At 50.4% G+C, this 141,688-nt stretch overlaps 1 protein-coding gene across 1 annotated transcript; it reads left to right on the forward strand.

Annotated features, from left to right (window-relative positions):
• The first annotated feature begins 5,004 nt into the window (after positions 1-5,004).
• Positions 5,005-115,706, forward strand: CTNNBL1 (catenin beta like 1). Its single transcript, XM_072996583.2, has 16 exons — positions 5,005-5,167; positions 29,034-29,219; positions 29,729-29,835; positions 36,407-36,546; positions 43,793-43,890; positions 52,667-52,760; positions 54,214-54,305; positions 60,957-61,029; positions 61,348-61,406; positions 62,239-62,387; positions 73,883-74,064; positions 102,798-102,895; positions 104,511-104,591; positions 109,525-109,662; positions 110,117-110,189; positions 115,504-115,706. The coding sequence occupies exons 1-16, from the start codon at positions 5,138-5,140 to the stop codon at positions 115,590-115,592; spliced, it is 1,689 nt and encodes a 562-aa protein (XP_072852684.2). The 5' UTR covers positions 5,005-5,137; the 3' UTR covers positions 115,593-115,706.
• Positions 115,707-141,688: the final 25,982 nt, after the last annotated feature.

Consider the following 141,688-nt stretch of genomic DNA (forward strand, 5'->3'; position numbering starts at 1 on the left):
ATTCCCAAGTGGCTCATGCAAGCTCACACCCTGCTATTAGTGTGGCTACACCCGGAGACAGCTGGAGAAACAGAGAAGGAGGGAGGGAGGGAGGGAGAATAGGAAATGTCTATTTGCAAATGAGTTGACTGAAAAGGACAGGAGAAATTTAAAACAAGTGTAAGACAATATCTCTGTGAAGAATCTCAGTTCTCCAGGTGAGGTTATCTGGAAGTTGAGTCATGGCCACTGGAGTTCTTTCTTGTTAGGTTGAAACCTTTCGCTCCTCATCCAAGCAGCTTCTTCAGTCTGAGGAGAGTTGGTAGGAGACCTTGGATAGATCCTCTACCCTCCCCGTTGGATTCGCTTCCCCCTGATCTGAATAGGCTCCTTAGATGGATAAATGACAGAGGGGTGAGGGATAACCCCACCCCTGCAGTCCTTCTCCACCCATTGTCATGGGCTGTTACAGATTGTAACCAGAGATGGGAGTAGTCATAAACGATTACCTGCACCTCATGCAGGTCTGGCCCTCAGATCCAGCCTGTCCACTCACAGTTCACTGCACGGCCAGCATCCCACTCTTCTCCCTGATCAGGGAAGTAAACTCCTCCGTCTCCCTGCTCTTCTGGTCACTCAACAGCCGCGCTCCTGCTCTTCTGACCTCCTGCCCCCTGCCTGGAGTGGCCAGCTGAGCCAGGAGACAGTGGAGCTACCCTGTTTCCCCGGAAATAAGACCTGAAAATAAGCCCTGGTAGGACTTTTCAGGATGCGCATCATAGAAGCCCTAGCCCAAAAATGAGCCCCAGTGAAGTGAAACCCCGCCCTCCATCATGTGCATCTTGCAGCAACCAGAAGAGGACATGACTGTATCTGAATAAATCTATATTGTTGTACATGAAAAAAAAACATCCCCTGAAAATAAGTACTAATGCATTTTTGGAGCAAAAATTAATATAAGAACCTGTCTTATTTTCGGGGAAACATAGTATTTCTGTGGTTGGTGAGAACAGCGGGAGGGTGGCATTACGGCAGTGTGTGAGCAGATGCATCGGTTCTGAGGGCCAGACCCGCATTATGTGTACCTGGGATGGTGGAATATTCATTTACAAATATGAATATCCCCGTCTCTAATTGTAATAGCTGATCATTCGAAATAAAATAAATGGGAGTGGTGGCGTGCAAGGGAGGAGAAGTATGACTTGGCTGAAAAGTCTTGGAGATTGTTTTAAGGTAGATGCTTAGAACGGCTGCATCCCCAAAACCAGGAGAGAGGCCTGGAGGGACTCATCCTGACGTTGAAAAAGAGAAGAGAAGAGAAGACGGTCTCTTGCATTCTGTTATATTCAGGTTTTAAAAAGCAGAGACATCACCTTGCCAAAAAAGGTCCGCATCATCAAAGCTGTGGTTTTTCCAGGAGCGATGTATGGAAGTGAGAGCTGGACCATAAAGAAGGCTGACCGCCAAAGAATTGATGCTTTTGAACTGTGGTGCTGGAGGAGGCTCTTGAGAGTCCCCTGGACTGCAAGGAGAACAAACCTATCCATTCTGAAGGAAATCAACCCTGAGTGCTCACCGGAAGGACAGATCCTGAAGCGGAGGCTCCAATACTTTGGCCATCTCATGAGAAGAGAAGACTCCTTGGAAAAGACCCTCATATTGGGAAAGTGTGAAGGCAAGAGGAGAAGGGGACGACAGAGGATGAGATGGTTGGACAGTGTCATTGAAGTGACCAACATGTGTGTGTGTGTGTGTTTAGTCGTTTAGTCGTGTCCGACTCTTCGTGACCCCATGGCCCAGAGCACGCCAGGCCCTCCTGTCTTCTACTGCCTCCCGGAGTTGTGTCAGGTTCATGTTGGTTGCTTCGCAGACACTGTCCAGCCATCTCATCCTCGGTTGTCCCCTTCTCCTCTTGCCGTCACACCTTCCTAACATCAAGGTTTTTTCCAAGGACTCTTTTCTTCTCATGAGATGGCCAAAGTACTGGAGCCTCAGCTTCAGGATCTGTCCTTCCAGTGAGCACTCAGGGTTGATTTCCTTTAGAACTGATAGGTTTGTTCTCCTTGCAGTCCAGGGGATTCTCAAGAGTCTCCTCCAGCACCACAATTCAAAGGCATCAATTCTTCGGCGGTCTGCTTTCTTTATGGTCCAGCTCTCACTTCCATACATCACGACAGGAAAAACCATAGCTTTGACTATTCGGACTTTTGTTGGCAAGGTGATGTCTCTGCTTTTCAAGATGCTGTCAAGATTTGTCATCGCTTTCCTCCCAAGAAGAAGGCGTCTTTTAATTTCAGGGCTGCTGTCTCCATCTGCAGTGATCATAGAGCCCAGGAAGATAAAATCTGTCACTGCCTCCATATCTTCCCCTTCTATTTCCCAGGAGGTGATGGGACCAGTGGCCATGATCTTAGTTTTTTTGATGTTGAGCTTCAGACCGTTTTTTGCACTCTCCTCTTTCACCCTCATTACAAGATTCTTTAATTCCTCCTCACTTTCTGCCATCAGAGTGGTATCATCTGCATATCGGAGGTTGTTGATATTTCTTCCGGCAATCTTAATTCCGGCTTGGGTTTCTTCCAATCCAGCCTTCCGCATGATGTATTCTGCATATAAGTTAAATAAGCTGGGGGACAATATACAGCCTTGCCGTACTCCTTTCCCAATTTTGAACCACTCAGTTGTTCCATAGCCAGTTCTAACTGTTGCTTCCTGTCCCACATATAGGTTTCTCAGGAGACAGATAAAGTGGTCAGGCACTCCCATTTCTTTAAGAACTTGCCATAGTTTGCTGTGGTCCACACAGTCAAAGGCTTTCGCATAGTCAATGAAGCAGAAGTAGATATTTTTCTGGAACTCTCTAGCTTTCTCCATAATCCAGCGCAAGTTAGCAATTTGGTCTCGAGTTCCTCTGCCTCTTCGGAATCCAGCTTGTACTTCTGGGAGTTCTCGGTCCACATACTGCTGAAGCCTACCTTGTAGGATTTTGAGCATAACCTTGCTAGCGTGCGAAATGAGTGCAATTGTACGGTAGTTGGAGCATTCTTTGGCACTGCCTTTCTTTGGGATTGGGATGTAGACTGATCTTTTCCAATCCTCTGGCCACTGTTGAGTTTTCCAAACTTGCTGGCATATTGAATGTAGCACCTTAACAGCATCATCTTTCAAGATTTTAAATAGTTCAACTGGAATGCCATCACCTCCACTGGCCTTGTTGTTAGCCAGGCTTTCTAAGGCCCACTTGACTTCGCTCTCCAGGATGTCTGGCTCAAGGTCAGCAACTACATTGTCTGGGTTGTCCGGGATATCCAAATCTTTCTGAAATAATTCCAGGAGGGCCTGGCATGCTCTGGTCTGTGGGGTCATGAAGAGTCAGACATGACTCAACGATTAAACAACAACCACAACATATTCAGGGTGGCCACAATCAGGACATGCTGCTAAAGGGAAGCAGAGAAGCCGCCTGTCTGTTTTTGTCTGGCCTGCAAGCAAATGCACTAGACTAGGATGGGTGAACACAGAACAATAAATGGCTTCTGTGAAGAGAAATTAATGGGAAGAACAAAAAAGCAGTCCCAAAAGCAATGAGTTCCTTGGCAAAACGTAACTGTTGGAAGCTCCGTGGCAGGGGTTCCCAACCCTGAGTGACCCCAGGGGTTCTCAGACGGCTTCTCCCAGAAACCCCAGGGGCCTCTCTGCATTGGGGCTTTCCTCAGCCCATCTGCCCTTTGCGAGCCCTTTGCAAGGCTGGATGCCTTCGGAACAGCTTCTACCCCCAGGCGAAACGGGCCTGCCAAAAGCAAACAGTAAAGATAATGCGCAGAAATGCAACACAGAAGCACAAAAGAAACAGATTCTCAAAATTGCGGACATTGTTTGTATTCCATCACAAATGTTATGATGCAACCCAAGGACTGCTGTTCATTACGGAGGAAATTCTGAAGAAACAACGTATCAAAGGAACAAACAGGCAATTGATCCATCTTTTACTAACAAATGTACTTCCTGCCACCCACCTTAGGTTTCAAGGCTCTCTCAGAAATACATTTGTTCTTTTTCAAAGGGGCCGACAGGGCCTCCTGTCTTTGGATTCTTGAGCAGAGCCACCTCTCCGAAAATCCCCCCCGGGGGGGGGAGTGGAACATTCCTTGGGCAGGCGAAGGGACTCACTGACTTGCGTGGTTTGTGGATGGGCTCTTCTTAAGTGGGAAGGGAAGACTTTGGCTGCGGATTTCCTCCTCCGTTGGCAGCTAAGGGTTGGACAAGGCGATCCTGACAGTTCCTCCCATCTCTTGAGTTTGGTCTTTCTAGAAATGCCAAGTAATCCCAGTTACGTGGCAAGGGCTGTGCATACACATAAAACATATATAAAGTGCCATACAAGCGCCAGTTTAAAGACCTTGCTACCCACGTAATGTGGCTGGCATTTCTCTGGGGGCCTCTGCCACCCCTTACTGCCCATCCTCCCCCAGCATGGGAATGGACCCGAAGCCCAGTTGGCAGCCTCCCTCTTGCCCTTCCATCATCCTCAGGCAAAGACTTTCCTTTTCAGGCAGGCTTTTAAGTCTCAGGTACGCTGGTTTGTAACTTACAGATGTTTAAATGTTTTAACATTGTTTTCAACCTTGATGATCAGTTTAATCGTTTTGACTATGATATTTATGGAGCATATTTAAAACTTGTGCTAGTCTTATAGTTTTATCTGCTGTGAGCCGCCTTGGGGGCTGTGTATGGATGGATGGATGGATGGATGGATGGATGGATGGATGGATGGATGGATGGATGAATGAATGGCCCACGATGCGAAGTCCTGCCAAGGCTCTGCCCCAAGAGACCAGCCTTCCAGCCTTGCCTTTATCTCTGTGAAATGGGAACTCTGCAAATAAAAAAATCTTTCTCCAACCCCCCCCCCCGCAGTCCAGAAGAGGAACCGAAACTCGGCGCAGTTTCCCGGCCGCGCGGAAAGAGAAGAAGCCTAAGCGCCGCTACTACGGTATTTACGGTCTAGCGCGCCGGCGGGTCTTTACGGCGGTGTGGCGGCGCCTTCTGGTCGCGCTTTCCGGCAGAGCCGGCCGCCTGCCTCGTCCTGAACTTCCCTTCCGCCGGGTGCTTGGCGGCAGCCGCGCGACAGTTTGCGACAGTCCCGGGAGCCGTCGCCATGGACGTGGGCGAGCTGCTCAACTACCAGGTATTTTTTTTGGGGGGGACACACGAGGAGGGCGACCGGTGAGGGGGGGGGGTTGGGGTTCGGCGGCCTTTGGCGAGGAAGGCCCGGCCCGGGGGGGGGGGGAGGATGGGCCCTGGAGTCAGTCCTTCCCCCTCGGGGCTGGCTGGGGCTGGCCTACCTAGCCGGTCTGTGGTGAGGAGGGAGCGCGCGGGCCCCTTCTCTGAGAGCGGCTGGGTGTGTGTGTGTGTGTGTGTGTTGGGAGGGGGGCGATGGCCGGGCCGGGCCTTGGTCTCCCGCCTTCACAACAGCCCTGCCAGGACGGCCAGGTCAAGAGAGAAGGAAGCCTATGTTTGAGGGAATCCTCTTGGAAGCCAGCCAACCCCCCCCCCCCCGAGGGCTGCTTCGACTGGGGAGGGGGCGAGAAGGGCCCCCAACGCCCTCCTCCTCCCCCCTCCCCCTTTCTTTTCCCCCTTGAATGATCAGGTGTGACAATCTGCCCTTTCAGCCTCCCGAAGAATTCTGGCTTCTTCCCTTTTCGTGCCTTGTTTCTGGCTCTTTCTTTTGTCCCTTTCTTGAGTCGCCCATTTGACCCCCACGGATACTCACCCCACGGGGTGGGGTGGGGGTTTAAATTCATATTTCAAAAGCTTCTGATCCTTTCCCCCTTAATATTCTTTGTTGAAGCCAACAGGTCTGTTCTTTAGGGTCAAGGCGAGAAGGGCCCGTTTTGGGAGCCAGTTTTTGAGCTTTTGTGGCCTGAGTCACCCACTTGCACAGAGTCTGGGACGAACAGAGTCGGATCAGGAGGATGATTGCATAACGGGATTTCGCTCCTAGCGAGGTGGCAGAACCATCATCAGACCAGGAGGGATGCTGGTGTTTCACGTGAAGGGTGGGAATCCAAACACAGTTCAGACATACGTCTTGGGTGTCTGAAACCTTTTATCCACCCGGCCCTGATCCGGCGCCAAATCCTGAGCCACTTGCCTCACCCGTTCCAAAGACTTCCCAAAGCCAAGCCTAGGGCTGGAGCCGATGGAACTTCCTCCTCCTCCTCCTCCTCCTTCTCCTCTGGAAAGAAGAAAGCTTAGGAAGGAGAGGGAGGGAGTCTCCCTGCAAACTTTGCTTCTCAAATTCTGCTGCCTTCAGCAAGTGGGCGAAGGAGGGCGGAGAGCCGGAGGAGATGCTGTAGGGGGTGACGGGTCGGTCAAGACCTCCATCAGTGTGATAACATGGAGCCAGTTTAGAGTACTGTATAACTTATTTCTAGCCATTAATGCAAAATGTTAAGATTAAACCAAATGTAAACGCCACGTGGTGGCGCAAGGGACGTGGTGGCGCTGTGGGTTAAACCGCAGAAGCCTCTGTGCTGCAGGGTCAGAAGACCAGCCGTCATAAGATCGAATCCATGCGACGGAGTGAGCGTCCATCGCTTGTCCTAGCTCCCGCCAACCTAGCGGTTCGAAAGCATGCAAATGCAAGTAGATCAATAGGGACCACCTCGGTGGGAAGGTAACAGCGTTCCGTGTCTAAGTCGCACTGGCCATGTGACCACAGAAGATTGTCTTCGGACAAAAAACGCTGGCTCTATGGCTTGGAAACGGGGATGAGCACCGCCGCCTAGAGTCGAACACGACTGAACAAAAAATTGTCAAGGGGAACCTTTACCTTTTTAAACTCAGTCATCCTCCTGCTTTGATCACCCAGAGTGCAGGACATTCAACGGTGGGCTCACAGGGCAGGAAGCCAGATTTAGGCTGAATATTGGGGGAAAACTTCCTAACTGTTAGAGCAGTACGACAGTGGAACCAGTGACCTTGGGAGTTGGTGAGCGCTCCAACCCTGGAGGCATTCAAGAGAAATTTAGACAACCGCCAGGCAGATCTGCTTTGATTTGTATTCCTGCAGGGAGCAGGGGGTTGGACTTGATGGCCTTGCAGGCCCCTTCCAACGTAATTCTTCTATGGTTCTAGGATTATCATCACTGTCTTAGAATTGCAGAGCTGGAAGGGACCCCGTTATCTTCCTGTTACCCAAACCTGTGTATTTCTAACTGGAAAGGTTGGTGTCTGAATCTATAATGCATGTGTCCCTGAGCACATGGTCTTTGTATCTCTGTGCCTTCTGCTGGTACTGCAGCCTTTTATTGCTCATTGTATGAATATTTTTTGAGTCAGGATCTTGGTATACCAACAGCTCCGTCCGGGAACCATGTTGGACTTTGTCAAAGGCTTTATCACCATGAATAGAGCAAGATTTACATATCCCTGATTCTGCTACAGGATCTTCCACCCAGTGCTTGCAAATTGAGTGCATCCATCATTCTGTCCTTCTCAGAATCTAAACTGCATGTCTTCTGCCCCTTCTTTGCCTCACAGTATAAATTCTGTAATATATTATCTTCAAGAAAACCTTAAATAAATGGCCTATAAAAGGTAGTTGTTCTGTAGCCATTACTAACTTTCCCTTTTGGGGTAAAGTAATAAAGGTAATATCTTAAGCAAATGTCAGGAATGATTTCTGTTCTGTAGCTTTGATTGGAAAGCTTTTCTATAACATCTGAGTTATTCTCTTCTGTTAATTTTAGTACTTTTCTAAAAGCATCTTCCATTTCAGGCCCTTGTCAGTTTTTGGTTACCTTTGTTAGATTTCAGAGCTGACTGGATAGCTTGGTGGTTTAGAAGCTCTCTACCTAGGGAACCCTGAAAAGGGTCAGCATAAGTCAGAATTGGCTTGATGGCACATGATGATGATGATGATGATGATGATGAGTATTATTATTATTATTATTATTATTATTATTATTATTATTATTATTATTATTATTATTATTATTATTATTATTATTATTATTATTATTATTATTATTATTATTATTATTATTATTGCATTTCAGATTTCTGTGTAGCTATTCCTGCACTGACATCTGATGCAGTAAATTTTATTGATCTGTTATTTCCAAATAGCTTTTTAACGTATTTGCACACCTTCTGTACTAGAACCAAGTAGACCTTCCAAAAAAGGAAAAAAGGCTGTTCAGTTATAAAGTGTATTGGTATGTTTTTAAACTGATATGGGCAGTGATGGTCACAGCTTTAGATAGCATTAAAAAGAGATTGGACAAATTTACAGAGGATGGGACGTTCGGTAGGTATGGCTCTTCATGGTACCATGTACTGTATTGCCTTTGGCAGGATTCGCCCTGCTGGTAGCATTTTCTGTGAAGTGCTATGGATTTGTTTTAGTTTTGTTTTGTTTTTGTATTTACAACCGGGCTCTGGCGATTATACTGGTGATTAAGTTTGAGGCTTCCTGCTCCCAGTGCTGGCCTTCTTGGACTTTCTGAGGCCAGTCACGTTGTCGGCCTGGTCACTGCTTTATAAACTTTGAAGAAATAAAATAATTTGTGCTTAGTCCTAAATGCATTTGTTTGAAACGAGGCTCGCTAAACATCTTTCAGAGTATTTGATTGGTAAGCATAGATAAAGCACAGCAAAGAAAGTCATTTGGGAGATGAAATTGACATTTGTAAATGGCTTGTCAGGTGAAGCAACGCAAAGGAAACCTGAGTGTCCCTATATGTTGTGGCATGCTTCCCAATAGCAGGTTTTGGAGGATATGTATGTGGGAGGATGCTGTTGCCCCCCCCACCCATGTTTTCCTTGTGGGCCCCCGAGGACCTTAGTTTATCATCGAGGGACATAAGGTGTAGTGTCAGGCAGCCCCTGTGCTCTTGAAGCGTGCTTGGAGGCAGAATAATTTGAATGTCTGCATGATGGAACTGAAGAAGCTAAATTGCCCAGGTTTGCCCGGAGCCTTGTTTAGAGAAAACTGAGAGGTTCCCTGGCCTCTTCTTGCCTTGGTTTCATGTACATGTCTGTATGTTCGTTTTTATTGCTGGAAACCTCTCAGAGTAGTGGAAAGGCTACCACATGGTGTAGTATAAAATTAAAATAAAATAAAATACAAGTAGGTGGCCTTTTATTTTCTCTCCCCCCCCCCCCTTTTCAGTATGGTCAACCTTTTTCTTTCACAGAGGCACAAAAATGTAAATCCTTGCAGGGACCACAACCTTCTCCTCCCTCCCCAATAGGGGGACATATTGTGTATCATCCTCCTAAAAGCTCTGCAGATTAAACAAAACTGTGCAAAGAATGTTTTAGTGCAAATAACCTGCGGAAGGATGGTGGCAGCTGCTCATTTTATGGTCTTGAAAACTCCTCCTTGAGCTTTCAAGATCCTCTGAAAGAACCAGGGATTGGTCTTTGTGCCCGTAGCATGCCACCCCCCTCCCCGGAATCCGGGTGCTGTAATCAAAGCCGCATGGCTTCTGAGACTGATTGGTGCATTTTATTCTGCTTGGATTTTCTCTCTGGCACTTTAGTAGGGATGGCTCTGTAAGAGTTTTAACCTTTCCTCAATGGGGGAAAAAGAAGAGAGAAACGCTTAGTGTTGCCCTAACCAAGGTGAGACTTTTCTGGCTAACGTGAAGGGTTTAGGATGTTTCTGTCTTTGTTTATCTTCTCGTAGGGATAAAATGTACAAGGCAGACAGTGGTTCAAGATAGCACGCACTGTCTTGCTCATGTAATACTTCCTCAATGCAGGTTAGGAAGGGAGATGTTCCGGTGCGCCTTTCTGATGTGCCTCTAGCATCCTGTTCCACAGAGGATGGTTGTTACTGCAAGACAGACAAATAGGAAAAGCCGTGAGGTGCCATAGAAATGATGTGTCATGCTACAGATGCACCTCATGGTTTTCCCCTGTGGGACAGAACACTGAGATTGTGGTTCTGGGCAGCAATTTGAGGTTCCACCTTTCCTTTTCTCTATATTGTTTTCTTTTCTCCACTGGTATTACTCATACACATACACCTTCTTTAAATGGCTAGTGTCCAGGACATGGGACTTGCCGGCTGTTCAGAAGGCATGAAGGGGTCCCTGGTTCAGCCTTGAACCAACTAGAGTAAGATGAGCCCCCCCCCTGATTTTTTTTGATGGGCCTGAGATCTGGACAAAAAGTAGAGGTGGAGGCGGCAGAGGACTTGAGGACTGTGAGTGGGGTTCCTTGACTGCTTCCTTTTAACGCTAAGGATTCCTTAGACATCTTAGAGGAGTGGATAAAATCCAGCTAATTCAACCCGGTTCCAGCAAGGACACTCAGAGCACCTCTTTATCTCCTCCTTTATAACAAACACAACGCCTTTCAAGCTGGGGAAAGGATTTGTCTTTTTGGCTCTGAAAGGGAAAAAGGCCATCACTCTGTATAGTATATCTGACTTCCAGCCTATTCTTCTTCTCATCGTAGTTTTTATGTGCCATCCAACCTCGGTAGACCCAAGGACCGAGTGGGAAGCTAATGTGGTGTAGTGAATAGACAGGATTAGGACTCTGGAGAATGGGGTTCAATGCCTGCTCGCTCATGAAGACTCACCAAGGGGTAGCACTGGTAAAACTACTTTCTAAATATCTCAACGTACCTCAAAAAACCTACAGTGTCGCCACAAATCAGTTGTGGCTTGAAACATTTCATATCACTTGAACTAGTGACCCAGACTAGTTGGGAAGTCTGGGAAGGTGGATGTGGTCAAACAGGAGATGGCAAGAATCAACATTGACATCCTGGGCGTCAGTGAACTAAAATGGACTGGAATGGGCGAATTCAGTTCAGATGATTATTATATCTACTACTGTGGGCAAGGATCCCGTAGAAGGAATGGGGTAGCCCTCATAGTCAACAAAAGAGTGGGAAAAGCTGTAATGGGATATAATCTCAAAAATGATAGAATGATGTCAATACTAATCCAAGGCAGACCTTTCAACATCACAGTCATCTGAATTTATGCACCAACCACCAATGCTGAGGAGACTGTAATTGACCAATTTTATGAAGATTTACGACACCTAGAACTGACACCAAAGAAAGATGTTCTTCTCATTCTAGGGGACTGGAATGCTAAAGTAGGGAGCCAAGAGATAAAAGGAACAACAGGGAAGTGTGGCCTTGGAGTTCAGAATGAAGCAGGGCAAAGGCTAATAGAGTTTTGTCAAGAGAACAAGCTGGTCATCAAAACACTCTTTTCCAGCAACACAAGAGGCGACTCTACACATGGAAATCACCAGGTGGGCAATACTGAAATCAGATTGATTATATTCTCTGCAGCCAAAGATGGAGGAGCTCAATACAATCAGCAAAAACAAGACCTGGAGCTGATTGGGGCTCTGATCATCAGCTTCTCATTGCAGAATTCAAGCTTAAACTGAAGAGAGTAGGAAAAACCACTGGGCTATTCAGGTGTAATCTGAACCAAATCCCTTATGAATACACAGTGGAAGTGAAGAACAGATTTAAGGAACTAGATTTGGTGGACAGAGTGCCTGAAGAACTTTGGATAGAGGCTCGTAACACTGTACAGGAGGCAGTAACAAAAACCATCCCAAAGAAAAGGAAATGCAAGAAAGCAAAGTGGCTGTCCAGAGAGGAGAAGGGAAACAAAATGCAGGGGAGATAGGGAAAGTTACAGAAAATTGAATGCAAACTTCCAAAGAATAGCAAGGAGAGACAAGAGGGCCTTCTTAAATGAACAATGTAAAGAAATACAGGAAAATAATAGAAAAGGAAAAACCAGAGATCTGTTCAGGAAAATTGGAGATATTAGAGGAACATTTTGTGCAAAGATGGACATGAATAAGGACAAAAATGTGAGGGGCCTAACAAAAGCAGAAGACATCAAGAAGAGGTGGCAAGAATACACAGAAGAATTATGCCAAAAAGATTTGGACATCCCGGACAACCCAGATAATGTGGTTGCTGACCTTGACCCAGACATCCTGGAGAGTGAAGTCAAGTGGGCCTTAGAAAGCTTGTCTAACAACAAGGCCAGTGGAGGTGATGGCATTCCAGTGGAACTATTTAAAATCTTAAAAGATGATGCTGTTAAGGTGCTACATTCAATATGCCAGCAAGTTTGGAAAACTCAGCAGTGGCCAGAGGACTGGAAAAGATCAGTCTACATCCCAATCCCAAAGAAAGGCAGTGCCAAAGAATGCTCCAACTACTGTACCATACAGTTGCACTCATTTCACACGCTAGCAAGGTTATGCTCAAAATCCTCCCAAGGTAGCTTCAGCAGTGTGTGAACCAAGAACTCCCAGAAGTACAAGCTGGATTCCAAAGGGGCAGAGGAACTGCAGACCAAATTGCTAACATGCGCTGCATTATAGAGAAAGCCAGAGAGTTCCAGAAAAAGTCTACTTTTGCTTCTTTGACTATGCAAAAGCCTTTGATTGTGTGGACCACAGCAAACTATGGCAAGTCCTTAAAGATATGGGCATGCCTGACCACCTTATCTATCTCCTGAGAAACCTATATGTGGGACAGGAAGCAACAGTTAGAACTGGATATGGAACAACTGATTAGTTCAAAATTGGGAAAGGAGTCCGACAAGGCTGTATATTGTCCCCCTGCTTATTCAACTTATATGCAGAATACATCATGAGGAAGGCTGGACTGGAGGAATCCCAAGCCGGAATTAAGATTGCCGGAAGAAACATCAGCAACCTCCGATATGCAGATGATACCACTCTGATGGCAGAAAGTGAGGAGGAATTAAGGAACATCTTAATGAGGGTGAAAGAAAGAGGAGAGTGCAAAAAATGGTCTGAAGCTCAACATCAAAAAAACTAAGATCATGGCCACTGGTCCCATCACCTCCTGGGAAATAGAAGGGGAAGATATGGAGGCAGTGACAGATTTTACTTTCTTGGGCTCCATGATCACTGCAGATGGAGACAGCAGCCACGAAATCAAAAGAGGCCTGCTTCTTGGGAGGAAAACGATGACAAACTTAATAAGCATGTTAAAAAGCAGAGACATCACTCTGCCAACAAAGGTCCACATAGTCAAAGCTATGGTTTTTCCAGTAGTGATGTATGGAAGTGAGAGCTGGACCATAAAGAAGGTTGACCGCCCAAAAATGGATGCTTTTGAATTGTGGTGCTGGAGGAGGCTCTTGAGAGTCCCCTGGACTGCAGAGAACAAACCTATCCATTTTGAAGGAAATCAACCCTGAGTCCTCACTGGAAGGACGGGTCCTGAAGCTGAGGATCCAGTACTTTGGCCTTCTCATGAGAAGAGAAGACTCCCTGGAAAAGACCTTGATGTTAGGAAAGTGTGTGGGCAAGAGGAGAAGGGGACGACAGAGGTTGAGATGGTTGGACAGTATCATTGAAGCAACCAACATGAATTTCATCCAACTCCGGGAGGCAGTGGACAATAGGGGGGCCTGGCATGCTCTCGTTCATTGGGTCATGAAGAGTCGGACACGACTAAACAACAACCACAGTGACCCAGATGGCACCATCATGAACAGCCCTACTGAGGTCTTGAAGACTCCAGGTCATGGTTTCTTCACTGGGTAAATCATCTCCTGGTTGGTCTTCCTCTTTTGTTTAACTACTTTCTATTTTCTCTAGCTTTATTATCTTTTCCAATAAGTCTTGCCTGTTCATGATATCCCAGCGGAGTCATTTTGACTGCTAGGGAGAGTTCTGGCTTAGTTAGATCTGGCATCCTCTGATTTGTCCTTTTGGCTGTTCATGATTTCTGTAGAGCTCCTGCCCAACAACATATTTCAAAAGGCATAATATTTCTTGCTTTTTTCATTCACCTGTTTCCTGTTATCCTCCTAAAATACGTCTCGGTTACAGATGGTGGAAGAGCTTCTGTAACTTCAACATGTTTTGGCAAGCTTGCTTAGTTATGAGGAGTTATTTCCTGGTCACTTGCTGGCTACCAAAAACATGAGGGTCCTAAGATTAGCTGTCGCTGGGTTGTCAGCTAGAATGTGGCGGCTCACAGGATCGGATGGGTGTCCCCTTCCTCTTCATTGGCAGAATCTTGAGGAAACTTTTTTTCTTCTGGCAGCACACCTGTGAGGTCTACTTCCTGGTGTTAATTTCCCACAGGTGTAGGCATCCTTCAGTCTCGAGAGACTATGGCAACGTGCTCTGAATAGAAGTCTTGGAACAGAGTCTAGTGTGGCTGAGAAGGCCAATTCAAGAGTGACCATCCCTTCCACACTGTAGACAAATACAATCTATCCCCTGTCCAGCTCCCCGGTTTTCCTGATTTCAGGACTGCCTCTTAGCCTCAGCCTGCTGGACAACTGTCTATTCAAATTGGGAGAGGCCACGATGCACTGCCTGCCTCCAGGCTTAACGGTCAGATGTCAGGGTTTCCAATCTGTTGAGGTCCATTCGTAAGGCCTTCAGATCTCGCATTCATATAGCCTTGCATTGCAGCTGTGGTCTTCCTCTGGGGCGCTTTCCCTGCACTAATTCTCCATACAGGAGATCTTTTGGCATCCGACCATCAGCCATTCTCACAACGTGCCCAAGCCAGTGTAGACGTCGCTGTTTCAGTAATGTATGCATGCTGAAAATTCCAGCTCGTTCTAGGACCTCTTTATTTGAAACTTTGTCCTGTCAGGTGTTACCAAAAATGTGTTGGAGACAATGCATATGGAATGTGTTCAGCTTCCTCTCCTGCTGTGCACAAAGGGTCCAGGACTCGCTGCAGTACAGGAGTGTGCTCAGGACACAGGCTCTATAGACCTGGATCTTGGTATATGCCCTCCTTGTTAAGCCATACTCTCTTTGTGAGTCTAGAGAACATGGTAGGTGCTTTGCCAATGTGTTTATCCAGCTCAACATCTAGGGAGAGAGTGTCAGAGATCATTGAGCCACAAAATCATGAACAACCTCCAGTTCTTGGGTGGAGATGATAATAGAGGGAGGTGAGTCCACACCCTGGCCCATGACTTGTGTTTTCTTCAGCCTGATTGTTAGTCCAAAGTCTTGGCAGGCCTTGCTGAAACGATTCATGAGTTGTTGGAGGTCTTCAGCAGAGTGGGCAACAATGGCTGCATCATTGTCGAAGAGGAAGTCCCGCATGCATTTCAGCTGGACTTTGCTCTCAATTTAGAGAGATTAAAGAGCTTTCCATCTGATCTAATCCGGAGATAGACACCTTCTGTTGCAGTTCCAAAGGCGTGCTTCAGCATGACAGCAAAAAGATCCCAAACAGGGTCGGCACAAGGACACAGCCCTGTTTCACTCCACTTTAGATGTCAAAGGGAACTGATGTTGAGCCATCAAAAACTACAGTGACCTTCATTTCCTCATGACAGGACCTGATGATGTTGAGGAGTCGAGGTGGACATCCAGTCTTGGGAAGTATTTTAAAAAGGCCATCCCTGCTAACCAGATCAAAGGCCTTTATGAGATCTATGAAGGCCACGAAGAGTGGCTGTCATTGTTCCTTACATTTCTCCTGCAACTGTCTGAGGGAAAATACCATGTCAGTGGTGGATCTATTAGCTCGAAATCCACACTGATTCTGGATAAACTCTTGTCTGCAAGCACTTTGAGCCTCTTCATCACAATACGGGCAAGCAGCTTCCCTACAATGCTGAGAAGAGAGATGCCATGGTAGTTATTACAGTTGCCTCTGTCTCCTTTGTTCTTGTACAGTGTGATAATGTTTGCATCCTTCATGTCCTGTGGTACTCCACCTTCCCTCCAGCAAAGACAGAAGATCTCATACAGCTCAGTGGAGATGATACAGTACCTTTATAGCACTTCAACAGGGATGTTATCCTTTCCAGGTGCCTTGCTGGAGGCAAGGGAGTCCAAGGCCGCTTTTATTTCTGCTAAAGTTTGTTCGCTGTCCAACTGTTCCAAGATAGGCAGGCACTCGGTGTTATTTAATGCCTCTTTGTTTACTACATTCTCTCTGGAATAAAGCTCAGAGTAGTGCTGCACCCAGTGTTCCATCTGCTGTGCTTGGTCCTGGATGATCACGCCTGTAGCAGACTTCAAAGGAGCAGATTTCTTCTGTATTGGACCTAAAGCCTACTTGATACCATCATACATTCCCTTGATGTTACCTGTGTCTGCTGTTATCTGTATCTGGGAGCAGAGCTGAAGCCAATAATCGTTGGAACATCTCCTGGCAGCCTGTTAGACTTAGCTATGAGTAGCTCTTAGAGCTTGCAAGTTGTACTCACCAGGACAGGCTTTGTATGCTGCTAGAGCTCTCCTCTTATCCTCGATGGCTGGCATCAACTCCTCCGAAAGGGCTTCGAAACAGTCGTCCGTCTTTTTGGTCTTCTTGCCAAAGGTGGACAAGGTGGTGTTATAGACAGCATTCTTGAAATGTTCCCATCATTCAGGTGCATTTGCATCAACCCTGGAAGGGTTTCCTCAAGTGCTTGGGCAAATTTCTCCACTTTTCTTTGATCACGAATCTTGCTGATGTCAATACGTGGTCTTCCTTCCTTTTTCATGTGATACAGTCTCTTTGTTCGCAATTTTACTCTACTACACACCAAGAAGTGATCAGTATCGCAATTAGCACCCTGATAACTGTGTGTGATCATAATAATGGGAAGGCTAGAGCATCTAGTGAGGATCAAATCGAGCTGATGCCAATCCTTGGATCTTGGATGTCTCCAAGAGACTCTGTATCGAAGTTTCATATTAAAGAATGTGTTGCTGACAGAGAGACTATAATAACAGCAAACCCCACCTTTTGCCACATTTGTGCTGAAAAATAGCACTGATGGTGTAAATGTGTGATATCCTTCTAGGAACATAGCAATTCCATCAGTAAAGCAAATATGTGCTGGCTACTGAGCCAAGGAATTTCAGAAGAAAATCAGTCTGTGTGTTGTGTTGTTGTTGTTTAGTCGTTTAGTCGTGTCCAACTCTTCGTGACTCCATGGACCAGAGCACGCCAGGCCCTCCTATCTTCCACTGCCTCCCGTAGTTGTGTCAAATTCATGTTGGTTTCTTCGCAGACACTGTCCAGCCATCTCATCCTCGGTCGTCCCCTTCTCCTCTTGCCGTTGCACTTTCCTAACATCAAGGTTTTTTCCAAGGAGTCTTCTCTTCTCATGAGATGGCCAAAGGATTGGAGCCTCAGCTGTAGGATCTGTCCTTCCAGTGAGCACTCAGGGTTGATTTCCTTCAGAATGGATAGGTTTGTTCTCCTTGCAGTCAAGGGAACTCTCAAGAGCCTCCTCCAGCACCACAATTCAAAGGCATCAATTCTTCGGCGGTCTGCTTTCTTTATGGTCCAGCTCTCACTTCCATACATCACGACAGGAAAAACCATAGCTACAACTGTGCGTTGTAGGCTACAACAAAGTCTTAGTGTAGATCATGAGAAGCTGTGGGTTGTTCTGAAGGAAATGGGTTTGCCCTTGATTGTCCTGATTAGAGATGGGGGTATTCATATTCATATAATAATACGTATTTCCTCCCACAGGTGGAAATAACGAGGATCTGACCCCATGGGGCCAGACTGTCCACTCACCATTCTGCCATTTACGTACACTTGACAGAACCTTCTTATTGTGCTGTTCTCTGCAATGCAGCACTCGTGAGCGGCGGAATGGTGAGTGGACAGTCCGGCTCCATGGGGCCGAACCCTCCTTATTTCCACCTGTGGGGGGATATTCGTATACGAATACTAATACCCCCATCTCTAGTCCTGATGCATAACCTGTCTTGCACACAAGAAGCTACCATGAGGACAACATCTAGAGAGACAGAAGGGTTCCCTCTAGGCAAAGGAGTCAGACAAGGGTCCATTTTATGCCCTTATTTGTTCAATCTGTATGCAGAACATATCATACAGAAAGCTGGACTAGATTCAGAGAAAGGAGGAGTGGAAATGGGTGGAAAAAACATCAGTAATTTTCAGATATGCAGATGACATCATCTTACTGGCAAAGAGCAGCAATGACTTGAAACAACTTTTAGTGAAAGTGAAAAAAGGAAGTATCAAAGCAGGACTGCAGTTGAATGTTAGGAGGACAAAAATCATCACTACGGAAGAACTAAACAAATTTAATGTTGACAATGAAAAAATTGAAATAGAGATTATGTACACTTTGGTTCAGTCATCAATCCAAATGGAAACTGCAGCCAAGGAACCGGAAGACTGAGACTCTGAAGGCAGCGATGAAGGAACTGGAAAAGGTCATCAGGTGTAAAGTGACATCACCGGAGACCAAGACCAAGATCATCCACAATCTTGGATTTCCAGTCACCATGTAGAAAATGTGAAAGCTGTACAGTTAAGAAAGTTGACTGGGAGAAAGAACGGTTCCTTTGAACTGTGGTGCTGGAGGAGAGCTTTGTGGATTCTCCGGACTGCCAGAAAGACAAACGAGTGGTTCCTAGATCAAATCAAGTCCCAAAGATCTCTGGAGGAAAAAAAATGTTGAAAATTAGGCTGTTCTACTTTGGACGCATCTTGAGAAAGCAAGATTCTCTGGAAAAGATAACAATACTGGGAAAGGTGGAAGGCAACAGGCAAAGAGGAAGGGCCAAATACAAGATGAGCTGACTCCTAAAGGAAGCCACAGGGTTGAGTTTGCAAAAGCTGAGCAGCGCTCAGTAGGAAGCCCAAAAAGCAGCGGAAGCTTTAGCCAGCGTCGTTACAGGGGGACATTGTCATTTAAGGGAGTTCGGCTAGATTGATTTCCGTGGCGTCTTAGAAGTTGGGAAGGCCTTTGGATGGAAGCTTCTTCTGTCTGCAACCGGGTCGTTGCTTGGATTCCAGTTGTGCCTGTCCAGAGGCTTCCGTCCCCCAGCAGAGACGGGGGGGGGGGAGAAACATGGAAGTCCCTGCATTTCGGGAAGGGAGGAGGGCAGCTTGAGTCTGTGAGATGCGAAAAGGCTCAACCGGTGGTGGAGGATTCTCTTTTAAACATTCCCTCTTTGGCTCTGAAATCTGAAGTTTTTGCTAAAGTGTCTAAAGCAGATCTGGTGTTTTAATTTCAGGCGCTAAATGGCGTTTCCCCTTCTCCCATTAAATTTTAATTATAAACCTTTGGGCGCTCTGAGGAAGCTCCTGAGAGATCACCTGCATGTCGTAGGGTAGGAAATGGATCACCAGCCATAAATCAAAAAGGGGTGATGGTGGAATCTGCTGAGTGCGATCCCTCTTGAGGTGGAAGAAAGCCCCTTCCTGCTTTTATCTTACGTCAAGCTCTCTGCAGTCTTGAGGTGACCCCCTCCTTCCTTCCTTCCTTCCTTCCTCCCCCCCACCCTCTGTTCTCTGCACGTGCCCCAACTCCGGTTCATGTATTTTCTGTACTTTATGCCAACTCTTCATCTTCCTTCTAATCCCAAGTGAAAACATTCATTTTTCTCCTGTCTTTATTTCCTCGGTTTTCTTGTGGTTTGCTGTTATTTATGACCCTTTTATTTAATTCTAAGTATTTTTGATGCAATTTGCATGTGCCATGCAAGACATTATAAAATGTAATGCCGCGCTGTATTTCATCGGGCTTGCTTGTTTCAGCAGCTCGTCTGGAAAAAGAAGATTGATTTTGCTCATATTTTTCCCCCTCTCCTGGTTTTAGAAATGAAAGGCTCCTGCAGTGAAAGTTGCTGGGGGTGGGTGGTGGGTGGGGAGGGTTTAAATCTATCCAGGAATATATCAAATCTTTGCTGCCCCCTCCCCCCTTTTTTTCATTCGGATGAGGTTTTTGCAAGTTAGATTTGGCAGGGATGGAGGGAAGATTTTTATTTATTTTCTTATTTCCAAAGCACATTCTGGGTATTACTCAGTGACAGAAGTTACAAATTTCCTTCCTTTTTCCTTCCTAAGGTTCTCTGTTCTGCACCTTCTGCAGCATTCAGTGGAATGGTTTCATCAGGGGGGAAAGGAAGGTTGTATTTCTTACCCTGGGAAGCCTCCCCCCCCCACTTTCCTGATACTGAATAGGTCTCCTCTGGAGGTGGCTCAATGCAGATAACTTGTTAACCTCTGCTTTGTGCAAAACAAAGGATCCTTTCTGTATAGGATAGGTTGGCTCATCATGTTCCCTTTGCCTCCAGGACATGGATGGGTCATTTTGCCATGCTTTGGTGGCTCCCCAGATTTTAGGTAAGGTAAAGGTTCCCCTTGACGTTGGGTCCAGTTGTGTCCGACTGGAGGGCGCGGTGCTCATCCCCGTCTCCAAACTGTAGAGCCAGCGTTTGTCTGAAGACAGTTTCCGTGGTCACGTGGCCAGCGCGACAAGACACGGAACGCCGGGACCTTCCCACCGAGGTGGTACCTATTTATCCACTCGCATTTTTATATGCTTTCAAACGGCTAGGTTGGCAGGAGCTGGGTCATTTTGCCATGCTTTGGTGGCTCCCCAGATTTTGGGGGGGGGGGGGTTAATATAAAAAACACGGCCACTAGAGGGCACAAGGGAGCCTTTTTCAGTTAAACTTCCCACCCTTCACATTCTTTTAAGAAAACATTGCAGGGAGGGATCTTAAGAAAAACTGGGTGCCCAGTTGTGGCCTTCTAAGGCCGAAGGGTGGTGTGTGTGTCCTCTGGAGGTTGCTTGCGCTGAGTGGCTGCAAAGCCGAGTCCATGCAGAGCCTTAAGACTCAAGCTGCAGCTCTGTAAGGCTGGCCCATCTCTGTGGTCAGGCCGCTGCTGGGCAGTTTGTTTGAGCAGTGGTCTGGGACTGTGTGTCTGTCATATTTTCCCCTTTTTTTGGCTCTCGGCGTGAGTTAATGTGCTGGCGTTGCACTTTTCTGGGATCATTTTCACTTGGGTGAGTTATGGAAGAAGATGGCAGTTCATTTGCATGCACTGCTGGGTTAACGAGGGACCCGGTGCTCTGCCTGCACCGTAATCAATGGTGTAAGATGATCTTGTTTGCAGTAAGTGTAGGTAACGGACCAGCCCCGTGTGTGGCTATATTGACGTTGCCAGCAACCAAACTCAAGGGAAGGCACCTTCGTGTCACATTCCTAGTTTCAGGCTGAGTGGTTGTGGCACCGTGAGAACCTGCGCCGGAATTGCAAGACAGAGGTTATCTCCGATGAGCCTCCTGCAGAGGAGACGTCTTCCTTTCCAATGGCATTTGTAGGAAGGGGTAAGCCATGTGCCAGTCTGTGCAAGCGTTATAGGTGAAAACACAATAAAAACAAGAAGTTAAAGAAAGGCAAAAACATGGTGGCACCTTAAAAGACTAACTTTTATTCCATGTTGTCCATGAAAGCTCAGATTAAAAAAATTATAAAAGATAGTCTTTAAGGTGCCACCATGTTTTTATCTCTCTTTTTGTAAATTTGATTGTGTTTTCACCTATGCTTCCAGTGGCGTGTGTCTGAACTCAGCCACACACTATAGGGCAGGGGTGGGCAATTAATTTCTATAGGGGGGGCACATGAAAAATTTGAACTGTATTCAGGGGCCGAACCAACTTTACTTAAAAATAAAATGAAACAGTGCTGTTATGATTGTTTTTATTTTAAACTGGTTAATCTTCACAAATACTAAAGAGGTTTTTCGTGGTATGTTAAAGATAAGCAACTGATCAACTTTAGACAAAAAGCTATAAATTGTCTTGATGTCCCTCGGGCTGCACTTTGTCCTGGTCTGCTGTAGGGGAAGGCTTCCCAAGGTAGGTAGGAAGGGCGGTACCTGTTCACCGCTAGGTATTAGCGCACCTGTCCTTCCCAAAACATGATGCCTCTGCACAGGAACACTTGGTAGTTGTGCAGTTCTTTGGACCTTTCAAGGTTAAGTCAGCAAGTACTTCATTCATTCATTCATTCATTCATTCATTCATTCATTCATTCATTCATTCATTCATTCATTCATTCATTCATTTAAAATAGGACCCAAGGCGGCTTACATCATTAAAAGGCAGTATTTAAAGCAGAAAAACAATGAGTTATACAAAGGCAGCCTACATCATGAAAAGACAATATTTAAAGCTTAAAACAAGAAGTCTATAAGTGCTAAAAAGGCTCAAACAAATGCCACACTAAATCAAGGCAAGCAAAAGCAACACCCCCCCCCCAAAAAAAAAGGCATTCAAAGAGAAAGGTCTTTGCTTTTGGGAAGCAAAGATGGGGCCAGCCAGGCCTCCTGTAGAAACCGACACACACCCCCCCCCAATTCCCTTAGCCCGCTGGAGTAATTGCTTTTCCACTCAGTTCTCCTGGATATCTCTCTCCTCAACATTTCATTTATTCCCTGCTGAATCAAATGGTGGCACTCCCTCTCTGCCAGGTGCGGCTTGGGCAGCCCTGGGCAATATGCCTTTCAGCTTGGCACAAGGCGTCGATCGGAAGGGAGAGGAGGCGCCATGTGCCGTCGCCGCACCTGTTGGCTTGCCAAGACCTCGGGAGTCCATAAACCTTTATACAGCGCAGCAGAACAGTTGCAGATGGCCCTAAACCGATGATTAAATATTGCTGCCGCACTGGTCCAGGAAAGCTGCGCCCAGGCCCCGTGTGTCTGGTATCTGATTACATCCGATAATGAGAGGGTGACAGCCAAGTCCAGCAATTTTCAGGGTTCTTCTTCCAATCTACCTTGGGAGAGGAAAGGGGGGGGGAGCAATCGGCATGATGGCCAAAAAAACGTGATCTAGACTGTTGCAGCCGGTCGGCTCTCTGTTGCCTCTCCAGCTTGCAGAGCGGCATGCTTGAGAGCAGCCAAGAGCGGCTGAGAATCAAGACAAGGATTGATGGCAGGCTCTTGTCTGCTCTCGCAGGCGCCCGGTGATTGAGACGGCTGTAGTAGACGGAGGGGGGCAATCTGTCTCTGGATATCAAACCCGCTGGGTGCCAAAGGTGTCATTTTTGTCAAGATGGGGCTGCCTTCCAGTCCAGCTCCCTGCCGCTGATATGTTTCCCTGTCATTGCCGGCAGGATTGCTTGTGTTTGACCAGGTATCGGCCAAGGGGATAAAGCCTTGCGCAGGCTGCCATCTTCCGACCCCAGAACTCAGCATCTTGTGAAACGGCAGTGAGGGAAGGCGGGAGGGCTTTCTTCTGCCAGTCCTTCTTCTGTCTCGGGTCACACAAGGCCAAGCGCATGGCAGGACCTAAGGCCATGGCTCCCTGCCTTGAGTAACCCAGGTAGGGGTTCTTGGGCTGCAGGGTCCAGAAACCCCAGCCAGCTCAGCTGGTGGGGAAGGCTCCCAGGGGCTGGAGTCCGAGAGCAACAGGGTGGGAATCGCTGCTCTGGGTTACGTCCCGATGGTGAGCAGAAGGTTGCACGAAAGGGCCATCTTCCCCGACATCTCCACTAGGTCTGGAATCCTGGCTTTTCTATACGCCTCGCTCTGTGTATGCATCCTCCATAAGACAGGAATAAAAACACCCTGGGAATCTTAAGGATTTATAATTTCAATTATAGTCTGTGGGCAGCCTCTCCTTTGATGGAGATTACCCATCCATTTTGCTCTGCTGCTGTGTTTATAATTGCCGTCGCCAGTCGTTACCTGGCGAGCTTCTCCGTATGGTGGCTGGAGAGCAGAGATGCAACCCCCCCTTCCCTCGAAGCCATACCAAAAGGCTGACCAGCTTGGTAGAATGGATCGGAGCTTGTGGTATGGTGGCAGAGCTTTTCTGTCCCAGAAGAAGGCAGCAGAGCAGGACTCTATGGAGGTCAAAGGAGGATCAGTAAAATATGCAGAGACAACAGTTAGCAAAAACAGGACCCACAGCCCTGTGGCTCCGAGAAGAGGTCAACCAGAAATGCAAGATAACATTCTCTTGAGCGGTGACTGTCTAGGGAGAGGGGAGACATGGCAGAGAACGGGCAAGAGCATTAAGCCCAAAGAGGAGAGAGGACACGAAGGCATGTCCCTGGAGAATGTGAACGCATTCGAGCATCCGCTTTCAGTGAACCTCCCACCCCAGAGGCCCCACTGGGTTGCTTCTGACCCGAACAAAGAAGAAGACCAGCGAGGAAGGGTCTTTTTCATTGACGGGAGGATTGTGTTGGTGAGAATACTTGCCTTTCATAAAACAAGCAGCGCAAAGGTGTGTGTCTTGTGTTCCCCCTTCTCTGCTGACCTGTTGTCTGGTATGAAATACAATCCCTGGAAGTGTCTGTACATTTTCCCCTCTGCAAAGCAGTTTAATTTCCTTTTCAGAAAAAAAAATGTTTAGCTCTTACCCTGCCTGACATTGGCTTATTTCTTTTGAGATACACTTGCAAAAAAGCAGGGTTGGAAAGCAGGTTGGCTTAACACAGGTGTTACAGAAAAGATTAAGAGGTTGCTGGAAAGATATCGCTGGAGATTTGGAGCTTGCCTCCCGAAGTCTTTCTAAATTGACAGCTAATGGGTAGCTCCCCTTGATGGCTCTTTCTAGCTCGGTTCAGCTGGCAGAAATCCGTGCACAAAGGGAGCCCTTTCACTTAACAAGATTCATTTCAAATTTCTTTAACAAATTATTTCTGAGCTCCATAGTAACAAGGTTATTTTGCTTTTGCACTATGCAAAGCGGGCCTTTTCCTTTTTTCTCTTCGGTTAAATGGAATAAGTTAATTCATTGTCAGCTTCTTTGTTTCCTCCGACCTCTTTCCCCCACCCCTCTTCCAAGCTTATCGAGTTGCTGATAAAGGCCAGCAGTTACTAGAGCTCAGGATTATTCCTTATGTCACTGGAAGGATCTGTTTCTAGGGAAGATGGAATAGATTCAAGAATTGCCCAGTACAAGGTTGTGTGCAAGCCCCTGCTTGGTCAGCGGTAGTGAATAAATTGCATTGCAAGGAAGGAGGAAAGGAAAGGGCTCTGCTATCCGTGAGGATGCTGCTGCTGGTCTCAGCCAGAAAGTAGACCTATGGAAAACAGCTGCTGAATGGCAAGACCCCACTTGAGTAAATCCCACTGCGTCAGTAGAGCTCATCTAGTTGAGATCAGCAGCAGGAAGCTGGCAGTTATTTTATTTTATTTTATTTTATTTTTAAAACATTGCCTCTGCCCATAACAGGTCTGAAGGGGATGGGCAGCCTTAAAAAGAAAGGGCAGGAGCCTCTTCCATCAATGCCACTTGCACAACAAATGAAGTGCAAGCAGTTTAACTTTCATTTGCAGAAGGTGGTGCGCAAGACCTAAATGAGCCTCGTTGGGGCAGGGGTTAAACTGCGGTAAAGGTTCCCCTTGACATTTTTAGTCCAGTCGTGTCCGACTCTTGGGGGCGGTGCTCATCCTGTTTTCAAGCCGTAGAGCCAGCGCTTGTCCAAAGACAGTTTTTGTTGCCACGTGGCCAGTGTGACTAGGGAACGCCGTTTTACCTTCCCACCGAGGTGGTACCTATTTATCTACTCGCATTTGCATGCTTTCGAACTGCTAGGTTGGCGAGGAGCTGGGACAAAGCGACGGGAGCTCGCTCCGTCGCGTGGATTTGATCTTACGACTGCTGGTCTGACCCTGCAGCACAGGCTTCTGCAGTTTAGCCCACAGAGCCACCACGGTACTGCAGCCAAAACTGTGCTCACGATCCGGGGTTCAATCCCAGGTAACGGGCTCAAGGTTGACTCTGCCTTCTATCCTTCCAGGTTTGGTAAAATGAGTACCCAGCTCGCTGGGGGAAAGCAAAGTGTAAGGTTCCCCTTGACATTTAGTCCAGTCACGTCCGACTCTAGGGCGCGGTGCTCTCCCCGTAGAGTCAGCGTTTGTCCGAAGACTGTTTCCGTGGTCACGTGGCCAGCGTGACTAGACATGGAATGCCGTGACCTTCCCATGGTGGTACCTATTTATCTACTCTCATTTACATGCTTTCAAACTGCTAGGTTGGCAGGAGCTGGGACAAGCAGCGGGAGCTCACTCTGTTGATTGGATTCGATCTTATGATGGCTGGTCTTCTGACCTTGCAGCACAGAGGCTTCTGTGGTTTAACCCACAGCGCCACCACGTCCCTGGGGCAATGTGTAGCCTGCATCATTAACTTGTAAACCAGCCAGAGAGTGCTTGAAGTGCTATGGCGTGGTCTGTAAGCAGCATGCTTCTTTGCTTTTGCGCCGACGGAGCCTCCATTGGGTTCTCTTAGAGTAGCTGGTGCAATGGAAGGAGAGGGTAGCTTGTGCAAGGTGTGGGAATGTGTGTCCCATATTGCAGCGCTCCCCGAACCATATGCTCTCTGCAGGTGCCCAGTGAGATTCTAGCTCCTGTCATCCCATCGAGGGCTGAGGAAGAACGGGCCCGTCGTCAAAATGTCCAGGAAGCGGAATAAGTCAAAAGTGGAGCCTAAATCAAAGAGCAGAAACCACCTGCCCGGAGCTAGGCAAAGAGTCCTTAGGGGGAGAAGCCCCACCGTCAGGCTCCTGCTGTAAAAAAAGGGGGGGCCAAAGGGAGAATGTCAGACGGTTCTTTTCCTTTCCGCTGTTGCCTTGCCGAAGTGCTACCGTACGTGTGGCTAAGAGGGTTGGCTGTGAGCCAGGGATGGCCAGAAGGCATGCTGTGGCCTGTGATCGGGTGTGTTTATCTCCCTTGTTGGTCTCCTCCCTGCAGAAGAAGCAAGGGGAGAACGTGGGTTAACATACAGAGCAGTAGTATGGGGTTGGACCCTTCCTCCGAGCCCGCAGTGGTTGGGAAAATGGTGAGCGTTTGTTGAGGTGACATTCATAGGGGTAAAGCGATCCATCGAGCATGCTTTCAGGCAGGTGGGAGAACAATCCAGAGGGGAGCTTGCTCAACAGAGGTCCCTCCAGGCCAGGCGAGGAGGGACGGTTGCAGCTCCCAGTGGGGCTCTGCAGTCGTTTTAGTATCAGGTGGCTTTGAGGTTGTTCAGACGCCCTGCTTGCCGGTTGGACAACGTGGGCCGTTGGCCGGTGCTGGATGCCAACGTTTATGCGGCACATGGACACCACACAGAATTGTCAGGGAACCAGCTGAGGTTGTCTTGTAGAATCAGTCTGGTGCACGGTTTCTGGAGGGAAAGCTCGGCCCGCGGTGCGCAAGACGAGAGTCCTTCCCGGGGAGCTGGGAAGGAGCTAGGACTGTCGGAGAAGCCAATGGCTTGTGTCTCATCCATCCTCTTTCCTGCTGTCAGCAAGGCCGGATGCGACAAGAAGCCCCAAAGCAGGTGTCTTCTCATGGCCTGGCATGCAAGTGTCTCTTTGCCTGCCAAGGTGTTTTGCGGACAAGGGGAAACCTTTCTTTGGTAACAAACAAACAAACAAACAAACAAACAAACAAACAAACAAACAAACAAACAAATAAATAAATAAATAAATAAATAAATTTCTTGGTTGCAGTCTTAGAGGATGTTCTGAATCAGCCCAGCGTGGTTTTCCACTGGCAGAGCAGAGTCCCCTTGCGAAGGGCTCCCCGGCCCCTTCAGGTGGGGACTTTGGGGTGATCATTTTCCTTCAGAAATTTAATGGCGTTGGAGTGCAGATGTGCTGGCAGCATTAATAATTACACTCCAGGCCCCTTCATAATTTATCATAACGACTCTGTTTGTTGCAAATGAGAGCCGGCTCCCCCCCTCCTTGCCCCTGTTGAGCTCGAAGCAGATCGTAACTGCCGATAATGACATTGATTGCAGGCTCCGAGGAAATGGAGTTGGCTTTGTAGAGGAGTTTTAATTTAGCAATCGTTCTGGTGATGTAGCCTCTTCTACGGTACATTACTTTGCGTCCGAACAAACCGTGTGCTCCCCTAGCCCCTCGTTATAGCTGCGGTCTCATTGCTTTTTAATTAAAAAAAAAGGAGAGAGAGAAAAAAATAAGGACAAGCAACCTAGAGTGTCTCCGGCCTTGATCAGTGGAGGCCAAAGGAAATCCTTGCAGCTGTTTCAGAACTTTTAACTTGCCACTTCCAGCTGGGTGCAATAGATGCTTCTTCTGAGGGGAGGTGGACTCAGCAGCGTCCTTCCTGCTGGAATGCTTTTTTCCTTAATTGGATCTTAATGAGGGTGGAACTGCGCACGGCTCCTCTTAAGTGCCTGTTTCCGAACTTGTGTTTGCTGAACTAACGTGAGTGCAAGGAGAAAGGAGCCTTTGCAGGGGAAAATCTCCCCTTTGGCTGGGCTTTCCTTCTGACTGGAAAAAAAAGCAGGTGTAAAAATGACCAGAGGGCATTAGCCAGAGAGCTCAGGGGCAGGCAAACACACCCTTCCTCTACTGACTGACACCCTTCAGACAAGCGCCTCCGCTCCCCTCCCCCTTTCCCTGTGCCACAAGGCAAATATAACGTTTCCTTGGCTTTATGTGTGTTCAACGGGCTGCTTTCTTCTTGGATGAAGACTAGAGCCTTTTAAAAGCAGACTTTTTATTAATGTTGGCCTGGGATTTTAAGTTGCTCAACTTTTATTTTTTATTTAAAGTTGGGTTGGCTTGTGGCAGGGGACTAAATATGTGTTGATATAAATTGTATGTCTGTATGTCATTGTGTACTATTTGACTGAAATAGCGCCATGCACTATGGGGCGATATCCATGTTATACGGATGGATGAATCTCCTCCACCTTTGGCACCTCCCTTGTTGGAAATTCTGAGGCTTTGTTGCATGGAGAGCCATGCCTGCTTTTGGTGTAGGCCAAGAGTGGCTTCTAAGCAAGAAGGACTTGCTGTTGCTGCTACGTTCCGCCTCTTAAACACATCTCCAGGTGACTTCGATTTCTGGGATTCTGGTCTGTTCTTCTTGCCTGAGGGTTTTGACCCGTTCTTGACTAGTTTGTTACCAAAGACGTGTGTATAGGACGTCAGAGGTGATGTGAGCCCTGTTGCCTTTGCCCCTATGGGTGCTGTTGTGCCTGCATTTCTTCTGACACCATAGGCTCTCGGACAAGCACTGCTCCCTGCAATAAGATTAGAGGGGCCACCGGGATGCCCCTTCTTCTGCTGCTGGTAGTTCTGAGGAAAGGCTCCCAGCCATTGAGGTGAGACTCAGTGGCTCAGCTGCCCTTGGCCCACTGCGTTCCCGCTTCTAGGCTGAACCCTGCCTAGCCTCTGTCTCTAACTCTGCTTCAGCCTCTAAAAGACGTTGGGTCTTCTAAAACAGTGTACAAGAGGCAAGGGAGTAGTGGGCTTCCTTGATTTGATTTTTTCTCTTCGTAGCCAAATCGAGGGACGAAAAGGCCTCGTGAAGATGAAGACGATGATGTTAAAGCCCGGCACAAGCCAACCAGCCAACGGGAACGTGGCCGTCACCGGGAAGAGGAGGTCCCCGCCGCAGAGGAGATGGAGGACGAGAAGAAGAAGCTGCTGCACATCATAGAGAAGGGTGATGAGGAAGAGGAGGAGGTAGGTGTATCGCCTTGTGAGGCTGGGGTGCCTTGCTGTCTCTTTCGGTTTCCCACTAAGGCAGGGGTTTCCCCACCCTGGGTCCCCAGACATTCTGGGACCAAAACTCCCAGAAGCCTCCACCACAAGCTGCGCTGGCCAGGATTTCTGGGAGCTGTAGTCCAAGAGCATCTGGAGACCCAAGGTGGGGAACCACTGCACTGAGGGGTGTGCACAGAAAACACCATCTGGCCTGCCCTTCAGACAGGAGGCTAGTTTGACTGGAAGAGCTTCGGAAGGAAGGCAGCTTTGCCTTGGGCTCAAAGTAGTTTTATCTCTGGGAAGTCCCAGCCTTCGAGCCTCCCTGTTGAACCACTAGGCAAAATCGACAAACTGCTGCAGCCGCCTTGAGTCCCACTGCCGGGGAAAAGGCAGCCTAGATGTGCAGCAAGGAAATAAATGACATCTTTGCCCCAAACCCTTGACCTACAGGATGTGATGCAGGTGGAAATTAATGTCTTTTTGCTCAGGAGGAACCACTGGACGAAAGCTCTGTAAAGAAGATGATCCTTACTTTCGAGAAGCGGTCTTACAAGAACCAGGAGCTTCGGATCAAGTTCCCCGATAATCCAGAGAAGTAAGTCTTATAAGGGATTGGCTTTTTTTCTCGAAGCGGTTTTGTTGTGTTTGGCTTCCATTTTATGGAGAGGGTGAGAGGGCAGGCTTCTCATCCCGAGTTAAAACTTGGCCGGCTTTTAAATCAAAGCTGCTTTAGAGATTGAGAGCCAAAGTAGTTTGCAAGGCTCCAGAGTTTGTTTGATTCCTTAGAAGGAAAATTAAAATTATGCTGCAAGTAGGTTTTGGAGCCAAGCTCTGTGCTTGTCTGGGGTAAACTAGCAACAGTTTCTAGCATATCCCTTGAAAATCAGGAAAAACTTCCCAACTGTTAGAGCAGTACGACGATGGAACCCATGACTTCAGGAGGTGGTGAGCACTCCAGCACTGGAGGAATTCAAGAGAAATTTAGAAAACCACCTGGCAGATAACCTTTGATTTTTACCCCTATACTGAACAAAGAGTTGGACTCAGTGGCCTAAGAGGCCCCTTCTCATTCCATGATTCTACAATTCTGTGATCCCACAATTTCTGAATTTGTACGTTCAGATTTCCCCCGAGCTGAATATCTTTGCAAGCAGTGTGAATCGGCAATCTCATCTCTAAGATAGGGTCGGCTTTGGTTGTAACTGTCAGATCTGGCAGGCTGTTATTCAGGGTGAATCTCTGCCCTGCTGTTGATTGGTATCCAGAGCCAACGGGCTTTGCCTGAGACTCTTATTTTGCCAGCTCTAAATCAGAAGCGGGGTTTGAAAGTAGCAGGAGAGACTTTATTGAACCTCATGTGGCCGAGGATAGTGGCGTATCGAGGTAAACCTTATAAAGCAGGAAGCAGCAGGGTTGAGTATAGAAGAAGCTGACAGGCAGTAAGAGCAAAAAGAGGTTCTCTCTTTTTGCGAATATTAGCCATCTGTGGGGAAGTCGCTCTTCTTGTCCTCGCCCTGCGAGCAGCCGCTTAACAAGGCTTATCAGAGGACTCGGTGAAATGACAGAAAAGAAGAGCTGGTCTCGCCAGCAAAGGAGAGCTGTCCACCTCCTGAGATCATTTCATTGGCAAGCTGCTCTTGCTCTTACTGTCAGGAGGGTCTGCTTAATGTTTAGTCCGGATCTATTGATTTGGGCCCTGCCCTCTGAAGGAGCAGAAACTTGCTCCTTCTTCCACGTGACAGCCCATCCAATATCTGAGGTTGGCCATCACCCAAACCCCTCTAGTCTAAATGTTTCCCCAGTTCCTTTTGCTGCTCTTGCTGTGGCTTCATCTTCATCCCCTTTTGCTTACCTTTGGTGCCAACTCACCTTGGGAGGTTCTCCAGCTTGTCAAGACATAAGGGTCCCTTCCAACTCTGCAATTCTGAGATCGTGATCTCTCTCAAACTGTGTCGTCCAAGCACTGTGATAAGAGTATCAGCTCCAGAAGTGAAGTAACAGTGTCTTACTGTTGGCAGAGTGGACCATTGTGGAGCCCACTTTTCTGTAAATAAACCTGCGAATGGGCTGCCCAAATGCCTGGCTTGATGTAAATTCCATCGTGTTGGTTCCTCAGGGACTCTGCAGCCGAGGGCGCCAAAGTGGTTCCACTTTCTATTTCGGTGTGTTAACTGATTTTATATGGAGACAACGTGTCCGCACTTGCATCTACATATATGTGAAGAATATTTTTGTCTGGCAGATATTTTTCAAAACTACATTTTAGTTCTGTTGCCCATTTACAATTTGGCAGTCTGTTGCCAGAGAGCTCTATGGCTTATGAACTTGTAACCTGCCACCGATTAAGCTTATAACTGTTATCCCTCAGCAATGTAGAAAGTATCTGTACGGACAAGAGTCGGCTTATCTCTTGGAGGTTCACTGTAGAGCTTTCATCATTAAGATGACTTGAGCCTGCTGTGCTGAGGTATCTCCCAAGAAAGAGGTGTCATGCGCTATACCTGGGAAAGAATCGTTTCTCAATTTTTCTTGGACTACAGCTCTCTGGGCTGTGTTGGCTGCGTGAGGATTGAAGATATGTTGAGCAGAGAGCTATCTATGTAGTTGATGACTTGAAGTCAGGATGATCCATCTCAATAGTTGCAGGTGATTCAAAAGGAAGAAGCCGAGGTGGTTGCTCTGAATAAGGCAGAACTGGGTCGCAGGTGGAATTCGTACCTCTATAGCTGAAAGTGCTTTGGAATCAGGAATCGAGGCTTTTTAAAGAGTCACTGTTTCAGAGCTTCTTGTATGAAATCCGTATCTGTATGCAGCCAAAAAGGAGTGATCTTGCCTCAAAACAGCAAGGAGCAGTTAGAACCCTTTAGGGAAATGGGAACTGTTGCCGTGTGGCTGATAAAACCCAGAGGACGTTTTTCTCTCTCTGGTTTCTCAGTGTTGCATCAGGCAATCTTGTCCAGTGGTTAAATCAGCCTCAAGGGATCTGTCTAGCTTCCGTGGACAGAACAGATGGCCAGAACTGCCCAAAGCGAGGCCTTGGTCTTATGAATGTCATCTCTAGGTGAAGAAAGTGTTCCATTGGCATCTTCTTCAAGCCACCCTCCAAAGTCTCATGTTCGCATCTGTTGGGCTATGCCCAGTGCTGGCATTCGGGAGCCGGAATGGTAGGATTGAACGGAGTTGGGGCGGGAGCCGTTTCCCTTCCCTACTCAGGAGGTGCTACTCTGTTCTGCCGTGCTTGGAAGCACATGGCCATTTCCTGGGGCATGCCGAGCACACCTGTGCCCCTTCCTGCTTCCTTCTTCTCCACCACCTGCCTTCTCTCTTAACCCAACCTGGGGCGACCCTGTCTTCCCAGGCTCGGCTCCTGTTCTTCTGGCTTGATCTGAGCTTTGCTTGTCGTGCCTTTGACAGCGTTGTGTTCCTTTGAGTGGACACCTTCCCATCCCTCCTGCTTCTCCGATTTCTCTTGGAAATCGTAACTCCTGCAGGTTCTGAACAACTTGAGTGCACCTTCACTGCAGCTCTGCAACGCGGGCCAGGATTGCCCTATCTGGCAGGCCTGGAGGCGTGGGGGGGGGGGTGGCTCTGGGAGGGCAGCCCTGGCCAGAAGGGCCGCCGAGCAGCCCCGCAGAGGCGAGGTCTGAACCGGAGCTTTGGAGGTTTGCAGTTCAGCTTCTGAGACTTAACCGCGTGCTCCTCGAGGCTTCCTTTCCTCCAGCTTGTGCACCTCAGCCTCCCTTTATACCACTCCGGTCTCCCTCCCACCTTCTTTGCTCCTGCTTGTGTCCTCGGGGATGGTTTTTACTGTTCTTTGCTTGACTTTGCCACTTACCAGGTGCAGACAGCCCCCCTAACCTCCCCAAGCTGTTTTTCATCATTTTTACGAGGTACTCAGAACTGCCAGGTTTGCTGAAGGGTGCTTCCAGCTGCAGCTGACAGTTAGCTCATGAGAGCCACTGCGTGTTGCATCCAGGGAGTTTGGGGAGAACATGCTGTGCCAGACTGAAGTGGGGGGTGGTTTTTACGGCGTTGTTGGAGGTCTCTTGAGTGGCAGTTCGAAAGTACAAGGTTCCCATCCTCTTGCCATCTAAATTAAAATATAAACAGATAATAAACAGGACCCCACATTTCTCCTAAAAAGACCCAAGGCACAGAACTAAAAAAACCATTATAAAAGCTAAAAACAATAAATTATTGTTATATTAAAAGCAAATTAAAAATATATAAAAACTCATAGATAAAAGTAGTATTGAAAACAACAGAAATACAACTGTCTTTTTAAGAATTGCACTTAGATAGCCAATTGCTAAAAGACAGCTTGCTTGAAGATAAAGGTCTTCGTCTGCTTTCGGAAGGACAGCAAAGATGGGGCTAGCCCAGCCTCCGGTGGCAGGGAGTTCCAGAGTCTGGGATCAGCCGCAGAGAAGGCTCTCTCCTGTGTCCCTACACCCAATGTGTCTATGAAGGTGGTGGGACTGAGAGAAAGGCCTCCTCAAGGATCTGAACACCTGGGCAGGCTCATAATGGGAGAGACGGCCTTTGAAATAGCTTGGGCCCAAGCCATTTAGGCTTTCTAAGTTAGAACCGTCCCTTTGAATTCATCTCAGAAATGAATCAGCAGCCAGTGGACCTGCTGTAACAGGGGGGTTATATGATCCCTTTAACCAGCCCCAGTTCCACAATGTGGCTGCTGTGTTTTGGACCCATTCACGCTTCTGGACACTTTGCGAAGGCAAGCTCCACGCAGAGGGTGTTGCAGTAATCCTACTTGATTGTTTGTAGGTGAAGGTGAAAAATCAGTGGAAGGGACAAGAGCCGATCTCTCTTTTCCCCACCCCATAAACAAATAAAGCAGAACAGAAATGAGGTGGGCTTGCAGGGCCTTGTCGTCTGTTCACGCATACAAGCTCTGCTTTCTTCTCCTCTTTGGTATATTGAGAGGCAGGTGACAGGAATTAGGAACGGGGTAGGGGTGTAAGAACAGGGGACTTGAGAGTCTGGACTGCAAGGAGAACAAACCTATCTATCCTGAAGGAAATCAACCCTGAGTGCTCACTGGAAGGACAGATCCTGAAGCTGAGGCTCCAATACTTTGGCCATCTGATGAGAAGAGAAGACTCCCTGGAAAAGACCTTAATGTTGGGAAAGTGTGAAGGCAGGAGGAGAAGGGGACGACCGAGGATGAGATGGTTGGACAGTGTCACCGAAGCAACCAACATGAATCTGACCCAACTCCGGGAAGCAGTGGAAGAACAGGAGGGCCTGGCGTGCTCTGGTCCATGGGGTCACGAAGAGTTGGACAGGTCTAAACGACTAAACGACAATGATGGGCGGTGTAGGTGGTTGGGAGAGGGAGCAGAACCTGAATGCCCATCTTAGCTTCTCTGTCTGGCTTTCCCAGCATGTCTGGCTTCCTTCTCTTCCTCGTCCTGAGTAAGGCAAGCAGGAAGATGGACAAAGGCAGGGATAAACCAGTGAGAAGAGGAATCCTTTCCTTGTTTCATCCCAAGCACCTTTCTTCTCTCCTCTTTAGCCCCTCCCCGAAGAAGCAGGCAGAGTCTCTGATCTGCGGGCGCTCACGGAAGGGCTGGTCTGAGCTCCCCAGGAGGCCAGCTCCCAAATGCCTGGAAGGTGAAATGCACCTTTAGGATCAAAGCCCTTCCTTTACGCGAGCGCCTCTTTGGCCGACACTTGGAACAAGGCGAAAGGTGTCCTCCTTAAGTGCATAATCTGTGAAAAAGCAGTGGAGCATTTTTTTTCCCGAGTCCCAGCAAAATGAAAATCCAATCAACTTTCCCTTCAACCTGAGCTTTTTGCCTTGAACCGTGTCAATGTGGTCCTACAAGAGTGCCTGCCCTCCCCAAGTTTGACTGCCCAGTTGAGGTTTACCAAAGGTGTGGGGTGTTGAACCCCCAGTGTTGATCTGGCGGTTGTGGCGCCCCCCAACTAGAGAGAGCTGTGGGATCCTGTGCCCCGATGGACAGTCATTACTGACTGACATGCGTGCATTCGGCACACTGAGTCTTTGCTACAGTCCCGTAGGTTTCAATTTCACCAACTGCCTGCATTCTTCCTGCATGCTTTCTCTCCTGAATGACAGGACTGTAAATTAAATTATGGGGCTTAGCTGAACTTGGGAGTAACCTATAAAACAAACGGTGAGCAGATTTCCATCTTGTGGGATTTCCTGCTAGAACCCTGAGATGCACCAGCAGGAGTGCCATGTCGGTAGATTCGTGCACAGTCTGCCTCTGAGCATATATACTCAGCCCTAGAGTTTGGTGTTCAGTAGCAGCATCAACCTTCCAAATCTTTTTAGCAATCCATTTCAAATGGGTTTCATTTTCAGAGATTTTCATGTGTGTGTGTGTGTTGTGTTGTGTTGTGTTTTTAAATATCTTTCAGACGGATTTAATCCAGTGCTTCTTTTTAGTACAATAATGTATTTACTTCTGTTTTAATCTTACAGTGTATTGTCTTTTTAATTTGCGCCGTGAGCTGCCTTCCGTCATGCGCTGAGACAAAGGCAGGATATAAATAAAACAGGGATGGCAGACTGCTGGAACCTACTCCGATCTGCCAGGGCCAGCCTGCCCGATTTTGCTCCTCCTGGCATATGGGTTGGTGGTGGTGGTGGGGACTTCAGAGTCTGTGCAAAGAGCATAAATTGGGTTTCAGGTTCTGGGAGTGCCATCGGCTTTGGTGGATGCCGGTGAGAGGCAAGAGTCTGGTTCTGGCACTGGGGATGCTTGTGGGTTTTGCTGTGTTCATCGCTGCCTAGACAAGAACAGCTATTGGGGGGCACTGGGGCCTGGACAGTAAGCTTGGGTCGTGTGAGGGCCAGAAAAACGAGGGTGGGCAGGACTGAGGGAGGTGGATACCTCGGAGGGAAGCAAAGGGCTTTGGAAAGGGAAGGGATGGGGGAAAGAGGAACAAAACCCTAGAAACAGCCTGGTTCAGGAATACTTTCCTTGTGAATGAGAAGCAGAAACCTTGGGGCAGAAGCAGTGGCCCCCGTTGCAGGCCATGCGGCTCCCTGTTGTCCCCGCCTCCACTCCCCACCCCACCGACAGTTCTCTCCCATGATCTGCTGTGGCCTCTGTGTCTCTGGGGCAGATTTCCGGTTGACCCGACTGAGCTTTGCCTTGCCTCCTTCTCGACAGGTTCATGGAGTCGGAGCTGGATCTCAACGACATCGTCCAGGAGATGCACGTGATCGCGACCATGCCCGACCTCTACCACCTCCTGGTGGAACTGAACGCGGTCCACTCCCTCCTGGGGCTGCTGGGCCATGACAACACTGATATCCTTACTCGGCGAGCGAGCCAGGCTGGTTTCCTCATTCCTCCCTTCCAGTCTTCCTTTCGCTGCTTTGCCCCTTCACGTGGAGGGTGAGTTATAGCTTGGTTCAGGTTCTTGTGGGAACATGAAGCCAAGGAAGCAGGTGGGTTTTGGAGCAGCGCCGGCCTGGCCTTCTGCTGTCCTCTCTCGTATTGCTTGGATTGTGTTTAGCCAGAGGCCATAACAATAAAGCACACAGGGACAATAGAACTGCAGAGGGGAGGAGGGGAATATTAAAAAGAAGAGTTTAAACAGAGCTTTAAAAACATTCAGGTGGATTTGTACAATAAAAAGCAAAAAGATTTAGAAATTAGGATTCAATACAAGACTCTGAGTGACACTGAACATTTGATTTTCTCAAAAGAGTGGTGCAGTTTCTTAGTTGCCCTATTGGGCAGTGATGCCAGAGAGGAATGCTATTCTTGGTTCCACACATAAGGGGCGGGGCGGCATGTACAGTGTGGTAGAAGTTTCTCAGCCTCGCCACAATTGCAGTCACAAATTTCATTGTGAGGTTGGCACACCGGAATGTCTCCCTTCCAGGCAACCTGGAATCTTAGTTCAGTAAAATCCCTGCAAAGCTGGGAATAGGTCAACCGCTAAAGATGATTTGCCCCACAATGTACTCCTTTGATCTTTGCAAGCCAGGATGAAAAATAAGAATCACAAATAACACACCACACCACCCAAAATCTTCACGGAAAACTCAGTTCTTCTGCACAGGGTTATCCCTGTATGTGATCAGGTTCTCCGTTGGGTGACTGCAATTCCGTGACCGGCTTTGGCAAAGCTGTGCCCAACTGGCTAATCTCCATTACTCGAGCCAGCGTTCCTTGACAGGCCATCCATCCTCCACCTCGTTCAGCTTCAGCCAATATCCAAAGCAAAGCAAGCCAATCCTAGAACTGATGGAGAATCATCCTCTTTTAGCTCTTTTAAGATCGGTGACCTGGTGCAGCAGGAGAAGTCCAGGGATATTCCTCATAATCTTGTTCTCCAGGGTCTCAAGCCCTGATTTGGCTAATTTAACTCCCACGTTTCTGCCCTGTTCTATGAGCTGTGCTTAAAAGCCATCAAAATGAAACAGGCTAGATGGGGTGTGAGCCTTGTTTGTCAGAGTGAGGCACCGGAGGTAGCCCTTGGCAAGAATGGGCCGAGGGAGGAGGCCAGCCTAGGAGAGAGGCAAACGTGGAGGGTGTTTTGGTAGATTGCCGCGCACGTGCACGGATGGGGGGGGGCAAGGAAGAGTAATTCACGGCACGTGGGGGAAATGAGCAAAATATTTATCAGAACATGCAGGGGGAGGAGGAGTGGGGCACATTGTGCCATTGTCCCCCATTGCACTCTGCAAAAAGCTCTTTGGCTAGTCTGCTGGCATCTTGATCATGCTTCCGCGGGTGGATCTGCTGGGAGCCATAAGGGAAAAAGCAGCTCCTCGGTCCTGGTCAGCCAGACAGGAGTGCCCCCCCCCCAGGGCCTTGCTTCCCAGCAGCTCTTCTGCTGCTGCCGCCTGCAGAGGCCCTGCCCTCCTTGAGGGTCTCCATGGGTCCCAGTGGGGCAAAGGCCCTGTGGGTGGCTGAGAGGGACGGGGCAAGAGCTGCTGCAGGAAAGGGCAGGGGTGGCCAGACTGCCAAGTTCTCAGGAGTTGCCTGTTGCCTTCCTTCATAGTAGACCTGCTCGGTGGCTGTAGAACATCCCACCGTCGAAATAAGGTTAAAAGTGGGATAAAAATGATTTAAAGACATAAGGTGATGCCGACGCTGAGGTCTTGGCCAGTCACCATTTGTAGAAAGGGTAGGAAAAGTAGGTAGGCAGGAGCAGGACACCAAAGGGCGTCATCAGCGAAATTGCTAAAGTGCAGGAGATCTAGTACAGATAAGAAGAGGCGCTTCTTTTTCACACGGTGCTCTGTTAAGGGGTGGGACTCACTGCCCCAAGCGGGGGTAAGGGCAGCCAACACAGACAGCCTTAGAAAGGGAGAGAAACCGCTCCTTGGACACCTGACGTGCCTTGAAAACCCTGTTAGGGTTGGCCATCAGTCACAAGGGACTTGGCAGGGTGGAAAAAACCAACCATCTTGCATCCATGGAACACTTCGCTTTGGAAACTCTGCTGCTTGTCGGCTGAAGTACAGAACATCCCAAAGTTATTCCAGGTCGCCAGCCCAGCCCGTGAACAGCAGAAACCACAAGGAGCCTGGCAGTCGTTTACTGAGGGGGACACATTTTTTGGGGGGTATGTGTGGTTTTGTGAACTGCAGCCTGCTTCAAGACGGTTGCCTCTGAAGACTTGGCTCGCAGTCCACAGATGCTTCTGCTGATGGGCAGAACTCATTCGTTGCTCGGGGACCTCGGAACATCTGGTGACCACCAGCATGGTGGCCCCCGTGGTTGGTCATTCTGTGGAGCTTTTGCACAGCTTGAGCATAACTTCTTGTGCCCAAAGGTCAGCGTGGATTTGTTCTTCTCAGGGAAGACACAAACAGCGGGACGTTTGCTTGGGACTTGGACAGTCTGGCTTGCGGTGACCTTTTTGAGGAAGAAACGCCGCTTGCTGTGTCTCTCCAGTCGTGAGGCGCCACCTCTGGGGATGGCGGCGGCTGTTGATGGCTTGTCAGAGTCTCTGTTATGAACCACAGCTTCTAACAAAGGCAGGTCATCCGGGGTCGGCCGATTAGATTGAGGGCAGAGACTCAGCATGCTGTCTGCAGCCCCCCCCCCCCCCGGAAGGCACTGTTGCAAACAAATGCCGGAGCCTTTCTGAGATGCTGGAAGGCAGAGCATAAAGGGGCAGGCTGAATTATTTTCCGAGTTGAAAATGCAAGGCTTGTTGAAGTGAAGCACCCACCGGGGAGCGCATCTCCTTCAGCCAGTGGCTTTGCATACGATTACTGTACCAAGAGGAGCTGCAGGGAATGCTAAACGAAGGCCTCGGTCCTCACCCTGGATTTAAAGCCAGTGCATCTCCAGGCAGAGCAGGATGGAGACCCAGAGTGGGTAAAATCGCCAGCAATAACCCACAAGGAGAGGACTGCCCCTCCAGCGATGCAGAGCCATGCGTGGGAGGGAAGGATCCTGCCCCAACAGGGGCCTAGATTAGCAAAGGTGGTGAGGTCTTCTGGGGGAGCCAACGCCCTTCTCCAGATCCCTTTCGCTCAGGGGGAAGCCTCTGCCGTGGCCAGATAGCGGGCGCCTCCATCTCGGCAGCAGAGGGGGTTGCCCTTGGGCCAGCTCGGGGTTCTGCGTGCCAGCCGCAGCCGCCTGGAGCCTCCCAGGGGTTTGAGATGCTCTCTTTCCCTGCCTGTATCTTTCCGCCTCCCGCTCAGCTAGGCCCTGGGGGCAGAGAAACAAATCCTGCTTTCCTAAACGTGCTTGCCTCCCCGAGATGAATTAAAACCCGAGGAAGTTGAACTTCTGATGATCCTCTCCCTGGCGCAGCCATCTGCGGCTACATTCATCCCCCGGGGATTCATTGCCATTTACGATGATATGTTAAAACCCTGAGGATAAATGTTGCCATAAAGTCCCACTCCCTGGCCCAGCCAAGTGCCGGTTTTCCCTTTGCCTGCCTGCCTGCCTCTGCTCCAATCCAGGGTCCAGGGTGCGGGTTTTATCAAGGGTGGGGAAAGAGATGCTCCAGATTTGATGACCCCGTGGTCAGGGAGGAGGTCACCATTTTGGGGGAAGACATGTTGCATCAGTCACTTGGGGTGTGTGTGACAACTTGTGAGGCTCTGCCCAGCACTGCCTTCCTCCCGCTTGTAGGCACTGGTGGGGGGGGGAGATGTCTGTTTCCTTCTCAGTGGACCTGGTGGGGATTAGACGTGGATGTGCCCCTCTCCTCTTCCTCGGTGGACCTTAGCTACCTTGGTGGTGTGCAGGGCAGTCAGGGCTCTCCTGCCTTTGGGTTGGGAGAACACCCCCCCCCCACTTCTGTTTTCTAGCCATGGGGCAGGAATTGTGGGAAGACTGGTGAAAGAGACCAAGGGGAGAGGCAGGCGATCCTGGGGCAGGCAGGGCCTTTCTCCAATCAATCATGCGTCTGCCAAAATGTGGGTGCATCCAGTGCCCACTAACAGATAACCTTCCCAGTGACCCGCTGGGCTTGGGAGGGGGGAGAGAGCACGCCTCCTGCCCCCTTTATCCCAGGGGTTTTTCTAAAAGGAGAAACTTGCCCTTGCTTTCCTCTTGTGACTTAGGGACAGCTGCTGCTGGTGGCGGTGGAGGAGGAAGCGGCTTTTCTGTAGTTATTTGTCAAGAATTACGCAGGTGCCTTACAGTTCGTTTCGTTTAGTCGTGTCCAACTCTTCGTGACCCCATGGACCGGAGCACGCCAGGCCCTCCTGTCTTCCACTGCCTCCCGGAGTTGGGTCAGATTCATGTTGGTTGCTTTGCAGACACTGTCCAGCCATCTCATCCTCGGTCGTCCCCTTCTCCTCTTGCTTTCACACTTTCCCAACATTAAGGTCTTACAGTACATCCCGCCAAAGGAGAAAATGGGCTTCAGCTCCAATCAGGAGCTTCTCTGCTTGAAGCCCTTGATCTGTGTACGCTGTCCCTTCATGCAGGTTTTCTGTAAAAAAGGACCAGCAAGAATTCTAATCCTCCTTTAAAATCAAAGGCATTTTGGAAAAGTTGGCTTTTTGTTGTTTAGTCGTTAAGTCATGCCCAACTCTTTGTGACCTCATGGACCAGAGCCGCCAGGCCCTCCCGTCATCCACTGCCTCCCAGAGTCGGGTCAAAGTCATGTTGGCCGCTTCGATGACACCATCAAGTTGTGTTGCCCCCATCCCAAAACAAGGGTGTGGGTGTGGGTGTTTGCAGAGGGTGGCCACAGATGGCTGCAGGGAGAACAGGCTGAGTCCCCCGGAGCCAAGAGGCTGAACCCCCTTTCTCTCCTTGAATGTGCCAGGGAAAGGTTCCTGGAGCCCAGATCCTCTCCATTCTGTTTGGCTCATTGCTCACCTTCCTTGAAGGGGATGAATCAGGCCCAGGAGGGAGGGCTGGTTGCTAAGAGAAAAAGGTAAAAGACAGGGGGTGGGGGTGGGGAGAGTGGTCTCTCCGGCAATGCTGTGAAAAGGGCACAGGGATCACAACCTCCTTTTTGTTTCTTATGTCCTGATTTTTATCCTTGACAGCTGAATATGGCTGACATGGATCTCCTTAGTTTTTTATTTCCCTAACAAGGCTGTGAGGTTGGCCAGTGGTTCCCAGCCTTGCATCACCCAGGTGTGCTTGGACTCAAACGCCCAGAAGCCTTCACCCCAGCTGTGCTGTCTGGGGCTTCTGGGAGTTGTAATCCAAGAACATCTGGAGACCCAAGGTGGGGAACGGCTGGGCTAAGAGACTGTCCGTTTGTCCACAAAGAGGCTACCCAGGGTTTTGAACCCAGATCTCGGTCCCAGTTCAACACTGACCACGAAGACCATGCTGACTCTTTTTTTTTCTTTTCTGCTTTTCAGTGAGTGCCTGCCCAGTGCCAGGGAGAGTGAAATGGCCTTTCTTTCTGCAGTAAGCATATCTCACTGTCCAAAGTAAAGAAGGGCTAATTATGATAAGGAAGGAACGACTCTTTGGCACCAGTAGTCTTTGCTGCTTTAAATGGGGCTGATCGTTCCAGCCGGCAGAGATGGAGGAGCATAAAATCCCGAGCCCATGAAAGGTTTTTGCTTGGCTGGGAAAGTTCCTTCAGGAGCCATTATCTGGGACACCTCCGAAACTGGGTTGCCTTTTCTGATGTGCAGGGAAGAGGTCAGGATTGATCATCTCGGAGAATCGTCAGGTAGTCCCTAATGAGCAGGAGTGCAGCCAGGTGCCTAGTGGAAGGGGAAAAGGAGCTGGTGGTTGTGCCAGCCACCCCCCCCAAGTTAAGGAACGGAAATGAGGCACTTCCCCAGCAGGTGGGGCAGACGGGGTGGCACCGCTTGGGGATATATATAAAAACACCCCCAAAACAATGCCTTAACTGCCAGATCTCCTTGCCTATTCTTGTTTTAAAAAATGAAGATGTGCCTCCCATAATACTTCTGTGATCCCGGTGGTCCCTGTTACCCAAAAACCCTTTCTGAGTATGGTCGGGGAGGCAGGATGGTTGTATATGCAACAAATGAATAAGCAGATTGCTCCTAGTAAAATCCATGTTCAACATGCAATCAACATGCATTCTTCCTGTTTTTTCACTAGCCATCTAATTAGGTGTGCATAGTTCCACCCACCTTCCTCCGAATGGATGTGGAGATAATGTGTGAAAACCTATTGAGTGGGATACACGCACGCATGCACACACACACACAAAGAATACTGTGAGGGCTTCTAATGAGAGTGAAGGAGATTCTCAGTGCAAGGGAAGAGAAGTGGTTTACTAGAGACCTGGAGAAAGAGAGAAAATACAGGGAAAAGGAAAAGCCTAAATACTGTACTGGATAGAGCAGTGGTTCCCAGCCTTGGGTAGCCCAGATATTCTTGGACTAAAACTCCCGGAAGCCCTCACCCCCACCAGCTGTGCTGGCCAGGATTTCTGAGAGTTGTGGTCCTAGGACATCTGGGAGACCCCAGTTGGAGAACCCCCGGGGTGGAGAGGCCTGCACCCGAAGGAGAACCCAGAAGGAAGGCGAACCCCTTCTCCAAAGAGAGTGGGGGTGTTTGGCAATCGCATCAGGATGCCGGCAGAGGGGGGGGGGAGGTGGGAGGGCAAGCTTTGGGCAAAGTTTCGGGTCTCAAAGTGGGAGTTTGTTGTCTTTAGGATGTATAACTTCGTGGCACCTTTATAATGACCAGATTTATCTGAGTGTGAGCTTTCATGGATCCCAGTGCCGGTCTTCAAACACAAAAAAATTCTTAGGGTGCTCATGGGATGTGGGATTGTAGTGATGCCCCTGTGCGGCGTCAAACTGGAGCCCACACTTTCTCCTCTGGGACAACTGCCTGGAGGCTGGTTTTATTTTCCCCTCTTAGGAACAGGAGATTGCTTCTCCACCTTTACCAGCCATATGTGTCATGGTACCACGTGCTCTGTGGGATCCCGTTCAGGCTTGTGAAATTTATGTTTGGGTGTACAGGTCTGTCTTGTTGGCTAGCTTCCCGTGGTTCAGCCAAAGCCACATCAACCCTGCTCTTTAGGATTCCATAGGTAGCAAAAGCGAACATGTATCCTGTTTTACCTTAAAAGCACACACAACCCTTGGGCTTGTTTTCCTTAGCTTCCCTTACATATATCTATAGCTGTGGTGGATCTTCTGCAGGAGCTGACAGACATCGACACACTTCACGAGAGTGAAGAAGGAGCTGAGGTCCTGATCGACTCCCTGGTGAGTAGCTCATTTCCAGCTGGGCGAACAGGCTGGGCCAGGCCACTGGCCTCTTAACCAAGCACCCTTTTTGCTCAGGGGCCAGCAACATGCAGCTGCCGCAGCAGCACCTCCCCCCTCCTTTTAGCTCAAGCAAACTATCACAATTTAAACTCCCCCCCTCTTTCTAAGGGAAGCCCATTGTTTCAATTAACAAAATCTATTGCAAGAATCTTAAAAAAAAAAAAAAAAACAACCAACGGTGGCAAATCAAAGGTGCAATTTAGACCCTTCAGTCTCATTGTTTTTGGAGCACAACCATGAGACTGCTACCAAATCTGTAACGTGGCCCTCGGCTGCACTGAAATCATCTCATGCTATTCTAGGCAGATCCCACCAGGCCACGGCTTTTTGGACGCCTCTCGTATCTGTATGAGTGTTCCCGAAGAAGGCCAGGAAAGAGGAAAGCGGGCCTTGGGCTACTTGCCATTCCAGTTTCCAGTGTGAGAAGCTTGGAGGCACTGCCTTTGGCAAATCCAAAGGAGAGAAAGGGTGGAAAGCAGAAGGCGCAACAGACAGAGCGTCCAGCGGGTCCTCTCCTTTGGGCTCACATGGCTCAGCAGGCCGCCAAAGCCTTTTCCTTGCCCTCTGGGGTTGCCTCTCCCTTCCTTTTTCCCCAGCTCTTGTGGTTTACTCGCAGAGATGGAGAATAAACAGTTGCGCCAAGGGGTAACATGAAAGAGAAAAGCCCAGTGACCTCTTAAAGAGGAGCAGATTTATTTCAGTGCGAGTTCTTTTGGATTACAGTCTACTTCCTTGGGCTTTATGCTCCCATGTGCCTGAGGAAGTGGTTTGTAGTCCATCCGCACTCACACGAACTAAAGTCCTGTTCCCATGTTTTTGTGCAGGTGGAAAGCAAGTGGCATAATTTTCACTTGCTTCCGGCCAATTAAGGAGTCAGCACTGCAGTTCTTGATGGTGAAGGGTCATGCTCTTGTTAGAATCCTAGCAGGGGATCCTTTAATCGCCAGCTGGGAGTGAATGAATGTTATGCCGTTTGCCTTTTGCCTATATAATGAAACAGGCTTTCAGCCACTGAAAAAATGTTGAATTATAACTCAAGGTGCCACAACACTTTGGGTTCTTTCCCCTCTCTGTTATACATTCTGAAACAGACTAGCCAAACTACCACTTTGAAAGCAGTTCAAAGGACTTCTTAGCTGTGTAAAATCATAGAATCATGAAGTTGAAAAGGGCCTCTCCCCTGCTCAGTGCAGGAATACAAATCAAAGGATATCTGCCAGGTGGTTGTCTAAAACTCTCTTGAATGTCTCCAGCGTTGGAGTGCTCACCACCTCTTGAGGTCATGAGTTCCACAGTCGTACTGCTCTAACAGTTAGGAAGTGTTTAACCGAAATCTGAGTTCCTGTAACTTGAGCCCATTGTTGCATGTCTTGCACTCTCAGATGATCGAGAACAGGTCCTGCCCCTTCTCTGTAGGACATCCTTTCAAGTATTTAAAAAATGTCATCGTATCATCCCTCAGTCTTCTTTTCTTGAGGCTAAGCATGCCCATTTCTTTCAGCCTTTCTTCATAAGGCTTGGTTTCCAGCCCCCTGATCCTCCTTGTTACCCTTCCAATTTGTCAGCATCCTTCTTGAAGTGCAGTGTCCAGAACTGGATACAGTTCTCTAGATGAGGCCTAATCCATGCCAATCCACCTTGCAGGATTTGGAAACTATTCTATTAGAATAGGCATCCTTCAGTCTCGAGAGACTATGGAATCGTGCTCTGCATGGAGGACTTGGAACAGCGTCTAGTGTGGCTGAGAAGGCCAGTTCGAGAGTGACCATCCCTTCCACACTGAAGACAAATAGTCTGTCCCCTGTCCAGCTCCTTGGTTTTGCTGCTTTCGGCATTGCCTCTTTGCCTCGGCCTGCTGGACAAGGGTCTCTTCAAATTGGGAGAGGCCGTGATGCACCACCTGCCTCCAGGCTGAATGCTTGGATGTCAAGGTTTCCCATCTGTTGAGGTCCTTTCCTAAGGCCTTCAGATCCCGCTTGCAGATGTCCTTGGATCACAGCTGTGGTCTCCCTCTGGGGCGATTTCCCTGCACTAATTCTCCGTATAGGATATCTTTTGGAATCTGACCATCAGCCATTCTCATGACATGCCTAAGCCAATGTAGACATAGCCAAGATATACTACATCTACAGCATTCTCTCTGTCTATCAGGGAGGTTACCCAATTAAAGAGAGAGAGAGAGAGAGAGAGAGAGATCAAATTAGTTTGGCAGGATTTGTTCTTGACAAATCTGTGCTGGCTTCTAGTTATTACCGCCTCGTTTTCTAGGTGCTTGCGCAAGGTTCGCTTTACGATCTGTTCCAGAATTTTGCCTGGGATTGAGGTCAGGCTGACTGGCCTGTCATTCCCAGGTTCCTCTTTTTTGCCCTTTTTGGAGATAGGGACAACCTTGGCCCTCCTCCCATCCTCTGGCACTTCACCCGTTTCCTATGGTTTCAAGAAAATTATGGACAGCAGTTCTGAGTGTTCTTCAGCCGGTTCCTTCAATACTCTCGGTTGCAGTTCATCCGGCCCCTGGAGTTTTGAACTCCTTCAAGGTGGTGAGGTATTCCTTGACTATTTGTTTATCACTTTCCGTCTCCAATACTATCCCCTCCACTTGCACTTCACATTTGTCTGGAGGGTCATCATCTGTCCTTAGGGAAAATAGTGAGCTGAAATAGGAAAACACATCCGTCTTTTTCATAGAAATTTCCCTCCTTGGAATATACTGTATTTTGGGGGTTTTGGAGGGGGAAGGAGGGTTTCCTTTTTTTATTTTGTATTTTTTAAGGAAAGCCATTCAGGTCAAGGAATAGATGCCAGACACATTTGTGATAGCGACCAAGTACCGGTATCCTCTTCTCTTTTCAAAGAGTAGGGATTGTTGTACTTTTGACAGATTGGATGGGAGGGGGCTTATGTGTGTACTGATAGTGTGGGTTTCAGCTGCTGTGTGGCAGTGGAGAGGAAAGGAAGCTGCTATCTCTTCTGCCTTGTCGTTGCAATGTTACCTTCCGGAGGTTAATTACAGTTGTCCTGAATGAGTCCTTCTGGCTAACCTTTGAGGTCTTTTAATTACCGACTCTTGCTTGCAAGGGGAGGCTGACTGGCAGCGATGGGGAGAGAGGAATTTGGTAGAGAGATGATGGTGTTCTGAATCTCTTGCACTGGGATGGTATAAACCCGCACAAAATCTTCCTTGGTGGTGGTGGTGGTGGGTCCTTTCTTTCATTCTGATAACACTAGCTAAGTTTGGAGAGGATTTTACTTCCTGCCTGGCATGTAATGGGTCATATCTGACCTCTGAAGAGCTTCTTTTTATTCTACCCAGATCATGAGTCCTTGGATATTTTAGCTAAGCACGCTAAAGTGTTTGCTGGAACAATTCACACTGTTGTCGCATGTGTTCTAGGACTACGTACTTGCAAGGGAGCCCCGGTCTCTGAGGATTCAAGCAGGAGAAGAAAGCATAGAAGGCACCCTTCTGAGGAAATGACTTTCTTTCTTGAGTCCCATCAGGAGGGTTTGCCAGGGTTTGTTGTCCATTGACCACCAGTGTGTGCACGACGTCTCTCAGAACCCCTCACCGTGGGCTGGGCTGGTGGCATCTGCAACCCAAAACCTCTGGAGGGTACGTTGTAGCAGTCCATAGGTTCATTGAGACCAGCTTAGTGACTTCATGACCTTCCTAAGGTCCTATCATCAACACAGGTTTTACACACCCGAGGGCATGGCTCGGTTGTTGAATCAGTCCACCAGCCCGTCTTCTGAAAGATCTTTCTCTTTTCCTGCTGCCTTCCAGTTTTCCTAACATGATTGTCTTCTCCAGGGTGTCTTATCCTCTCATGATGTACCATAGGCTCAGTTTAGTTATTTTTGCTTCTCAAAAGAGTTCAGGTTTGATTTGATCTGGAACCTACCTACTTGTCTTGCTGGTGGTCCATAGGATCCATAAAGGTCTCCTCTAACCCTATATTTTCATAGAACGTTAGATTAATGGAAGGGGCCTCTAAGGCCATCAAGTCCAACCCCCTGCTCAGTGTAGAATCCAAATCAAAGTAGATCCAACAGATATTTCTCTTTTCTCTTGATTGCCTGCAGTGTTGGAGCCCATGTCACCTTCTCAGGTGATTGTCAGGTAATTAGGAAGTTTTCCCTGATATTCAGCCGAAATCTGAATATCTGCAGTAACTGCATTTCGAAAGAGGTGATTTTTCTCCCCCGATGGGTTTCTTCGTTGTCCACAGTATTTGAGAGTGCCACAATATGGATGATTTTCACCTTAGTCTCCAGCAACATATCCTTATGCTTAAGGATCTTTTCTACTTCCTTCAGTCTCCTCTTTTCTTGGCTGCTGTCTCTGTTTTGATTGGTCATTGAAACAAGGCTTAAAAAAAGTTCTTCAACTGTTTTGACTTCTTCATTGCCAACATTGAAGTTATGTGATTTTTTATGAAGTCTCTTTTTGTCTTCTTCCGGTTCATCTGTAATCCTGCCTTTGCACTTTCTTCTTTAACCTCCCATCAGTAGCTAGAACTAGAATTTATTTTATTGTCATTGTACATCCGTACAACAAAACTAAATGCCATCTCCAGTACACATAATGATAAAACACACCAGAACATAGCATCCATAACATGAAAACATAGCACATTACACATAAAACACATCCCTCTCATTCACATCCGGATCCTTCATATTCAATTTCCCATCGCACAACACATTAATGTTGCCCTATTCAGTGGAATTCAATATAGCTGCTGTTCTGGGATAGAAACTGCTAATTCAAGTCATTGTTAATTTTTTGCCTGTAATATGGTATCATCTGCATACCTTCGATTATTGGTAATTCTTCTACCAACAATTTTTAGTTTTCCTTAATCTGAATCTAAACCATCCTTACTTGTGATATGTTCTGCATACAGACTGAACAGGTTGGGAAATAACATATACACCTATAGGATGCATCATATAGAGTAAAAAAACACCCTCATTTGTTTTGGAATGATCCATGGCTTTTAATTCTTCAAAGCCTTTGCTGTAGTCTATAAAATATGGATTTTCCTCTGAAGTTCTTTTGTATGCTTCAGCAGCTAATATGTATTTGCAGTATGATCTCTAGTGCCTCTTCCTGTTATGAAATCACCTTGAATATGGGGTGTTTTTGGCTCCATATGTGGTAAAATCTTTATTGCAGAATCACAACTTTCCTTGCATGGGAAATTAATGTCAATGGTCCGATAGTTACTGCAATCTTAGGTGCTCCCTTACCTTTGGATTGGAATATATAGTGAACATTTTCAGTCTGTGGACCATTGCTTTGTTTCTTACACTTGTCACCATTTTCTTGTTAGGATTTGGACAGTTGCGTTCTCTTTAGCTTGAAAAAGCTCCATTGACGTCTAGTCTTGATGCTTTGTTTCTCCCAATTGCTTTGAAAGCAGCTTTCACTCCACCTTCTAAAACTACAGGTTCCTTAGGAAAGGATTCTCCTCTGAAGAAAGCTGTTGTTTTTTTTTTATCTCTTCTGTCTAGTTTTCAGTCTATTGCTTCCACCTTCACTTTATTTTATCCTGAACGGATGAAACGTCCCCATGTTGTTGTTCTAGCATCTCTAACCTAGGTTAAAATTCCCCTTTGATTTCTTGGCTCTTCTGAAATAGCTTGCTTGCTATTCCATTTTCTTTAAATTCACTTCTATTTCTTTATGTGGTTGCTGTTAGAGGGGATATTTGTCCCTTTGTGGCATTATCCCGAATTGTTGTTTTTAGGATTCTAAACCTATCTCCAGTTTTCTTTTACTTCTGTTCCTCATGTATTAAGAATGTTAATAGTTTCATCCATCATCCATTAAGGCCTGTCTTTTCTTCTGGAGTCAGTATTTGATTTATGTGTGCGTGTGTGTGTGTGTGTGTGTGTGTGTGTGTGTGTGTTTGTTTGTTTTTGGTTGTTGCATTCTCTGATTTGTTGCATATCTCTGGTTTGAATCTACAGCTCTTCTGGTTCTCAGCTGGCTGAGTTTAGTAGGTGCAAATAAGTTCTCTCTGTATAATCTTTAAATTCTTCAGGAATGTTATGTAAATGTTATTTTGACATAAGGTTCTTCTGGTGTTTTTCTTCCGCTGTGCTGTAATTTTGGATATTAACAAGCTGTAGTCAGGAACACAATCTACTCTTGGTCTTGTTTAGACAGAGGGAGCAGAGCTTCTCCATCTACTATCTACAGTTACGTAGTCAAACTGATTTCTGTATTGGCTGTCTGGTGAGGCCCACGTGTCCAGCTGTCTCTTGCCTTTAGTATGTGTTGGCAAGAAGAACTCTGCAACTCATCTTCCTGCACTGCTTGGTTTCCTAGAACAAATTTTCCAACAACACATGGTTCTGCTTCATTTCCTACTTCTGTGTTCCAGTCAGTATACCCTGTTTTGGCATGTGATCAATTTTCCTGCTGGACATTTGCATAACACCTTTCAATTTCTTTTTCTTCCCTCCCTGTAGAAGGAGCGGAGACTTCAGTGAAGGTTATGTTGGCAGGCTTTCAAAGAAGCTTCCCTAATATCGTTTAGGCAGAGTTTACATGACAGACGGTAACCCCTTGGGCTTACCTTGTGCCTCACTATCAAGAGACGCCCTATTTCTTCTGGATCCCTCGTTTCCAGAGTAAAACCTTTCTACCTGATGGAAAATGCCCTCATCCAGTCCACTTGGCTTGTTCCAAGTATTACAGTGTTTATAAATGTTCTATTTTTAGTTCTGCATTCTGTTTCTCAGCTTTTCATAGACAGGGCTGTGGGGAGAGATGACCAATAGTCTGACTCGCTACAAGACAGCGCCTTTTCTTTTTCAATCCAGCAAAAGGCTGCTCTGGTACAGCAAGGTTCTTGACCTGGCTTCCTCCCTCTCTGTGCTTGGAAGACGGTTATTCTCTGTTAGGAAATTTTGTGAAATAATCGTGTTTGCCTTGCCTCTCATCTTCCCTGCAAAAACCCTTGAATGTTCTTTTTAGTTAAGCTGCGCCTTTCCATTTCCTTCTGCTTTTCCTCCTCAGTGCCAGAGTCCCATCTTTCCTTTCCTTCCCGTCGCTCTTCCACAACCCCCCCCCACCTTGTGCCACCTAAAGCCTGTTGACCACGGCTGAGCCTTGACAAGAGGCCACAGCATCACCTGGAGGGGCATCCAGGTTGAGGCTGGGGATGTTACAGCCACCTTGTGTCGGGGGCCAGGCGGCAGCAAAGCCCCGGGGATAAGCTGCCCGTTTTGGTCACGCCATTGCCTAGCCTGTGCAGGGGGAAAAGAAAGTGGGTCGGTCCAGACGGTAGTTGCCCTTTGCAAAAACAGTTGTGATCCCCGCTATTTGTCTTGACTTGGGAGAACGGTGCTGCTCATTGCATGCAACTCGTTCCTGTGGTGACGGAAGTTACCGCGTGATTCTTGCTCTCCTCGACGGTTTCTGCACATGTTGTGCTATAAAGTCCATGCTCAGACAGCTGTGTTTCTGAAGAGTTGCGGTTGTTCTCTGTGCTGCCGCAATGAAGCTGAGCCTTTCTGAGCTCATAACACAGAGGTTTGTCTGCCCTGCTGCAGTGAAGGCTCTGCTCACCAGCTGAGTTCAATCCTGGGCTCACGTCGCTGGCTTGAAATAGACGCAACTGTCTATCCTTCTGAGGTCGGTAAATTAAGTACCTAACTTGCAGGCGGGTGGGAACATGTAGCCCGGATAATTAAAATCGTATAAGCATCACACTAGGCTTTTTTGCTTTGATTTTGAGTGCTTCCCCCCCCCCCAAAAAAGTCTGAATTCTACTGGTTTGTTCCTTTGTTACTCGCTTCGGGCTCGGTCATGAGCACCCTTGCCAGTAGTCTCTTTGCCAGCATCCTGTGGATGTGTGTGGATGTGGGGGGGCCTGGTGCAATCTCTTTACATGATTGGGGTGAAGGGGGTTTTTTAGAGTTTTGAGTGGCTCAGCAGAAAAGGCCCAGATCAGAGAAACCAAGTAGCAGATGTTCTGTTGATCAATCTGGAGCACCCACGTCCACCACAAACTCACAGCACCTGAGTTTTAAAAAGAGCCAGGCTGTTTTAATCAGAGAGAATGGCCTTAGGCAGCACTAACTAGGCCGGTGTACCTAATAAAAGGCACAAAGTGGTCGTTTGGTGTGTGTTTTTTTTCCTCCCCTTTGAAAAAGGGGACGCTCCTTCCCTAAGGCTTTCATTATGCATAATTGCTTGGGTGTTGGATCCTGCTCCAGCCGCTTCCCCGTCAGAGCGGCGGTGCGTGCGGCAGAGGCGATCCTGCGCCAACCGCCGCCGACTGTTGACTCTCGCGGAGCCACTTTCAGGGCTGACAGGCAGCGGAGGCCCCGTTGGGAAGTCCTGCTTGGCAGCTTGGAAGGCAGAGAGATTATAAGTCAATCAGGACTTGATTTGGGGAATCACAGGCTCGTCACAAGGTTCATATTCTTCAGATGTTTTTTCTGTTCTGCCTGACTCAGAAAAATGGCCCAATTAATTAAGGGGGGGGGGGAAACATAGCAGTGGAGTTTGCTGGGGGAGTTTGCTGCAGCAGGAAGATGGTTCCCTTCTCGGAACGTTCTCTCCCCGGAGCTGTTTTTGTTCCTGTAGGGCTTGATTTCTGCTCTTCTGCCAACTTTGCTTGGGCAGCTCACTTGCCCCTCCCCAGCCCTGCACCCCCACCTCCTCCCTTGACCCTCTTCCTCTCCTTTGGCCCAGGTGGAAGGACAGGTGGTAGCCTTGCTGGTGCAAAATCTGGAGCGTCTGGATGAAAGCATCAAGGAGGAGGCTGACGGCGTGCATAACACTTTGGGTAAGGAGATCCTCCCCAGTGTGGTGGAAGGTGGTGTGGCTGGCCCAACCAAGGAGGAGGTAGGTTGGTAGGTAGGAAGGACGGACGGACAGACAGCCTTCTGAGGCTCTGCAGTCCTGGGAATGTTCCTAAAGAACATCCAAATGTTGACTGTTACCCAAACAGATTTTCTGAAATCTACAGACAAGCCCCCCCCCCCCAGTCATCCTCACGTTCTCTCCTCCAGGCCCATCTTGGGTCTTTTCATAAACGTCATCAATGTGCATTTGCGTGCGCGTGCACACAGACACAGACACACACACACACACACAGACACACACCCCTCTAGAAAGAGGTTTGTCCTTGGAGAAGGAATCCACCAGAGCACATGCCTGATCTGACAGTCTGAGAGCTTTAAATCAAGCAGACAGGATCTGGCTCAGGTGGCTGGCTGTTCTCTGAGTGCCCTTAAATTATCCACTCTGTGATCCTGGGCGTCTCGTGGCTGGCAAGGGGCTGGGCACTGCTCCACCCCTCTTGTTTGTTCCAAAGCGACTGCCTCTTGCCCAGGTATCCGCTGGAAGGGAGCAGCTGCCTTTCCGCCTTCTGTTTCTGAGTGGAAGTAATGAGCGGAGGCTTCCATGCAGGCTGACGCTTCCCTTGAATTGGCAGGTTCTCCCTAAGCAGCCCATTAAGCTCTCTCCTGTGCACGTTAATTGGCCAGAGAGGCCCCTTCGAGGTGCTCGTCGTTGTGTCTCCTTTGAGTTATAGTCCTGCCTTGAGCAGGGGGTTGGACTCGATGGCCTTAGAGTCCCCCTTCCATTATTCTGTGGACTCCCATAGAGACCTCCATTATCGCTTTGCCCAGATATTCACTGTAAAGAGGAGAAGAGCGACAGCAGGCTAGGGAAATACCTCCAAGCACGTACTTTATAAGTATTAAAATGGTAATAATAATAATAACAATGGGGGAACTTCAAGGGTCTTCCAGTCTCCTGATTCCCAGGTGGGAAAGCCAAGTTCTGTGGCTATGAGAAGAGCGGCACAGCCCCACAGAGTTCATGTGCTTTTTGAACGACTCTCTCTTTCCCCCTCTGATCCACTCTGGGCCCAAAGGCTGGGAGACAGCTTGTCCCCTTTGAACAAGGCAAGATGGAAAGGAACGCCCTCGCCGGGCGTGGAAGTGCTGTCTCTCGGTTGCCTTGTAGAGAGCGACACCAAAGCCCTGCCATCGTGCCGTGCCTGAGCCATGCTTCAGAGGGGAAGAGACGAAATCATTCTCCTCCTCTTTGAAAGTGGCACTCTCCTCATTAATGCCAATTCAAGGAGCGCCACCCATGTGGGTGAGGGCCTCAGAACTGGGAGGAGCCGCAGGACGACAGGAAGTGCTCTTGACTGTGAAACCGGGGGGGGGGGGGGGAAGCCTGGGAACTCGGGGCTGACCGCCTCTTTCTTCTCTTTTCCCTGCGCTCAGCGATCATTGAGAACATGGCAGAGTTCCGGCCAGAGATGTGCTCAGATGCGGCGCAGCAGGGCCTGATGCAGTGGCTCCTCAAGAGGCTGAAGGTGAGCACCCGGCACGATCATTGGGCGATGGAGGCATGTGTGTCGTTTGCCTCCGTATATATGGGAAGCAGAGGGGAAATGCTAAAACCAGACTTTCCTGCCTTGTTTGTGTGCTCCTTCCTCAGTCACTCACCCCAAAAGGATTTGCCTTTTGCATGTCTTCATGGTGGCAGCACACGGCACATTGCGTGCCGTCCCTAGGTACCGTGTGACACTTTCTTTGGCCTTCAACCAAGATGGCCTTCTTGCTTCTAGACTGGTCTGTTCCTCCACATTAGAAATGTTCGTGAACATTCCGTAGCATCTCAGCAGCTGGCGGCTTGAGGTATAGATGGGAGTGGCAGGCTAGACCATTGGAGATGGGCTGAATCTGAGTCACAATTTAGATTTTGTTTTCTCCCTTTTGGATAAACTCATAGCTGTACTTGGGCCATGCAAGGCCTTGGTTTTACGTTTGGCAAGATTTGTAGTCTTTTCATCCAATACAAAAACGCCCCTGTGCGCTCATAAAGAGAAGGTTCTACTGACTGCAGAAATCCACAGATGTTCCTTATGATTCTGGGATCTTGAGATCAGAACCAACCTGGTTGTGGGAAGTAAATCCCTATGTTTTCTGCTTTTTCTCAGAAAAACCCATGTTCGTCTAATTGTGTTCATGCCAGGTCCCTCTAGAGCATAAATCCCTTCTTCTCTTTGAAATTCTGACAATTTAGAAACTTGGGCAAGAAGTTAATAGCAAGGTGGCTTCTCCAATAGTTCCACCTGCAGACTTCCTGGAGCTTGGTGTACACTTTACCATTTCCCTCTTACCGTTTCCCAGACAGGAACATTCAGCTGGGCTTGATGGTGCATGACCAGGATTTGAGACCTTTTTGTGTGTGTGTGTGTGTGTGTGTGTGAGTGTGAGTGTGTGTGTGTGTGTGTGTGTGTGTGTGTGAGAGAGAGAGAGAGAGAGAGAGAGAGAGAAAGAGAGAGAGAACTGTTCCTTTGGACTCAGGGCAGCGGGTGGTCACAGATAGAATTTGCCTCTCCGCTGCATCATAAGCTGGCAGGCCCATTTGCCTTTGTCCTCCTTTGCCCGGGCAGCCTGAGTGCCCGACCGCCCCAGAAAGCCACCCGGCGTGCTGCCTCTCTGGGCTAGCCTGACTCTTGGGATGGGGAATCGGCCTTATGCAAGCTGTGCTGTTGACGCCTCAGCCCTCCCCTGTTGATAAAGTGGGGCAGGTGGAGAGAGAAACAAATCCCCAGGATAAGGCTGAGATAAGCAATTTTTTGCAACCAGCTTGTTTCCTCTTAACCTTTTTGTGCAGCTCCCATTCATTTCAAAGAGACTTGCTTGGGAGATATTCCTGGTGATGGATTCCTTCCCCCCCCCCCCCCCCGTTACTGTGGTGATTCGAGGGTGGGAAATGTCCCTGCATCACGCTGTGTGTTGAACAGAGAACGCACTGAACGGAAAGGACTGCAGGCACACTGTTTAATGTTTTAATCCTCAGCCTTTTCTTTTCCTTGTAGTATTATTATTATTTTTTTACTATGTTTCATTTACTTTAAAGCATGCAAATTTGCATATCTGGCTACTTTGCATAATTCATTTTGTCTCAGCCAGCTCTGGAAAAGTGCGAGGAGCCATTAGCTCCATCTCTGCTTGATTCCTGGAATGTCACACCATTGTGGGGGGGGGGGGGTAAGCATCAGCCGTCCCTCCATCACTTTTCATTTCACTAGCCAAGACATCCTGGTCTTGCCATCTGTAAGGGCCCTGAGCTTTGTCAGTTTTTTTTTTTTGCCCTCAAACTGAAAGCTGGGATCTTTCAGGACGCTGCCTGCGGATGTCAGGCATGCTGTGTGTGTTGCTTGTTAGGTCAAGTGGTGTTGCAGAAGGTGTAGTGCCTGCTTTGGACTGCCTCTTCCTGTAGCCTGGAAGCCTTTCTCCTGGACTGCCTGCCCTTGAAGACTGTCTCTTCAGATGATTTACCATAAAATGCGAGGACTTGGCGTCCTATTCCTGGTCTGCTACCAAAGTGAAACAACAGGAACCTGGAGGCCTAAATCCAGTTGATAGAGTCGCTTGTTTGTTTTGTTTTATTGGTATGCAACCTTTTTCTCTGTAGGTAGGAAGCCATTAGTTCCAAAAGATATAGATTCCTTGAATTAGTTGCTGAATTATAAGCCAACCCTGGTCTTGGCATGATTTGATCCTGCAGGTCGAGCAAGTCACCCTTAGTGGCCTTTCACGGATTGCTGCTTTGTCGTGGCGAAGGGGCTTGAGTAACTCAGAGAAGCTATGGGCTATGCCGTGCAGGGACACCCAAGACGGACAGGTCATAGTGGAGAGTTCCGACTAAACGCAATCCACCTGGAGTAGGAATTGGCAAGCCACTCCAGTATCTTTGCCAAGAAAACTTCATGGACAGAAACAAAAGGCTAAAAGATATGACGCTGGAAGATGGGCCCCTCAGGTCGAAAGGTGTCCAACATGCTACTGAGGAAGAGCGGAGAACAAGGACAAGTAGCTCCAGAGCTAATGAAGTGGTTGGGCCAAAGCCAAAAGGACGTTCAGCTGCGGACGTACCTGGAAGTGAAAGGAAAGTCCGATGCTGCAAAGAAAAATACTGCATAGGAACCTGGAATGTAAGATCTATGAACCTTGGTAAGCTGGATGTGGTCAAACAGGAGATGGCAAGAATAAACATTGACATCCCGGGTGTCAGTGAACTAAAATGGATGGGAATGATTATCATATCTAGTATTGTGGACAAGAATCCCGTAGAAGAAATGGAGTAGCCCTCATAGTCAACAAAAGAGTGGGAAAGCTGTAATGGGATACAATCTCAAAAATGATAGAATGATTTCAATACGAATCCAAGGCAGACCTTTCAACATCACAGTAATCCAAGTTTATGCACCAACCGCCGATGCTGAACAGGCTGAAATTGACCAATTCTATGAAAAATTGCAACACTTTCTAGAACTGACACCAAGGAAAGATGTTCTTCTTATTATAGGGGATTGGAATGCTAAAGTAGGGAGTCAAGAGATGAAAAGAACAACAGATAAATTTGGCCTTGGAGTTCAAAATGAAGCAGGGCAAAGGCTAATAGAGTTTTGTCAAGAGAACAAGCTGGTCATCACAAACACTCTTTTCCAACAACAGAAAAGGTGACTCTACACTTGTACATCACCAGGTGGGCAATATCATAATCAGATTGATTATATTCTCTGCAGCCAAAGATGGAGGAGCTCAATACAGTCAGCAAAAACAAGACCTGGAGCTGATTGTGGCTCTGATCATCAGCTTCTCATAGCAAAATTCAAGCTTAAACTGAAGAGTGTAGGAAAAACCACTGGGCTAGTCAGATATAATTTAAACCAATTCCCTTATGAATACACAGTGGAAGTGAAGAACAGATTTAAGGAACTAGATTTGGCGGACAGAATGCCTAAAGAACTTTGGATAGAGGCTCGTAACATTGTACAGGAGGCAGCAACAAAAACCATCCCAAAGAAAAGGAAATGCAAGAAAGCAAAGTGGCTGTCCAACGAGGCCTTAGAAATAGCAGAGAGGAGAAGGGAAGCAAAATGCAAGGGAGACAGGGAAAGTTACAGAAAACTAAATGCAGACTTCCAAAGAATAGCAAGGAGAGACAAGAGGGCCTTCTTAAATGAACAATGCAAAGAAAGAGAGGAAAAGAATAGAAATAGAAAAACCAGAGATCTGTTCAGGAAAATTGGAGATATTAGAAGAACATTTTGTGCAAAGATGGACATGATAAAAGACAAAAATGGGAGAGAAGCAGAAGACATCAAGAAGAGGAATTATGCCAGAAAGATCTGGATATCCCGGAGAATCCAGATAGTGCGGTTGCTGATCTTGAGTCAGACATCCTGGAGAGTGAAGTCAAGTGGGCCTTAGAAAGCTTGGCTAACAACAAGGCCAGTAGAGGTGATGGCATTCCAGTGGAACTATTTAAAATCTTAAAAGATGATGCTGTTAAGGTGTTACACTCTATATGCCAGCATGTTTGGAAAACTTAGCAGTGGCCAGAGGACTGATCAGTCTACATCCCAATCCCAAAGAAGGGCAGTGCCAAAGAATGCTCCAACTACTGTACAATTGCACTCACTTCACACACTAGCAAGGTTATGCTCACAATCCTACAAGGTAGGGTTCAGCAGTATGTGGACCGAGAACTTCCAGAAGTACAAGCTGGATTTCGAAGAGGCAGAGGAACTAGAGATTGAATTGCTAACATGCACTGGATTATGGAGAAAGCCAGAGAGTTCCATACAAATATCTACCATTGCTTCATTGACTACGCAAAAGCCTTTGACTGTGTGGACCACAGCAAACTATGGCAAGTTCTTAAAGAAATGGGAGTGCCTGACCACTTATGTATCTCCTGAGAAATCTATATGTGGGACAGGAAGCAACAGTTAGAACTGGATATGGAACAACTGATTGGTTCAAAATTGGGAAAGGAGTACGGCAAGGTTGTATATTGTCCCCCTGCTTATTTAACTTATATGCGGAATATATCATGCAAAAGGCTGGACTCTTGAGAGTCCCCTGGACTGCAAGGAGAACAAACCTGTCCATTCTGAAGGAAATCAACCCTGAGTGCTCACTGGAAGGACAGATCCTGAAGCTGAGGCTCCAATACTTTGGCCATCTCATGAGAAGAGAAGACTCCGTGGAAAAGACGTTGATGTTGGGAAAGAGTGAAGGCAAGAGGAGAAGGCCACTGGCAATGGTGCGGCTAAAAAATATTGTAAATAAATAAATAAATAAATAAATAAAAATAAGGGGACGACAGAGGACGAGATGGCTGGATAGTGTCACTGAAGCGACCAGCATGAATTTGACCCAACTCCGGGAGGCAGTGGAAGATAGAAGGGCCTGGTGTGCTCTGGTCCATGGGGTCACGAAGAGTCAGACACGGCTTAACAACTAAACAACAACAACAACTCCAGGTTAACTAGCATCCGAGGTCCTCTGCTCTTACCCTTTGCACCCGGCCTTTGGGTGAAATTTTCCAGGCAGCTGGCTATCAGAGGCCAACAGTGAATAAGATGGGCAAGGAAACAAATGAGTGTCAGGACAGTCTAAGAGACTTGAAAGGCAGTGTTTGCACAAAGCCATCTTGGAATATTCCCCGGAGTTTTAGGCAATAAGGCTAAGAAAGTGCCATCGCTGGCATTTGGAGACCTTCTATCTGGCAGCGGAGAGCAGCAAAGCAGGGCTTTAGCAGAAAACACGGGTTATTGGTGGTCACATGTAGGTGTAAGAACCTGGTTCTTCTGACATTCTGGTCCCTAGTTGTTTTTTTAGGGCTCTGGAGGTCAGCAACAACACTTTGAACTGAGCCAACGAGTGAGTGAGTGAGTGAGTGAGTGAGTGAGTGAGTGAGTGAGTGAGTGAGTTAGCTAGCTACAGTAGCTAGCTAGCTAGTTAGTTAGTTAGTTAGTTAGTTAGTTAGTTAGTTAGTTAGTTAGTTAGTTAGTTAGTTAGTTTTATATGCCACCTTTCTCTTCTCCCAGCCCAGAATCAGAGTCAAAGTAAACATTACCCCCCCCCACACACACACACATGTCCTACCTCTTCTTTGTGAGAGACATGGGTGTTGCACTTGCTGTTTTATAAGAACAGGTTGAAGCTGTACATACATCTCTGTTCCTTGACATTAGAAGCTAAGGACAAATCCACCCACTTTTCCAAGATTCTGCCTGCAAATCCAACATCTCTACCTGCTGATGGTGGCCCTTGGCTGCTGGTTTATGCGGCTTTTCCATTCCCACCGCCCACCCCCTTCCCACACAGGGAGCTGTTCCTTCGGCTCTTAAAACAGTAAGGAAGGGGAAAGCCCTGCAGTTCCTCACAAAACAGTTTCCATATTTAAATAGGTTACAAGCAAGAGAGTGTGCATTCCAACTGTCGTGCCTTTTAGAAATATTTGCAGATGCTTTTGTAAGTTGACAGAGCAGGGGATCTGCAGCTAAATTGTCCAGCCCTGGCCTAAAAACCTTCCCTCTGCCCCCTTTTGAGGTGGTTTTTTTCCTCTTTCTTAACGGTTCTTAACGGTTCTCAGGACGTTCTTCCCAGTCTTCTTTCTTGAGCAGTTTGCCTCTCGATGCAGCGGGTGCCCCATCGCTGGAGGTTTTTCAAGAAAAGATGGGACAGCCATCTCTGTCCGGCATGGTCTGAGGTCCGGGAGGGTCTGAGGTCTCCTGCCTTGGGCAGAGGGTTGGTCTAGAAGACCTCCCAGGTCCCTTCCAACCCTATGACGATTCTACGATTTTTGAATCCATTGCTTCGGGTCCCGCCCTCTCAAGTGTCCAAATGCTCCACCTTCCACTGAGCTCAGATCCAAGTTAAGAATTTTTGACAAGAACCAGAGAGCTTAGGTGAGGAGTGGATCCTGGGAGTTGTAGTCCGAAAGAGTAACTTCCTCACTCTGCAAGGAGGGGTGGGGTTGTCGATGAGCCAAGGGCCATTGCTTCCTGTTCCTTGGCCAGAAAAGGCCTGGCCGAACGCCGGTGCTCGGCAGAAGCCGCCCGATGCCGGAGCCCCTTCCTTCTCCCACCGTTGTCGCAAGTCGGCGGCCCTCATCTCGGACAGCTTTAACCGCGGTGCTCTTCTTTCTCCCCTAGGCCAAGATGCCTTTTGACGCCAACAAGCTGTACTGCAGCGAGGTGCTGGCTATCCTCCTCCAGAACAAGGATGGTGAGCTCTCCCCTTCCTCCGCCGAAGGTGCCTGCGGGGCTGAGTGGCCGGCTTGGTTCAGAGCCTGACCTCCTTCCACCTCTTGCTCAGGGTCCTTTTTTAAAAACCTGTCTGCCTCCCTCCTGCCTTCAGCCTGCCTTGCCTGTGCACTCTTGTCTCTCTCTCTCTCTCTCTCTCTCTGCCGGTCTCTTCCTCTTTCCATCATGCCGCAGCCTTTGTGCTCTGTCAAGCCATATTGATTTTGTTTGCTGGTATATCAGTGTTAGATGGCTGTAAAATCTGACAGTTGGCTTCATTTTTCCTCCCTCCTTCCTGTAGACAACCGGGAATTGCTGGGGGAGCTGGATGGGATCGATGTGCTGCTTCAGCAGTTATCGGTGAGTAATCCTGCTGCCGCCTCGTGTGCCCCCAGAGAGCCCCAGAGCTGGGCTTCAGAGTTGTGGGGGCCGAGGGGAGGGAGGAGGGGGTCGGGGCGCCAAGCTTCAAGACTGACAAGAGAAGCAGGTGCTTAACACCAGCGGTGAAGTGGAAGCACGGCGCCCCGGGAAACACGTTGCCACATGTCACCTGTCTGTTCCCAGGCTTCGGAGTCCTCAAGGGTGACACGCTGCTCCCACGTTTTGTGGCTCCAGAAGAGCAGCATGGGGGAGTGTAGAGCAGGGGTGTGTGTGTCCTGCCCTCTCACTCTGCCCACAGCAGGAAAGAGAGGTTGACCGTAACACCAGCTCCGCAGGGACCCTGTGGCCCTCCCAGCAAAATGCTCAGCCATGGCTCGTGCCCGAGGGAGGAAGCTTTTCCGTCGCCCTCAGGCTGTGGATTTGGACGGCCGGCGGGGCCTGAGGTGGATGCTTAGAAATCCCCGATGTGCGTTTCCTTTCCTGACGCGCATCGCACAATCCTGAGCAGTGGCTTTGGGCCCTGGAGCGCGGAGCGGCCTCAGAGGCCAGCCGTAACGGGCCCCTTCCGTCTTGAGAACTGGCAAGACTTGGCTTGGCTGCTCAGCCGACGTCTAGGCTGTCCTGGAGCCAGTGAAGGTTCATGTGCATGCGGTGACCTTGGATCTAACAAGTTTCCCTTCTCACAGAGAAAAAGAGGAGGAAAAAGGTGCTGATCTGCAGTTCTCAAGGCGCCTCGCCCAGGAACCCGGAAGAGCAGGAGGGTGCCTTGGCGAGGCAGGCCGTGATGTCCATGGGTCTCCTCTCCTTGCAGGTTTTCAAGCGCCATAACCCGAGCACAGCAGAGGAGCAGGAGATGATGGAGAACCTCTTTGATTCCCTGTGCTCTTCCCTGATGTTGAGCTCCAACCGGGACCGCTTCCTGAAAGGCGAGGGGCTGCAGCTGATGAACCTTATGCTCAGGTGAAGACGGGCCGGGTGGAGGAGCCGTAAAACCAGGCACAGGGTGGGGGCTGGAGAGGGCAGGAAGTGTCTTCTTCTTTGTGGCTTGACTGCTAACACTTTTCTTCTATGGCCAAGATCTGGGGTGTGTGTGTGAGGGTCGTCTCTGGTGTTGGGAGCAGAGTCTTTATCTCTATCCGGCGGCCTGCTCAAAGTGATCCATAGTGGTGAAGTCAGCTAGGCAGAGGTAGCCTCTCGTGGAAATGTTGGGGGTGGGAGTGGGCTTTACAAGGAAATGGCACCATTGCGCGGCTTGTGCTCCACCTTCCAAGAGCTGGTCCTCTGGGTGATAAAACGATGGGATATCCCTCCCTCCCTCTCTCTCTCTCTCTCTTTCTCTCTCTCTCTCTCTCTCTCTTGGATTGGGTCTTCATAGTGTAAGGTTACCATCCCACACCCAAATCTATTTTTGCATTTTGGTTTGGGGAACAAGTGGGCCAATCTGCTCCATGTGCTTGAGTCAGCATTGGCAGAACCCGCATGTCGCGATGGGCATTTTACTCTGGTTCCCCAAAATTCGCCGGATCGAGCTCACAACTGCTCCGGTTGTCCACAGATGCTGCGCCCGCCTCCTCCCATGGGCTCAGAGGAGGAGGAGGCAGGGCAGGGAAGGCCACGGTCCCGCTTCTAACAGGGGCACCCACGGGAGGAGGTGGGGTGCAGAATCCAAGGCTGCCTGCCACGCAAGACCTGTGGGCCTGATCCAGCGAAACAAGCTGAGGCGTTGAACCCCAGTGTGTGCCCGTCTCTGCTCATGTGCCTGAGAGTCTCTGTTCTTCCTCTGTCTTGCTGGGACCCTGGTGTGACGTGTGGGTCACGTGGTTTTGTGGGTCACGTGGTTTTGCTCCCAGCTCATGGAGGTTCGTAAAGCCTTCTGGCAAGCCAGGCCACCTGGAGGCAGTCCCTTGTCGGTGTTCAGTCTCCATTGCCCCACCCGCCCCAGTTCTGCGAAGACTCAACGGGCCACGGGAGCTGACCCCAGGCTTGTAAGTGACTGGCATACCCAGAAGGGCTTGTGGCAACTCAGTTCTAGAAGCAAATTTCCCCAGGTTTCAGTGGGGCCACGACATCCTTGTCCTTGGCCGGTTTTTTTCTTGGCCAGCTGGAAGCCTGTTTCGGAGACACCAAACAGTCCCCGGCCCACCAACCGACACCTCCTGGTTCAGTTAAAAGGGTGCGTGTCCACCTAGCCTTTCATCTGGATCCCTGGACACGCGCCTGGCCACGGCTCCCCCATCCCACTCCTCCCCTCCCCTGGGAAAGCCTTATGGCTTTCCTTGTCCGCGCTGAGCCGCACGGTGAGGCGGCTGGCGAGTGCCGGCAAGAGACGATACGTTTCGGCAGGCTAAAGCCTGACTGTTCGCAGCCGCAGGGAGCTGAATAAATAATGAGAAACATGGATTATTCAGATAGGAGTAAAGAGTTTTCTTTAGGCTAATTAAAGCAAAGCTCCAAAGCTCTGAAACCCTGGACAAGAGGGAGGGAGGCTCCCCCTCCCCGGCCGCCCGGCTGCTTGGGTGGGTTTTCTTCTCCTTTCCTCCTCTGACCGCTAAACGGGTCAGCCCACCTTGCAGAACTAATTACCTGGAGTCCTCCTCCGACCGCATGGGTGGGGCCCTGCATGTTAATAACTGTGAAAGCTGCTCTCCATCCCCCTTTGCTGCTGCTGGTGGTAGGGCTGGTGTTTTGTGTTTCCTGCTGGGTGGTTTGCCATCCTTCCCTTCCTTGGCCCCAGCTGGCAAACACTGACAAGGGGAAAATGTTTCCTTGGCCGTAGCCGTGTTATAAAAGGAGCTCTGAAGGACACAGAGTGAATAAATCAGCAGTCCCATCTGTTGCTCCGGCTGATGCTGCTCCCGCTTTTCAGAAAACAGGGCGAGGTGTCCCTCTTCCTCATAAGTAGGCAAGGCCTTGGAGTAAAGAACAGCCAGGCTTTGCTTCTTTCCCTTTGTCTGCTATGCATGGGTGGTGGTGGTCTGTGAGTAGTTGCGGTGCGGTCTTCGGCATGCATGAACATAATCTGGGCTGAGTGTATCAGATCATCTGGAGCAGTCGTGAGAAAAAAGAAGAGGAAAGACTTAACGTTTGGTTAACGGCGAGAGGACTCTGGTAGAGAAAGAGAGGAGCCACTCATAGTTAATTGAACTGCTAACCCAGTCTTATAATCTCTCCCATCTCTGTTGAAGGGGGTGTTAAATGGTCGAAGTAATCACCGTGCGGGGTGCGCCGGTGATGTCTGCTGAAGGCCCCAGTCGAGAGTGTGGGAACTGGGGCTGAACAGCTTGATCTCAGAACCTCTGGCAACAGGAGAGACAGGGTGGGAGCGAGCAGGGTGCCATCTTGTGAGCCTCCTGTCAGTTGGCGCTGGTTGAGATGTGTCTTTGACCACCAGTCCCTCTCTGTTCCCTGGGATTCTCTGAGGAAGCTTTACATCACGTCTCACCTTTGGCCCAGGTACGCTTGGGAGAGACAGGGAGCAAGAGATCCTCCTTAGTGGACCTCCAATCCATGGAACACCTTCCTCTCCCATCCACCTACTCCCCTCTTGATGCTCTGTCAGTTGCTAAAAAACTTTGCTAAACCGTTCCCTTCCCTCTTGCTCTCCCAAACCCACTTGGGATCATCTGCACTGTGGGAAATGGGTCTTAATTATCCTGATGGAGCAGTTTTCACCCCTCGGTCTTCATTTGGAATTAAATAAATAAGACTATATAAGCCCATTGAGACAAATGCAAAAAAAAAAGAAAGAAAAGAAAAGAAAGAAAGAAAGAAAGAAAGAAAGAAAGAAAGAAAGAAAAACAAACAAGCAAAGCATGCTGCTTATATACCACCCCATGGTGCTTAAAGCACTCGCTGGGCAGTTTTCAGATTAATTAGGCGGACTACACATTGTTCCACCACCCGCAGTGAGTTTGGGTATTCAGTTGACCGATCTCAGAAGGATAGAAGGCTGAGTCAACCTTGAGCCGGCTACCTGGGATTTGAACCCCAGGTCGTGAGCACAGTTTTAGCTGCAGTACAGCGTTTTAACCACTGCGCCACGAGGCTCTTAAAACAGCCTTCCTTACTCATCCAGTTTCAAGTCAGCATCATGAACAGCAGCAATCAAAAACCTTTAAAAGGCCCGGATGAGAACATGCCTCACCCTTTCTAAAGCCAGGAAAGGAGTAACTGTCCGGGGGGGGGGGGGGAAGGTACATATCCCATGGTCTGGGGGTAGCCCAGGAGGCAGCCCTCTCTCAACATGGGATAGTACCCCCAAGCAGGCCTTCCCCAGAGATCTTGATGGTTGGGCAGGTTCACAGTGAGAGAGAGCTGACCTTTTTGATTTCTCCACCATGTGCTCTCGAGGGCATTGGTGGTTGAACTCGCACCTGGAACGGGGCCCCAGAAGCAACCAGCCCTCGGTGCAGGTCATTTGAGGTCACTCTGCATACGGAGCGGTACTTCTTATGCCTCATAATCTTGTCAGAATTGGTTTAAGAGAACAGGCAGGTGGGAGACGTTCTTAGCAAGACCCTGGGCCGCCCTGATGCACTTTGGATGCTGAAACTCTTCTGAGGGGGCTGCAGGTGTCATGGATCCCCGCCGTGACCTGATTCTCCTGCCATGACATTCCCTTGGCAACTAGGACAGCCATGCCCCTGTGGGTCCAGATTCTAAACCTCTTGGACTGTCGGTAGGAGGCGTCAGGAGCAATGGCTGTCTGGCAAAGAGGCCATCCGTGGTAATCTGTGCTGGGGTTTTTATTGGAATGCTGGCTGATACATGGCGATGCCAGAAGATTTTTTTTTTTGGGGGGGGGGAGATATGTCTATATTGCCCAGTCATGAATATTTCCTGGGCAGTTTGCAGCGGGAGGTTTAAAAGAATCAAGTTCAGTTGCGTATTGATGGCTTTCTAATTAGAGGCTTAGGAATCCAGTGAAACTCCTTCTCCTGCCACCGATCCATTTCCTCCCAGCCTAGGGGCTCCGGCCGCTTGCCCAAGGGGTGGGGTGGGGTGACCCCTCCTGAGTTTGTTTTGCAGGGAGTGCCAACTTTGTGGTCAGGTTCCATCAGATCACTGGCAGGAGACGTGGTGCTCCTCTCCTCCTTCCTCTCTTGGGGTTGAGGCCCGAGGGCAGGAGCAGGGAGAGCCACGTGGCTTGGCTTTTGGGTGCAGGAGGGGGGTACCTATGACAATGGACAACATGGAAAGGGGTTCAGTGGTGGTGGTGGTGGGGGCGCCACGCAGAGAAGCCACTGGCCTGGGTGAGGAGGGCTGTCGATGGGCCAGGCCCACAGAAGGAAGGACCGTCTGGGCGCGGAGGGCCGTGCGGTGCACCTGCAGCCCCAAATCTTGTGTCGCTTCTCTTGTTTCCATGACACATCAGCTCCTAGGATGCTAAAAATGACTGTGTCTCTTCTGAAAGTTCCTTCTTATTAGCAGATCCATGCTGTGTTTACCCAGCTAACAGAACCGTATCCTGGTGCCAGCTCTTATCAGGCGCCCTTCTGCAAACACCCAAGGGCGATGTTCTTCAGCTGAATCAACCTTCCCCCTGCCCTGGCTTTTGTGGCCTTTCTCTTTGGATTTTCACGAGTCGTCTGTTGAGAGTCCTTGGGGCTTTCTCTCCCCCCTACTGAGGGGTTGTCAGACTCCTTGCAGAGGCATGGCAGCGGACGTGGCTTAGCTTTTCTGAGAGGTTTCCTAGACGAAGTGCCGATTCTCTGACTAGAAACTGTGCTACTTTAAGTGGAAAAAAAGACTGTTTGTTCCAATGCAGGCTTGCCTGTGTTTGGTGAAAAAGCTAGCTTCCATTTGGGAGATAGTGTGGCTTTCTTTCGTGTGTCTCATGTCTCAGGTTTTAGATCAACAATTATTTATTTCCAGTTGCAGGGAACAAGGGATGGGGGTGTCTAAAGGTAGTCGGGCGGTGGACCTGGGCTTCCTGCCTGTCCTGACATTTGAAAGTAAGTGGGTTAATGTCTTCATGGAGTCCCTTCCCTCTTCAAGGAAGCAGTCTAGTTCTTTGTTCCATTTTTTTGTGGAAAGGAGGACAGGCCATAAAGATGCCTCCTCGTTGACCTTCAGCAAACCTACATCCTGAGTCTATTTTCCTGTGAAATATTTTACCGGGAGCATCCTGTAGACTCACCTGACTGGCTTGCTGTGCTCAGCTAAGATAATTGCCACAAAGGCTTGCATCGGCCCATAGTATTAAAAGGGTTACATGTTCCTTGGGGGATACGGTGGTAGCATAAGGAACCCGCCTTGCCCACATGGTTTGTCCCTCCGTGATAGATGCTCCTTGAGTCATGGATCGGTGGAATCAGCAAAGTAATCTGACTGGAGGAGTGGGGAGGTCTGTCATTCACGCCTCCGTAGTGGTTTTGGCTGCCACAGCGGGTCTGCCCTTGAAGCTTAGTTGCAGGGGGCATAGCAGGCACCTTGAAATTGCTAGGGACACCTCCGACTGAGTATCCCTCGTGGTCCCCTCCGTCGTCCTGAACTGTCGTCCTCTCTGCAAGCACAAGGTGTCTTTCGTAATCTGTCTAGCGGTCCAGCTGGCCCTGGGTCGCAGGTGAGCCTTCCTCTCTTTCTGCGCTCCAGCCCTAGCTCAGTCACAAGAGCAGAAGGCCTCTGGAGCCTGAGGGGGGCGCTTTGGGCTCATCGCCAGCCCCCACCCCACCCCCAGGAAGGTGGAGGTGCAGTCAGGAGGCTCCCCTGCCTTGTCAAAGCCCGAGTCAGTCTTCATTTAGGGAGGCTCTCAAGCATGGATCTCTCTGCATTAGTTCTCACCCAAGGGAGTCCTCCACATGCCCACGGCGAGAGTAAGATGAACGGCTTGCCCTCTGGTAGAATAAATATTTCAAGTAAAATCAGCTTGAGACAGTCCAGTCCAACAGCTATTGATCTCCACTCGCCTGAACTTAGACCCAATGAATATTCCAAATAAGATCAGCTTCCTGCCTCTTCCTGCCTGGATGCTAATCAATATGCAATTACTTCCCCGGGAAAAGAGTTCTCAGGTTCTCCAACCAGAACCTGAACTTGGTTTTTTAGCCTCTTAGCATCTGGACTCCTGAGGTGAAGGGCAGTTGGAAGTGAGGAAGGGAGAGAGGGAGATTGAGAGAGAGAGAGAGAGTAATTGCTCATCACAGCATGTGCATTTCTGTCAAGCATTTCAACAAGAAACGCAAAACAGAGCAAAAGCAAAGCGAAATAAAACCCAACCCAACCCTAGATCCACCAGAAAGCCCTAGAGTCAAAGAGCCCCGGACCACAGGCTGGAATCCGTTTCCAGTATGAGAAACCGAATGCATCTCAGGCTTTTCACACAAAAACCTGCTTCTTTTCCTTTCCTTCTCACCTTCTGACTTTAAGCGGAAACGATGGTGTCACTGTGGGCCGTGTTGAACAACCAGGAGTCAGAAACGCTCACCAAACGGCTGGAGAGAGGTGTCCGCCACCTCCCAGTAGACCTGGACCCGACTTCCCACCCACTTTTCTCTGAGCTGCTTCCGCAGACATAGGCTTGGGTAGAGACACCCACTCCGTGAGCCGGAGCTCCACATCACTGGGGGGGGGGGGGGCAAGACAGGCAGCCTGGGGTCATCCAAGTGCAGCTAATGTTGCACCCTGTGAAGGGAGGACTTTATTCAAGGGACTGCATTCCTTTTTTAAAAAAACAGCTGTCTTGGTGCATCAGAATGCATCCTTCATACCTTCTATAACCTTGATTTCCCTGCCCTTAAGTCCTCCTTCCTTCCATTCAGGAATAGCTGTGTGATCTGATCTTTGTTTCTGCCTTGGCCAAGAGACTTCTGGGCTTGGGGTCGTGAGACAGGCAAGCGAAGGAACTGATCCTACCTGGCCGGGGTCTCTGTGCCAGGCTGGGCTGCCCCTTCAGGCTTCCCATTGCATTGGAGGGGGATCGGTGGCGACTCAGAAGAGCCTGCCAGCCTTTGTTCTTTCCTCTCTCCTCCTCCTCCTCCTCCTCCTCCTCCTCTTCCTCTCATCGGCTTATGTTCCACTTCATGCATCCCAATGCCTGTTCTCTCTGTGGGTGCTTCGGAACACAGTCTCCCCGAAACGAGATGTCTTCTGGAACAAATTGAGAGTTATGTTTTGCTGAATGAAACTGTGCCTTATATCAAATGTCTGCTTTTTTTTTTTTTTTTTTTTTTTTTTTTTTTGCATCGTTCCGTTGGCACGGATTACAAACGCCCGTCCGCAGTGGCACTCTGCAGCACCATTTCATACGGATGGCCGATTTGTTCCCGGCCGCACCTGATGATGGCAGCTGCTGCCGTGGCAAAGAAGCGGAAAATCCTGGTCGGTTTGCTAACTAGCATCCTGCGTTTGTAGGCCAAAGCAAATGTGGGGTAGAGCTAGCTCAGCTCTTTCCATGAAAAGGAAACCGGCAGAAGTCTATGTGAAAGAAGTCCCTGGAAAGCAGTGCATGTGAAAACTGTGGTGTCCCAGGGCTCCCTAAGTAGCGCTTAGCACTTGGTCAGAGAGTTCCACAGACCACTGACCTAACACCTTTGTGCTGGGGCAAGTCCCAAGACCTCAGCAGTCCATCGCGTAAGCACTTTGAACAAGTCTGACCTTAAAAAGAACACTTTACTTTTACCCAATACTTTGCAAATACAGACACATGGGCTTTGTGATTCCTTAGAACTCACAACAGCTCAGTTAAGTAGGACTCTTAAAGATAGCTAGTTGGTGGCCCTCTCCACCTCCTGGATTTAGCCAGACCCTGCTGTTCAAGAGAACAGTCCTTTTGTAAGAATATTTATAATTGGTTGTTGTGGGTTTTTCGGGCTCTTTGTCCGTGTTCTGAAGGTTGTTCTTCCTAACATTTTGCCAGTCTCTGTGGCCGGCATCTTCAGAGGATAGCACTCTTATAATTAATTTTTATTAGAAAAATAGAGTTTCATTGGAAATCAGTTTATATTGCACAAGATTTAGCATAAAGAGCATATTCAGAGATCATTACAGTTAAATAAAATAACTATTTCCCATTAAAATAATAAACACTACTAAGCTGGGCTGAGGTGGGCTAGCCCCACCTCCTTCTTTCCTTTTACTTACCTCCTCTCTCCTTTGAGTCACATGCTCAAACCAGCATCATGGAATCAAATTCCGGAACAAGACTTAACTGAACCACTTCCACATAACCCATCATCCATTTTCTACACTCTCTAACTCCTCCCTTCTTCTGGCGGTTAATCAATTAGCCTCAAGGGGCTGTAACACATTCCTCCTTAATTCTCATGAGAGTGGAGGTGTTTTATCTCTTCTCCAGTTAGCTCAGAATGTTGATTCTTCCCCCGGCCTCTGTCTGACCTTCAGCTTTTATCTCGATCCAGGCTGTGCCAATCTTCAGAAAAACACTCTCATGGTACTTAGAAAAACACATTCCAATGTCTCTCAATTCCCCTTCACACAGAACCTGTCTGACTCCGTCTTACATTTCTCTGACTACATGTCCCATCGCCATGACCAAAACTGTGTACCTAAGGAACAGCCTGTCCTGGAATGGCACGTAGAGTGCAGGAAGGACGGGTCAGATGGAAGCCCCAAGAAGGACTTGGGAGGCTGGTCCCAGCCACCCTGCTTGCAGTGAAAGGCGAAAATGTTAGGGATTTTGGTCATGGGCATAGGGGCAAGATTGCAAAAGTTGTGTCATTACACAAAGTGTGGAAGACACGGCAAGAGTGAGTAGAATCACCCACAGCTATGGGTGTGGGGACAAGCCAAAGAAAGGACTTCCCAGCAGGTAGAATTAATTTGTGGGATTTGGTGATATCGACACCAGGTGTGGGTGGACCAGGATCGCTGGAAGGCCCAAAGACCCCTCAGTGAAACCTTCAGGCCGAAAGGCGAACCACCCTTCTCTGCTCCTGGCCAGTTGCTGGAGATGGAGAGGGGAAGCCGTTTGTTTCCCTCCTGCTCAAAAGAAGGTGGTGCCCGCTGGGAGCAACCAGCGGGTGGTCGCTTTCCTCTGGTCGTGCCAGGCTGCTTTGCTCCTCCTCAAGTAAACCTGTACAGAGGAAGAGGCTGCTGGCATGGCCCAGGAAGGGTGTGTGTGTGTTGATAAAAGGGCTTCCCTCTCCCCTCCTCCGGGACAGAGTGCAGTTGAGAAGGAAACATAAAATAGATTCATGTCTTGACATCATTTCCTCTTTTTCCTGCCTGTTTCTGGTTATTTGCACAGACGTGTTGAGCTGGCACACAAGAAATATGGAACGTTATTAGCAGATCGATAAGATTATGAATAGGGGGTGTTTTCTTCCTCCTTGACATGCACATGGCAGCACATTCCTCTTGCTTTTTACGATGATAAGAGGAGGGGAGACCTGAGCCCTGTGTGCAGAAACTCCGGAGAGCAACAGGGAGTCCTCCGGAACATCTTTCAATGCCATCTGACTGCCTGAAGCAGGAACGTTTCCCAGGAATGGACAGTTAGTGTCCGTAGGAGCCCCTTCTCCTGGGGATGCAGGTGTCAGGAGCTGGCCTGGGCTTTGGACAAGTAGCTTGTCTAAAATGGGGACGTGGCTTATCTCAAAAAGAGGCCTTCAGCATCCAGCTGTGTAACAGAAAGAGGCCCCATCACCCCTCCTCCGAGGGGTGCTGGCCTTGGCGATCTCCAGGTTGAGAACACACGGCTCCCACCTCTGGCCTCCTGCAAATTGTTAAGACATGGCCCTGTCAGTCATTCCCTTGACTTCAGGTTCCCTCCCATGTAGAGAGGGACTGTTGGTGACCCGGCCCATGGAAAGGAACGCAGTAAAGGTTGTGCAATGCTATGTAAATGGAAAGCGCCATCCCAGTTGGTAGCAGCACAAATGTACAGTGGTGCCTCGCACAACGAGGGCCTCACACAACGATGAATTCACACAACGATGCCTTTTTCTGTTAAATTTGCTGCCTCACACAGCGATGTTTCCTATGGGGGATTTTCACACAACGATCTCCCTTTTCGCTCCTGTAAAAGTGTCTTACAATGTTTGGACGCTGTTTTAAATGATTGCAATGGTTAGCCCACCTCCTGAAACCTATGCAAACTGATTTTGGTGTTGTTCTGACACTTCGTTAATTTATGATGATTTTTTGAATTTTCTCCATTGGAAACCATTGGATGGTCTGTCTAATGGTTTCCAATGGAAAAAACAAAAAATCATCATAAATTAACGAAGAGTCAGAACAACACCAAAATCAGTTTGCATAGGTTTCAGGAGGTGGACTAACCATTGCAATCATTTAAAACAGCTTCCAAACATTGTAAGACACTTTTACAGGAGCGAAAAAGGACTTCGCAAAGGCATTGAAATGTATTGAGTCGGCTTCAATACATTCCAATATAGGAAACATTGTTTCACACAGTGATGTTTCCTATGGGGATTTTCACTGAACGATGGCAATCCGTTCCAATTGGAACGGATTAACCGGTTTTCAATGCATTCCTATGAGAAATGGTGTTTCACAGAACGATGTTTCACACAACGTTGATTTTTTTGGAACCAATTAACATCGTTGTGTGAGGCACCACTGTAGTTTAATTCTGAGTGCAGGGTGAAAGCCCTTTCAGAGCTGGGCTGAGGCCTGGAGAGCAGTTTGCGTTCTTGCCTCCTGATAGTTCGCAGATTTCTTATATACTAATGGTTGCCTTGCAGAGGGCGAGTGGTCGAGGTAGCTTCTTCAGTGGTCAGTACAGAAAGAGAGGAAAGGATGAACTTTAGGCCATCTGAGTTGGAACAGAGAATGCCAGAAATTCTCATCTTGAGTCTTAAAGCTCCTCTCTGCTGTTGGTATGTCTTCCCATGCCGCGTACAACAGCTGGCAGAGAAAATCTTGTGCAGGGCAAAGCTAGGGGTAGAAAGAATGCTTGCAAATTCTTCCTTCTCATTGATTTATTCTGTTCAGATTGCTTGATTCTTGATGAAGAATGAAGGATTCCTTAGAAACTGAGAGCAGGACCTTTTCAAGGTCTCTGTGGCATGCATAAAATCTCTCAGCATTTTTTCCTCATTGGGAAGTAAAACACACACACACACACACACAGAGAGGTGCCAGAGTCTTAAATAAAGCAGCAGCCAACCTTGTTTCAGGCCAGTGGCATCATTGTGCAGTTTTACAACAACTCTGTCCAGAGTGCCAGGAAATGCCTTATTTTCTTACTGGTGAGGAGAAGAATGTTGTTATTCTTTATCCTTGTGTGTGAGGACGGGACAGTTTAGGAGTTGCAAAGCAAAGTAGACAAAACAGCTGGACAGCTCAGCAGTTTAAGCATCTGGCTGCGGAGCCAGTGGTTCAGAGTTTGATTCCCCAGCCCTTGATGGGCTGAACTCAAAAATCCATAGGGTCCCTTCCAGCTTTGCAGTTCTAAGGTTATTATTATTATAAAACACACGGCCTGTTGGTACGCTGAAACAAACATTTTGGGGTTTTGTCTCCTCAAACAGAGAAAAGAAGATCTCCCGGAGCAGTGCCTTGAAAGTCCTGGATCATGCCATGATTGGGCCCGAGGGGGCAGACAACTGCCACAAATTCGTTGACATCCTTGGCCTCCGAACCATCTTTCCTCTCTTCATGAAATCCCCGAAGAAAATCAAGAAGGTTGGCACCTCTGAAAAAGAGCATGAAGGTAAGGAAGGCTTGAATCCATGCTCACCTGTCCACCCTCCCGGGGGGGGGGGGAGGAAGGAATCTCTCCTCCACCCAAGCCTCCACATATCCTTCCCCAATAGAGCAGTATGCGATGCGTGGATAGATTTGCCTAGTCGGTTATTGCACGGAGGCTGGGACTTGCTTCCAGCCCCGTCTCCTCCTCCAGCTCCTGGCATGGTGGTTAATTAGCTCTTGCATATGCACATGTGAGCCTGCCGTTTGAAGCCGTCTCTTTGATGCCAAACTCCTTTGAAAAGAGTAATGAGCCAACCGCAAATGTCACCTCCAAAGCTTGCGCTTCTCCCGGCGCCCGCGCTCAAGTGTGACGCGAACATCAGGCGTAGCAGAAGGGGTCTACTTGGGGGGAGGGGCCATTCCCTCCTTCTTTAGTTTCCCTCTAACACACCCGCCACTCCCCAGGGGAGGCCAGGCTTTGGCAAAGGGATCCGGAGTTCCCGTCCACCCAGTCGGCGTTGTATTCCAGTCTTCTTGTTTCCTCCTTTTGACCAGAAAAATAAATAAATAAATCCCATGGCAAGCAAGAAATGCCGAGCCTTCTGTGATCCGAGTCATTCATGGGGTGAGAGCAAAGACAAGCTCTTTACTGGTCATTAAGGAGGAATATCGGCAAGTGTTGCAAAATATCTAATACTACATGGGGGAAAATGAGGGGCCTTGCGTGTCAGCGCAATATGTGTACAAATGCCCCCACTGACCTTTTCCTGGTTCAGCAAATCACCCCCCACTTGTGCCACTGTCTTCTCAAACCACTGTGGAAGCGACACGGTGAGTCCCCGGGGAAGTCGGCCCCCGTCTGCCTGGTGGTTGCCCTTTCAGCTAAAGGGTCTTTGCAAATCGATCTCTGTAAGGCTAGTGGGACGTGGGCCAGAATCCTCTTGGGTTCTTCGTAGTGGTCTCTGTGAATGCACACAAATGGGTTATCCTGCGCCTGCGCAGGAACGCCAAGGGTTTCTCAAAGTAAATTCGAAGTTGGTAAGCTGTTTTTGCAAAAGATTCTCTGATCTTGAGGAAGCCCTGGATGTTGTTCACCAGCCTCTGTCACAGCAGCTGCTGTCTCTTTCATTTTATGGATCTGGAAAGCGCTTGTGGGTCTGTGTGAGTCGTAGACCTTGGTTCCCCTTAGTTTGTCTCTGCTCAGGTAGACAAGCTGCTTTTCTCTTACAAGGACAAGGAAAGCTCCTTCAGGAGCCTGAAGCTGTTCTACCTGCAGCGGTGCAGCTGGTATGTTACAGTGGACCCTTGACTTACAGACAGCTTGACTTACAGACTTTTTGAGTTACAGACTTCTCTGGCCGCAAAATTTAGGTTTGACTTGCAGCCTGAGATTTGACTTACAGACCAGAAAAAAACCAAAATGGAACAAAAATGGCCTGTTACGGGATTAATCGGTTTTCAATGCACTGTAGGTCAATGGAGACTTGACCTACAGACTTTTTGACTTGAGAACCGCCTTCCAATACGGAGTAAGTTCTCAAGTCAAGACCCCACTGTACCTTCAATTTAAGGCACAGGACTGTGCAGGGATCCAGTGGAAAGCCTATGGCTTTGCTGCCTGGAAAGCAAGTCCTTCCCATGGCCTTGCAGGAGGTGGTGCAAGGTCGCATGGGGGTGCTGGGGGGCCAGTTCCCAGATTTGATGGAGGTCCCCAGGCATGGGACGCAGTCCGACCCTTCGGCCTTATCCTGTTCTGTGAGCTTCACACTGTTTAATGGTGAATTGTTCATAAATCCATACGCTAGTAGGCGCACGCTTCTCTTTTGTGATAGGGCCGGTTGTGGATTATGGGTTTTCCAGACTTTATTAGTTTAATACTCAATGTCTTCTAGGGGGTTGGATTCCATGGCTCGACAAACCCCTTCCAACTCCAGGATTCTTTGATGTCCAGACAGTCCAGCAGAACCTGGAACTGTTAAGTGGTTTGAGGGCGTCTCTCTCAGATAAAAGTTTCCAGATCTGTTTGTCAGCTTTAAATAAATCCTGAATTCCAAACTAAGTTAGTCCAGTGAGGACCCACGTTTTTCAGGCCTGGATAAGGAGCCTCCTGGCGCAAGGGTCAAGCAGCCGAAACTGTGCTCACGACCTGCCGTTCAATCCCAGGGAGCCGGCTCAAGGTGGACTCAGCCTTCCATCCTTCCAAGGTTGGTAAACTGAGTATCAAGCTCATTGAGGGGTGGGGGGCAGTGGAATGTGTAGCTTGCATAATTCACTTATAAACTTCCCAGAGGGTGCTTTCAGCGCTGTGGGGCGGTAGATCAGCAGCACGCTTTGCTTTTCCTTTGCTTTTGGATAGCAGTTATAACATGAAATCGGAGACATGACTCTCCCCTCCACTTTCCACCGCAGGGCTTCTGGGGACTGTGTGGCTGGTCACTAAATTTGGGTATATTCCGTTCTCCAGTCAGATGGAAAGAGCTCTGACACCATAGGTGTGTTGGTCGTGACCTGAGCTGAGCTGGAGTCTTCTCCCTACCTTTCATCTTGCGACAGTAAGCTTCACCCCCCCCCCTCCTTGGGCCTTCTTGAATTGTTGGTTTGAATGGTTTCAGGGAGCCTTTCAGCCTCGGAGAGCTGTGTGCACGCACAACCTGCCTTAGCATTTCTCCTGTGCATAGGGCCATGGTGGTGTGGAACGGATCCTGGCTCTCTTGGGTGGAGGTCAGGATGAGCAGAGTGTGCCCCCTCCCCCTAGACTCCTGGGCCCCCTTTCCATGCTTTTTATAGTTTTATAATGTATCAAAATATCTTGGGCCACCAAAAGGGGGCATGGGGAATATTTTTGCCACGTTTATGGGACTGGACCCCAAAATTTAGAACATTTTTGAACAAAGGAAGAAATTTCCGTTAGAGATTGAAATGTTTGTGTTTTTTTTGGTTTTTTTTTTTTGGCGGGGAGTGGAAAAAAATCATTTTGAGGAGTGATGCTACCCTCCAAGGTCAGTGGGGTGGGTGTTCTGGGGAACATATCCCCCTCTCCCCGTGTATGGAAAGTGTTACCAGCTGCTCCCCTAAAATCCCAAGTGGATTTCCCCCCCCCCTTTGGCACCCTTAATAAAAGGAATTGGGCTAATGCTTGCATTTAACATTCAGCCCATCACCGAGAGTGCACCAAAATCCCTCGCGTGTGTACCTATGCCTTCCAACTCCACTCCTGAGCTGGAAATCTGAAAAGAGGATTTTTTCCTGCTTGACTATAAAACCTTAAACAGTCACTGCCATTTAAATTAAAGAATGGCGTTAAGCTGTTCACTAATAGGCACTTTGTGTTAAACAAGGATTAAAATGTGTGTCTTGATGGCTTTTGTTGCTGTTTAAGACTCTCACCACTGAGCTGCCTGGGTTGTGATTCGGCTGTAATCACCCCCCCCCCCATTCCACCTTGGTCTCAGGGGTTCCCCCCCAGCCCCATGGGCTCACTCTGTGGGCCAACATACCTCTTTATCTGGCCTCTGCAGGCCTCGCTTGATTCAGGGGGTCAACGGATCCTAGCACTGACCACCAGTGATTGGCACTGGGACCATCTCAACTTAAAAGCAGCGGTAATTTTAAAGAGCCTGTTTGAGCCCAGTCCTTAGCCATCAGAGGTAGAACTGTGGTCTTGGCCGGGCATGTGAAGAGGCTTTCTGGTGGGACCCCTTCTTTGCAATCCATGTTTCCTCCACCCCACCCAGCAAAATTTATGGACCTGGAATCCCTCAGGTCAGCTCAGGCTCTTTCCCCTGGAACCAAGGATGTGTGTGCTGTGTTGACACATCTCTGGCTTGCCCTTGATGGCAGAAAGTGAGGAGGATTTAAAGAACCTCTTAATGAGGGTGAAAGAGGAGAGTGCAAAAATGATCTGAAGCTCAACATAAAAAAACCCTAAGATCATGGCCACTGGACCCATCACTTCCTGGCAAAGTGGGGAAGGGGAAGATATGGAGGCAGTGTCATATTTTACTTTCTTGGGCTCCGTGATCACTGCGGATGGTGACAGCAGCCATGAAATTAAAAGACGCTTGCTTCTTGGGAGGAAAGCAACGACAAACCTAGGCAGCATCTTAAAAAGCAGAGACATCACCTTACCCACAAATGTCCGCATAGTCAAAGCTATAGTTTTTCCTGTCATGATGTATGGAAGTGAGAGCTGGACCTTAAAGAAAGCAGACCGCCGAAGAATTGATGCCTTTGAATTGTGGTGCTGGAGGAGACTCTTGAGAGTCCCCCTGGACTGCAAGGAGAACAAACCTATCCATGTTCTAAAGGAAGTCCACTCTGAGTGCTCACTGGAAAGACAGATCCTGAAGCTGAGGCTCCAATATTTTGGCCATCTGATGAGAAGAGAAGACTCCTTGGAAAAGCCCCTGATGTTGGCAAAGTGTGAGGGCAAGAGAAGAAAGGGATGACAGAGGACAAGATGGCTGGACAGGGTCACAGAAGCCACCAGCATGACTTTGACCCAACTCCGGGAGGCAGTGGAAGACAGGAGGGCCTGGCATGCTCTGGTCCATGGGGTCATGAAGAGTTGGACACGACTTTAACAACTAAACAACAAAGCCTTGCACTTCTGTGGGGTTTGGGGAAGGGAAGAGGGCCTGGAGGAGGAGGAGGAAGAAGAAGGGGCAGCCTGCCCCTTTCATGCTTGGCGGAGGAAGGCGGAACATCTCTGCTGCTCTTGCCACCGCAGACTAGCAGATGTTTTGCAGTTCTCTCTGGGCCGCTTGTCTCTCCTTGTCCATCTTAATGGCCCATTAACTAGGGGGCCTAATTATACCAGCTGAGATGACAGCCTTTTGAAAATGCTTTGCAGTGAAAAATGGGATGGTGGCATCTGCTTGAGACGTGAGCTCTCCTGGGGGGGGGGATGCTTTCCCGACTCAAGCACTGTTTTTTCATTGTTGTTTTGAACATTCTTGCGGAAGAGTGGCACTTTCTTTCATGCAGCCATGCCAGCAGCAGCAGCCGCCGCCGCCCACGAAGGTGGACTTCCCTGGAGGCTATTGTGAAGGATCAGCTCTTCTTCCCTATGTGGATGAGGGGAGGGGAGAGATTGGGAGAGAGACTAGACAGACAGGCAGACAGGCAGACAGATCTCGGGCAAGTGGCATGCCCTCCGAGCGGCTCACCCGTCCAGCCGTCAAGTCAAATCTCAAGCAAGCTCTGCTCGGGAAGATCAACGCACTGTGCCTTCAGTGGATAATGACAAATGTCCCTTTTAAGGATATTTTAAGGGGCACTGAGAGTGCTGGCAGAAAACCAGGTCTGGTCTGTGAGTTAATTTCAGCCCAGATCTCATCACGTCTACCAGGCTGTCATCCATCTCTTTTGTTTTATCGGGCAACCGCAAAAGAAAAATGACAAATAAGATGTTGGGGCACCTGAAAGAGTAACTGTTAATATTTTAATGTAAGCTTTCATGGACCTTCTTGGCTTCTGCTGATGCAGTCTGAAATAAAAATTTCACTTCCCCACCAAGTGTTCCATTTGCAGATCCCCTGAAAGGGCTTGCATGTTAAAGCCGCTTCACAATATTGAGAATTCAGAACATGATGCCCAGTATTAAAAAAACACTGTTTCTGAAGGCCTCCAGGGACAGAAATAAGCTTTCCGTCTTTGAATGAAAGATTTGTGGATTCCAGGAGGATTAAAGTAGCCCCTCTGGGTAGCCTAAAGCAGGGTCTCCCCTTGGTTGAAGCGGTTGCATTCCTTCTGTGCCCCTTGCGGCTTGCCTTTGCTATGCGTAGGTTTGGGTGGGGGTTCCTGCCGGCCCTTCTGGCCGGAAGACCCTTCTGTTGTGCTTTGATGCCTTGTGCTAGGGCAGAAATGATGGATCCAAATGGTTAACGTGCAGGGGTGCCTTCCCCTTCTGTGGGTACCCAGGGCAAAAGATTCCACCGGCAGAGAGGGCCCTGGTCGGCGGGGAGGTTGTGCATTCCCCAGGCTGCATTGGCACACCCAAACCCTGCTCCTCTTCTGGAGCGGAGAAGGCATCTCCTGCCCGGCGCAGAGATCATATGCAACACCGCGGTGATCTTCTTACTCAAAGCCCTTTTCCCCGGCGGCTGGCATAATGTTAGGACATCAGTATGGCTTGGGAAGCCACTCCTTTAGAATGAGATTTCTCAGTTCCCATGGAATCCTATAGAATAAGTTGAAAAGATGTTTATCTCTGGGACGTTTGTAGGGTTGTGTTACTGTCTCGGCATGGGGTCATTTCTCCAGGGCTCTTCCTGTCTTCTCCCTGCCTCTCTGCCCCCAATGTCCTCCTCCAGCCCTGCACCAGTCATCCATGGGTGCCCAGATAGAGCAGAGTGTCCATCCAGAGGTGTGGGTCTCCCTGTCCGGGCAAGGTGATTTGTATAGAGTGAGCACAAGGTCAGGAGGCATGCCTGAGTCGTGACCCGGTTTGCCAAACAGATTCCTCCGTCCTCTGGATTAGTTGTAGGGCTAGACAGGGTTTCCCTGTTTGTCGGTGAATAAAGGACAAAGCAGAGGGGGTTTGGTTACACGGACCAGGGTGTTGGACTTGAAGTGCCGTCATCACGGTTGGCCACCGGCAGCCAGAGAGAAGGGGATGGGCAGTGGTCACTCCTTTCTTGGAAGTGTTTTACACTCTAGTCCTTCAGAAGCGGCGGAAGAGTCTAGGCTGAGGCTCAGACGAGAGGTGGGGGGCTTCCCTTGCAATACACATCCACCGCAGATAAATGTTTGTGCATGCTGACGGTATGCCAGGTGCTGTAGGAAATGTTAAAAAATGTGCACACCCTGACTTGATTGGAGTAGAGGGAGCAGCCGCCCTTTAACGAAACAGGCAGTGGGGACGTGGTGTGGACACTGGGTGGCAAGCTGAGCCAGGCAGTCAGAGAAACCTTGTTGCTCCGGGTGATGTGTCTTGCGAAGGAGAGACCTGAAAATCGTTCCCCCCCCCCACTCCTCTGCCACCAGACCCCCCCATCTTCAAGTGCCTCTGGGCTGATGAGGAGGAGTCAAGCCTTCTCTTGCACCCAGGACCTCTCTGGCTGCTGCAGAAGGTTCTCGGATCCTTCATGTCGCAACACCGGTGGCAGGAAGGGCGACGGGGATTTTTGCTTTCTCTGCTCCAGTCAGACAAGGCAGCCAGCTTTTCTGCTATAAATGTTTAATTATTGCCGTTATCTGCTCTCGCAATAACCCTCCAGCTTGGTGAGCCTGGCTGTTGTTTGTGCCACCTTCTGATCCTCTGTGTACAAACAAAACTCCTTTTGATGGGAGAGATTATTCGGCCGCTTTTGGCTGCCTGAACCCGGAGGCCATTCTGTGCATCCTAATCTCCAGGCTGTGTTGTTCAGATAGGGAGTATATATTTAATCAAGGTGAACTTGGCAGGGCTTGAAAACTGCAGCAAAAACCTCAGGCCTCTCTCTGCTTTGGGGGCTGCAAAGCACTGGAGCAGTTCTGTACTCTCGAGGACTGGCCAGATGGGCAGCTTCCAAAATGCCAGATCAGACAGGGGTGCATGAGACCCACCAGCAACGCCAAGGTCATCTCAATGGGGCGCCTTGACAATTTATTTTCCATGTTTCTGGCAAAAAGGGGCTCCTGTTTTCCATGGAGTGTCCCTCCATTAACCACCCTGTGGTCCAGGAGGGGTGCATGCCTGAACACCTTTACCTGGGAGCCACCGTGACCCCACACCCTTCTCCTCCCCAGTTGATTTTATCACTTGATGTGAGGAGCCAGCAGTAGAGAAACAGGACAACCCGGTCTTTCTCATGGGCTCAGAAGGGTCTCACTCTGGGCACAGAGAGGAAGAGGGATTCCCCCTCGACTGTGGACACTCTTGCCACTATGGAAAGGGTGGCAGCGTGTGTCCTCTTAGCAAAGAGTCCCCCCCCCCCATGGGTATTGTCTCTTGCTGAGAGTCTGTTTCTTTCTTTGGTCAAGATAACCTTTTGGGAAGGGAAAGATGCGTCGGATTTGGGTCTCCGTTTTCCTGCTGTGGTTTCGCTTTGTTTGCTCCAAGATCCCTGCTGTTAGTGGAACAGGAGGAGCACAAATCTCTCACCTACCAAGAGGCTGCTAGTGCTTCTGGCTGGATGCCGTGGAAACACTTTTCAATGGATCTTTCTCCTTCTCTTCTGCAGCCCCAGTACACCCACCCCACCCCGTGACATGACAGCAAAGCTGATCTGGACCCTCCTTGCACCAGCTATTCCACCCAACCAAGGCAAGCCAACATTTCCTGGTTGAGGACATCATCCCACAAATCAGGGTTTCCCCTTGTTTTCCTCCTAGGCAGGGGAGTGTCACCTTTGGCAGTGGAGAAGAAGCGAGGGAAAGCAAAAGAAAAGAAAAGTGTGCTGCTTATATACCGGCCCATAGCGGTTACAGCCGTCTCTGGGTAGTGTGAAACGCATGCATGTGTGAAAGGGGAGGAAGAAGGAAGAGGAGGCACCTTGGCTGTGTTCCTGTGGGTGTGTTTTCCCCACACAGCCAGGCTGTGCGCGAGAGGTCTGGCTCCAGGAGGACCGGCCTCGGTCCACGGCAGGCAGCGGGTCCTGTGTATAGCCAACGTGGGCAGGAAAGCTTGGTTGACCATCCAGAGTCGTGGCTGCCCCTTCGGCCTGCCCTCCTCCAGGGTGCAGAAGGACCACAGGCCAATTGGTGAGATGGCGCCAAGGGAGAGGAACCAGACCTCTCCACCAGGCTGTTGGTAGTTTGGATGTGTCAGGTCCCCCCCCCCTCGCCTTCCCACCCCCACCCCGGCCACTGGCTTGTTGTTACGGGCCATCGAGTCCTACGTGCCTTTATCGTGACTCCAATAAATTATTCATCTCCTAAAGGACCTGTCATTAACTGTCAGAATCCAGATGGGGGTTTTGACCACCCCAAGTTCCTCGCCACAGGTTCTGCCCTTGAGTCCTGCTCACGAGTAGTGTTGTTTTGCTTTGGTCTATAAGATGGCAGGCTCTTTTAGTCTCCTCCTCTTCTGGGTGAACCCTTATTCCTGTTTCTGCAGGGATGGATAAGGATAGTGGCTAGCATCTCTTCTTCTCCCGCGGACTGCAGTGAAGTGTTGTGTGTCGACCCTGCCTGTGTGCCCTTGCTGTACACATCGAAGTGGGCTTAACGTGTATCGTTTGGTTTTCCTTATTGTGCTGGTTGCAATTTCTGGTGACTCAGGATTCTGTGCTGCTCTTTGTTTCCCTCCCTCTCCTCTGCCTCATGTACCCCAGTTGGCTCTGGCAACCCATGGGATTTTACCAGTGAGGTTACTCTAGCCTTGCATTTTTGATTGTTTGGAAATATCATCCTCCCTTTGGGTGTCCGGAACCAGCCAGAATCCATGACTCAAGGTAAAGGAGGAAGAGAATGGCACCACGCTGAATCTGCTGCCTCCTAAGGACAGAGAGAGAGAGAGAGAGAGAGAGAGTCTATCAGATACCCTCAGGTGGATGTAAATGTTTGGGAAGGGTGTGGGAGCAGGACGGGCATCTCCTGGATTCCATCATATAGGCTCCTCTCAAGGTGGTTGTCCAAACGAGAGGACACCTCTCACGGCTGTGAGGTGGCTCCTCTGGGGCCCCTTCAGACATTCAGCTTCCCTGGTGGGCACAGGTCTGGAAGGAGGGAGATCCATCAAAGGATGACGTGATCATTTAAAAAAAAAATACCAGAATGCGCAGAAATGGATAGACTAACAAAGAGATTAAAAGGACAAGAAAAATCAAATTTCTACTTAAGCTGGAACTTATTTTATGACTGGTGGAAAGAGTTCCGTAATACTGTAAATGGAAATGAAAACGAACAATATGGAGATGATCTTGTCGGAAGAAGTATATCAATGAATAAGATTGCTTGTAGGCTAAGCTTTATAATATGTTTCTTATTCTATGTATGGTGCTGTCTCTGTATATTTGTAAATTTTATGTTAGAAAATAAAAAATTATAATTTTTTTTAAAAAGAATAAAAGACATTCAGCTTCTCCAGGTGCACAGTTTGAAGCCCATTAACAGCGAAAGTCTTAAAAATGGGGAGGGCACAGGCCCGCTCATGTGGGAACCAGAGTTGGCTAGGGCTGAAGCAGGTCCCGATGTTGCAGTGTGAGGAGCACCCTTTTTAGGCTGAGTGACTTAAAACCCTAGGCTGGGGCTTTTGACACAAAGAGGAATGTGCCCCAGTAGACCTTTGTCAGTCCGGTAGTTTAACTCTACGGGGCCTGTGTGTTTTCCATGGATTCGCGGCATGCGGTAATCTTCTGGATTAAGGATTACGATCCCTGTTGAAGCATAAGATTGCCGGTCTCCCCAGAGTCTATGGTGCGCAGCAGGTGAGGAGGGGCTGACCTTCCCTAGGCAGTTGAGCGGTGCCATTAGGTGAACATTATGTGCCTGCAGTGTGGCCCCACAGCAGAGGGGATGGCCAGATTCTGGCTGCCAGCGCACGGTCAGGAGGAGCAGGTCTCTGGCCCCACAGGCTGTCTTTTCAGGAACTGAAACTGAACCCAACCCAACCCGACCTGAATGTCTCCTCCTTTGCCCAAAAACCACCCACAGTTGGGGATGTCTTCCATGTGCCAAGGGCCCTCAAAAGATGCCCTGAAGGGCCAGCAATGGCTGTCGGTGTCCTTTGCATTGTGTGGGTCATGCAGAGAGGCCGCTGTTTGGGGTTGTTGAGAACGCCAAAGGCAAACTTTTGAACTGGGCCGTGGTTCCTTCCCATTCACGGGAGTTGCCCGTTCGGGGGGAGAAGAAGCAACCCCCTCCATGTGCCACCAGCACAAGGATCTCAGGCCCAGCATGCCCCAGGAACCCCTTTCCTGCCTCTAGAGGTGCTCCGTTTCCATGTGCCCTGAGAATGTGTGGCGCTCAGACATTCATGTGGGAATGGATGGGTCCCGCGTCCTGGCACCAGCTCGTGCAGTCCTCAGCTGGAAATGGGTTTCTGGAGGAAAAGGTTCACCGAGGAGCGCCCTGTGGGAGAACCGTCACTTTCCTCCTGGCCGGTCCTGGGGAGGGCGGGGGGGGGGTCTCAACTTTCACCCCTCCCCACTTTGCGGTCCCCGGTTGACGGCTGAGGTGACAGGCTTTGACGGAAGGCAACCCCTTTGGTGTAGACCCACGAGGCAGTCTGGGGTGGTTCAGTGACACGTCCTGTCTTGGGCCAGGCAGGCATCCGTCCCTCAGCATGGACTCCTGGGGAGGGGGGACCCCATGCCTTCGAGGGGGCAGCCCTACGATGGGGAGTCTGACTCCAGGATGGAAGTCAGGAGTGGAGAGAAGAAGGGCCCTTGACCTCGGGGGGGGGGGGACGGGACACAGAGGCCCCCTCCCTTCTTTCTTGCTTCACCAGCTGGTCTGTTTTGGGGGGAGCAAGTCAGACGCTGGCCTGGGATTTGGCTCAAGGATGATGGGAGGCATCGTCCTCTGCATCCTCCTTACTCTGCCAGATTTAGAGCTGAGGAAAGGTGGGGTGCTATCTCCCTCTTTCTCCCCCCCTTTTTGTTTTGTTTTTCTCTGTGTGGACAGGAGAAAAGGGCCAAAGCGAGGGAGACTTTCCTGTCTCATTCCCCCCCCCCCAACCTGGCCCCCACTGGCCTCTTTCCTGCCTCTTGCCCAGGGGCTTTTCCAAATGAGGCCAAGGGCCGCCTGGGGGCAGGCTAGGCACTGCCCTCCGTCAGTGGCTATAGAGCTTCGGCCAGACGAGCCCCTTGTGGCCCGCGCGCCGTGGCGCCCTGCTCTGAGCTTCCGTCAGCTGCCTGTTTTACCTCTCCCGGTGACAAGCGGAGCTGACGTCCTGCATTAAATGTGGCCACCAAAACATGTGTCTCACTTGCAGCCTCACGAGCGTCATGAATCAAAGTGTCAAGGAGCTTAAAGAAAATGCATTTGTTAATTGCCTAAAAGTCTCAGGCTTGGGCAGTAGAGAAGAGAAGAGAAGATTGGGGGGGGGATGTGTGACAAACCCAGACCTACTGGGATCTGCCACACGTTACACTAAGCTGCCACCAACCATTCCCTTGAAGAAGTCACACAGACCAGGGATGGATTTTTAAACAATAAAAGAATTAGGTTTATTTAAATACACACACAGGGATAATAAAATAATCAGGTGAATAGGATAAAGTAACGTGGCTTATTCTCACTCATACAAGCATACAGTTTGGTTCACCCAGAACCCTTAACTTTAAGCACAGACCCTGAACCTATCAGTTCTGGCTAACCAACAGACACCTGAACCTATCAGGTTGGTACTCTGACACACAGTAGTACCCTGTCTGACACACAGACTCCCACAACAGCTTCTTCTTCCCAGCTGCTGCTTCGTCACAACCCAGTGTCTCACAGTCTGTCTCAGCATCTCCTCATCTTCTAAACTCTCCACACAGGCATCACATATTTATACAGTACAGCCCCTCCTCCTGATGTCCCGCCTTCCACTCCCCATAGGATGGAACTTTCCCTCCAAACCCATGACAGACAGGTAACATCAGGGCTGTTATGTAACACCTCCCCTCTTTAAAAGTTGTTTTGTAGGGGGAAAGCTAAAAGTGCTTTTCACCAAAAAAACAACCTGCATAAAATACACAACAACATTTATACATACCATATAATACTTACATATACTTACACTCCAAGTTAACCATAGCAAATATGCATTTAAACATTTTACCATATACAGTACATCAATTTACCTTTATTAATACCAACCAAATTCAAAACCAGGTACATTTTAACTTTTTGTTTTCATTATATACATATAGTCCATGTTCTTTCGCCGTCTTCAGTCTTCAGGTCTTCTTGATAAGGCGTCAGCAACACAGTTCACTGACCCTCTGACCACCTTCACTTCAAAGTCATAGTCCTGTAAGTTCAAAGCCCACCTCATAAGTTTGCTATTGTGGGTTTTCATCGTCTTTAACCATTGCAATGGTGAATGGTCAGTACACAGAATAAAATGTCTTCCCCAGATGTAAGGCTTGGCCTTCTGGATCGCGTAGACTATTGCCAGACACTCCTTCTCCACGGTTGCCAAATGTCTCTCACCTTTTTGGAGTTTCCTACTCAGGTAGGACACTGGATGCTGGTCACCATTCTCATCCTCCTGGCACAGAACTGCTCCTACCCCGCTGTTAGACGCATCGGTGTAGATGATGAACTCCCGGTCGAAGTCTGGAGCACGCAGGACAGGATAGTTGATTAACGCCTCCTTCAACCTCTGGAACGCCTCCTCACAGTCGCTGGTCCACGGGATGCTGTCATCAGTCTTCTTCCTCGTCAGATCGGTCAGCGGAGCCGCAATCTCGCCAAACCTCGGGATGAACTTTCTGTAGTAGCCCACCAACCCAAGAAATGATTTGACTTTTTTCTTGGTGTTGGGTCTGGGCCAATCACGAACAGCTTCTATTTTGGCCTCCAGGGGTTTTATCACTCCTCCCCCTACCTTGTGACCCAAGTATTTTCTTTCTGGGATACCCAGCTGCAGTTTGCTCTCTCTGCAGAGCCTAGGCCAAAGCACTTCCTCCCCTGGGTTAAAGCGCCTCTCCCTGCCTTCCTGGTCATCCCAAGCTTTCTTTCTGACCTTTTGAGCTGGCAGGGTCTCTGCTGATAGCTCTAGGTTTCTCCTTAGGTCATTCATCAAGGTGTCTATGTAAGTCACAACGTCTTGTGGGTCACCCTGGGCGATCTGCCCCCAACCCTGCTCGATCAAATCAAGGGGCCCCTTCACCCCTTTCCCAAATAAAAGTTCAAATGGACTGAACCCGGTACTGGCTTGTGGCACTGATCGATAAGCAACCAAAAGGGATTGCAGCTTCTGGTCCCAATTGTTTGGATTCTCTGCCAAGAAAGCCCTAATCATGCGCATTAGAGTCCCATTGAACTTCTCAGTTACCCCATCACTTTCAGGATGATAGGCAGTGGCTTCCCTGAGCTTAATTCCACAGATTTGCCATAAGCGTTTCATGAGCTTTGACGTGAACGATGTGCCCAAATCTGTGATTATCTCTGAGGCAAATCCCATCCTGGACATGTACCCCACCAAAGCATCGGCCACTGTGTTAGTTTCGATGTTTGTCAAGGGTATGGCTTCAGGATACCTTGTGGCATGGTCCACAATTGTTAGAATGAACCTATTCCCCCTCTTTGTGGCCTTGGGCAAAGGTCCCACAATATCCACCCCTATGCATTTGAACGGAGTGTCAACCACAGGCAAAGGGCACAACTTTGCTTTGGTCCTGTCGCGGTTATTCCCCTGCCTTTGACACACATCACATTGTTTACAGAACTCCCTGATCTGCTTCCCTATGTCAGGCCAGTAGAAATTCTGTGTGATTCTCTGCTGTGTTTTGTTCACTCCTAAGTGTGCAGCAAACATGTCAGAGTGACCCCTTTGTAAGATCATGGGGCGATACTTTTCAGGTACCACTAGCTGACTCCTGATCCCATCTCCCCCTTTTGAGATATTCCTCAGGGTCTCTCTATACAGAATCCCCTTTTTCTCCAGAAATCTCACTGGGGTTTCAGGTGTTAGCTGGGCGTCAGTCACCTGTTCAAAACACTTTTGGAGAGTGGCGTCTGCCTTCTGCTCCTGTCCAAATCTGCTGTCTGTGGTTAAGGTTTCCACCACAGCTTCTGAACTCCCCTCTGCTTCCGTCTCTGGCTCATCATTACCCCCCTGAACTGTCCCTGTGGTGGCTTGTGAGCGTGTAATCACTAGCACCCGTTTCACATGTTCAGCCAGGTCATTTCCCACGAGCACGGCTGCTGGCAGAGTCGATGAAATCGCTATCCGCCAATCTCCCCTCCAGCCTTGAAAGTTGACAGGTACCTCTGCTACTGGCAGAGAGATTATCTGCCCCTCAATCCCTGCCACCTTCATGCTCTCATTTGGGATTATAAACTCCCTAGGGATGATATCTGGATGGCATAGGGTTACTTGGGAACAAGTGTCCCGCAGCCCCCTATACTGACGGTCAAGTATTCCTACGTCCACCCCTGCTGTCTCAAACAACTGAGAATCTGTTTTTATCAGCAAGCAGCGCTTTACCTCCAGAAGAGAACCATTTTCCTCAGCCTGATCAGCAGAGGCAGCTGTCCCAGACTGAGTAGCCATGGCAACAGGCTCCCTCTGTGACACTGAGCCTTGCTCTTTCTGGACACAGAACACAGCTTTTGGCTTGGTCCCACTAGAATTCTGAGGCACCATTCCTTTTAGCTGCTTTAATTTTTCACACTCTGAGATTAGATGACCCTTTCCCTGACAGAAATAACATTTTCTAGTGTATTTGGATTCTCTCTCCTCTTGTTTCGGTTTTCCCTCCAAATTCTGAGGGCTTGGTTTCATGCCTGAGGGCTTCCCTTCACCATGGGCCCCTCCCCCTTGCTGGCTTTTCCCTGGTCCCTGAGAGTACTTGCTGTAGGTTTCTTTGGGTTTACCTACAGATTTCCCCTCACCCAAGGGCTTTCTTATTTGGGAGATAAAATCCGCGATTTCTGCGGCTGCTGCCACAGATTTCGGTTTCCTTTCCCTCACCTGGAATTTCAATTCCCCCTGCAGGACTGAATAGAACTGTTCCAGGGCTATCAAGTCTTTAAGCTGCTCATAGGTCTCTATTCCCTCCTGCGATAGCCATTTCTCAAGCAGCCTCACCAATTGGGCCCCCACTTGGGTAAAAGTCTGTTCTGGTTTCTTGGTGAGGGACCTGAATCTTTGTCTCAGCTGCTCTGCATTTATCCCATGTCTGGCAAACACCAGTTTTTTAAACTCTGCAAAATCTTTCATCAATTCCTCAGGCATCTCGGCATAAACCTCAGCCAGGCTACCACTGATTAAAGATCGCATGATGGTCATCTTCTCAGTTTCCCTCACTGAGAAGTCCACAAACGCTCTTTCCACTAAGGAAAAGAACACCTCAGGACAATCTCCCTTGTGGTACACAGGGAATTTCTTCAGGTCAGCTTTAGACAGTTGGCCTCCCTCAGAATCCCTATTGTTATTATTGTTCTGGTTCATCAGTTCCAGTTTTCTTAATTCAAACGCCATTTTCTCTCTCTCCAATGCCAATTCAAATTGCCTTTGTTTCTCTCTTTCCTCCATTCTTTCTCTCTCTAACCTTTCCTCCATTTCCCTCACCCTCAGTTCATGCTGTTGGGCTAGGAGTATTTTTCTAAGTTCTGGGTTCTGATCTCCTGTGCTGTCACCCTGCACTGAGCCAAATTCATCCTCAGAACCTTGGTCAATCTGGGGGTCTTTCACTTCACTCATGTCTGCTACTTGGCTTCGAGTCAAGGGCATAATCCCCCCTCAGAACAGGCTGCTTTAAAAAGTCAAGCCTCAAAATAAAACGACCACTTTTTTCCTTTTTGCCTCAGAACCAGCTCTCCCTAGAGATTGCTGCTGTTCTTCAGCACTAAATTGCAACAGTATCGAGTCAGAGCCTACCCCCCTCTGCTGGGCCTCTCAGCTGGCAAGCTAGCTCGCTGTTGCTACGCAGTTTTGCCTCAGCCTTTTCCCGCCAAAACTAGGCTGCCTCAGAGCACCTTAATCTAAGTCTCCCCAGTTGGCACGTTCTTCCACTAGTGCACCTCCCCGTGAGGTACACCTAGAAGATTACCTACGCGCCTCAGACTGTCCCTGACTAGACCCCCCTTGCTCTGGGCACACTTGCCAAGGCTTTGCTGGACCGCTGGACAACTGGACCAGTCGTATCCCACACGCTGGACACCAATCAATGTGACAAACCCAGACCTACTGGGATCTGCCACACGTTACACTAAGCTGCCACCAACCATTCCCTTGAAGAAGTCACACAGACCAGGGATGGATTTTTAAACAATAAAAGAATTAGGTTTATTTAAATACACACACAGGGATAATAAAATAATCAGGTGAATAGGATAAAGTAACGTGGCTTATTCTCACTCATACAAGCATACAGTTTGGTTCACCCAGAACCCTTAACTTTAAGCACAGACCCTGAACCTATCAGTTCTGGCTAACCAACAGACACCTGAACCTATCAGGTTGGTACTCTGACACACAGTAGTACCCTGTCTGACACACAGACTCCCACAACAGCTTCTTCTTCCCAGCTGCTGCTTCGTCACAACCCAGTGTCTCACAGTCTGTCTCAGCATCTCCTCATCTTCTAAACTCTCCACACAGGCATCACATATTTATACAGTACAGCCCCTCCTCCTGATGTCCCGCCTTCCACTCCCCATAGGATGGAACTTTCCCTCCAAACCCATGACAGACAGGTAACATCAGGGCTGTTATGTAACAGGATGTTCAAGCAGGAGGGAAACTGTGACCTCATTGCCTCGTTTCGGAGCTGACGGAGGGGAGGCAGGTGTGAGAGGAATGCTAAAACATCCCGCTGAGGAGGAGAGCTTCCCTGCCCCTCCGGCAGGGCCAACGCACATCATTGCCAGCAGTTAGACTGACGGGCTGTGGAAGCCCTCTGGATTTGAGGAGGGGGTGGCACTGCCAGGGGGTTGCTCCCTTCTCTGCAGGTTTGAGTCCTGCCCCCGGGCAGTTATTCCCTCATTTTCTCCTGCAAGCTCCTGACATGCCGAATTTTGAAACAGGTGGAAGACTTCACAGGGCCAACTGGTGAATCAGGTCCCTCTTTACCTATGCAGCAGTGATAATGAGCAGGTCATAGAATCATGACGTTGGAAGTCCAACGCCCTGCTCAGTGCAGAAATACAAATCCAAGGAGATCTGCCAGGTGGTTGTCTTAAGTTTTTCTTGAATGCCTCCAGTGCTGGAGTGCTCACTGGTTCCATTGTCGTACTGCTGTAACAGTAAGGAGGTTTTTCCTGATGCTCCTAAATCTGGCTTCCTGTATCTTGATCCCATCGTTGCGTGTCCTGCATTCTGGGAGGATCGGGAACAGATCGAGTCCTTCCTTTGTATGATAGCCTCCCAAGCCTTTGAAAAGGCTGTCATATTTTCCCAACAGTCTTCTTTTCTCAAGGCTAAACATGCCCTGTTCTTTCAGTTTTTCAAGATGAGGCCGAACCAGTGCCGAATAGAGGGGGACTAGTACCTCATGGGATTTGGAGACTATACTTCTGTTAATGCATCCTAAAATAGCACTGGCCTTTTTTTGTAGCCACGTCACACTGTTGGCTCATGTTCAGCTTGTGATCTACGACAATTCCAAGATCCTTCTTGTTCGTGGTTTTGCTGAGCCAGGTCTCCCCCATCTTGCAACTGTGTGGTTGGTTTCTTTTCTTCAAGTTGCAGTATTTTGCATTTATCCTTGTCGGATTTCATTCTGTTGTTTTCAGCCTCTCCAGATCATTTTGAACTTTGTTTCTGTCTTCTGCTGTTCCAGCCAATTTTGTGCCATCTACACATTTGATTCGTATTCGCACTCCCGTGAGGATCAGCAGGGCTTGAAAGGAAAGGCGCTTCCCTTTCTGTGAGGGGCCGTGGAGTTGGCTGACAGTTCCACAGTGCTATGATGCGGAGCCCACGGCACGTCCGTGGTGCCTCACAATGCTTTCGGCCACATGGAGAGGCCTGCCTAGAGGCCTGCCCAGGTAGTCTCATGATGTGGCTGTTTTTGCTTGTCTCTCACTTGGCACAGCTGCACATTCAAGGCTGTTGCCCTGGCCCAGTACTTCCTTGTGGCCAGAGAGCTCTGACACATGTGCAGAGTTTTGTCCCTTCCCTGCAACTGTATGTTTTTCCTCCCTCCTTCCGAGGGAGCACTCTCAATCTGCAGTGCCTTCCTTGACATCTGGGCAGGTTAAGAAGCAACTATTTGAAAAGAGGATGACATGGTTGGACAGTGTCATTGAAGCGACCCACATGAATTTGACCCAACTCCGGGAGGCAGTGGAAGACAGGAGGGCCTGACGTGCTGTCTGGTCCATGGGGGGTCACGAAGAGTCAGACATCACTTAATGACTAAACAATAACAAGGGTCAGATCTGGCCTTCTGTGGAGTTAGACTGGTCTGTTTGAATACTGAGATTTGTAAGAGCAGGTAGGAAGGAACTATCCCAGGGCGCAGCAGGCGCAGCAAACAAGAAAGCCTCGGGCAGAGAGTTTGGCCATCTCATGAGAAGAGAAGACTCCTTGGAAAAGACCTTGATGTTAGGAAAGTGTGAAGGCAGGAGGAGAAGGGGACGACAGAGGACGAGATGGCTGGACAGGGTCATCGAAGGGACCAACATGACTTTGGTACCAAACTCTGGGAGGCAGTAGAAGATAGGAGGGCCTGGCATGTTCTGGTCCATGGGGTCACGAAGAGTCGGACACGACTAAACCACTAAACAACAACAATTCAAAAGGGTGTGGGAAACCTGAGCTTGGGAGGAAGAACTTGGTGGACACCTCACAGCCTCTATTCTGAGCTGCCTTTATGAGAGAAGGATGGCAAAGGGATGTAGTGCAGTTGAGCAATGAAGGCAGAGCTCCGGATCGGGACCAGGGACAGCACCAGCAGAGTGGTTCTTGACCAAGTTTGTCTCTTTACGAGAACCATACTTGCCATAGATTATCCAACTCCATCATCCTTTGGGCATGCTAGGGCTAACCGTGAGCCCTCCGTGTTTCACTCATCCCTGGCTCTCACTGTCCTGGCACAAATCTTCGATACCCACGTCTTCACACCCAGGAAACAGGGCGAGGGCTGCGGTCACTCTGTATCCATGGCAAGGCGGCTCTTCTTATCTCTGCTCCAAGGGGCCTTCCCTTAATTTGCCCCCCCCCCATGAATGGCTGGCACCTCGCTGGCTGACAAAAGGTGGCCCTCTCCTCTCCTCGTGAGTCAGTCTTCCATAGTCCTCTTTGGAGGATTTTAAGCAGAGGCCAAGTGACTGGGACGTGGTGGCGCTGCGGGCTAAACCGCAGAAGCCTGTGCTGCAGGGTCAGAAGACCAAGCAGTTGTAAGATCGAATCCACGCAACGGAGTGAGCTCCCGTTGCTTTGTCCCAGCTCCTGCCAACCTTGCGGTTCGAAAGCATGCAAATGCGAGTAGATAAATAGGGACCACCTCGGTGGGAAGGTAACAGCGTTCCGTGTCTAAGTCGCACTGGCCATGTGACCACAGAAGATATTGTCTTCGGACAAACGCTGGCTCTACGGCTTGGAAACGGTGATGAGCACCGCCCCCTAGAGTCGAACACGACTGGACAAAAATTGTCAGGGGAACCTTTACCTTTACCTTTTAAGTGACTTCCGTTTGATGCTTGAGCGGGGGTTTTCCTGCCCAGGCAGGGGTTGGGACAGAAGGACCCTTCTGGTTCTCTGATTCTCTTCTTTCCATGGGTGTGAGACAGAGAGGGGAGGGAGGGAGGGAGAGAATGGGGAGAGGGAAGGCTTTGGGGTTGAAGGGGCACCCACCACCAGTCCGTGCCAAGGCCAGCCCTGCTAGGCTGTGGGGCTCGATCCACCTCCGAGTGCCACGTGCAGGTCCCCCAAATCAAAAAGGTTGCCCACCCTTGAGATGGTGCCCATGGTGCTGCACAGAGTCAATTAGAAACATCTCCTTCCCTTCCGACAAAGGACGAGTGAGGCGGGTGTGTGTAGATTCGGTGGGGAGGGCATGGAGCCCGACTCCGTCTCCTGCGCGCTGCTCCTCATTTGAAAGCAAACCGAGGCACGAAAGGGGCTTCAAGCAGCTCCCTCGGCTTTCTTCTGCTGTTCTTCTTCGGCGCTTGTTAACAAGACACCTTCCCTCCGCCCAAGCCTGCTGGTCTTTCTCATGCTGCTTTTATCTCCGTCTGTTCCAAAAAGGAAACACATACACACACACCTTCCTTTGTGAAGCTTTTCAGCGAGGTGGTATTGGTTTTGGAGGGGCAGTGCTTTTCTGGCACCGGCATCAATATTCTGCTCCAGTGCCCACGCGCTCCCCTCCCCTCCCCTGCCGGACAGAGGCCCATGCTAATGGCATGTAAAATAGGGTTGGAAGGGATTCGCGGCCGAAGCGGCGCAGAGGCGTGGGGTGCGATTTGACAGGACCTCCTGCTCCAGCAGCTGCCAACGCGTCCGCTCCGGAACAGTCACATCTGTATTCCGGCACGCTCCCGCCAAAGCCGAGATCAATCTAATTAGGCTGTTTGGAACACCTCCTGCCTCCCAAGTCTTCCCTGCCCCTTTGGAGAGGGGTGGGCAAGGGGTCAGAGCTGCCGGCGACGGGTCTGAGCCGAATTGTGGGAAGGCCTGCCGGCTGGCAGAAAAAAAAGCACACCATTAAAACCCCGAAGTTACACGTCTCTGGAATCATAAATCACAACTGCCTGATAGGTTAAAAACCAAAGTGACCCACACAGCGAAGGCAAGCACTTCCTTGGCGGGGGGGGGGGTGAGCCACGGTGTTCTGCCCAAACAGTTGAGAATGTTTTGCCAGCAAAAGAGAAGTCTGAGCTATGGTGCTGAGTTCAGCTTCAAGTATCACATGGGAGGTGCAGCCGTCCTGCTTTCTGTGGCACCCCAGGGGGGTGGGGGTGGGATTCAGCCCAACCCCTGGATTCGGCCTTGTAGAAGGTAGACTCTGCCCCCAGATTAGGGGGACCCTCCTAAGGGCCTCTCTCTGTCAGGGGTGGTTGAGCTGTGGATGTCCTGCGTGGCAGGGGGTTGGGCTCCGTGACCCCTACGGGGGGGGGGTGCCTTCTGCTCCTTCTGGTGTATGACTCTTTGCCCTTCTAGCTAGGGAAGGACTAGTTTTGTGAAATACTAAGTGTTTAAAAGTCCAGCATTGACTGTGCTGTTGATTTGGAAATGTCCTTTGTTTAATTGCTGCTTGCTAGAATGTGTGGCCCAAGAATTAAGGCTCAGGAGGGGGTTCCCTGGGAACCAATGGGCCCTGTTTTTTTTCCTCTCCCCCCAAACAGGCTCATGGATCACCGCAACTTGACCTTGTTGGAATAGGGGAAGGGGACACCTCTCCCTGAGCCATCTCGCTTGGGTGGGTGGAGGGTTGCATTGTCTTTGGCTCCAGCCGCACAGAACTTCCCTCTTTTTCTGTCACGTAGAAACTGTTTTTTATTGTGTTCCTTCATGCCCCTGCTCAGGAGCGTTTTTTTTTTTTTTTGGCAAAGCAGTGGCTACTCTACCGTGATGCTTGGAGTTAGCCCGAGGCCTGTGAGCCGTCCACGGAATGCTAAAACCTCTCCCTGCAGCTGAAGAGGAGATCAAAACCGAGCAGCTGCAGTGATTGCTCTCAGAGCGGAGCTCGGCCGCTTCCTGGCCCCATCCGTGCTTCCGTGATCCAGTCGGGAAGAGGCCCGATGCTTTGATGCATCCCTGCCCAGGAGGTTTGGTTTGAAAGCCCATTCTTTGCAGTTTAGGTGACTCACTGTTTGGGAGAGAAATGCCCCTCTGTTTGCTCGGTTCTCGGGCTGCCCTGGAGCCCCATGTGTTTGGTGAGAATAGCAGTGAGCGCATCTCTCTGCCTTGTCTCGCTCCCCCGGAACAGGGCTTGCTGATGCGCAGGGTGAGGCTGGCCGTAGTAGTGGCTCCTCTGGCCGCCTTCCCTGTGAAGCCTTCCCTGGGAGTTCAGGCTGAGCTAAGCCAGACAGGAAGATGAAATCCTTTTTCACAGGCTGATCGGCTGGCATCATTCAGTTCTATGTCAGCATTTCACCGGTGTGCTTTTACTAGGCGCTGAAGGTACGGCCACACTAGCAGCAGGGAGCGAGTTCATGTGGTCTGCTTGGGAATGGCTGGGTTTGATTAGAACGATGTAATCAAGCACAGAAATGATCCTTCCAATATAGAGAAGTAGCTTAATAAGCCAGGCACTTCAGGATACGGGCAAACTAATCCCTTCCGTTGCTCAGCAGAGGGCAGGAGAAGTGGAAAAAATAATGTTTCGGCTGTTTATCAAATATGGCTGATGTGCGGCATCCGTTCTATTATCATCCACAAAAAAAATATTTTCTTTGTCTTCTCTTAAAGAGCAAGCCAAGAAACTGCCAGAAGCCGAAGCCTCTACCATGGATTCAACTTCAGGCAGTTTCTGGGCAAACGGAAAGAAGGAAGGATTGATTCACCAGCCAGTCTCTGCGGCGTTCCAAACAGCAGGCTAAACAGCCCGTGTGGCCAGCCTCTCAGTGAACATGTTTTAAAAATGCAGGTTCAAAATAAGCATTCCCTAAATGTGGGGTGGAAGCTGAGTTTTGGTCTTTTGCTGTTCAAGCAGGAGTTGCCAGCGGGCTGGAAATTCATCCTGGCTTCTCTGACCAGCAATAGAAAACTCCTGGGACTGTTTTTCTTTGCAAACAGTCATGCTGGGGTATATATTTAATTTAAGAAGAGTCTGTTCAGAACCGGACTCATATATGTATGAGTGCTGGCGGGGGAGATAACATAGCACCATCTCTGAAAATGCAGCCTGCAGCAGGCAACAGCCAATATCGGTGTGTGTGCATGCATGCGTGCATGCGCATGCACGCATGCACTGTGGCTATCGCCTGCTGCAATCTGCATTTCCAGAGATGGTGCCATGTTATCTCCCCACCACCACCTCATTTGCTCTCCTGTTGGAATGATGGAGACAATGACTAAGGGCAGCAACTGGATAACAGGTTTATCACCTCTTTTATTCCTGCCAGCAGCACTCACCCCCCCCCCACATGCACACACCGTCTCTTCATTGCAGTGAAAAATGGACACCACCTCAGGCTGAAATCCGTTGTGGAAAGAGCCACATTTATTAGCAGCTAATGAAACGTGAGCACACAAGTGCCTCTCTCCTCTTGACCTGCTGTGCTTCCTGGCGGTGTGTGTGTGTGGGGTCCCCTGGAGTGGGAGGGGGCCAGCCCATCCCTTGGGATGCCGTGTGCTTCTTCCAGAACCCTCCCCACCCGCCCCCGGACGGGTGCATGACTCTCCTTCCATGTGTGGCTGGTCGGCCGCATCTTCTCCCCATGGCCCCCCAGGCTAATGCACAGTTCTGGAAGCTCCTGTTAATCTGTCTTGGCAGCAATGAGGAGGTGATCCCTCTCCTCCCTATATTACTTTTTCCTCTCCGAAAAATAACAAGTTCTGACACTCTTCTCCTCTGGCAGCAAAGTAGCAGAGGCAAATTTTATGGCCCTCTCTGCCTCATCAATCTTAATCAGCGAGATTAAGGCAAAGGCGGTATGGAGAAGAGGTTGGCATTGAAACGCCGCCCGCCGACTGAGACCTGTTTCCTGGGAGGGGGCGGCAGGAAGGATCATCACTCTGTCCTTTGACAGGATTGGGGTGGGGGTCCGGCCCCAGGTTCTGTGGGCTGAGCTCCCTTTTCTCCTTGAGAGGAAGGCCACACGCCCTGAACCACACACCGGGCTACAGATTCTATGGGGGTGGGGGGGAGTGTGTGGAACTGATCCTGCACCCTGCTTGGCCTTGCTGTTTCTACTGAGCAGTGACCACAGAGCTTGGAAGTCATGCAGTCCCAGTCACGCAGCTGCCTGTCCGGAGTGCAGGTTGGATCTAAGTTACTTGGCTGGTCTACTGGGTAACATTCTATAGTTATTTTCCAAAGACGCCGTAAGTCCTATTTGGAGGCATTTTGTCGGATGGGGTATAAAACACCTCGCCTTTCATGCCATTCTCTTCCCAATCCTAAGAGGAGTGGAGGGTTTTTTTTTTCTGACTCTTAAAAGAAGCAACACAAAGTGACCAGCAGTGCAATAAGCAATGTACTGTAGTAAGTTAGTTTTTTCCACATGGAAAAAGGAAGTGATGGCATTGTTCATTTTACAAACACTGTAACAAGGAAAGAGAAAGAGCTACTTTTAAAAAGTCAAAGGTCCCAAGTTAAGGAGCCGCGGCCCTTCCTCCGGATCATGCCCTCCTCTGTCCAATATGTTCCCCCCCCAACATCCTGTGAGTCTTTTGGACCTCCACCAAAGGCCTGGTTCTAGGACTCAAGAGTTGGTGGTCAATCCAAATGGGTATGTCATCGGAACAGGTCATCGCAAGGTCTCGCATCCAAAGCAGGCTGTAGGATCAGGATTTTGTAAGTCCTGGTCAAAAGGGAGGGGCCCCAGAAGGTGGTCACATGACAGAAGGCTCAAGGAGCCCAGCATGGGGGCCCAGATGGGGCCTCGGAGGCTCGAGATGCATCCTGCAGCCCTCTTTGGTGGGACCGGGAGCAAAAGTGCGGAGCGGAGCCAGAGGTTTGGCGTCCCTGGAATAGAGGAGACGGAGGGGAGTCCCTCCGGCTCTTGGCTGTTCTTCCTAGAGTCGGAGGAGTAGCTCTCTTGGGCCCCTAGTCGAATGAGCAGCTCCTCTTAGACGCAAAGGCAAAGCAACGGGAGGCCTTGGCTGGTGCTTCTCCTTGGACCGGACAGAAGGTTGGGGGCAGGACATACAGTGGCTCAGGCTGGACCGGAGACACAGATACAACATTGTGAGGGTGTTCCATTTCCTCCAAGGTCACACTGAAAGGACTTTTGTATACTCATTGTTTTCAGCTTGAAATATGGTCCCTCGCTGCTGTAAGATGCCTTGGGTCCTTTTCAAGGAGAAAGGTGGGGTAAAAATATTTTGAATAGATATGCAAATTCCAAAGGGGGGGCCGGTTTCACAGTCTCTGGGGGAAAGGTCCCTGGCGCAGCCGATAGCACTCAACGGCTTCATCATTGCCCCAGGAGGTCCAAGTGGTGTTCTTCAGCAGCTCAAAGGTCAAAAGGCTTGGAATCCTTTTCCCTCTGTAGATGCTTGGAATAGAACCTGGGACTTTTCCCGTGCAAACGACACAGCGACCAAGCCCCAGGCTCGCCGTGGCCGGTACACGGGCAGTGAGCTTTTTTTCCCAGCAAAGAGACTGAATTTAACTTCAGAGAACTGGAAGTGGGACTTGGGCAAGCTGCACAGTCCCAGGACAGCTCCAGAAGAAGGGGATGGGAAGCCACTTTTGCGCATCATGGACCTGGGAAACCCCGGAAAGGGTCGCCGTTAAGTCAGAATTGACTTTCCGGCACATAATTATGATGGCTATTGCATCCACAAAAGGTGGACAGCCGTCAAAGAGGTGTTGGGGGAGGGAGAAGGAAGGCCCCCGGGGTTGCAGGGGGAGCCAAGAGGGCTCCGTTCTGGTTACAAAGCTTGGATCTTCTCTGTTAGCGACAGTGCAGCCTGATGCAGCAGCCGGTGGCTCCTCTTGGACACAGAAACACACTCTCCGTTCCTGGATAAATTCTGGCTTAGGCGGAATTTGCCCGTATGACGTGCGTGACAGTTTGAAGACTCTTGATAAGGCGCTGCAAATTCAAAGCACAGCTGAGCGGCCGGGCTTTGGGCCCATCTCAGCCAATGGAAGCCGATTTTCCTGATCCTCGAGCATGCATGTTGCGTATCGGTCTGTCCCTGCCCTGCACCATTCCAAGGGCCGATGCTGACGCATATGGGGTGCCAGGAGGAAAACCTGCCCCTTCATCGCCCTGGAAGTGCTCATCGGGGGGGGGACTTTTGGGTGCCCTTGCACCCTGCGCTCCCTGCTCCCCATCTGGAAAGAGAGATGTACCTCCTTCCTGGTCTCCTCCTTGGGCTCAGGACACTTTTTTTTTTCTCATTGCAAGATGCTGCAGTCTTCTCTCCCGTTACCAGCAAGGATTTCCACATTGGCGAGAACAGCTCCTTCGGCTCAGAACATGCCCCGCTTGCGATGGCTGCTGTCGGGCTGCCTAGACTCTTAAAACACTAGAGCTGTTGGATGAGTTTCTTCTGTCCTCTTGATCCATCAGGCACCCCTTCTGTGCTTGCTGGATGCGTGCACGTGCACGCACACTTCCCTTCAAATAAAGAGAAAATACACTAGTTTTGCGCCAAGAGACACAGTGTATAAATGAATTAAACCTAGCATCCCTCTCCCCCGCCCCCCGAAATTTTCTTATTCTTCATCTGGGAAGCAAGAAAGCTTGTTGTGGGGGAGCCCTGCAGTTTCTCTACAGCTCTTGGTGTCTTGTGGAGAGAGAGAGAGAGAGAAAGAGACTGGTTTTGCACGATGGGGGCGATGGGTTTTAGAGCTTGGCGATGGTGCCGCTGCAGCTGTGAGTTCGCTTCCACGGTGCCTTGCCCCCCCCCCCCCGGACAAGGGCTCTGCTCTTTCCCTTGACTTTTAATTAGTCAAATTTGGTGCCAATTCTCATATGGTTTCTTCTTGTTTTCGATGGTTGCAGTACTGTAGTTTTTATTTTTCTGTACGTGGTTGTGGGAACATTTCTCATAAGCCGCAGCATGGAACAGGTCAAGCTTAATAAATGTGTACTGGCCGGGGCTGAGGGGACGGAGCCCTGGTCCGCATGCCCAGTCATGGGGACCCCTGGGAGCTATAGTTCAGCAAAGTCTAGAAGTGCAGAGATTTCCCGGTGCCCTATAAATGAATCCGGAGCAGCTAATCCTGCTGTGTCCAAGTTGGGAGGAAACCCTTTTGTGTGCTTGCTTTGTGCTGCTGCTTGGAGGAGGAAGGAGTGGTCATGAGGAGGGGGGCAGCAAGGAGGACGAGGGCTGATTCTGCAAGGTGTTGTTAGGCTTCGAGGTTAAGTCCTGTGGCACAAGACCAAGGGCCTCCTTCTGGGGCTCCCACCCAGCCCACAAACTCCTTCCTTTTCCAAGGCTTGCGCTGCATTGAACTTGACCAGTCAGCAATATCCAAGCAGCTGCCGAGCTGGCAACAAGCTCATTATTCTGCCCAGCTTTTGTGTCGAACTCTGTTCGGCAGAAAGGCCTCTGTGCAAACAGCACTGAGCCTTGTTGGAGAATCCGCTCCTGCTATAGCTCAGTAAGAGTTGTCACTGCCAGGAGCTGCTCTTTCTGGCACAAATACAGTGTTGCCTTGACTTAAGAACTTAATCTGTATTGGAATGGTGTTCGTAAGCCAAAATGTTCATAGGTCAAGGCGTTCGTAAGTCAAGGCACCACTGTACCATGTCTGGAGAGTCAGCTTCAAGCTGTAGCTTCAGGCTCGTTGGGCAGAATAGGTCAGCCCCCAGTTTTTCCGCTTACTGGTAGCTGTCCAGAAATGGGACGGCCTTGTGTCCCTTACAAAGACGGCAACCTGTTCTTGATCATCCTAGAGTGCAGGACACATAATAAGGGACTACAGGAAGCTAGACCTCAGCTGAATCTAAGGAAAAACTTCTTAACTGTTAGAGCAGTATGACAGCGGAACCCATGACCTCAAGGGGAGGTGGTGAGTGCTCCCAAGACTGGAAGCATTCAAGAGAAACTGGCATATCTCCTTTGATTTGGATTCCAGCATGGAGCAAGGGGTTGGATTGGATGGCCTTACAGGCCCCTTTTAACTCCATGATCCTAGGATTCTAGGATTCCAAAAGATCTCCTGCATGGAGAATTGGTGCAGGGAAATCACCCCAGAGGGGGACCACAGCTGCAATACAAGGATCTCTGCAAGTGGGATCTGAAGGCATTAGGAATGGACCTCCACAGATGGGAAACCCTGACCTCTGAGCTTTCAGCCTGGAGGCAGGCGATGCATCACGGCCTCTCCCAATTTGAAGAGACCCTTGTCCAGCAGGCTGAGGCAAAGAGGCCGTCCCGAAAGCAGCCAAATCAGGGAGCTGGACAGGGGACAGATTGCATTTGTCTTCAAGATGAAAGGGATGATCACTCTCAAATTGGCCTTCTCACCAACACACGAAACCCTGTTCCAAGTCCTCCGTTCAGAGCACGTCACTATCGTCTTTCGAGACTGAAGGAGGCCTAATCTAAAGGCCTGCTCCTGATGGGGGGTCTCTTTTTCCTTGTCTCCTCAGAGCATGTCTGCTCCATCCTGGCCTCCCTCCTGAGGAACCTGCGGGCCCAGCAGAGAACCCGTCTACTCAGCAAATTCACGGAGAACGACAGCGAGAAGGTGAGCGAGCTGGTGGGGCGGACGGGATGAGGGTGGCGTTGCCAGGGGAACATGGCTCGCTTGTCTGTTAAATGGGGCGTGGGCTCCCTGGAACATCCAGATGGCATTCCCACCTGCCCAGGCAGTCTCTGACACAGGTTTCACACACAGGGGAACGTCTGGCACACCCCACCGGGACATTCTCCCACGTAGGTCTCGCAGCGCTTCCCCCACTCCTCTCCCGACTGGGTTTGCACCGGGTGGCCACTTGCACTTGCTTTCTTGGTAGAGCCAGCCCGGTTCTAGCCAGCAGAGCGCAGAAAGCACCCCAGGCCCGATGGACTGGTGGATTGCATTTCCATTTAGACCTATGCAGAGGGGTTTACAATAACGCGGTAAAAGGAGTGGATGAAGCAATAAAACAGCAAAGTGGTAAAATCACTAGAAGCGATTGGTTAAAAAGCAAGCGCCACTGGTAACGCAAACAGTCCGGAGAGTGTCTCAGCGCGTAGGCGAGTGAGAGCAGAAATGCGTTAGGATGGGAGCCCACCTGTTCCACTGGGCGGGTGCTGCTGCTGCAAAATCCAAGACCATCGGAAGTCAACTCTGGAGCCGCGAGACTCTGCGGGCTCCTTGAACTGTGGAGAGCAGGATCTTGGGGTGCCTGGCTTGGGTCGTTGGCTGCAAACCTGCCGCTCCTCGGGGCTCCCTCGCAATGGGCGGTGGGTCCAGGGTGGGGCAGGAGGGCACCTTGGCAGTTTAAAAAGCCAGCACTCTGGCTTCCAAACAACGATCTCTGAAATAATGCTTCTCAAGATTCCTCCCCCCCCCTCTTTTTTTCCCGGAATGGCAATGGCAACCAAGAGGGAACTGAGCTAAGGGGGTGTGCAAGTCCGTGCTTCCAGTGGGGCTTCCCACACGAGTCCCGAGGGGCTTCTGTTGGTTTTTGTTCTGCAGAGAACAGCCATTCGTGTGTCCGCAGAGCTTTGGAAACCCTGTTGTTGAAACGCCATCGCTTACAAGCGATTCCTTCCCCTGAAATTTGTGGTGGAGGAAGAAGAATCTGTTGGCACTTAGCCTGGGCGCTCAGTGGAGTCCCTGCGTTCACCAGCTGTGCGCCTCTGGGTCTCGGTGACCTGGGGGCCAAGAACCAAGGGGAGCCCCTCCTGCCTCCAGGTCCTCTTGCCTGGCCTCTCAAGAGAAGGAAGGGCCGCTACCTTAACCGACCGATGGGGAGCATAACGGGGGGGGCACCGGCGGGAGGTGGTCTTGGGGAAGCGGCTGCCATCTAGAGCCCGTGTCAGGGGGAGTAGGAAGGCAGCAAAGGAGGAAGGGACGTCGAGGAGCAGGGCTGGTTTGGGGGGAGCCCCCGCAGCGGTTGAGCCTCTGGGTCTTTCTGCAACGCCTTCTGAGTGCCAAGAAACCACCAGGCTGTTCCTGGACATTTGCACTCGCTCAGATTCAAGGCGGCCCAAAAGGCCTCATCCGGGTCAGGAGCGGCCTCCTGAAATGACCCTCCCACACCCTTCGGCCGAAGGAAGCAGGGCCTTAACGTGGTCCAGAAAGCCTGCCTTTCTACGCTAAAGACCTCCCACTACCACCAAACGACACACTGGCTTTTCTGTTTCCCTGGCAGGTGGACCGACTGATGGAGCTGTATTTCAAGTACTTGGATGGCATGCAGGCAGCCGATAAGAAGATCGAAGGCGAGAAGCATGTGAGTGTTCTCGGCTGCACCCCCTCCTCCTCCTCCTCCTCTTCTTCTTCTTCACGGCTGTGAGTGGTCGTTGCGGTCAGTCCCCTCCAGGACCAGAGCCGTCCAGCCTCTGGTCCTAATTGTTTTTAAAAGACAATTAAAAACTTGGCTATTTAGGCATGCCTTCCCTCCAGTCAGCTAAGTCTTTGATTTCTTCTTTCCTTGTCCTACCCCATCTTGGTATTTTTTTTCTTAAATTAATTGTCTTAATTAATATAGTAATTGTATTTTTAATTATTATTATTATATATATATTATATTGATTTTTATGTTGTAAGCCACCCTGAGTAGACATGGTCTAGAGGGGCGGGGTATAAATTTAATAAATAAATAAAATAAATAAATGAAAACCAGCCCGTAGGAAGTAGCAGGCGGTCGGGTATGGGAGAGAGAGAGCCTACCATCTCCCGTTCTTGGGGGGGGGGCTCCCCTGAGGCATCTCGGTGGCCCTTCTGGAGAGCCAGAGGGTGGGCTGCAGAGGCCTGTTTTGGCCCGGCCCCACTGCTGCAGGCGCACGTGCGGTGCTGGAGTGCCAAGCCTTCCCTGCTGGAACCTTTTCTCAGGGCGGTGTCTTAGCCTTCGGTTCATCTCACTCAGTGGCAAAGGCCCCTAGTTCAGAGGGGTGAAATGTGATTTGGTTCCTCCTGGGTTTCAGGGTGTGTGTGTGTGTGTGCATGCGTACGTGTTTGTGTGAGAATGGTGCAAAGGGGTTGGGCAGCCCCAGTGCACACGGGAACCCCCCCTCCCTGACGGAGGGGGCCAGAATCATGGCAAGAAGCAGAAAGCAAGGCTTGGGGCTGCCCCACTCACTCTCACACACTCCAGGCTCAAGTGCAGCAGGAGCAGGAAGGGTGTGTGTGTGTGTGTGTGTGTGTGTGTGTGTGTGTGTGTGTGTGTGTGAGAGAGAGAGAGAGAGAGAGAGAGAGAGAGAGAGAGAGAGAGAGCCTTTGTCCCCTGTTAGACCCGACCCACAACCTCCTCCGAGCGCCAGGATTTGTGGGAGGAACCCCTTGCCTTCCCTCCCATCTGCTTTCCCCCTGGCAGTACGGCAAAGCCAGCCAGCCCCTCTGGCTTTTATCTCCCCCGGAAAAGGGGGCGTAATTGCAGGGTCTCCGTTGCCTTCTCTGCAAAAGGGAGACTGAGGCAAGGAAAAGGGCTTCATGCCTTTGTTCCTCCTTTTCTGGGGAAAATTATGCCCAGCAGGCTTATCCGATAAAAAGCTTCTGACTGGATATTTTGCGCCATAACAACTTACAAATTGGATGCTAATTGTCTCACCGTTCCAATCCTGAAAGGCAAAAAACGGGACTCCTGGAAGCCTAACAGCCTGGGTGGGTTTTAATAGCTGAAACGGGGACCAGAATTAACCTGGCATTTCAGGGCGGCTGCAAATGGCTTGAATTGCACAGAATAGCATCGAAGGCGGGCAATAACGACAGGTTAATGCAGAGCACGAGGAGGGTGGCTTGCTCGCTGCTGGGCCCTTTTGTGGGGGGGGGCGGCGCACAGGCTGGCTGAGCTTCCTCCTCCGATGGGGCTCCAAAAGGTGGGGTCAGGCAAGACCAGCAAATTGTGAGACCCGCAATTTCTTGCTGCCCGGCTGCCTGCCTCCAGCCCCTTCCCAGTCGCCCCAGACTGTGGAGTGGGGCTCGTGGGACCTGGAATAAGTCAGCAGAGCGGAGGCGTTTTGCTGTGTGAGCTCCCCAGCGCTTGTGAACCAGACTATTAGGGTCAGAGCCAGGAAAGTTACTTCTAAAAAACTATTTGTTCCCAACATTTATTGCCATTAAGTCCTTGCTGTTGCTCATGGCAGTCATGAAAAAAACAACACATTGCGTTACCGCTTGTCAGGTTGCCCATTAGTTTCCGCTCCCAGTAGTCGGGGCGTGGTATTAGTAGAAGAAAGTGACTATATAAAATGCTGCCTCAAAATACACCAGCAAAGCAGCTTCGTCCTTACTCATTAGAACGCTTTGAAACGGTACCTTGATGAGGTTCTTGTAAGGCCCCAGCTAGAAACTAAATGCGGCTAAAAGCACTGATGGTCTTCCATGCCCTGGGATGTCCTGCTGGGTGCCCCAAGAGCTGATGCTGCATCACTCTTCAACTTCTGAACTAGGCCTTCCAGTCGGCGGTGGGGGTGAAGGAGAAGGATCTTCGCTTCCACGCCCCGGGCAAGTGGGCTGCGTGGCCATCAGAATACAGTCCTCGCTGCTGCTCCAGGCCTAATAGACCCGCCATCCCCCAGATGTCTTGGAACTGCATTTCCCATGATCCCCCATTATCAGCTGACCTGGCCAGGGTTCATGGGTCTAGCTAGGGTGGTCTCCTGCCCTGATGGGCTCTGATGCTTTCCTGGTCTTAAAAGGCTGCCTAGCATGAGATCTGAGACCTGGTTTCTTCACCCAACACCTAATTGAGTCTGTGAAACCCTTGCCCACAGGAGGCAGTGATGGCTGCCAGCTTGAACCACCTTAAGTGTGCTGCTTGTATACTTTATATACCTTCTATACCTATAGCACTTAAAGCACTCTCTGGGCAGTTTGCGGTTTACAGGCTACACATTTTGTTCGCAGTTTACAGGCTACACACACACACACGGACGGACACACACACACACACACACACACACACACACACACACACACACACACACACACACACACACACACACACACACACACACACACACACACACACACACACACACACAAGCAAGCTGGGTACCCCCTCCTGCTGCCCCCCCAATCCTGTCTGAGCTGCCGGGAGGGAGATCTTGGCTGGAATTTGGGGTGGGAAGCTCCTTGGCCCCCCTGCAGCCAGGAAGCAGTGCCCGCCCGCCCACTCTCCGGGGATCCCCCTTTCCCTACCTCTTCCCTCCACCCGTCCAGCCTCATTAGTGAAGAAGAAGAAGCCTGTTTTAGCTTCACAGAAGCTCATCTCCGTGCTGTCGCCTCCCATCAGAGTGGGGCATCTCGCCGTGCGGAGAAGGAGTGGCACCTGACGACGCCCTCGTTGGGAGGTTGGCATCTTGACAGCTTGGAAATAAACAGGGAGAGGAGGGGAGGGGGGCAGTTTGCTCTTCGTCCTGGAAATAGATGAACAGTTGGGAAACAGAGGTGACGGAGGGGGCTGTGGGCCGCCGTTCTGGCTTCCTGTGCTTCCCATCCAGGGACTCCCCCTGCACTTCTGGGCTGTCCTTCCATCAGCGCTGCAAGGGAGACCCCCCCCCGCCTTGCACTGGGAAGGCCGGGGGGTGGGTCTACATTTGCTGCCTGTGCCGTCAACAGGCCCAGCTCCTAGAGTCCGTCTGCTCTCCGGGTGTTGCTTGGGGCGGGGGCGGGGGGGCCACAGGGCCAGGAAACCAGGGCGAAGGCTAGTGCGGGGGCCAGCCAGCGTGCCACGTGGTCCCAAGACCACATCCAGAGGCTGAGGCGAGGAAGGGGCCGAGGCCGAAATGGGACGGGAGCAGGCAGAGGGGCCCGTGCAGAGGGTGGATAGGAAGAGCTCAAGCTGCTCGCTGAGCCCCCCTCACTCCCGACCCCCCCTTCTTTTCTTAGGAATGCTAGGGGCATAAACAGGCAGCAGTGGAAGGCCAGCTTGGGCTTGCAGGATGGATGGAAAGAGGTGGATGAGAGAACTGGGAGGGGATCTGCACCCCAAAATCATCCCAGCTCCTCTGTGTGGCAGGCTGAGCTTTGTAGTCAGTTGCCACTTTTCTGTTGGAGGGCTCAGGCGCCCTCCCCGGCTCTATGGCAGGGAACCCCACCTGCCTCACCGTCAGCGAAATGCTGTGGGTCCAGGGCTGGGGGCGAGAGGGACTCGGCAGAGTCTCCCACCCCAACCCCAGACTATCCATGCCAGGATGCCTGAGGGCGGAACCGTGGCAGCAACGGGGGTAACGAACTGTTAGATCTCGGGCTTGCGTGTCGCTCCACGCCCGAGCGGCTGTCGGGATCCTTGCCACCTTTCCCTGCCTTCCTCCTCCCACCTGCAGTTTGCAGTCAGAGTGCGTCAAAGTGGCCCGGAAGCTCCCTCTCGGGGACCATCGTCCCTCAGGACCCTTGTGCCTTTGGTGGGGTGGCTGGGAAGAGATCCTGCCACCTGGGGTCGCGTTGGCACTTTGCTTGTGGGTTTATGCTTGTGCCACATGTTGTGGAGAAAGGGGGCTCTCCTGGCTGAGCCCCACAGGCAGGACAGGCAGGCAGGCAAGGTGTGCGTTCCTGCGAAGGAAGGAATATGGCTCCAGGAGAGAGTGTCCGCCTGCCGGGCCATGGGACAATCCATCACGCCAGTGGCAAGGGGCCCTCCTGCGGTTGGCAAAACAAAATTCCAGTGTGAGGATAGTAAAAGGTCACACTTGGCATGAGTTAGTGCTGTGGGGGGGGGGAAGCAAAATGTGTGCAAGGCGAGCAACCTAGCAGAAAGGGAGGGAGGATGGCACCTGGGAGACCGCAGCCATTCGTTGAGCCGGGGGCCTGCCTTCCTTGTTGGCTCTCGGCTCTCCCCGTCAGTCTCCCCCAGCCCCGAAAAAGACAGGTCGGCTCAGAGCGTGGCATGCCCTGATGTGGTTTTATCCACGTAGCCAGCAGCGAGTGGTTGGGTTGTCAACCTGTCTGCCGAGGGGGGGGGGCGTTTTTCGGGAGGAGCCCCCACCCTCTTTTGCTGCTACGAAGGGAGGGTAATGCCACCTGGATTGCCCAATGGACCGACCCCCTTGCCCAGGGGCCAACCAGCATTGGAAAAGCGGCCTCCGGACATTTGCGACCGGGACCCAAACCAAGGGAAGGGGCCAGGAGTCAAAAAAGCCATGTGTGTGTGCGCTGGGGGGGGGGGTGTAGGATGGCTGGGGGCCCTTCCTCCACTGAGCCTCCTGGTGCCTCCTTCCCTGCAGGACATGGTCCGCCGTGGAGAGATCATCGACGATGACATGGAGGACGAGTTCTACCTCCGCCGCCTGGACGCTGGCCTCTTTGTGCTCCAGCTGATCTGCTACATCATGGCGGAGATCTGCAATGCCAACATCGCACAGGTGAGGGCCGCCCTCGCGCCGCCCCCGCCCCTGCCCCCCCAGCCCCCCTGGATTCACCCTCCAGCCTCTCGGGGGGCAAGAATTTGCAGTTCTCTGTGGCGAATTCAGTACAGCTTCGTTTCTGTATTTCATGCTGTACCATCTGGGTTGAGTTTTCCTGTATGGAACCTGGAATCGTGTCCAGGACTGGGACTGGAAGCTCTGGGAAGAGAAGGAGGAGGGTGGCAGCCTAGGAAGGGGAATTTGGAGCACCTGGAATGGGCAGCAGGTGTTCCACCAATAAAATCTTCTCCCAGCCAGTTCAAGGTGGTGTATACCTTTCCTCTCTCTCTCTCTCGCTCTCTCTCTCTCTCTCTCTCTCTCTCTCTCTCTCTCTCTCTTCCCCCCCTTCCTTTTTTCCTACTTTGAATGACAGTCCTTTTCTGTGTTTGTGTTGTCATCTTGTCTGGCCCAGATCCGCCAGCGAGTCCATCAGATTCTGAACATGCGGGGAAGCTCGATCAAGATCGTTCGCCACGTCATCAAAGGTGAGTCCTCAATTCCTGGGGTGGGAAAACAGTGACCTGGAGGCTCCCCCCCCCCCAAAATGCACCAGGAGCCAGAACAGCTGAAAGGGACCTCCGTGAGCCGCTGGTGAGCCTCCAGCACAGAGGCCACGGGGGGGGGAGTACCCAGTGCTTTGCCCTTTGCCTGGAGCCTGGGAGGGGGGGTCCTGTCGTTCACACACGCGCCCCACCCATGGATGAAATTGTGGATGCCAGACGCTGTGGCTAGAGGGAGGGACCTCCTTCCTTCTTGGCTTCCTGGACTGGAGTCTGGTTCTTCTTGCAGCAGCGAGGAGAGTGGTCAGCTGCTCTCTCGGTGCACTTTCGAACACAGAACTCATTCGGGATAGGACTGTGCTAGAGGAGGAGGAGGGAGGGGTCCTCAGCCACCCTGGTTGGGGCTGCCCTGCTTCAGGGTGAGCGGATCCACCCCAAACCCACTGTGTGGGGTGCGTCCTTTGGCAGGCAGCCATGATCGATCCCCCGCCCATGTGGCCAAAGGGGCTGGATCTTGGCACGCTTCTGGTGGGCTCCCTAGCGCCGCCCTGCCATGTCACGGAGTTGCACGTGTGTTTGGCTTCCCCCTCCTCTGGCCGGCTGCTGAGGTTGGGGGGATATTGGGAAAGGGGGCTGGTCTTTAGGGAGGGTCACAGGGGAGGGGGAGGCAGAAATGCCCCCCCACTCCAGAGGTTTCCTCTATTGGGGGGGGCAGTTTATGGCAACTCCATGCTTTGTGCTTCGCCACCGGCTCTGCTCCTTTCCCTTCCCCCTCCTGCATTTTTGCATGCTAATTGGAAGCCTGTTTTTGAGTTTGATTTTTATGGCCTACATATTTCCCCCGGTTTCTCTGGTAGCTTGACAGCTGATGGGTCCCTGGGGAGGGCCGAGAATTGCTTCGGATGCAAAGGAGGGAATTAAGCTCTCCATTTATTTTAAGTGGAGATGGAGAAAGGCAGGAAAGAGTGCCAGACCCCTCCACGCCCCGTCTCTGTTTGCTGACCAGGCAGGGGTCTTGAGAGGGTCTTTCAGGTGGGAGCAGGTCAGGGTGGGGACCCCGAGGGTTCAGGAGCCAGCCAAAGACTCCCTCCTCACCTGACTTTCAGAGTCTCTTCTTCCTGCCTCTGGAGGTGACAAAAGACCCTCCTACTTACTGCTCACGAGGAGTCATGGGCCAGGGTGCTGGAGAACCTGGCTGACGTTCCCTGGCAGCCTCTTTCCCCCATTCTCCCCTCTGAAACATCACAGCCTTCACTTTTCACGGAATCTGCTGGCGAGCCCAAGCTCAGTTTTATTTATTATCTGTTTATCGATTCCCTTTGTAGGCTGCCTTTCTCCTGCTTGGAAGGGGGGAGGACAGGATCCGAGGCAGCTCGCAGCGTTAAAACAAATCATGCTAGAAACACAGTAGATTGCAATGTTTAAAAAAAGTTAAACATACAGTAATCATTAAAAATCAATTGATCAGTTTATGCAATGATAATTTAATTTCATTGAAAAGCATTTTAACGCTTTAAGAAAATACACTTAAAAGGATCAAAAATAGCATTGTAGAGGGACTCAATCGTAGTTGGTTAAAAGCCTGCCTAAAAAGGATGGACTTCTTCCCCTAGACAGGCGGGAAGGTGGGGGGGGCAACCTCACCTCCCCAGGGAGAGCATCCAACAGCCTGGGAGTGGCCACATTTGCTTGTGCCTCCAGACCCGTTTGTTTTAGATTAACCTCTCCTTGCAAGAACTTCTGACTTTGTTTTCTATGTTTCCTACTGTTCTTGTGGGGAATGGCCATCTGAACAGCGCAGGTTAATCACAGAAGTAGCATGGATAAGTGACGGATGGATCAAAATCATCATCCTCTTATAACGGCAGAGCTGGAAGAGCCCCTGTGGATCATCCAGTCCAACTCCTGTCAAGGAGGCCCGGGGTTGGGGATTCGAAGTGCTAACCTCTGGCCCCATAGCTAGATGCGCTTAAGCCACTGAGCACTTAGAATTTTGGAGCTAATCCCTTTTGAGTGTCTCTGCTAGGGAGTGCTTCTCGATGTACCAACCCTTCACTTTCCAGCAGGATGATGGGGGCACGCACCTGTCAGGTCAGGGATTTGGACCCCGGACCTCTCCCGAAGAGCCACACAGAGCTTTATAGAGGAAAAAATGAGGAGCCTGTGTTTGTCCCAGCTGGCATTGATCCAGAAAAGGGTTAACGGCAGAATGAAACCATCAGACAATCTTATCAGAATTCATCTGAGTATCAAGGCATAAGTCTCTTTATCGTTGTTGCAATAATTCCTGGAAACATCCGCTTGTCTTATTCTACCATCTTTATTTATCTACATTGCTTCTGTGTTCCATAAGCACAATAATAAAATCCCCAGTATTCAAAACATCCAAAAGTTTTATAGCTCTGAAAAAAAAAAAAACCAGAAGGCACAACCAAATGCTTAAACAATGAATTGCCACCCGGAATTCTTAGACTGGGAGAAGATGCAGACAGAAGTACACTCAGAAACAAAACTATGTTGTAGACAGAATTAAATCAGAAAAAAAAAAGATTCCGCTTGTACGCTTTTAGCTATAAATGTCACAGACAAGAACTTAAATAATATTTGAATCCAAAAATAAAGGAGTTTATGTTGAAAAAACAAGACTGAGAATTCACCTCTAAAACACAGTTAAAAGTTTTTTTTTTTTAAAAAAAGCATGATAACTTTAAGGAATCATTAACCCTTAAGCATATTACTGGACACACACACACAGAAGTAAATAATGCTCTTACCCAGCCAAGCCAGTTTGAATCTATGGAGGAAAATCCATGTTGATTGTTGCTGCCGGCTTTGGGGAATGAAGCCTGCCACTGCTCTGTTACACGACTTCTGCTCTGTGACATTTGGTACCCCAAGTGGCATGGAGTTGTGTTCTTGTGTTGACCCCCTAAATTTTTCTCTGTAACAGGGCGATGGGTTCAGCGCCTTGTATTCAGAACTTACAAATGTGGCTCATGAGAGTCGGAGAAGTACAGCTGTCCAGTGCCCATTTCGTGCTGTGGCTTGATTTAGGTCTTGGTGGTGTTTGCCACGAAGCAGCCTCACCAGCAGGCTTTTCTGGGCATAGAGAGCATGTCCGTCCTCCAAAAAGAGGGTGATCGTGGTACTGATTTCAGTGGGTGTGATGTCAGTTGGTTTTACTCCATAGATGTTAGCTTTTTATAAGTCAGTGTGAGAACTAAAAGGGGGGCATGTATGTGTTGCTTACATACTGCCCTATAGGGCTTAGAGCACTCATCCGGGTGGTTTACAACTTATTTACGCAGGCTTCACTCTGCCCACCCCCATTCCACCAAGCTGGGTACTCCATTTTGCCAACCTCAGAAGAATGGAAGGCTGAGTCAACCTTGAGCCTGTTGCCTGAGTCATTGGGATTGAACTCAGGTTGTGAGCAGAGACTTTGGTTCAGTACTGCAGTTTAACCACTGCACTGCAAGGCTTCTGGGGTCCAAATGGCGTTTTCTATCTTTCACAAATTCCTCTAGAAGAAAAAATATTTCTATGGAGTGGCAGGTTTTTGTAGGCTGGGTGATAGATTTAGGCTTGGGGCAAATCAGGACCCCCTATTTGTGCTTTCTGCGGGGGGGGGGGGGACACACACACCTCAATGGCCCTTGATGCTTCCAGGTGTGTGGGAGGCTGTATGGGGATGTTTCTGCACCCTCATCACCGCCTTTGTGACCATTATTATTTTCATTCATAACGGTTACGTGGAACAACCCGGCGTTCCAAGAGGCCCCTCGTGTCTCCGATTCAAGCAGGGCGAAGCAGTTGTTGAAATGGCTTTTCTTGTGTGTTTTAGAGGCAAGAAACAAGCCCTTGTTTATCTCACAACCCTTTCCCCCTGCCCCAAGTGGGGGGGGGGTCACTGTCACAGGAGGGCCAAAAGGATCATAAGGGCAGCGAGAACCGTAAGGGGCTCCACAGGAGAAGGGAGGGGGCTTGCCCGTGTCCTCGGCTGGTGAGGCTCAGGGTTGGAACCCTTTTCTCTCTCTTCCCCCTGGCGGTGTCACCGCGCCAGTCCCTGGGCAGCTGGCAGGAACCTTCCTCTTCAGGAAGACCCCCCCACACACACACACACACATACACACACAGCCATTGCAGTGCCAGCAGGAGAAGCCACCCCAGCCAGGCTGGGCACTTCATGCATATTAATGCCCCCCCTCCCAATTAAGTGCTTAATGGCAGCCTCTTGCTCGTTTTCTGCTCTGTTTATGTGTGTGCGGTTTGTGAAAGGGAGCCTCCACTGCCCCCCCACCCTCCATCCAGCCACCTTTCCTGTTTTAGGATGCCTATTAAAAGGATTGGATGAGCCTCTCGGACCCGCTCTACGAATATTCATGGGCACCTGTGGCTGTGCGGTGCCCTCTGAGCACTGGGTGCAGACCGCGCTGCTTACTTTGGAGATGGAGTGATGCCACGTGTGGCCCGCACCGGCGTCCTTTGTGCAGCGGAAGGCCTGGCGCTGGTGTGCCCCGGCCGTGGGAATCTGAGGTAGCTCCTCTTGCAGGAAGTGGCCCCAGGGACCTGAACTGCTGGCGAGTTCTGGGCATTTCTCCCTCCCCAGCACCATTTCAGAAGTGAAAGCAATCTTGAACCCTCGGGAAAAGAATTCCCATCCCAGAAAGGGAGCAGGTTGGGATGCCGACTCCAGGTGATCCTCTTGGGCCCGGAGCGTAGAGAAGAATGGCTTTTATTCTTAGCTTGTGTGGGGTGGGGGATGTAGGAACGACCAGCCTTCATTGCTTCAAGGAAGCTCAAGACTTAATGTGCTCCCCACCTAAGGTGCCTGTAGGGCAAAGAGGGGCAGGCGGCACTGACGGAGGGAGACGTGGCAGGCGATGGTGGGGTTGAAGCCACTGAACCTTCCCACCCACTGAGGCTCTCCTGCAGGGGCCCTTTCCTCCTCGGCCGCCTTTCGACCTTGGATGTAAGCAACGTGCAGGCTCAGACCTTCTCTCTCTGGCTTCTGAGATTGGAGGAGACCTTTCCTGGCGAATGGACTATCTTGTAGGCTGCCTGTCGTTCTTCTTATGCCCCGTGGTGCTCCTGACTCTGCCCTGACTCTGCCCCCAGTGCCAGGCCCTGGGTCTTGGATCCTGCCCCCATCTCTCCCGGTTCTCAGACTCTGGCCTGGGGCTAACGCTCTGCTTTTTCTGCTGGTGTGCGCACAAGGGGGCAAAGCATTCCCCCATTAGGACTTCTCTCCCTGCCCCATAGGAAAGTTTAGCTTCGGTTCTGTTTTGTTTTTCTGCAGAGTACGCGGAGAATATCGGAGACGGCAAGAACCCGGACTTCCAGGAGAGCGAGCAGAAGCGGATTTTGGATCTGCTAGAGAATTTCTGAGGACACTGCGCGTGGCTCGTGCGTGGCTTCGGCCACTTCCCTGAACTGTCGAGGGGACTTTCTGAAGAAGTTGTCTGAGATATTAAAGATATTTGCTTTGGGGGTTTTTAAGAACATTCTCAGCTGATTCTCTCCTTGCAGGGCCGGGGGGGGGGGGTGAGACCCATCTCTCGGAGTGGAGCGGATTGCTCTGGACCCTCCCCCCTCCCTTTTCGCTCCCTATTTGGTGAAGCGCCTGGTCCTTCATAGCGTTGGTTCCGTCACGTCTTGGCTGGCCGGTTCTGCCATGGCAATGAAGGTTGCCAGAACAGAATCCAAAGTGTCTTACCCTCTGTGCCCACAGCAGTGGTGAGCCCCGTTGAGAGGGCCATTTCCCAAGGGGGTGGGGGTCCTGAGCCGAAATTGACCTCTATGTCCCCCTTGCCTGCAGACTGGACTGCAGTCCCCCCCACACACACACCTACTGACCCAGAAGGGAGCTTTCTTGAACTGAAACGGGTTCTTCCGAGTAGAAACACACAAGATTGTGAAAACCACCTTGGTCCTTTCTGCTCATCCTGGGTGCAAAGCAGAGGTGGGGCAACCTCTTGTTCTTCCTGAAAGGATATGCCACTCGGGTACGGCCTGTGGGTAGAGCCCCAAATTTCTGCCCCCCCATTGTCTCAAGTTCTCCCCGCCCCCCCCCCCGGCTTGCTCTCCCTCTCCCCTGCTGCCAGAAAAAGAGAGAGAAAGTTTTAGCAGGGGGCTGGAGGGGCAGCTTGCAGGGGTCTTGGGTTTGGCCCAAGGGCCGCCTCCCAGCCATCAGGGGGCCACAGGGGGCCCACCCACCCACCACAGTGGGGCCGGTCCTGAGAACAAAGTGAGGGGAGGGGGGGCAGCCAAAGAGCTGGCTGCCTTCTGAAGGCTGGCCAAGCCCAAGCAGTCCGTGGGCATGGAAAGGGGGAGCAGGGCTAGACTCCATCCAGCCTTTCTGCAGCCACTTCCAGTTCAGCCGGGGGGGGGGGGTTGTTTCCATTTCTCCTGCTGGCCGTGGGTGTCCCCACTCGGCCAAGTTTTGGTTTTTGCCTGGTGTTGCCGTCTCTAAGGAAAGCTGTTTGGGGGCTTTCCACCCTGGGACCTTCCTGCCCAGCTCGTGATTCCCAGCTCTCCAGAATTGGGGCTGCTCTCTCTTCAGTTTCCCTGCTGGGAGGAGGAGGCTGCTGTGCTTTTATTATTTGGGGGGGGGGGGGCTGGCCATTTTCTGCGGTCCTGGGCCTCCCCTTTATTCCACCTTTTTAAATGACAACCCAACCAAAAGGGAGCAGCTGATTTGGGCCTCATTTGGAGAGATTTGCAGGCTGGCAACATTCCTGCCTTATCGCTGCTGTGAAAAAAACAAATTGTCAGAGAGGCTTAGAGGCTCCTCCTGTTGGCTCCCCGGGGTTGGAGGCGGTTATTCTGGTCCTCGGCCTGACTGCTGCAGAGGCAGCCGGAAAGATGGAGGAAGCTGCCTGCGCGGCCCCCTGCCCTTCCTCTCCCCATCGGCCGCTTTCTGGCCCTTTCCTGGCAGGGGTCAGCTGGGCCCGGCCGGGGACCGTTTCCCCTCCTGGCACCAGTGAGACTCGAAGGGGGACCCTGGAGCAGCCTCAGTCCCAACCACACCACCGCTTCCTCCCCGATTCTCTCGGACGGTGAAGATCCTGCAGCCACTTATATGGGTGAGGAAGACCCCCATGGCGGACATGAACAGCCCCTGTCTCCGGCTGCCCCACAGCAAGAGTCCATGGCCGGGTGCCTGCATTGCCCGGTCTCCGCTAGAGGAGAGAAAGAGTCCCTCTCGGCTGCCGCATGGCCGTTGTTCTTTAACCAAGCTTAGACGGAGAGGCCGACGTGCCAGGCCCAGCCCTTGGTCCCCACTGGATCCCAGCCAGATCTACCCTCGCTGGGTCTCTCCTCTAAGCCCACAGGGAAGGAGGCTGGCGTGGCGGCTGCGTCCTGCCTGCTACCCCTCAGCTCCTGGCCCTTAGCAAGGGTCTCTCTCCTCCATCAGGCCTTCTAATCCACCACTTTCCTCCTCCCTCCGTAGCACGGAAGTCGCCCTTGTGCCAAAGCATGCCCGAGTTCCAGCTACTCACAAATGGATCACATCTGGGAGGCAGGCCAGATCCTTTCCAGCTGCCCAGAGAGGCTGCCGACGCCACAAGGCCGCCCGGGATTTTATCCTGGACCAGCTGGCCAGAGAGGTCTCTGTCCCTGCCTGCACTCCTGGGTTGCTGGCATGCTCCAGCCTGATTTGGGGTGCAGCGCTACATGCCCCCCCACACGCACGCATGCACATGGCCCAGCGGCGATGAGAAATGGTTTGCACCCTCCCTTAGATGAAGATGAAGGAGGCAGGGGGTGAGCTGATCCTCCCAGGGGGCTCCTCCACAGGGGCGCCGGGCCAGGTGTTCCAGCCGCCTGCACACTCCGAAACTCGGCCCTCTCCCAAAGCTTTGGGGGAATTAATCCTGCAGGTCCTTGCTCGTTCTCTTCCTCCTTTCCCCCCCGCCTTTCCCGTTTCTTCTCCTGAATTGAAAGGGCTGTTTGAGGGGATTATAGAAAACCTGAAATGCCGTGGCTTATCAGAGTACAAAGCCATCTCCGTCTCTCTTCCCTGCGACGGATGCCGAGTGACGCTCCAGATGAGAGAGGGGCAAAGTGCTAGACGCCTCGTGTTTTTGTGGCTGCCTCTCACGGTCTCCCTCAGTCCCCCTCGCCTCCACTTTTCCAAAGAGGGTGCCATGGGGGGGGGAGGCAGAAGAGCTCCCCACGGTTGTCTTAAGGGGTGCTCTCCAAGATGTTTGACAGGTGCTGGAGACAAACAAGCCCTTGGGTTCAAGTCTAACTAAGGATCTCAGGAAAGAACTGAGAAGACGGCCTTCCTTCCTCAAGTCAGACTCCTGGTCCATCCAGCCTCGTATCACTGACTCTGACCGACCGACTCTGGCTGGCAGCATCACTGACTCTGACCGACTGGCAACTGTAGTTGGTCTTCAGGGTTTCCGGCAGGTTCCTTCCTTCACCCTCCTTGTTGGTGGTGCTGGAGGTTGAACCCGGACCCACGCTGTTCCTCTGAGCTCCGTTCCCTCCCCAGAGGAGCACCCTGCTTCCCCCCCCCCTTCCTGGTGGTCTCCCATCCAAGTCCCGAGCAGCCTCAGTTTCTCTTCCTGGCTTTGCTGAGTTCCTGGATCCAGATGACTGGAGGGCTTGTTTACGGTGGAGCAGCAAACCCTCTTTCCGGTCCTGCCCCCTCCCTCTTCGGTCCGCACAAGTATTTTCAGGATGCTTCTGCAAGGCTTTTGGATGTGAAACACCACAAATGAAACAAAGCACTCCGCCCGCTCCGGTTGTGTGGGGCCCCTGCGGCTCTCGATCCCGGGGACAAAAGCCGAGCGCCGTTGTCTTGGGCGGCTCGCACCGGTTTCTTGTTCATGGAGCGCCAGCCTCAGGCCAACAGCCGTGCAGAACATGGCGGTGCTGGAAGAGCACAGAACAGATTGCCGGAGCGTCCCGGGGTCCCACCGAGTGATGGAGGCGCAGGGGGTGCTCAGCCGAGGCCCAGAGGGGAAGAAGAAGGGTCTCGAGGGAGGGGGAGAGAGGAGGGAGGGGGTCTGTCCAAGGACAGCCTCCCGGAGAAGGGCGAGCAGACCAGGTGGAGAGAACCTTCTGCATAGCCTGTTTCAAAGGGGGGAGGCTGAGCCCCGAGCAGTCTCCATCCTGGCATGGCCTCCTCCGTACTATATGTGCTTTCCCCCCTGACACACACACACCGCAAAAAAGAGGGAAGGTCAGACCCAGAGGAAAGGCCCCTGAGCTTGGAGCCAGACCTTGCCCTGGCGGTCCAGCCGCCTCGCCCGCCTTCCTCTTTGACCCTGCCTTCTGGACACAAGCTGGCCGAGGCAGCTGCTCCGGCTCTGGCTGCTGCTGCTGCTGCTGCTGCTCTTGCGGTGGCGGCTTAGTCGCCGGGAGCTGCTAAAGAAGGCAGGCAAGCCATAAATAACGGTAATGAATAAATAGGAAGCCTTCCTGGGATGGGATGTCGCATCCTTCCCACCTGCCGTAAAATTTCATTAGGAGCGGAAGCCGCCACGCGATCGCGGCAGCCACCGCCATCAATTGCGGCCTGGCTTTGGGGGGCGGGGGCGAGCATCAGCCGGGCTTCTGCCTCCCTGGGCCCAAAGGCCGCAACGGCCTTGGGGCAAAAACCGAAACCAAAAAGGCCACTCCGCCCTGGTTGGGGGACACTCAGGTGAGCTTGGGAGCCCCTCCTGGGGGGAAACAGCCCAGTGTCCGGGGAGACACCAAACAGATCTTGCGGCCAGGCTTACTTGGGGCAAACCTCCGTCCGCCCACCCCGTGCCGGGCCGGCCAGCCCTCGTCCTGCCTCTGCGAACCCCTTGCCAAATCGGATATAGGCAGATTCCCCGTAAGCGTGGAGAAAGTTTTGTCCATAATTCCTTTTAAACCTATTAGCAGATGAATGCGGAAATCTTCCCCGGGAGGATTACAGCATTTCAAACTCCCAGCCAGGTCTGAACACCTGCCATCCTGCCGGATCCATGGTGGGAGTCCACAACCATGAGGCTCCTTAAGAGGCTCCTGCAGCGGGGAGGGAGGGTGGGGCGGTGGATAGCTTGTGCCACCGCCAATCTAGCAGCCATTTCTAGCCACGCTGCAAGGGGAGAAGGTGACTCTACCCACCGACCCACCCAGGCTTCTCCAGGTTGAAAAACAGAGTGGGGGGAATTAGCCCCGAGTTTTTCCTTGGTGGGTAATGAAGGCCACAGGCTGGTGCCTGCCGGACCTGTCCTTGTTGCAAGCAGAAGGAGCCTCTGAGGGGGTTTCTGCAGCCAAAGGGTTCGGTTTGCCACCAAGACAGGAAGGTGGCATTGAACATACAAGTAGAGAGGCAGCAGGCGAACCCTTTGGTGGGCAATCCCTGGGAGTTCTGGCTTGCCGTCCCATTCCGATAGCATTCCGAAATTCTCTGCCACCCGTCGGAGCAGGGGCAGCGGCAGCCGGCACCGAGAAGTGGGGGGCTTCAAAAGGGCACCCAATCAGGCTCACAGAGGCTGGGGTCTCCAGCGGCTGCTACTCAGGGGTTGGATGGTGCATCTGGGAGGGTGATGGTGCGCTCGCGTTCTGCTTGCTTGTGGGCTTCTCTCCGGCTAGGGTGGGGACAGGAGGCAGAGCGAGACCGGCGAGCCGTGGCCCGTTCCTTGAGAGGCTGGGCCAAAATTGAGGCCAGAGGTGAGCCCTCGGGGTGTCACAGAAGCAGAGAAGGGAGGGCATCCCCCATGCAAAGAGCTTTGCCTCTTCCTCCCACTTGGCTTGCAAGGGAGACCTAACCAGACCGCCTCGGTCAGTCCTGACCCCATCCAGCTTGGCTCTTAGGTTCCTCCTGCAAGGCTCATGGGGGGGGGGGAGTTCTTCCCCGTGGCCACGTCCTTCCCCCTGGGGAGTCCCTGCCTTTCCCCGCTGACAGCCCCCAGCATGGGGAGCTGATCTTTTTCTATCACAGGGGAATCAAGGCAGGACCTCCCCACCCCATCCCACCCCACCCCTCTGGACGTCCTTTCCTTCGCCACCAGTTCAGTGGGAAGGTCTCCCCAAGGGCTGCTTGGCCTCTCCTGATGGCCAGACATCTGCAAGGCTTCGGCTCTCCTGCCGGAAGAGAGAAGAGAGAGACCACGGCAGGGAGGGGGCACCTTGGCCCTCCAATTGGCCAAGGTGGCACCCAAATGCTTTCAAGCCGGTCCGTTCAAGCAGAAATTGGGTCAACTGCTCAAAGAGAGAGAGAGAGAGAGAGAAGGCAACAAAAACATACACAGAGCGAGAACTCCTCTCTGGGTGTGAAAGCAGTTCTGCCAAACATCAAGGCAGAAGCAGAGGGGGGTGGGGGGTGGGGGGTTCTCAGTTCAATGGGGTCACCCTTGGAAAGGACCCCAGGTGGCCACTGTAGCACCCAGCAAAGGCCCAGTTTCTACCTTTGCATCCTCCTCCAAGAGGGGGGAAGGATCCACTCCCCCTCCTCTGTGGGAGACCATGATCCTCCTCATAGGGATGCCAGGAGGACCTGTGTTCCCCGCTCTCTCCCTCCCCTCCCCGCTGGGTGCAACCATCCTTTCCTTTGTGATCACCAACCAGCTCACCCTGCATTGGCTTTGGAAGCACGTCTGTCGGCAAATGGACCAGAACGCCTTTCCCTTTTCCTTTTAAGAATGATTTAACAGCAGGTTGAATTTTGCAGTGGGGCGGCTGCTATTTACTGCAAGCACCCAAACCTCTTGAGCTGTATTTTGGTGACTGGAAAGGCAGCCGGTCCTTTGTCCTTCATGTTGATGCTGCTCCACCTTTCTCCCAGGAAAGGGACTCGCAAGGAGATGGCCAAGACGCGGCACCATGGGATGTTTGTGTCCGTGGGACGGGGTTCAGAGTAGAGCTCGTCTTCTGCTGGTGCACTCAGATGCGTGCATCCGTGGTGGGACTTCCAGAGGCCTGTCAAAAGAAGCTAGGGAACCTCGGAAAATGGCTGCCATGAGGAAACACCTCAGTTGACATTTGCAGATGCAAGTGGGACTAAGCGAGTAAGCCTCAGGCAGAGAGTTTGGCCATCTCATGAGAAGAGAAGACTCCCTGGAAAAGACCCTGATGCTGGGAAAGTGTGAAGGCAAGAGGAGAAGGGGACGACAGAGGACGAGATGGATGGACAGGGTCACCGAAGCGACCAACATGGATTTGACCAGACTTTGGGAGGCCGTGGAAGACAGGAGGGCCTGGCGTGCTGTGGTCCATGGAGTCATGAAGAGTCGGACACGACTAAACGATTAAACAACAACTGTGTCTCGGGGACAGGAGCCAGCCCTGATCACCTCTTCCAGAGGATGCGCAGCTGATAGGATCCCAAGTCCTCTCACCTAGGCGGCCTTGGGCAAGCGGGCTGGTGGCCCCAAAGAACCAAAGCCAGAATCCACAGCATATAATTATTGGTGATTGGCCAATGGGAACAGTTTTGGCTCCTCCAAGGGCTTTGAGACCGAAATTGGGGCCAGGGCTGGGTGTTCGGCTGCCTGGGACAGAAGAACACTAACTGGTCCTACCCCCCCCATCCATCACCCACATCAAGGCACCCACAGGGCCCGCGTTCCTTTCCTCCCATCTCCAAAACCTCTCTCTGCACTTAACAATGTGCTGCTGTTTCCGGGCTGCCCAACCTGAAGGGTCTGCTCCCTGCAGAACAGCAGGCTGGGCCCTGATTGATGAACATTGGGGGCACGAGGCCCCTTTCCTCTCTGGGCTGCTTTTCCTTTGCACCCTTTCCGACACAACCTGCCCTGCTTGCCAATTGCAGAGGGAAACCCAAGATTTGGGGTCGACAAGATGGCCCCCCAGCCCAGTGATATCACAGGGGAGGAAGTGGGGAGGGGGAAAGAGCTTGGACAGGGTTCCACTCACTCGCTGCAAAGCCCCTTTTCTCCCCTGCCTGCAAGAGCATCTGACAGAACGTTTTCAGAGGGGTCGTCCTGTCCACCCGCCCATCCACCCACCCGGCCACCCAGTCTGGCCTCTCGGCACCCGGTCGGAAAGTTGCACCAACTGGCTGGCAAGGCTACATCTGCTGTTGCTGCAGCAGCAACGCAGGAGGCTCTAATTGAGCGTGAAAAAGAAGCTGGCTGAGCCGGGCTTTCCTTCTTTCCCACTGGGGCAAACACGCTGGTTTTCTCTGCTTAATTCCCCAGCAAGTTCATTAAGCAAAGGCCAGCCTGCAGGCAGGGTTTTCCGGGTGGAGAATCTTCTGTCTGGCAAGAGGCTGAAGCTGGCTGGTTGGCGGCAGGATCAGGCCCCTCGCCCCCTTGCCTGTTTTCACGAGGGACGCTTCAATGGCAGTTATTTCATTCGGAATAGGAATCTACGAGCCGGCTCCACAGGATTACACTTACACTCTTACACTTGGCTCGTGTCCTAGACAAAATGCTCTTTCAGCCCGGAGCCCTCAGGGAAGTTCCCCAGAGTTGCGGGGTTGGGTAGGTCAGAGGTCCACAACCAGGGACCTCAAGTGGGTGGTCTTGACAGGAGCCACTGTCACCAAAAATGGTTTTTTAACGTTAAGTCTGTCATGTTGCCAAAGGTTGCCAAAACAGGAAGAGGGCAAGGATAAAATTTTGTGGCCCCTCAAACTCTTTAACAGATTTGTTTTTAAGGACTAGAATTTACTTCCTCAGACCTACCTGTTTTTCTAAGATATGGCTGCTATGAATGGCGGGATCCATCCCTGGGACTACGCAGCCCCTTGATGTACCAAGCATTCCCTCTGTTTGGCTCCGGTTCTCTGCCTGTTTGTTTCTCCCAAACCTTTAATGTGGCCACTTGAGGGCCAGATCTCAAAATCCCCCCCCCATTGTTCCCAGGTGTGTTTGCTTTTAGTGAGACACTGGCCTCGTTCCTAACTTTCCTTCCCCTGTGGCAGGGGCCAAGCTTCCCAAGGCTGCTGTGACTAAGCTTCAAGCACACAGTCAGCTCTAGAAAAGGATATCTTACTTGCAGTTACCATCTGCAGTTACAGTCAGAAGAATAAATAATTCTGCTGGGTTACGGGACAGAAGGGTCTTTGCCAAGGGAGAGTCTAGAAAAGATCCACCCTTGCCTTCGCTCTTGCAAACTTAGGCAAAGCTTTCCCTTGCAGACAGAAGCTTTGCAACCCCAGTTTGCTATGGAGATGGGAGCTCTCCATTCCACAGATATTTAGCGCTGTGGCAAAGAAAGAGATTCAAGCCAAAAAAAAAAAAACAGCGAGCGAAGAATTATTTGCGCTCTGCTTGATGTCTGTTGGGAAAGCAGCTGTTTCTCTGCAGAAAGACACCAGTGACAGTCAGTCAGTTTTGCCAGAAAGCCAGCTGGCAGTGAATGGGTATGGTGACTACTGGTGATTTGTGTGTGTGTGTGTGTGTGTGTGTGTGTGTGTGTGTGTGTGTGTGTGTGTGTGTGTGTGTGTGTGTGTGTGTGTGTGTGTGTGTGTGTAGTTGTATCATTGTATATTCCTCATGGCCAGTGTATGGTTGTGATCTCAGGTGTATACCCCCCCTCCCAATCCCCACTGTTATCTGCCTGCCCCCAATCCTTTTTTCAAAGAGCTTATATTTTAATTAAAAAACCTAAAAGGTTCCCCAACGAGAAAGACCCAAAGAGCCACCCGCCTTCTCCAAGGGGAGAGGAGGGAAATGCTGCACTCTGAGTGGTGCAAACGCCTTCTCCATCCAAAACAGCCCGTTGTCTTCTTCTTGAGCTAAGCCACCCTTAAATGGGCTACATTCTGGATGCTGCACCTGTTCCTGGTCTTGCCAGTGTGCATCAAAAGTGAAATGGCCATGTGGAACCATGGGGTCTTTGGCAGTTTGGGAAACTCCCTCTCTTTTTTGGGGGGGGGGACTCTCACCACGAAGAGTGAGGTTTGCAGCTTGGGGGTCCATCTGGATCCGGTGCTCACCATGATGACCCAGGTGGCATCAGTGGTCCGCTCCGCCTCTTTCCATCTCTGGCGGATTGCCCAGCTGTGACCGTATCTTGATGTTGGGGCGCTCACCACTTTGGTCCATGCGCTTGTATGTAGTCTCGAGATTAAACTACCGTAATGCGCTCTCCATGGGGCTGCCTTTGAGATGGATGCAGAAGCTTCAAATGGTGCAGAAGGGGCCAGTCAGACTTCTCACTGGGACGAGAAAATATCAGCATATCTCCCCCATTCTGGCTGCCTTGCATTGGCTGCCCGTTCGTTTCCGCATTGATTTCAAAGTGTTAACGATGACATATAAAGCCCTAAACGGTTTAGGACCTCGATATCTAGCGGAACACCTTCTCCCACCTAGATCTACCCGAATCACTCATTCTAGCCAGGAAGGGTGGCTGAGGGGCCTCATGCTGAGCGCTGCCCGGAGAGAAAGAAAAGAAACCGGACCTTTTCGGCAGTGACCCCTCGCTTCTGGAACTGTCTACCTCCAGAGATCTGTCTGGCTCCCTCGCTGGGTGTTTTTAAGAGCAGATTTAAGACCTGGCTCTTTAGGCAGGCTTTCCCTCCTGTCATCACTTGAATATTTTTCTCCATCTTGAACTATATTGCTACTGTTGTCTTTTATTTCATTATATTGTTTCTACTTTTATCCATTATTGTTAGCAGTCCAGAGTAGACTTTGGTCTAGATCACTGGTTCTTAACCTTGGGTTACTCAGGAGTTTTGGACTGCAACTCCCAGAAGCCCTCACCACCAACTGTGCTGGCTGGGGTTTCTGGGAGTTGCAGTTCAAAAGCATCTGAGTAACAAAGGTTAAGAACCACTGGTCTAGATGGTCAGGGTATCAATCAATCAATCAATCAATCAATCTGGAAGGTGGACATCGGTGGAAAATCTTTTTCAGGGTGTTCTTGGGAGGAAAGACTCTGTTTATGCCTTTTGTTTCCTTGAAGCTTTTGAGTCTTGCAGGGCGAGAACCAGTAACTTTGCAGTTCCGTGGGCTTAGATGAGACCTCCTGGGATCTGGTCTAGATATTTTCTTAATGGATTCCAGGGAGAAAGACTCCACTGAAGCAATGCAACCACTCTGCTTCTCTTCCCCCCCCCGCCCCCCCACACCTCCTTTGCTCCCAACAAAAGGCTGGAACCTGCTAAGAGTAACCAGAGGTGCTCATCAGCCGAGCAGCAAATTCATCGAGGTCTCTCGCGCCCGTGCTCTCCCTTGGGGATTACACCGGAGCCTGAGAGCAGGGAGGGAAGGGGCCCAAATAGGGAGTCAAGAGGCATTTGCAGTGTCTTCCTGATGAGGATGGAGGCCGTGCCAAATGCAAATCAACATGATCCACACTGGGGAGCAGAACTTCGGAAGCACAAACACACAAACACACAGACACAGACACACAGACACAGACACACACACAAACACACACACACACACACACACACACACACACACACACACACCCCTCTCCCCTTCCTGCACTCTTGAGTTTCCCCTTCTTCTTAAGATCTCTTTCCCAAGGGAGATTTTTTTTTTTGTCCAGGGCCGCTGAAAACAAAACCAGGCAAGACCAGCCCAACGAGAATTCTTTTTTTTTTTTTTTGGTTCAGATTGGATTTCTGGCTGCCAACAAATGTTTTCGTAAAGTAAAATGAGGATTAAAATGGAGTCTGCTGTGATGAGGCCTCTTCCTCCTCCTCCTCCTCCTCCTGCTTCCTCTTTCCCACTTGCCGGTGAAACAAAGGTTGCCGAAGAAGGGGAAGCGAAAGACAGCAGCAGGATGAGGGTCATCCCCAGGAAGCTGTTTTCTGTTTTCTGAACGAGGCTTTGGGAGAGGAGTGTTGGGATGGAAGGAGGAATCGTTCGTTCAGCACCTGAGCCGTCTCCGCTGGTCTGCCAGAGAGGAAGGAAGGGGGTCAGAGGTTAGGTGACCGGAGACCCCTGTCCACACCTAGGCGTTCTCTGGGGGGGGTGTTCCAGATTCCACACAGGGAGCATCTGCCGACGGAGAAGCCACAGCCGGTCCCAACTCCTACAGGAGCACCTCCTGGGTGTGCACGTGGTGCAACCGACCGGCACGAAGGAGCCAGAGCGGGAAACTGACCCCGTGGGGACTGCAGTGTGTTTGTTGAGGGCTTTAGCGGACGGGGCTCTGCATTTCCTGAGCGCCCTCGGTGTTCCAGTGTCCTCTGCCCCGAATAAGCCCAGCCTGAAGGTTTGGCCTCAAGGTTTCCACAACGCTGGATCTCTTTGGAGAGGTGGGGGAAGGGGGGGTGGTTCTCAGGAGGTTAGATTGCCTGTGACGAAAAAAGTGCCCCATCAGCAGATTTGATGGGATCATTTTTATCTCATGTGGGTTTTTTTTTGGGGGGGGGGGTCTGTTGAGTTTTCTGATCTGTAGGTGGCAAATGGTAGCAAATCAGAGGGGGGGCATCACCGATGCCCCTTCTGGTGACAGCGTTGCAGGATACTTGGAGCATCCCTTCTGATCCTGTGCAGATCCTCTGCAAGCCAAATGTGACTCTGTGGGAAGTGAGGCGTTCCTTCCACGTCTTCGGGGCTTCGGGTCAGGGCCGAACGCCTTCCCAGGAGAAGCAGCCACCCCGCTTCACTTTGTGGATTCTGCCCCAGGTTTTCAGAAAACACACTTCTTCTTGTGGAAAGTAAGCACATCTGCACTTCTTGGTCTAGGGAAAGAAGAAAACGGGCATTTATTTGAAAGGTCTTGGGAATACTAACTATGCCAGGAGCCATGGCTGACCCCTGACCTCTCGGGAACAAAGACAAGGTGTGTCTCTCCCTGTCCCCCCCCCCCCCAAACAAGGATCAGAGGAAAAGGTGAGGCAGAAGGAGATAAGATGGGCAACCTTAAGAATATCAGTCTAGGTGGACAGAAGGCCAGGATAAGTCACAGTCGGTAACCGACAGTCCAGGAAACCCGAGCCGGGCTTTCTCTCTGCCTCTGACCGTCTCCCCCTACAAAGACAGGCCCCTTCTTCTTCAGATCCACTTGAGCAGCAGCCTCTCACCTCCAGCAGAACAGCAGTCCCAGGATGAGCCTCGTCACCATCCCAGGTCCCTCAAGCCCAGGGTGATCTGCGGGGAGACCCTCTTCTCAGAGTCCGGGTTTCCCCAAATCTTCCGCTTGAGTGGAACTTCCTTTTATGAGCTCTTGGAGTAAACTCACACCACGAATTTGCTCACCCCCGGTGGGAGCACGGCATTGGGCTCTTGGCCACGTCTCTGCCACCAAGCCAGAAAAATGCATCTCTTGGGGAGATGACCTGTTTTTGATCCTAGCTCCAAGGATCTGGTGTCGGCTGCTGACCCTGCTGGAGTAGCCTTGGAATTTAAATATTCCCAGGATCTGAGCAAACACAAGAGAGTCTTGAGCTGCCTGTTTTTAGGCTCAGCTAAAAGTCTTCTCCCTTGAGTTTGCCGCTCATCCCTTCTACCCCAACCACCCAATCCCACCGGTGTTTAAATTCCTCTTCTGCTTGCATTATTTCCCCATTGAACAAATAGGGCTGCTCTCCCCGCCTGAGCCCTAAATCCTTGGTGCAGCCTTCCTTCTGATTATTCCTTTTATATCTAAAAATCTGCCCTTATCTGTCTCCACGGAGCTGTTATCTTTGTTGTAACATGCTTGTGTAATAAGATGTCGCCTTTTGTTTGATCGCTGGCTGCCGGTAATATTGTCGTCTTGTGATGTGCACGGATCTCCGGGAACAATAGAGTCGAGGAGCTGTGAGAGCAGATGCCAGGGCACCCACACCAGGGGAAAGGCTCAGATCCTGAGCCGAGTCACCCTTTCCTCGTCCTCGGGGCCCCGGACACGCGGAAAGAGCAAGACCCTTCTGGCACCGACAGCGGCCGAGGGCTCAACCACAGCCTCCGGCCGGCTCAGGCCCGACCCCAGAGCGTGTCTTCCTGCTCGGCCAGGACTGGCACGGAAGGGAGTCTTGGGCAGCAAGCGGATTTTCCGGATCAATTTTTTTTTCAAGTGCCGTTCAGATTTCTCAATGAAAACTTCAGAAGGAAAACTCTAAGGCCTAGAAGGCTAGCAAAAGCTGCCAGAAAACTTTCTTTTTCAAAACGAAAACTGAACGTGTCGTGATTTAGCCTCCTTATCGTCTCTCAGCTTGACTTGCCGAGGAAAGCGGTTGCTGGTGAAAACGAAGGCCCTTTCCAAAAGCTCGAAGGCTCTGCGAGAGTTCTGCTCCCACTTTTGTGAGCAATGTTGAGTTGGCTCAACCGAGAGGGGGGGGAGACTCTGGGGCCTCCCTTGCCAACGAGCGCGCCAGCATCCTTTCCTGCATCACCGGCAGGATGGAAAGCAGGTGCTCTGGTGTCATTTTGGAAGCTTCCTTCAGACTGCCTGAAATCCAAAACCTTCTGCCTGATTAAGTGAGGGATGAAAGCTGGTTCCCTCCCAATTATCTGGAAAGAGCTGATTTCCACCCTTCCCCACCCCCCCCACCCCCCCCACCCCCGGAAATGGTGTGCGCTGCAAAGAGTCCCTAGGCAGGAGTTCTCCTTTTTTCGGTGGAAGGATCCTGAGCTTCAGAAGCCTCTTCCTCCTCCCTGCAAATGCATCAGAGTTCTTTCTTCCACAGATGACTTATGATCAATTTGCCCTCATGCTGGGGAGGCAGACGCCTCCTGGAGTCTGAGGTGAATGCCGAGCAGGCTGCGCCGTGTGCACGCACTCAGGAAGTGCTCCTGTTTCCACGTGTAATTGATGCCCTCCCCCGCCTCCTCGTAGCATGATTTAAATACATTTGATTATGCAATAAAAGATCTTAGCAGGTTCCAGCCATTTGGATGTAATTATGCCCCCGTCGGCCTCCAGGTTCCGGAGATAGATCATCTCTGCCTCTCCTCTCCGCGCAGGGCGCAGCTGTTCCATGGGCAAATCCGGACGAAGGCGGAGGTCCCGCTCTCCTGAACTTTGGCTTTCTGAACATGAGCGTGAGCGTGGTTATGGGAACTCTGAGAAGTTACTTTTTGGGCTGCGCCTCCGGTCACTGTGGGATTCTAGCCGTTCTGATCCGAAACCCTTCCACAGCCCTTCCAAGCACCTGGAAATTTTCATAGGAGGTGGTCTGGTTTGAGGGCCCGGCCAGTGGCCGGCGAGGTTTTTTCAGGGTTGCCCCCCCCCCGGTCCCTATTGCCCATTCACATGAAACCACTGGGAGCGGCTGTTGGGAACTTTGTAGGTTTTGTGTCCCCACCACTCTGCTGATGCCATCCAACTCTACGCCTCCTTCCGCTCTACATCTGAAGAAGCTCTTTTGATTCTCAACGGTTGCCTGACATCAGCAACAGACCGGATGCCGATGGATAAGTTGAAGGCAGAGGTGCTTCTAGCCGGTCAAAAAGCAGATCAGGGGAGAGATGCTCAGGTCCACAGTGTGGGTGTGGTGGTCCCAGGGTTCAGGCCCTCAGACTGGAGGCCCGGGTATCCGTGGCACCCAGAAGCACATTTTTGTTACAGGTAAAGCTGGGGCACCACCGTTTGTGGAGAGGCCCAGCTGGTGAACTCTGACTCCCATTTCCAGTTGAGATCCCGCTTGGATGGCTCTGATGCCCTCTATACGGAGAAGCCTTGGAGGGGTGCTTTAGAACTTCAGCCCGTCCAAAATGCTGCAGCCGGGCTGCTGGCCAGCACCAATTAACAGGGAGCAAATCCCCTCCCCAAATGTGCAACAGCTCTACTGGCTGTTGGTCTGTTTCTGGGCATTGATTCAAAGTGCTTGTTGTGTGAACTCTGAAGCCCCACATGTAGAGGTGGGCACAGTTCAGCCCCCACAACAGGCGTTGTTGAGCCGTTGGGTGCCTCATCCTCCCTCTGGCAGGTGCCCCCTCGGAGGAAGGTCAGGGAAGGTCGGATGCGACCTCCGAGGGGGTGCCTGCCAGAGGGGGTGAGGCGCCGAACCATCAAACACCTGTTGTGGCAGTCAACAAACCAGGCCGAACCGCCGAAGGGGCAGTTCGTGCCCATCTCTACCCACGTGGTTCTCTGGTAGCCGGTCTTCTCCCACACAAGCCCGGCCAAGCTCTGAGATCAGCAAAAGAGGCCTTTCCTTCGGACCCCAAACGGACCCCAGGGGTCTTCTCTGTGGGGGGGGGCTCCTGCCAAGAGAGGCTCGCATGGCCCCCTTCCTTTGGCTGGAAGGCAAAGACTTATTTTGCAGACGTTGGAAACCGACAGCCTAATTGCCAAGGGCCTAGGATGGACTGAACTGAGCTCCCTGTGTTTTTAGGGTAAATTAAGGCTCGCCTTTTATCCAAGATGTTTTAAAGTCCTGCCATGTTGGTTGTAGTTTAATATTATAAAGGGTTTTATTATATTTTAATCTCCGTATTTTTTAGGCAGCATCCTCTTGTGGATGTATGCTATTGGGAGCATAGCAGAGTCAACCAGGAGGTGTCCGGCAAATATTGGAATTTACTTCAGGTGGCGAAAGGGGGCTGTAACACCACATTGATTAATGAGGCCTCCAGGCAACAAGCAGAAGGCTTCCGAATTGCCTGCATCCTTACAAATGCCAGACAGATGCAAACATTACAACCAAGCGTAGAGATTTGCAACCGACTGGCAGCCCATTTTGGATCTCAGACAGAATGTCTCCTGCGGGACCTTGACTCTTCATTTAGCCCAGCAGACAGGATTGAGATGTCCAAGGTACCTCCCGGTCAGCCTTTATTGGATCAGTTTCAGTTAGAATGTAGAGAAGGCACTTCCAGGCTGTCAAGCAACTACCTGTTGTTGTTTTTTTTAGTTCCTTCTCCATTTTGGCTGCTAAACTTTGCCCCTGTTTAACAGAGAAAACACCGCAATACAACTCATTGGCTATGGATGACCTAAAGAACTACAGACCAGTTTGCAAATATTCTGTTTCAGAGCACATTAATGGAGTGGGTGGCGGCTGATCATTTGCAGCCATTCTGAGTAGAAACGGAGAGTCTGGATCCATTTCAGTTGGGTTTCAGGCTAAATAGCACAGGTCACCCTGCGAGACCATCTCCTCTCCTAACGGAGGCAGACAAGAGAACGTTGACCCTCCTAGATCTTTCTCTGAGATCTGATACCATTGAATACGGTACCATTCTGGGCAGGTTTCAGTCCTTCCTTGATGGTTCATCCCGGATGGTACAGTTTGGGAACGCCATCTCTTGGGACTCACAAGGGTCAACCACCTCTCTAATGCTCCTTAACATCTACAGAGATCGGGGGCTTGCTGTTGCCGGTACACTGATGATGATGCACCACGCTATCCTTCGCTTCATCTGCAGGGGCTACTGTGCAGGTCCTTGAGTGTTGCTTCATCTTGATAATAGACTGGACAAAGGCCAGTAAGTTGAGTCTTTATCTGGACACAACGGAGATCCTATTGTGAGGAGGATAGTCAGGCTGGTTAGAGAGAAATATCCCTGGACTTTATGGGGTTACACTCCACTGTGAAGGATCAGGGTCCACAGACTGGGGGTAGTCCTGATGTACTCACTATGGAGGGTCAAATATCATCCATTGGCCAGGAGTCCTTTTCATCAACTCCAGTGGATGGCCCAATTGCATTCCTGCCTGGATAAGAAAAGCCTAGAAATAGTCTCTCACTCATTGTAATCTCAAAGACAGATTACTGTAATGCTCTCTGTGTAGGACTGTCCTTTGAAATAGTACAGAAAGGTCTGGAGGACCAAAACGTGGTGGCCAGTTAGGATGTTTTTCCTGAATATTCAGCCCAAATCTGGGTTCCTGTAGATTGAGCCTGTTATTTCAAATAAAGGAGGGATCAATCAATCAATTAACCAAACAAACAAACAAACAAACAAACAAACAAACAAACAATTGACAGCAAATTACTGCCAATGTATGAGTCACCCTCCACATTCTGCATTGCCCACCATGATGTGTGACCGACATGGTTCCAGAAGTGCAAATGGCGATTTGTTAGATAGCCGCCATTTGCCTCTGTGAGTCCTTCAATGGCATTTACGCTGGCATCAATCCACAAGAGGATGCTGGCCCATGTGGTTCAGGGATAGCAGGTTGTAACTGTATTGTAAGGTGCTCTAGGTCCCAGCCCTAGGACAACGACACCCTGTAAAGCAAGCCAACAACCCAGCAAGTAAGTAAACAGGTGCACACGGACCTACCTAGAGCAACACCTAATCTCTGGGAAAGGCTGGGGTGCGTTTTGTTCCAAGTGTATTTTCCAGTGATAGCTAATGACATTAATGATGTTCAAGGTGAGCTTTCCGAAAGCTGATCTTGCTAGAATAAAGCAAAATGATTGCAAAGCAGCTCTTCGTAAAGTTAATTAAAATAAGTTCCAACCACCCACCACCACCCCCGGCAGCTGCTACCTCAGCTCTGCTCCATCGCAAACTGCTGAATCGCATCTCAGGGCGCCTGGCGTGGCCTCCGCTCTGCTCTTTCCTCAAAAGCAGGCCCTGCAATGACCGTGCAGCAGCTGAACAGGAGGCTCTCTCTCTCTCTCTCTCTCTCTCTCTCTCTCTCTCTCTGTGTGTGTGTGTTTTACCAAAAAATATCCCCTGCTCCTTCTACAGCCCTGTAGGCATCCTTCAGTCTGGAGAGACGATGGTCACCTGCTCTGAACAGCGTCTCATGTGGTCAATTCGAGAGTGACCATCCCTTCCACACTGAAGACAAATACAATACTGTCCCCCGTCTAGCTCCCTGATTTTGCTGATTTGGGGACTTCCTCTTTTGCCTCGGCCTGCTGGACAAGGGTCTTTTCAGATTGGGAGAGGCCATGACGCACCACCTGCCTCCAGGCTGAACGCTCAGAGGTCAGGGTTTCCCATCAGTTGAGGTCCATTCCTAAGGCCTTCAGATCCCGCTTGCAGATCTCCTTGTATCGCAGCTGGGGTCTCCCTCTGGGGCAATTTCCCTGCACTAATGTACAGACCCTCACCTGCATAGTTACAGGTCTCGGTTGGGGCAGTGAATGGAGGAAGCCTTTTCCCTTATTACTTCTAAGTTCTGAATACACCCTACCTTTTCAAAGACATTCGGATTGCAGTATGAAAGCAAAGTGCCAGATTTAGATTAGGCATCCTTCAGTCTTGAGAGACTATGGTAACATGCTCTGTATGGGTCTTGGAACAGTGTCTAGTGTGGCTGAGCAGGCCAATTCCAGAGTGACCATCCCTTCCCTCCTACAGCTCAAACTTTAATTTAATAAAGAAAGCGAATGGATGGGTGAGTGGGTGGACAGGGTGGTGGATCTTCCTCGAAACCTGAAAAACTGACCACTGCAGCCCTCAGAAGATCCATTTGCCTGGGTTTTTTTTAAATAGGGATGTGGATGTGCTGAGTGGCCCAAACGGGTCCACATAGAGCTGGCAGGCTGCCTGTTGTTCACTCTTGGAATGAAGTCTCACAGCATACAACAGGTGTCCTCCTTACATTGGCCAGCTAGAGAAAATATATGGCTGGAGATCTGAATGTATCAGTTGCAAAGCAGGTAAGAAGTTCTTTTTTTCCCCAGATGCTACATCCCATAATTCTTCAAAATGGTGGATACACGGAGGTGGGGGTCCAAAAAGTAACTTTTCCAAGCTTGTATGGACTGTGAAGATTTGGAGGAGAATTAAAATGCCAACCACAAAGACACCAACTTCTTAGCCTCATGGCAAAAAGTAATGGCAGCAAAAGCTCACACACTTTGAAATACAGTACCCCCTTATCCACAGGATCATTATCCACTGATTCACTTAGCTGTCGCCTTAAAAGACTAAAGTAAAAAAACCAGAAATGTGTATTTATACATATTTCCAGGGTGTGTTTACCAGAACAATCCACTAGAGGGACTCAGAGTCTATGCAATGCATATCCCATCTCCAAAAATAATATACTGTATTTCCATACAGAGCAATCATAAGGCCACATTAACAACCAGAGTAAATCTGCAGGAAAGAAGCCACCTAGCTGAAGACTCTTCTACAACAGCCTTGGTTATTTGAGTTTACCTTGAGATGTTCTCTTGTGGAACTCTAGGACACAAACAGTTTTTTTAAAAGTTCTCTGCACCATTTAGTGGGCGCAGAAGTTGGGAAAAGATTGTCCTTCATTTCTCCAAAAGAAGGAAGGAAGGAAGGTCATTAGAGAGAAACATTTTGTTTTAATTGAAGGTTCTAGCAATCCTAGGGCTTCCCTACCAGCCTTATAGCTGGTCCGGCATCTTAGCATTGTAGAGCCAAAGGGACACCCGTCTCAACCCCCAGTGAATCACGACTCACGATCGGTGTCCAGCCAACTTTCGTTTCCACTCCGCCAATCAAGGGCGAGAGGACAGGGCCGTGTCCAGGTGCAGGAGGAAGGAGGAAGGAGACCTGAGCCAAACGTGGCCCTCTGGCTTCCCGTCGGTTTTCATTCATCATGAAAGCATCTCCCATTTTCCAGCTCCATTCCCAAGGTCCTTTATAGGATTTCTCAGGGATGTCCCTCGGTTGGCCACGACCTTGCACGGCCGCCCAGGGAGCTTCGTGATCTGAAAGGTCCCCGCGGGAGGGGTCCTCTTCCAAACCTCTTGCCTTGGACTCTCGTTGAAGGGGCCCGCCCAGGCCACCCCAGAGAAGACAAGCAGAATGACAGGCGGGAGATTTCCATGCCCTCCACACCGCTTTGTAGGTAAGCAAATTACAAGCAGCTTGAGCATCACCTGTGAGATTTTCTCTGAAACTTCTCTTCCTCTGATACACTTATTTTAAAAGGGATTTTGTCTTCAGTCGGAATGAATGAGAATAGTCAGAACTCTTGTGGGAGAAACTCTTCACCCACTTCTCGTCTCTAATGAGGCCCTGAGGAACCCGTCTGGCAGAAATCACCGCCGTTTCCCTGTGAATGATCCTACGGCATTGTTCGGGTGCAGCTCGGTGCAGCTTCAGGAGCTCCCGTTTTGGCCTGTGAGGAACCCTGAGAGGAAGTGAGGGTCTTCCGCCTCGCCAGGAAGGTGGTTCCCTGGAGCAGCAACAGAAGCATCTGGACTTCCAGGAATGAATCTTTCAAGAAGTTTTTTTTGTTGTTGTTGTTGCTGCTGGTTTTTTTCCTCCAGCAGAATCTCACAAAGCCCAGGAGCAAAGCAGCGTGGAGCCTGTGCTGTTTTCCTTCTCTAAACCTGATTTCTCTTTTTTTTGGGGGGGGGGGAATAAAGCAAACGCATCTCTTCACAGAAGACAAAACACTGCCTGACATCTCTTGAGTGGGGAATTCCTTAATCTGATTCTTGCAGATTGAAGAAGGGCAGACTCCTTTGAAAGCTCAGGCAAGGCATCGGGGAGAACCAGACAGCTGAAGGCTCCCTCCGGGACTGTTGCTTGCTAGGAAAGGCCTTAAAGAAGATATGGCTGTCAGCATGAACTGCTGGATAGCTCAGTGGGCTGAGGCATCTGGCTGCGAAGCCGGAGGTTGGGAGTTCGATTCCCCCTTGATGCCTCCTTGACAGGGTCATTTCCAACTCTGCCATTCTAAGGTTATTATTATCACTGCCCTTTGGACTAGGGAGGCCTTGTCAGTTACCCTTCCCATGGCCCTACCAAAGGGCCAGTTTTGCGGCTTGTGTTGACTTCAGCCTGCTTTGTACAGAAGGGACTCTGTGTAGGTTGAGTTTAGAGCCCATAAAAAGGTAAAGGTTCCCCTAGACAATTTGCCCACTCGTGTCCGACTCTAGGTGGTGGTGCTCATCTCAGTTTCCAACCCATAGAGCCAGCGTTTTGGCCGCAGATAATCCTCCGTTGTCATGTGGCCAGCGCGACTAAACACGGAACACCGTTGCCTTCCCATCTTGGTGGTACCTATTTATCTACTCGCATTTTTGCACTTTACATCCTTTCGAACCGCTAGGTTAGCAGGAGCTGGGACAAACAACAGGGGCTCCCTCCATCGGGTGGATTCAATCTTACGACTGCAGGTCTTCTCACCTTGCAGCACAGAGGCTTCTGCGGTTTAACCTGCAGCGCCACCACATCCCGCTCTTAGGGCCCATAGAATCATAGAATAATGGAGTTGGAAGGGGCCGATAAAGGGGCCACTGAAGGCAGGAATCCAAATCAAAGCAGATCTGACAGACAGTGGTCTAAATTTCTCTTGAAGGTCTCCAGCATTGGAGTGCCATGGTTTCAATTGTCGTACGGCTCTAACAGTAAAGAGGTTTTCCCTGACATTCCACCAAGTCTTGCTTCCTGTAGCTTGAGCCTGTTATTATGTGTCCTGCAAGTCTCTTTCCAGCTAAGGGGCTCTGTACACTTGCCGCCTTCCAGTTGGCAGGCCATGTTGTCAGGACTGTGACACGGGCAGGACTCTAGGGGCATTGTATCTTAGCCGGCTGCTGAGAGAGCAGGAGCAGCCGGTGCATAAAAATTCAAGACTAGCTTTAGCCCAGCCCACGTTCCGAGGAGTTACCTCCATGAGTTAAGCATGCCAGACCTGTGGGATTCTAGGGCTCAAGCACGATACGACCTCCAACGTCAGAGGCAGCAGAGCTTGGCATCCCAGTAGCCAGAGCCAGAAGGCGGATTTTCCCCATGCCCTGCTGGAGGCATCAGACGAGGCCTTGCGGGAAGCCGGATGCTGGGCTAGAGAGATGCTTGCTTTGGTCTTCTCCTGCTGGACCCCTAGCTGGGCCAACCCTTTGATCTGCAGCCCATGCGGTCTCATGCATCGCGCCTGACCGGGTCTTGCCAGGGTCCCAGGGGAAGAGGGATTCTTGTGTTCCCTCTCAACTGACCCGCAGGGAGGCTGGATCTTCTGCAGGCAAAACTGTGAATGCATTGTTGGACTCTACTCCTCTCTTGTGAGGAGTAGCCTGAAGAAGATTTTCACCACCACCATCAACAGAGATCACCAATGCCACCATCATCTCTATTTAATGCATCTTTTTATATTCTTCGTGCAGATTCAACATACAGAACACATTTGATATCTACAAACTTGATAAATGTCTGGAGACATTCGAGAGAACAAGATCCAGATGGAATCTAATTGAGTCAAGAACGCTGAGGTCTAAAAGTCTCCCCCATCTCTCTCTCTCTCTCTCTCTCTCTCTCTCTCTGTCTGTCTGTCTGTCTGTCTGTCTGTCTGTCTGTCTGTCTATCTATCTATCTATCTATCTATCTATCTATCTATCTATCTATCTATCTATCTATCTATCTATCTATCTATCTATCTATCTATCTATCTATCTATCTATCTATCTATCTATCTATCTATCTATCTATCTATCTATCTATCTATCTATCTATCTATCTATTTCTTAAGTCTCCATTCACACAGTCCACATTCAGGGAGGGATCAGGGCAAGCCCCAAGGATGGTTTTAACAGGGCTCTGATGCAGGCGGTTATGGCTGCCGTCAATTCACCACAGCTCCAGCTGTATCCTCCTCAAAATCCCATCAAGCATGACTGTGATATTGGAAGCAGAAAGCTTCCCAAACACCCTCTATATCCTCCGTGGTCAAAGCGATGCAGAAGGCAGTAGCTGAAAAGGTTTGTAAAAATAACATGGTGGTGGTGGCATCAGTGGCAAAGGGGTAGCCCAAATTAACCCAGCACCACTGGGGAAGGGCTTTGGAGGAGTATCACCGCTCCCCCAGAGCCCGAGCAACAGCTGCCAGCCCGTCTCCGATGAGAAGGTTGCTCATGCAAGGATAGGCTTGGGAGCAGCTGGCTTGAAGGATCATCCGCCTTTCCCTGCCAATGGAGCTGATGAACTCAACTGGCCGCTGTTCTGATCTGGTGGCTGCCTTTCCTTTAGGGAGGAGAGAGGTTTTCTCCTTCTACAGGAATGGTTGGATTGGGGGTCAGATTGAATGGGACCCTGACCTTGCCACTTGGCACAAAGACAAGGGACCGCAGGACTCTGGTGGAGTTGCGCCAAAGGATGAGCATCTTTGACCAGGATCTAACAGAGGGGAAAAAATGGGCCTGTGAGGGAAATCGCACAAGCCCTTCTAGCTTGGTCTCCAAAGCTAGAGGTGGGGCAAGGAGACCAATGACCATTCCAGGGGCCAAACTCAGTGCAAAACATCTGAACGCACCCTAGAGACCTCAAGAGCAGGCAGCCTCCATGGCTACCCCTCTCTCTCATTATCCAAGATTTAACTTGAGAAAAAAACATTCTAATAGCAACTGACGCAAGAGGGATCTCCGGTAAGGCTCCCCAGGTCTTGGAAAATTCACTTTTGGGGATGACAGGCACCCCATCCAGAATTCCCGGTAGCCTTGTTGGCTGGAGATTCTGGGAAATATGGCCCAAACCTGGCTTTTCTAAGTTCTGGAAATTCTTGCTAACCAGCGACGAGATTTTCTGCTTCCCTTGCAGAATATAGACTGCGAAGGGAGGCTGGGAAGCCCAGCTCTCTGTCAATATTTTTAATCACTGACAAAGTGCTCTAGAGAACAAGAATGGGATTCCCCCCCCCCCCACAATGCTTGTCCGAATGTTACAGTTATAAACAACTGTGCACGGAAAGAACAGAAGCCGAGGTCACGGGTCACATAAGACTTTTTTGGTTTTTGTTTGTTGTTGTTGTTGTTGTTGTTGCAGGGGGAGGGTTTGGGGATGCTGTAGGGGAAGCTTTATGCTTATCTCCTTAACTGAAAGCCTTCTCCAGGCGCTGTGCAAGAAAAGAAATGCCTCCGGCTACCAAGCACTGGATCCTGTCCCCTTCGAGTTCTGGATGCCTGAATGTTGACATCCTGCTGCCACGTCCTCGTCCTCGTTTGGGGGATCTTTTGCCCCTCAGAGCAGGCTCCTAAATAACATGGAATGTGATGCTAAGCAACAAAATGCATGCACACACAGAAAGAGGGAGAGAGAACGCCCAAGGAAACTGCAGAAGCTTGTTGTATTATCAGAAGGTGTACCCTAGTCAAATTTTCCTGGACTGAGGAACCTAGACAGCCATTTTCAGCACTAGCACTCCCCCCACCCCCACCCCCGGTCCATTTGACAGCTCCTGGAATCCTGGCCATCCTGGCTGGATGGTAGAGTTTGGGGAGGTGAAATTCCAAGAAGTAGCCTTTCCAAGCTCTGGTTCTGGACACCCCCCCAATGCAGAACAGATGGACCTGGATCAGTGCTGGAGAGAAGACCACTCTTGGGCCGTGGGGAGGCATTTAGCTCCAGCCATCGGCCATTCTGCCCCCAAAAGCACCCCAGTGAAGAGCAAAAACTGGCTGGTGGGAAGGCCGCCAAGTAGGGAGGTCAAAAGGCAAGCTGTGGGGGGGGGATAGGGGGGCGAGGCCCTGGTGCTCCTCTGCAAATCCCTGGCAGTCCATGCCATGGCCAAGCTGACCTGCCAAGTTCCCAGGGGAGGGGGCTGTTGTGGGGGAGAGTGGAGGAAGGTGCCAGCCAAGGCCTTGGGGCAGCTGATCCGTGGGGGCTCCGTCGTGTTCTCATTTCTCTGTATAAATAATTTACTTTCTGGAGAGGGCAGAGCTGGAGCCTGCACAACGCTGCCCACTTCTGCAGAACAAACACCCAATCGGAAAAGGAGAGGAAAACCTTGGAAATCGGATCTGCAGAGAGCTTCTTGCTCCTGGCTGGTGGAGAGGAGGCGGCGGTAGCCGTGCCTTTGCCTCTCGTATTGGAGAGACGATAAAGCTTGGGTTTTATTGTGTTCTCCCATGAAGGGGAACTTGGCAAAAGGGTGATTTGTGACCCCCCTCTTCCCGTTTGGCAGTGGGGGGCTGGGACGACACATCCCTCTCCCTCAATATGTTGCGTGCATAATGTATGCAAACAGCTTTGGAAAAGGCAGCATTTATGGGTTCACGCCATTTATATTTCATGGGCTCCACTCTTACATTTTACTTTCTCCTATTAACAGGGAGAGATTAGACCACTTAACCAGAAAATCAGAGAGAGGAATGAATGCATTTTAATAATAACAAATGCCTGTTCCAACCCAAGCAGGGGAACCGGGAGAAAAGGGCTCGGGGATTTAATCTGACCTTTCTCAAAGCGGCCTCCTTCAAGCTCGGTGGGCGCTGATGGCATCGTTAAAGTCAGGGACAGACCAGACCCTGGAGAGCTTTCCGTTCAGCATCTTTGCCTACTGGCCCAGGAAATAATTACCCCTGGAACGTGCTTTGCCCACCCGAAGAGAAAGAAGCCAAGCGCTCGAAACGTACAAGCTAAACATGACAAAGATGGCAACGAGCCTGGAAACCAAGCCCTGTGAGCAAAAACTGAGCGAGACGGGTGTTCGTAGCTCGGGGAAGAGATGACTCGGAGACAAAGTTCTCTCAAAATATCCAAAGGGCTGTTTTGTGGAAGGTGGAAGAGGTTTCTGCTGGGCATCTCCACAGGCTGGAACCCGAACTTTAGAGGGATGGGCTGTCCTGGGGTTTAAGGGGGAGAGGCTGGAGGCCTGGGCCACTGTCCATCAGAGATGCTCGAGCTGTGGATTTCCTGCAGCAATGGCAGGGTGGTCCAGATGACAGCAGGGCTTTCCTTCAAACTGACCATTTATTAAATTGCACCCGGTGGAGACGGTGTTGTGGGGCTGCTTAACTCTCCATTGTGTCCCACTCT

Source organism: Pogona vitticeps, chromosome 4, assembly GCF_051106095.1.
Source record: "Pogona vitticeps strain Pit_001003342236 chromosome 4, PviZW2.1, whole genome shotgun sequence".
Taxonomy (NCBI): domain Eukaryota; kingdom Metazoa; phylum Chordata; class Lepidosauria; order Squamata; family Agamidae; genus Pogona; species Pogona vitticeps.

What these genes read in the sequence shown, in the direction of transcription:
- CTNNBL1 (XM_072996583.2), top strand. Translation starts at nt 5,138, where the DNA reads ATGGACGTGGGCGAGCTGCTCAACTACCAG. An exon ending in TGCTGCTTCAGCAGTTATCG is followed by an intron (nt 61,407 to 62,238) that starts GTGAGTAATCCT and finishes CTCTCCTTGCAG; the next exon opens with GTTTTCAAGCGCCATAACCC. An exon ending in CGTTCGCCACGTCATCAAAG is followed by an intron (nt 110,190 to 115,503) that starts GTGAGTCCTCAA and finishes GTTTTTCTGCAG; the next exon opens with AGTACGCGGAGAATATCGGA.